General features: G+C 41.9%; 1 protein-coding gene across 1 annotated transcript; it reads left to right on the plus strand.

Moving 5' to 3' along the window:
* The first annotated feature begins 24,748 nt into the window (after window positions 1-24,748).
* On the plus strand, window positions 24,749-99,341 carry LOC124556460. Its single transcript, XM_047130410.1, has 3 exons — window positions 24,749-25,116; window positions 25,198-25,283; window positions 97,597-99,341. Exons 1-3 carry the CDS (start codon window positions 24,873-24,875, stop codon window positions 98,041-98,043), a joined length of 777 nt encoding a protein of 258 aa, XP_046986366.1. The 5' UTR covers window positions 24,749-24,872; the 3' UTR covers window positions 98,044-99,341.
* The last annotated feature ends 44,838 nt before the right edge of the window (window positions 99,342-144,179 follow it).

Below are 144,179 nucleotides of genomic sequence, written 5' to 3' on the forward strand. Positions count from 1 at the left end.
GTAAAATATCTGGGAGTATGCGCGCGGAACGATTTGAAGTGGAATGATCAGGTTGAGATTCATTGGGAGAGTCCTTAGAAAATGTAGTCCATCAACAAAGGAGGTGGCTTACAAAACACTCGTTCGACCTATACTTGAGTATTGCTCATCAGTGTGGGATCCGTACCAGGTCGGGATGACAGAGGAGATAGAGAAGATCCAAAGGAGAGCGGCGCGTTTCGTCACAGGGTTGTTTGGTAAGCGTGATAGCGTTACGGAGATGTTTAGCAAGCTCAGGTGGCAGACTCTGCAAGAGAGGCTCTCTGCATCGCGGTGTAGCTTGCTGTCCAGGTTTCGAGAGGGTGCGTTTCTGGATGAGGTATCGAATATATTGCTCCCCCTACTTATACCTCCCGAGGAGATCACGAATGTAAAATCAGAGAGATTCGAGCGAGCACGGAGGCTTTCCGGCAGTCGTTCTTCCCGCGAACCATACGCGACTGGAACAGGAAAGGGAGGTAATGACAGTGGCACGTAGAGTGCCCTCCACCACACACCGTTGGGTGGCTTGTGGAGTATAAATGTAGATGTAGATGTAGATGTGGTCGTGCATTGTCTTGCAGAGGAATAGCGTTTGGAGTGTTGTGTAGAAAGGGTATGGTTACGGGTTGCAGGACGTCATTCACGTAGGTCACACTGATCACAGTTCCCTGGACACGTACCAACTGTGATTTGCGATTGTACCTAGTAGCATCCCACACTATAAGACCTTGAGTTAGTGCTCTGTCTCTTGTGCCAATTCAGTCATTGTGAGGCGTTTCCCCTTGTTTGTGGCGAACCAAAACGCGGCCATCATTTTCAAACAAACAGAACCTGGATTCGTTCGAAAACACCATCTGATGCCACTCCTGTCCCCAGTGACGTCGTTCTATGCACCATTGCCGTCTAGCATCTTTCTGCACGTTCGTCAAAGGTTGGCGGAGAAGTGAATGACGCGCACACAACCCATGGCGTAATAAACGGCGACAGACTGTCACCCCTGATAGTGTACGATATGTTACACTGTTCCAATGTTGCGCCAGAGCCGAGGAGGACGCAGATCTGTCCTGCAATGCCGTTCGGGTGAGTTATCGATCTTCTCGGGGTTGGGGGTCGTCTGGGTAGTGCGACCTGACACATCTCGTCGTGTTCCACGGCCTTCCGTGAACCATTCTGCACACACCCGTTACACTACCGAAACACCTTGTCCCACACGAGCAGCAATTTACCGGATGGATGCATCACATTCTCTCATGCCAATAATGCGCCCTCTTTCAAACTCACTGATTTGATGGTACGGTTTGTGCATACGTCTGCGAGGCATCCTGCATGTCTGTCAAGTCACACTGATCCATTACCTTCGGTTTATAGCGGCAACGAGAGCCGCGGTAGGTGGTGTCGCACCGTGATATCGATGTTGACCTAGAACTCGCGGGCCGACATAGTTCAAATGGTAATCATTTCTGCAGATCACACAAATGTGCATGTCTTCTGAATATGAACGTCCTATGTATAATCGTTCAAGGTGTTCTGTTTTTTTCTGAACATGAGTGTAATTCATGTCGCATGCGCGTTAACACTCCAAGCAAACGACATTTTATTCTTCTACGAAAATATTTTTGTCAGATTCTTCACAACATGGAAACCACACTGCAAGAAAGCATTATCAGGAATATTGCCACTTCCCACATAACACGATTTACATTTCGATACGGCATTGTTTAGGCGCTTATGCGAGTCCCGAAATACGCTGGCTGCCTCGTGGCCATACTGGTGACAATGGCCAGCTACGGCGACAATGCCTCAATCAAATTACAAACGTAAGTGCTGCTTCTTAACTGTTCAAATATTGTTTAAGGTTGGATGACAGTACGCTCACAACAGTCAGAACGGTTTGCACTGTAGTAATTGTGAGACGTTAAACGAGAATATCTGTCAAGCTTAGGCTTTAGAGACGAAGAAAATTTTGATAGCCACAGTGAAGAAATGGACCGTGGTTGCGGTCAGCCGGAAGAGGTGGGCCGCTGACTTTTTGAATCGAAGCTAGCCGTGGTTGCGGATGACGGTCCAGTTCAAACGTTCTAAATTTTGTACTGCCTATTATTAACCAGGGGTATCCAGATCCAAGTCACGGTGATACTTTTCGACGTAACAACGTCTGCAGTGCATATAAGGCATCATAAAGTTTTGAATGATTTGTGGGTAGGTGCCGGTCCCTCATTGGTTACCATAAAATTCGTTGGGTGATCTGGTCGGGCTCCATGTTAAGAGACAGTTTTTCATGATGACAGCCGCCATGTAGCCTTACCTCTGGTTAATTCAGCGATCTGAGAGTAGGTTTTATACAATACTTATGAATTATGTATCGTGAACATTGAAAGTCCTGTTGGTCTTCTCCCCCAGTAAATAGTGCGCAGCCTAGTAGTTGGAATATAATTATGGTATTATTTAATTTACGTACATTATGTTGTATAATAATTGAAGCATGAACTGCTTTTAATGACCCAGTAAATTACGTCTTCAATAACTATTGTCGTATTTTATTGAAAGCACTTATGGCCGTTGAAATTCTCACTCCGATTTCCATGTTGCATGTGTTGTCTTCTATGATTAAGGTGCATAAATAACAAAACTTATCAAATTATTCTATCTTTTTCTCTTTTGTTGTCAACTATTCTTCTCACTCTTCATTTGCTTACTATCATAATTTTGGTTGTTCGGTTATTAATTTCAAGTTCAAAAGTTTTCATAATTGTTGCAAATATATTTCTCACCATATGCTAGTAAGGTAACATCATTCCCAAATCATATGCAGTGAATGGGAATTCAGTTCACTCTAACTCTGATGATTTTTTCTTTGCAGTTTCTTGAAGTTAGTTCAGATGTTGCTTCTCATATTTGGTGCGGTGTTGTTGTGGTTGTGTCTGTTGTGTAGCGGGGCACAGAAGTGAGGCAGCCGCTTGTGTTTGTGTGGCGTAAAATATGATTTGCTGCTTTCCACATACGGCAGAATCTGCTTGTACAAAAACAGCATATGCAACGAATTACTATTTATCGTCGTCTCGGTTTCTGTTCTGTCCTAGTCGTATTTCCAGTTGGAAATCCCTCGGATGTGGCTTTTTTCTTTCTTGATACTTGATACCCCTTTCCCCACCACGGTGGGGGGTTCTGGCTGTCAGCGATATCACAGGCACTCTTCAGGCAGAGGAAGAACTAAAAGGTTGACACATTAGTTTAAAAATATTAAAACGCGTTGAGACACAGAAGGATATGAATATTTGTGACTTTCTTGGGATTTAAGCCGATTTTTTACAATTGCATTAATACATCTGATGTCATCCACTGGCATTTTGCGTTGCTAGTAGTGATGATGGTGCTCGATTTTAAAATTGTCAGGTAGTAGGGACGAATGAGAAATGTGAGTCGTCGATGTTGAGAAAGAAATGAGCAGTAGATAATGAGAGATTTGTCGGTAGACTCTTTTGGAACGGATGTGAGATGGAAATAATGGAGATGAGGACCATGAACCAGCCTGTTGGAAAGGGAAAGTGAAGAGTAGGGAGATGACATGTCCTAACCTAGAGAAAAGTAAACGATTATTCTACTAAATTTGGAAGGGTGGATGGAATTTGTCGTCAGTTTTGGGGAGCTGGTTCCAATTTCATTCGGACGGAAAATGGAAAATGTGTAGCTATATGGTTAGTTGGATGTGCTAGTATAAGAGTATCAAAATAGGAGGGTTGGTAATCAGGTAGGGAACGACTGGTTGGTTGGTGTCACCTTTGCAAGAAGTGTAGGAAATCTAAAGGTGTCCTGTGAGGGAGAGGAGAGGAAGTAAATTATTAAGTTGATTTGGACTCAAGTGTGGGAGGAGAGATGGTTACTGAAGGCGGGGGGGGGGGGGGGGGGGGAAGTGCATGGCTTTTGAGGATTTAAAGGGGGTGGTTCACTGCTTAAGCTCTAAAATTTTAGATGCCAGAATGCACTTCTTCAACGACCATTCACTCCATCTACTCTCCCTCACCACCCTCCCCGTCATAAAATCATCTATATTTGAAAGCTGGGGATAAAACTTACAACGAGGATTAAAAAAAAATGGTTCAAATGGCCCTGGGCACTATGGGACTTAACATCTGTGGTCATCAGTCCCCTAGAACTTAGAACTACTTAAACCTAACTAACCTAAGGACATCACACACATCCATGCCCGAGGCAGGATTCGAACCTGCGACCGTAGTAGTCGCGCGGTTCCGGACTGAGCGCCTAGAACCGCGAGACCACCGCGGCCGGCAACGAGGATTCATTTTTTACAAAATATTACTCTGAACTTTAGGTTTTTATTACATAATTTTTTGCAATCAAAACAATAAAACCACAAGATAATACGAACAACAGACGCTACTGTTTGTCCCTGTAGCAATGTCACTTTGCTCCGTAGTTCTACTCCGTACATATCGGCATAAGTCGGTAGTTTTCGTGATTATGACGTCGTTGCGCTATAGTTGCTCGGTGAATAACGCAGCAGCATCTGGTATCTTGGAAGAACTTTTAAAGCAGTTAGAGAGTTAGTCAGTAGCTCTAGGCTACAGGGTTTTGAAAGATCACTTAATCGCTTTGACTTGCGATGAAGGTTCTGTTTCTGTCCACAACATTAAACATCAGGGAGGCTTTAACTCGACCTGAGACATTAGCACCAGTGAAAGATCGACTTCTCAGCACGTCTACTTGTCCCAGTGAGTTAAAAAAAATACATGTCAGGTACTGGAACACCCTAAAGTAATCTGATGCTTTCGTGGAGTATTTATAGCTTGTCGAATTCTCGGATGTCAGCCTGGTTCACGTATTAAATTCTCCACGAAATTTTGGCAAACAGACTTGTTGCCATCTTCAGGTGGTTCCTAATGATTAATGCTTTGTTCCGTTTAGCGTCCCACGTGTGTTTGGTGCTGCCCCTAGCAGCACTCCGTTCCTGTAGCTGTCATTGCAGTCGTTGTGGTGGGAGGTGGCGATGGTCGGAGTGGCGAATTTGTCCGTGGAAGATTTCGAGACGTAGACCCAAGAGAGAGCCCAACAAAAATGAACATGTTTCTGCCGTTACATGGGTGGCACGTTCGTCGTTTTGCGACATGGACGGGGCAGATTAGATGATTGTCTCCATCACCTCAACTCGCTTCACCCCAACATATAGTTTACCGTGGACATGGAACAGAATGGCCTCCTCCTGTTTCTTGACGTTCTGGTGAAACAGAAACCATTTGGCAAGCATGAACACAGTGTATACAGAAAGCATTCAGACTCTAATATGTACGAGGGCTATCCACAAAGTACATTACGTTTTCGTTTGTGTCCGTTAGGGGCGGGGCTAGCGCGGCCATCTTGGTGTCATGGCATTCCGCGCTCAGTCGGCATCTTGCCGTGCTAGTGAGAGGTTCGTGCTGTACTCCGTTGAGTTACTGTAACAGTTTGAAATGTCAGCGTTAATTGAAAATGCCGCGAAGTGTGAAGTGCGTGCTGTAATAAGGTTTCTGACTGCAAAAAACTGTACACCAATAGAAATCTATCGGCAGCTTTGTGAAGTGTATGGGGACAACGTAATCACTGAAGGTGGAGTGCGTCAATGGGTCATAAAATTTAAAAATGGCCGATCTAACGTTCACGACAAAGAGCGAAGTGGAAGACGCAGCATAGTGAGTGCCGAACTTGTCGAAAAAGTCGATGCCGCGGTCCGTGAAAACCGTAATTTCACAATAACGGAACTCTATGAGTTTTCCACAAATTTCACGAAGTTTTTTTCGCAAAATCATTACCGAAAAGCTTGGTTACCACAAGCTTCGTCCAAGACGGATACCAAAAATCTTGATAGAGATTCACAAAAATCAGCGAATGGCTGCAGCGTTAACGTTTTTGGACGCTTACGAGAAAGATGGCGACTCATTACTCGATCGCGTCGTTATTGGTGACGAAACATGGGTTAAGCATGTGAACTGCGGGACAAAATTGCAGTCAATGCAGTGGGGGCACACAAATTCCCCCCCAAAAACCCAAGACATGCATGCAGACAATGTCGGCAAGGAAGGTGATGGCGACTGTCTTTTGGGACAGAAAAGGTGTGATTTTTGTGGATTTCCTGGAAGGAGGCACTACAATAAACTCTCAAAGGTATTGCCAAACTATGCACAACCTCAGAAGAGCAATACAAAACAAGCGCAGGGGAAAGTTCGGCTCAAAGATCTTGCTGATTCACTACAATGCCCGGGTCCACACGGCAAACGCCACTCGTGAAGTTCTCGAATCTTTTAAGTGGGAGTTGTTTCCTCATCCGCCGTACAGTCCCGAACTGGCACCGAGCGACTTCCACTTATTCCCAGCAATGAAGAAGTGGTTGGCTATGCAGCGTTTTGATGACGACACACAGCTTCAAGAAGAGGTAACCACGTGGTTGAAGGCGCAGGCGGCCGAATTTTACGACGAAGGAATTTCCAAGCTCGCCCATCGCTACGATAAGTGCCTTAATTTAAATGGCAACTATGTATAAAAGTAGTATTTAAGTGTGGCTTTCATCTGTATATAATAAAAAAAATCCAATACTTTATTTATTTTTAATTCCAAAACGTAATGTATTTTGTGGATAGCCCTCGTATTTACACTCCTCGAGTGGTCACGACAACTCCTAGCATGATAACCTTTCATGCAAACCTGTTCACAGAGCGCGATCCATTGGCCACCAAATGAGCGCAAGCATGTGGAGACATCATTCAGAAGAAGAGTACAGCTAAATGCAGGTAAACGTGCGTTTAGGCACGTTGTACCTAGAAAAAAGCAAGAAGAGAAAGAAGAGCACATATTACAATTGTGCATCCTGTTTGCTGGCAATGCCTCCAGGAAAGCAGCGGAATCTTAGAGTGACACAATGTCAAATACATATTTCGTCCACCCGCTAAGATCTTGACACTGCTAGTTTCAGTAAAGGATGATCTGGACCTTCACAAACCAGGAGCCACCACACATTCTGCCAATGCCACAAGGTGTACACTGGGGAAAATACACGCACGGGAGGAGAGAAGTGTCGTGAATATGGGCGCCATACCGAATTACGCCAGAGGACCAAATCAGCCGTGGCCGATCATAGTATAAAAACGGCAGTACTACAGATTACAGCAAAACAAAGATTCTCAGGCAGTCTCCCTCCTTCTGGGATTGCGAGATTAACGAGGTAATTGAAATTAGGGCCCAACACGGTCTAATTAACAAAGATAGCGGCCTACAACTGAGTCAGGTGTGGAACCGCACACTTGAGCCGAGAAAAGATAAAGCGTTCGTGCAAGGAGACGTCAGCACCTGGCCGCTATGGCGCGGATACAGAGAGAGGGCTGCCGTTTGCGGCAAAGCCTTGCCACCCCCCCCCCCCCCCCCCCCCGCCCCTCCCCACCGCCACTGCCAACTGCCGCTACCGGTACACAACCAGCTACAGGAGCGGAATGGTGGAGGAGGTGATAGCCAACGTATATAGGATGTATATAGGATGCCGACCTGAGCGGAGCAGCAGTCATGAAGATGGCAACAAGTCTATTCGCTGAAATATCATAGAGAACTTATGATGTGACCCAGGAGGACACCTGAGAATTCTACGCAATTAGAGGGGGTGATGGAATTTTTATGATGCAGGAATGCAGGTAACATTTGCACGAGAGTGGGTTTGTTGTATTAAGGCTTCAAAGGTTAGAAATATGGTGAAATGATGTGACCCCCATGTGCAGCCAGTTAGTAATTTTAGTTTGTTGTATGCTTTACATTGTACGGTTAGCTGGTGAGACTTCCATGTTCGTTTATAATTGAGGGTTAGTCCTAGATAGTTTAGGTTGTTGGCTAATTGGATAGGATGGTGGCAAATGGAGAGGTTGAAGGTGCCTGAGTCTTCATAGAGTTGACCTTGAGCAACCATGTTTTGCACCACGAGGTAAACTGGTTGAGATGGAGGTAAAGGGATAGTTGTGATTCGTGGAGAGAGGGTTATCGGGGTAGAGAGTCAGTGTCCTCAGCATACTGCAGGAGGTAGACAAGAGGAGGAGGTTCAGGTGTGTGAACTTTGAGGAGGAGATACAAGAGTGGAGACGGGACAGAGCCTGGGAGCACTCCTGAAGTGAAATGGAAGATGTGAAAATTGATACTACTTGTGGTTACATGGAATGGGAGGGTGGATTCAAAGAATGGAGTAAGGCAGACATGGTTAATTGGAAGTGCAAACAGATCGAGCCCGAATTGTCTTGTTAAATATTTCTTCTATGATGGTTTCCAATGAGAAGCATAGGGTACTTTTACGCTGCGACCTCGTTGCCCACATATCGCCGGAGATGATGAAACAAACACACAATGAAGTACTGGAGCATTTAACCTGCAGCGCCCTGCTGCCAGGCATGGCATACTGACATTTAAACTCATATTGATACTATGGACGCCCGAAGTGTTATGCAGAAATTACGAAATCCAGAACTCCACAAGAAGACTAACAGATATTTTGGATATATCAGCGACTATTGAGAGAGGACAAGTTATTCTCTCATCTATTTTTTGCATATGGAAAATTGTTAAAGATTTCATTACAACCTGATACACCTTGAGCGAGAGTCTAGAAAGTTAACGGCCTAAGCAGATGTTGATGGAGCCTGGTAGGGCGCTAAAACCATGAGGTATTTTTATGGTTCTTAGCTCATAGAAACGGCATGTTGGGAGTTGAAAGCAATTGGTGGTGAGGCCATCCCTTGGTAAATCTTGCTGGACAGGTCCACAGCCATGCAGGGCAGACAAGGCAGCCCCTCCTCGAGACAGGTCTCTAGCAGAACAATGCCGAACTACCTGCTGCAATGCCGGCAGAGGCCTGGGCTGGGGCCAACAGTTTGAAGGAATGTGTCTACACAGTGGATTCATAAACAGAGTATTGCGTGCAGAGTCACACGTAATAAAAATTCACCAGTTTTCGTGTTCGCCAATAGTACAAATAGGCCAGTGAACCACTCCTCGCCCACCTCAGTTGTATAAGAAAATTCTGACATCTGAAAAACGCTTAGAGATAGAATTTTTATTACACCTCATAGCTAGGACTAACAAGCTCCAAGGCAGAGGCGATTTAGATCTTTAAGGTTGTATCTGTTCGCTTGTTGCCATGGGAAGAGACATGACTTTGGAGAAAATCATCTTCCCCCTCTGCAAAAACTTAAAAAAGCCAGTAATTTGCGGTATCTTTTTTTTCCAGAGATGCAAGTTTCTTAACTCTTGCCCTGGTTCGACATGAGTTTGTGATGTCATGTGGGAGGGGAGATTAGTGCCTCTAGAGCCCTGTGATTGGCTCAAGACTAGATGAAGGCGGTGTTGTTTGTCAACTTTGCAAGAAAACGGATTTTTTTTTTTCTGGAATGGTGCGAGTCACTCTGGTGTGGGACTTTGGTGTGGTAAGACTTCTAGTCGAGGCTCTGGCATATGTGATTGGTACTTGGGACCTACTCTGAGACTGTCTTCACTTGCTAGTAGTTTAGACTGGGCAGCCTGTTGTGAAGTTCTTACTGTACCAACAGTGTGACTTCAAACGTCTCGGACTGCTCGTTTGTCGAGGACACACTTATTCGTTTTTGGTTTACCGGTATTGACGTTTGGTATCCTTGTGCGCTCTGTGATATAAGTGAGCCAAATTGGTACTTGGTACGACCAGCGAACGGGTGTGTCACACACTGAAAACTACCATGATTTTAGGGTTATGGTAGAGAGTAATTTGCGATCCGTCTGCCTGATCGCTAGACCGTGAGATTTTTGTATTTCTTTCGTGGCCACGATCGATTCACAGGTGCCGCCTCCAAGTCTCACCTCCGCCGCATGCATCTCGTCAGCTGCAAGTTACATCACTGCACGAAGCAAACAGGGTAACGTACTGCCCCTATGGTATTGTCAGGGCGTACACATCTCAATCGCCACTTGCTCTCAGCTGCACCTATGTAGAGAAACTACAGTAAATTTGATCAATCAAAGTCTACTCAGCGTCAGATCAATTCAGATTGCGTTATCTACATTTTTAGGGTCACTTCTGCTTCCTAGCATCCTTGTCCTGTGTAGTCTTAAGCCACCCGTTAGTTGTTTACGGTATTGAATCAATAACTTGTTTAGCATAATTTTTGTCTGTTTTTTTGAAAAGTAAATGTTTTTATAACACTAAAATTATGCTAACGCAGTGAATCATTTAAAAAGTGCCCACTAGCGTTAAGTTACACCATCGCAGAAGCAAAGAAAAATGACATAGACGTCCACTTGGTATGTGTAAAAGGACATCATTAACTTTTCATAATGCCGCCTTGTGGCCGTGCAACTGTACACATATCCTCTACCATGGTTCACTATGTGAAGCTAAGTACATATGTGACGTCCATCATTCGTATTATGAGGCTCGGACACAGATGTTAGCCCATACATTTACATCGAATAAAAGTTCTAGTTTTTGGACGTTGTGATGAGGATCTAACTGCCGTGGAAGATCTGAATCATGTAATATTGGCATGAACCAAGTACAGGGAAGGACAAGAAGCACTGAGCAGAAAGCTTGTTCTAGGAGTTTTCCTCTACCTACAAGTTTTCCCTCCTTACTCTACCGATTCGATGTAAATAAGTACAGTGTGATAATGGAATACTTAAAAGAAGTTGATATACAGGTTTAAAGTTGGTAGTATAGGGTACACGGGGCACAAGTACTCTTACGGAGACAGCCCCAAAAGAATAAGACCTTGAAACTTTATGTTCTTAAAATTAAGAACTTATATCTATATATGAAGACTAAAATTACTGTTCCTTTGGATAATTTTTTAATTACAAACAAGTTTGTGTAAACGCAGACTCACACTGTCTTGACTGAGATACTCCATGTAAAAACATTGTAAGCACAGACTTACACACATCACGAGAAAACAAGGTATATATGTGGCATATAAAACAAACAACACTCTGGACAGAAGATTAAAACACACAACAGCACCATAGATAAATTCAACAAAGCAGGTATATACAAGCTAACCTACAAAGACTGTGGTTCGGTATACATCTGACATGTAGAAATTTCAGAATAAAATAGTCTGAACATTTAAGAGCACTGAAAAGTGACAGCACATATTCTACATTTGCGGACCACTTTATTAAAAACAACCACCAACTCAGTGGCAATGAAACAGACCTCCAAATCCTAAAATGCAGTAGCCATCTGTACAAACTTTTAACAATAGAAGAAAATTACCACATCCAAAAAGCTATCAAACAGCTCAAAAAAGCCATCAATGACAAAATAGTATTCAGTATTGTAAACGAATTATCAGACAACAAAACAGAAAACACACACACACAAACACAGAATGGAAGCAAACGGAACGGATTCAGAGTTCGCGGACGTCAAACCAAAACAAAATAGTAAACAAACGACAGTTTGGAGTGCATCGGAGCCGGCCGCGGTGGCCGAGCTGTTCTAGGCGCTTCAGTCCGGAACCGCGCGACTGCTACGGTCGCAGGTTCGAATCCAGCCTCGGGCATGGATGTGTGTCATGTCCTTAGGTTAGTTAGGTTTAAGTAGTTCTAAGTTCTAGGGGACTGATGACCTCAGATGTTAAGTCCTATAGTGCTCAGAGCCACTTGAGTGCATCGGAAACGTAAATTTGAGCAGTGAAACGTGTGTTTAAACCACAACAACACATCAAGGCGCAGATTTCACAAACGAACAGGAGAAAACATGACTAAACACTGTCAAAACATGAAACACAATCCATGAATAACAAACTACACGAAATAGTTCGCCACATCTAAACTTCACAAAACTTTTACGATGTCCACAAGTACAGCCCAACTACACATAAACGCGTTTGGTTCACAAAAGCAGACTTGTCACAGCTCAGGACTAGCCAAATACTACATTGGTAAGGCCAAAAACGGGCATATGCTACGAGTTTTACCTGAACATATATTTTAGGGATTGAATTATAAACAAAAGTTCCATGCATACGCTTTTATAACATCCCTGGCGTTTGCAGATGACATGGTGTACTAACTTAGAAGTATGGCTGATTTCGCTTGGCAGCCTCAGGACACGCGCAATATAAAATAAAAGGTAAAGGGCATATATAACTGAAATAACACCAAAATATGATATATTTCCTAACTTCATAATATGTATGTATGTATTCCAGAAAAATAAAAGAAAAAAACCACTGCGGATGCCACAACTGTTGAGGAACACGTTTGAGTGTTAAAGAAAAACTTCAGTTCGTGTACTGCAAAAAGGCAGACACATCCTTAATTTCATTATTACTTATACATATGTTGAACATCCCAAGATGTACTTACCCTGTTATTATACTTAAATTCAAAGTTTTTATGTTAACTCAGTACAGTTACAGCTATTGCTGTCCATATGTTCAATGTTGCCTAAAGCCAAAACACGTAAATAAAAAGATACTTAGCTTGTTTTTTATTTTGTGCAGCGACCACAGCTGATCGCCCTGAGACTTAAACTGTGACTGGCGAATTCAAAGTGATTCCAGCCATGCCATTGTTAAGAGAACTGCTCCTCGTCCATGTTGTTTCTCGGGCACCGTACATCTACATATATAGCTACATCTATTCTCTGCAGCCCACTGTGAAGTGCATGGTAGAGGATACTTTCGACGGTATCCTATACACTGGTCAACCAGAACATTATGACCACCTACCTAACAACCGATATTTCACCTTTGGCAAGGATAACAGCAGCGACGCATCATAACATGGAAGCAATGAGCCCTTGGTAGTTCGCTGGAAGGAGTTGGCACCACATCTGCACACACACACACGTCACCTAATTCTCGTAAATTCCGGGGAGGGGGCGATGAGCTCTGATGCTACGTTCAGTCACATCGCAGATGCGTTCGATCGGTTTCAGATCTCTCGATTTGGGGGGGCAGCACATCAACTGGAACTCACAACTGTGTTCCTCGAACCACTCCATCATACTTGTGGCCTTGTGACATGGCGCATTATCTTGTTGAAAAATGCCTCTGCCGTCGGGAAAAATGATCGCCATGAAGAGGTGTACGTGGTCTGTAACCAGTGTACTATACTTCTTGGTCGTCATGGTGCCTTGCACGAGCTCCACTGGACCCATGGATGCCCACTTGAATGGTCACCAGAGCATACTGGAGCCGCCGCCAGCTTGTCTCCATCCTGCAGTACAGGTGTCAAGGTGTTGTTACCCTAGAAGATGATGGATTCGCGCCCTCCCATTGGCATGATGAGGAAGGTATCGGGATTCATCAGACCATGCAACGCTCTGCCACTGCGCCAACGTCCAGAGCCGATAGCCACATGCCCATTTCAGTCGCAGTTGCCAATATCATGGTGCTAAAAATTGGCACATGGATGGGTTGTTAGCTGCAGGGGCCCAGCATTCGAGTTTGATGTTAGTTCCGTCACAGTTCGGCGCCTGTCATGTTTTACCAGCCTGCCCAGCCTACGACGTCCGACATCTGTAATGAGGGGTGGCCGCCCATCCCCACGATGTCTGGACGTGGTTACACCATAGTTCCGCCACGTGATGAAGACAGTCGCCACAGCACTCCTCGAACTCCCGATAAGTCGTGCACTTTCCGAAATGCTCGTGGCGAGCCTCCGGACCATCAAAATCTGTTCTCAGTGCAACTCAGATATATCGCCGCCTGCCCTATTCTGTACAGGGACAGCACGCTCACTGATACTACTTGCACCATGCATGTGTCTGATTAGCAGTCATTCCTCATCAGGTGACGATGCCATTGCCTGGACGGGTTTATACTGGCGGCAGGTCGGTGATCATAACGTCCTGACTGATCTGTGTATTATGGTTTCTTCGCGTCCAGTTCGCGTACGGAACGTGGGAAGAACCTCTGTTTGGGCTATTATTCATCTAATCATATCTTCGCGATCCCTACAGCAGCGATTATCAGAGTGACGTAGTATATTCCTGGATTCCTCATTTAATTAACACTGGTTTTTAAAACTCTGTGAGTAGACTCCCGTGGTATAGTTGGCGTCTGTTCTCAAGACTTAACCACTTCAGATTTTTCAGCATTTCCACGACGATCCCCAGCGCTGCCAATCTTCGTATACCTTCAGATTCCTCCAATAGTCCTGTTTGGTATGGATTCTACACTGTCGAGTAATATTCTAGGAGGAATCAAACGAGTGTTTTGTAAGCAATCTCCTTTTTAGATTGACTGCATTTCCCCACTATCCTACCAGTTCAAAAATGGCTCTGAGCACTATGCGACTTAACTTCTGAGGTCATCAGTCGCCTAGAACTTAGAACTAATTAAACCTAACTAACCTAAGGACATCACACACATCCATGCCCGAGGCGGGATTCGAACCTGCGACCGTAGCGGTCGCTCGGTCCCAGACTGTAGCGCCTAGAACCGCACGGCCACTCCGGCCGGCTATCCTACCAGTAAACGGAAGTCTACCACCATACGGGTAATGTTTTATATGATATCAGGAGATAGTTTTGAGAGTGACTGCGACTGATAGTCTAAAACAGGCATTTATGTCACCAGCTTTTAAATTCTATTGATCTTATTGCGTAATACAGGTGGAATAATTTTTGGAAACTAATCCATTGCTTTACATAATGTATCACTTCTCATTATAAAATATAAGTTTGAAATTGTACAGGTTGCAGACGTAATACAGGATATGTGGTTAAAAACTGATGAACTATTACCTCACATTGTGTACCAGACGATCTTATACGGAAACTGCATTAACTATTTTGGGCCGAATCTTCATCTGTCCAATTATTTCTGGTTCAACAGTTTTTGAAACATACTGGAAATTTCGTCGCTACATTCGCAGCCGTCTGAAACATACGTTCTGAACAATGTTTGAGCTGGTGAAAGAACTCGTGAAAGTATTCATAATGTGGACGTTTCGTATTCAAAAAAATGGTTCTCCAATTTCCCCAAGATTAAATGCCACCTGGTAGCGTTGCGGACTTGGTATGCAGTAAGGTAGGTACAAGGGGCGATCAAAAAGTTTCCGTTTGAAGGACATACAGTCCAGAATCGATATGCCAATCAGGCAAAATCGCTGTGATGACTGAGGTAATCATCCCACCGACGCACCCAGTTGAAGATATGCGGGCCGGCCGCGGTGGTCTAGCGGTTCTAGGCACTCAGTCCGGAATCGCGGGACTGCTACGGTCGCAGGTTCGAATCCTGCCTCGGGCATGGATGTGTGTGATGTCCTTAGGTTAGTTAGGTTTAAGTAGTTCTGAGTTCTCGGGGACTGATGACCACAGATGTTAAGTCCCATAGTGCTCAGAGCCATTTGAACCATTTTTTGAAGATATGCGTTTGTTGAAACACCGTTTACTGCTGCGGAAGAAGTCCGTAGCTGCCTACTGCACATCCTCTTCCGGCGCTTCAAGGCCGTTTTAAGGGACTGAAGGCGTGATAATAGCATGGGGAGAGATCAGGACTATAGGGCGAGTGCTCGATTGTCTCCCACTCGAGTTGGCACAAATTCCGCGTTACGACATTGGCGATACGGCGACGTGCGTTATCATGAAGAAGCCGCACCGCTTGTCGCACTTTGTCGACAACAGTGGTTTTCGACAAATATGCTGCACCATACACGTTCTTCATTCTTCGATGGATGATGGATGTCTACTAGTGATTGTCCTTCGGCAGCAGAAAAAACACCTAAAAAACCAACTTGGTCCGGTTTGGACGCATCTAATGATAACGTCGCACATCGGAAAGATACGAACGCCACACTAATCCCTTGGCTGCATTTCTGTACTTATACAAGGTGATTTTTTCCACCGTGTACAAACTCTAGGGACTGATCGGTGACAGGATACGAAGCAAAAAAGGTCTAATGAACTTACGTCCTGAAATGCATGGTTTCCGTGCTATAGACCATTTATTCAATCGTTCATTGTTACAGAGATTGCGGTCTAACACGCGCTGTACCATGCAGCCACAGCCGGGGATGCACCATTTTGCGAAAAGCGTCAAATGAACGGCCGCTGTAAGCTATGTGATGTGTCATTATAATAATGTTATAAGTTCTCGCACATACTGGTGACAGATTGAGGCTGTATGCAGCGTCTTCCTGGAGCTGTTTGAAATCGCAATCACATTTCTGCTGCCACTAACATGAAGTATGTCAGTTGTGAATTGTGATATATACTCTGATTGCCTACGTTGCTAGTGTGAGCCGAGGTCTGTTACCTTGGAAAGAAATGCCGTTAGCGGGGCATGGTCAGTGAACAGTGTAAAATGATTCTCTTCTACAGAACCTCTGAAAAAATGAATGGCAGCGTAAACAGCATAAAGTTCCCTATCAATGACACTCCATTTCTGCTGGGCCGGTGTCAGTAACTGCGGAAAAAAAAATGCCAAGGGCTCCACATTTCCATTGACTAACTGTTGTAGCCCACGCCAGAAGCTAATTGGCAAGCGTCGATCATTAACACCATCCGCGCGTCACGCCTAGGATGGGTGAGCAAAACCGCATGAGGCACATATTCCTTTATCTTTTTGAAAGTCTCTAATCCAATCTAATCTAATCTAGTTGTGGTGTCCATCTTACTCGTCTTCAGCCCTGTGTATACTTTACTTTCAATAGGTCCACCAGCGGAGATTGAAGTTCTGTCACCTTTGGCAGATGTCTGCGGTAGTAACTGATCATTCCCAAGAATCTTCTCTATTCTTTGAACGTCTGTCACTCTGGGAAGGAGATTATGTTGGCCATTCGTTCCGAAGCTGGTGCAACATCTGAAGCAGACACGCTGAAATCCAAGAAATTTACGCTGTCACTGCCTAAGACGCAATTCTCTCTGCGTTTATGATAATGACAAAACGCCTAAGACGTTGAAACAGTAGTCGGATGTTCGTTTTGTTTTGGTCTTGCACCTCCGAGGACATACAAATGTCTTTCATATAGCAGACGAGGACATCTAAAGCGCGGAGAACTTGGTGCATAAACCTTTGCCATGTCTGCGCCGCGTTTATTAAACCGAGCGACATGTAGTTGTATTCAAACAGACCGAATGAACTAATATTTGTGGTTTGATTTTAGATCCTCCAGAACCGTTGTTATTTGTGAATATGCCTTTTTGGAATCAGTGACACAGTAGACATATGCTCGGGCGAGAGCATTATTAAAACATGCCACGTGAGGAATTGGATGTTTATCCACCACTGCACGAGCATTAAATATTCTGTAGTCGCCGCATGGGCTCCATGTGAATTCTTCCTTAATACCATGTGAATCAGTGAAACCCATTGGTTATCGGAGGGTACAACTACACTTTCTTTTACTTGTCTCTCAATGTCTGCCTCTGCCGCCAAAAAATTTCGGTTGTTTGTCTTCTTGGTTTAGCAGAGACCGACTGGCCCGGTGACATCCGAATATGGTTCATCGTGTCATGTTTGTATTGCTGACGGTGTCACCGATGCTATCTCCGGAAACTCTTGGATGATGCATTCGAAATGAAAATTAATATGCCGTGAGTCAACTTCCGATAGAGGAGAAGCTTTCTCTTGTAGAGGTCTGCAGCCAACTGAAAATGGTGTAGGCAATCAGCTCCTATTAGAGATTCGCTGACATCCGCCACGATGAAATTCCAGTAATACAACTCGTTCAGACCAAGGTCCAATCGAAGACTCTTTTGCCATACGTCTGAATGTGGGAGTTGTTGACGGCTGTCAGCACCTATGTGCTAGGAGAGCTATCTTCTACGAAACAATGTCGTGGGAGTACAGTACAGTCGGACTCTGTGTCTACCAGAAACAAGTTTGCCAGTCACAAACGCACATCTCGAAATTGTCCCTTTCGTGTGCGCTAAACCAATCTTCAGTGCTCTGTCTGCCTGCGAAGAATGACTCGCTGACTGCTCCGTGTCAGCTAATCTTAATTTTTCAAAATTGTGATCCTCGAAATCCGCCATAAATGAGATGCAGCGGGGTTCAGTGTTTCTTGTTACAGGTAATCAATCCGTTATCATAACCACGGAACACTGAACTGGTGAGAATTTGACGTGGTAAGTTCCCGAATGGCGATGGGGATCTCCGAATTGAGCCTACTGCCCGTGTCGGCTTCCTTTCGGCCTGCAGAATATCAGCGTGATGAGAATTGTTAAGGATTACTCCGCTTGATGAATGGCTCATGCCTGTGATGCAGTACCAAAAAATGGCTATTTGCTTCCATAGCCTGTTAAGTTACAGCTGGTACAGGGAGACAATTATTGAACTATATGAAATAAAATCGTCATAACTTCTGAACGGTTTGCGTTAGGATGTTCAAACTGCACGATTGCCCGCGTGACATGATGAGAATTAGTATGCGCAGTATGGTTTGGTTTAGCGACGAAGCCCACTTTCATTCGTATGGGTTCGTCACTAAGTAAATTTGGCGGTTTTGGGGGACTGAGAATCCGCATTTCGCGGTCAAGAAGTCTTTTCACCCTCAATGGGTGAGTGTGTGGTGTGCAATGTCCAGTCACGGAATAATAGGTACGATATTCCTCGATAGCACCGTGACTACCGAACGATACGTGAAATTTTTGGAAGATGATTTCATATCCATTATCCAAAGTGACCCTGATTTCGACAATATGTGACTCATGCAACCCCTTCGAAGTAGGAGAGTGTTTGATGTCCGGGAGGAGCATTTTTGGGGACCGCATTCTGGCTCTGGAGTACCCAGAGGCCACTAGCATGGGCCTCGATTGGCCGCCATATTCTCCGGATTTGAACACATGCGACTCCTTTTTGTGTTGCTACATTAACGATAAGGTGTATAGCAATAACCCCAAAACCAGTGCTGAACTGAAAACAGCCATTCAGGAGGTCATCGACAGCATCAATGTTCCGACACTTCTGCGGGTCGTGCAGAATTTCGATATTCGTCTGCGCCACATCATCGCCAATGATGGCAGACATATCGAACGTGTCATAACCGAAATCTGAATTTCTGTAGTGACGTTTACCTGTTGAATAAAGTGTGTGCACGCCGTGGTTTGAATGTAATTTACGTTTTTTTTCATATAGTTCTGTAATTGTCACCCTGTACGTTCGTGAACGTTTTCTCTGTTGTGCTGTCTGGGGACATACGCGATGGTAATCCCGCGGAAATTTTCTCTCGTAGTGCATCAGGATGCATTCCGCGGGTCAGAACAGAAGCGTACATCTATTCTATTACCAGTGCGGAGAGGGAAAAGGAGGGGCGGTGTGTGGCAAGTAAATCTTGGATGGCCACTTGCGCCTTTTAGGGGACATCGTATGCATCTGGGTGACTGCACGGTGTGACACATTTACTGGCCTCGCTGCCAAACCATTGCTGATACCAACACTATCAGCGACAATCTCGTCTCTTCTCGCCTCCTTGCGCAGTGAAAGATGATGGTCTGTTTCCGAAATGTTGCGAAGTTGCCTCGGTGCGTTGTAAAGCCGCTGTCGTTGCGTATAGTGCCTGCACGCTGGCTACCAGCTGATTGGCAGTTACATCCTGTGTGTCGGATGAAGTGCTCGGATCGGTGTCGCTGGGTGTTGCCATCCCGTGCGTGCTAGGTCCGAGGCCAGACGCCTTACTGCCACGCTCTACAGTGCTGCAGACGTTTAGGCTGCGTTCACACTGCCGGCCGGGCCGAGCCGGGCTGACGCGTACTGGCTCGGCTCGTGCCTAGCCAGCTTAGGCCGACGAGTAGTGCATTCACATTGCGCGCCGCGCCGAGCCGGGACGGCGAAATGGGGGAAAGTCCACTTCCCCGATTTTCATGTTTTAAAAATTCTTAGCGGTATATAAGACTTCGCCACATCGTTTTATGAACTTATTTTTTCCTTAAAAGCGTTACTTACGTCGTGAAAAAAGAAAAAGTCTACTTTTCGTTTCGCGTGATTTCTTAGTTTCGTAACGCTTCCCAACCGATTTTGAAGAAAGTATGCGGCTAAAAAATCTTATTTTTGTACACGTGCTAGTGTAACATCTTAGCTTTGTATTGAATCATTTATCTTTTCATATTTCTTAACAGTCATTGTGAAATGATGGTATTTGTCAACGTTGTGCACTTGATTTACAAATCTTGTAGTGAAAAAGTTATGTAGCGGGTAGCTTACTGTTAGATCCGTTTTAGACCATACATTGTTGGGAATGAAATGTAGCTAAAAGTACCAAAAAGTTTTTGAAATGATAATGACACTGATATCTGTCTCTGGTCACAAGTAATGCGAGATATTCAGTGGCGTCAGTGCCGCGTCCGCAAGCCACGGAGTTCGAGCGGTTACAGCTTGGTTTAATGTAGTCATATTATGCAGGACAGAAAAAAATTAAATTACTAGTGATCAGTGGTGTAAAACTAATCACAAAAACAAACTGGAGATTTGTGATACGTTTACTGCAGAAACTGAAGCGCAATTCTGTATTCTCGTTGTCTACTTTAACAGAAAAAACAATGGAGAGTTAATGAAACTACTGTACTACTGTACTACTGTACTACTGTACACAGATGTGCGTTTCATTGTTCTTCATTGTTTTTTTTTTTCTTCCTTGGCGGGCTGCGCTGCACTGTCAAGGTAATCCCCACTCTTTGGCTAAATGGATGTCAGCTGCCGGAGGCCAAATAAATAAATTTTAAAAAATCCCCACCCTTCGACAGCTGACAAGCAAGTCAGTAGAAAACGCAGCTGCAGCCAACAGCTGCTCGCCTTTAGCTGGTCTGTGCTGTCGTGTAGAACAATGTCTTCACTCTTTTATTCGTATTGTTTTGAATCTGCTGTAACTCGTCGAGTTTTGAAGTACAGAAGAACTAGGAGGTTATGGATTCATCCCATAAATAGCGACAGACATTTAGGAGAGTTTTTTTCTTTATATGAAGAACTTAAAAAATATCCTGAAAAATTTTATTCTAATTACAGAATGAATCATAATACAATTCAGTATGTGCTGCAGAACATTCAAGACAAAATTTCTAAACAGAACACAAATTTTCGCAGAAGTATAACAGCAGAAGAAAAATTGTGTATAACGATAAGGTAAGATTCGTTAGTACAAAATTTTTGGTTTGCAGTAGAACTTTGTACAGCATTCGCTACCTCCAGTTAATTGTAGTCATGCTTTTGTATTTTAAATTTCACAAACGCTAACCTCTGAGGGGAAGAGAGTTTATGGGACTCCTGAGAATCATTAGGAACTAATTAGCTTCGTCATTTTGGGTAATGTCTTGCTGTGCCTTCAACGAAGAATCGCAGAAATACTCCTTCAGAATTTTCCAACTTGTTTCTTCTTTTTTCTTCACGATGCAGCGCTTGGCAGTGGTGATGGTTCATCATGTGGAGCCACTGATGACCTCACAGAATTCTTTTCATTACCTTGTAAGATAGACAGATTGATAGGCGAAGAGCTTTGAGATAATGCCCTTTGACTCAGTGGTTCTATTTCCACTGATAAGGAACTGCCACAGCATGACTTTACAATGCATTATCATCTGGTAGGGACACATTTCCGTCCCTCAGTGACACTCATATCTGTCTCCGTTTACAAGTAACTGCGAACTATTCAGTGGCGGCAATGCCGCGATCGCTGGCAAGCTATTGTTGTAAATGCATGTAAATACGGTAGATTAAATAAATGAAATAAAAGTAATTTCGCATGTATCATCATAATAAACGTAATTTTTCCTCACTGATTGTGAAATGTGAGGTAACATCTTAAAATAAAAGACGTGTGCAGTCACACTTGTGAAGAAAGCAGAAGGGAGACGTGTGATGCATGTACTGCAGAAGCTGCAGTGCTGCTCCACAGGCTCGCGCCTGCGGTCCGCTCGCGCCGGCAATATTAAACACTCGGAATGTCGTCGGCTCGGCTCCGGGAGGCTCACGCCGTGTCGGCGCGGCCCGGCCGCCAGTGTGAACACCGCAATTCAAAACCATGTGTTTGATATCGAAGCGGGCGGCGGCCCGGCCAGGCTCGGCTCGGCCCGGCCGGCAGTGTGAACACAGCCTTATTGTAAGCTATTTGCAATGGCTTCCGCCTTACCAGGCAAAATATCGAACGATAAATCCGCGTGAGCCACTAAAACCGTACTAATATTGAGCGGAAAGTGCTCTAGCCACAACAAGCGTAAGGAATTTTCCGGGGCCGGCCGGTGTGGCTGAGCGGTTCTAGGCGCTTCAGTCTGGAACCGCGCGACCGCTACGGTCGCAGGTTCGAATCCTGCCTCGGGCATGGATGTGTGTGATGTCCTTAGGTTAGTTAGGTTTAAGTAGTTCTAAGTTCTAGGGGACTGATGTCCTCCGATGTTAAGTCCCATAGCGCTCAGACCCATTTGAACCGTTTTTTTTTTAATTTTCCGGTAATTACTCACTTCCCTCAGGGGGCTTGAGTTCTTGTAAAAGTCGTTTCGACGATATGTCCTCCAACTGCTCGTCACAGATTAATTTCTAAAGCCGTAGCTCCGGTGTGAGAGAAAAATGTTTGATTAGACAACTTTTAATTCGTAATAACATTGCATGTGAAGCACGGCCTCTGCCTGAACTATCTGCCCTTCGTTGTGATGTGCCACATCACAATGAAACGTGGTGTAGATTCGCGGACGTCATGCAACACAAAAAACGCTCTCGGCTGCCTTAAACCACAAATCTGGCCACATCGCCGCGCGGGGTAGCCTCGCGGTCTTGGGCGTCTTGTCACGGTTCGCGCGGCTGTCCACGTCGGAGGTTCAAGCCCGCTCTCGGGCATGGGTGTGTGTCATGTCCGTAGCGTAAGTTATTTTAAGTTAGATTAAGTAGTGTGTAAGCTTAGGGACTGATGACCTCAGCAGTTTGGTCCCATAAGATTGACTAAACTGCCCATAACATTCAAGGAAACCTCCTGGCAAGTAAAGAAACCTGAAAAGCCAGCTACAGACAAACCACACATTCATATTAGCAGACAAAAGTGCGGACAGGAAAGATATGACATGATAATGGATTACACAGATAAATACAGAATGTATTTAAGAATTAGAAATTGAAAATGACATTCTCCTTTGACGTTGAAATGCCGCTGTAATATCAAGCACTTTCTCGTCCACTTTTCTCTGCAGGCATAGTCATACCGAACATCTGAGTCGTTAAGAATTGCAGCAAAACTGAAGGCTGTTTTCCAAGATCAATGGAAGGGCTCATATGATGACGTTTTAACTATATGAAAATCTTTATGAAGTTGACACGTGTCTTCTGCGGATCGTACTTTACGCTATCACTACATCTCATTAAGCGTTTGTTAGCCAAACAGGAGACTTCACTTTAGTTGCAATCTCTCTGACCTGCAACTCGTTCAAGCAACTGTTGGCGGATTTAGCTCATTTACTTATCAGTTTTTCTCCTGATATCCCTGCAGGAGATAGCGTCGATCATCGTCATAATTCTGAAGAAAATGGCCGAGTATTACGTTTTGATATGCAAAGACTATGAAATAATTAAAAGTCAGGCTGACAACAAACCGAAATTACTGATTTTCAAAATAAGCAACAACCTGAACATTAACGGTTGTCATTAACGTTATTGTCTAACTAATATCAGTACCGCTGTTGACAGTGTTACTGAACTGATCAGCGGCTAAAAGTCTCCTTAAACATCGGCGCCCTGAAGACGTAACTATCACCCGCCAAAGCCAAATGGTGGTAGCACCGTCCTGTTCAATCCGGAGAAGGATGTAGGAGAGGCAGTAACAGCGAACACTCCAGTATTCTTACAAATGAAGCCTTGTCACAATCTACCATCTATACTCCATGTATAGCACAAACAATTAAACGTTTTCTGGAGCTTTCTTAACTATACTCCTTATACATTAACATTGCAACAATATTTATTCACATTGTAATATGAATAAATTCATATTTCGTTTAAATAAACCAGTGGACAATTCAAATCTGATGCTTCCTGTTTTTCATAGAAACTTAATAAACGTTTTTCGAAACTATGTTGCCTTATTCGTACAGGACTCCATTACACGTTCATTCTGGCACCTTTTCAGAACCAAATCCCACGTGGAGAACAATTGTTTTGAGTTCCGTTCACAGCGTTCAGGTTCAATTCCATGTGACAAAAGATGTCAAGTTTTCTCTAAGTTGATATTTGTATTGTTTATAATACTGTAGACATTGCTGTCTAATAAGATATTTATTTATATCGTCAATGGGATATGACTGCTTCTTATTCCTCTACTTCCCCTCTCCCCCCCCTCTCACGCTCCCCCCCCCCCCCCCTCTCCCTCTCTCCCTCACCCTGTGTGTGTGTGGTTTAGCGCTCAACAGCGAAGTTGTCTGCAGCCTTACGAAACTTCGTATATGGTTAACATGTATTAAATATTAGAAAACAAGGAAGAGTAATTCTTACGCATGTACACTTACTCTCTTCCACCACAACTCACGGCTACCCACACAATCTTCTTTGGTATAGTTACCTGAAAAAGACGTTTCCCTCGTTCAGTACTTGCCTACACCCGACACGGCGAAAGGCTCAGAAGAGACAGCGCGGCGCAGCGCGGCGCGGCGCAGCGCGGCGCAGGCGGTGTTGCCCAGTCAAATGCGCCGCACGGCGCGGCGCGGCGCGGAGCGGCGCAGGCGGTGTTGCACGGTTAAACGCGCCGCACTGCGCTGCGCTGCGCCGCGCACCCGTGAACACAAGCTAGTAACAGTCGGTACATCAAAGGGAGCGGTTCGTTCGTGCCTCTGTATTCGGAGTGCGTTTGAAGCATCTTTATCGCGCACCAGTCTACGTGCGTACATTTTCATTCTACCTGGACAGGGTTGTTATTGAGTTAACAAACATTCTGGAAACATGAGTATTGAGTGGAACCGTAGACAAATTCAGCAAGTCGTAGAACTGTACAGAGAAAAGCGGGAACTGTGGGATCATGCAGATGATAATTATCATACAAAAAGCAAGAAAAATGACGCTTGGCTGTGGATCGCAAATGGTATGGGCTGCAAAGTCGATGAAGTGAAGAAGAAGATGGCCTCCTTATTGTCTTCGTACAGAAGAGAAAGAATGAAAATGAAAAAGTCTATGTACTCTGGAAGAGGTAATTATTTTCAATTATTGTTTTCAAAACCACGTTAATTATTAGATTTACAGTTACTATTAATTTGCATTATACTTTCAGGACGGGCTAGTACTTGGTTTGCTTTCAAGTACTTCACATTCCTGAAAGAAAAATACGCACCTACACGTATCATGAAGACAGAAATCGTAAGTGCTTTTATGTGTCGTAATGTAACATTAGTGTCTAATATAGTGTTATATGTAACTATCTAGTATTAGCCATAAAATGAACTGAAGACCTGCCCAGACTGGTAACACCATCGTGTTTACGCTCGAGAAGTAGGGAAGAAACGGAGAAGTGAGGTACTGCGGGCACTCCGATGTCAGAGGGGGCGGGGACGGTAAGCGATCTGTGAGCATGGCCAGCGCGAGCAGCAAAATCACTTCGACAAGTTTCAGCCGTCTCATTGTCACTAGTAGTGGTGTTGTAAGTGGGAAAGTGTTGGTAGTCCAGATTGTAGTGTTCGCACCGGCTGACATGCCTACAACGAACTTCGGCTTATCTGGCGCGGGTATAGTACACTCAGTAGTCTTACAAGTGGAGTTTTGTAGCAAGCTACTCATCTATACACCTATGCCCTGCACAGCACAATAATTAAACATTGACGAGTGCTTTTATTTGAAAAAAATTCCTCACAGTTTTTGCCGACGTTGTTACAGTGTAATGTGTACGAATCCGCGCTTCTTCTGAATATACCGCTGGCCGCTCGTATTCCAATGCTTAATTTTTCAGTAAAAAACTTGTGTGGTATGGTTATTTTGAAATTGAGTCGTCTTGTTTGAACACATGAAGACTCGTTTATAATGCCACCTTTGACAATCAAATACCACAGACAGAATAATCTTCTTTAGTGTTTCTGTGCTATGTTTGAAGTTCAGTTCTATACAACGGAAGCAGTGAAGCTTTCGATGAGTTTCTATCTCCTTCTATAGTTCACAATATCGCAGAAATTGCTGCTTGGTAACACCTTTATTCAAATCGTCAATGGGATGTTTATTTTGCGCACTTTGTTTCTAGATAGTTGAATACCACTCTGCTAAGCAATTTTCCCTTCTGATCTACTTCCTCAACTTTAACAATTTGAACTTAAAAAAATTGTTACGTGTGTTGTCCATTTTTTACTGATCTTTAATAAGCATGACGCGTTTCAACAGCATTGTGCTGTCATCAAGTGTATTCAAGTTACATGTACATTACTGTAATCTGATGTGTGATTAGGTTCATTTGCTGTGTGTGCCAGTGAGGTTATGTATCGAAGTACAGTGCTGTACAGATAGTGTGTACATTAAGTGATTTGCATGTAGCATGTATGGATCATTTTATTGGTGCATTCTCTTACATTTTTGTTGGAAATTTCGTTTTATGGCACACAGAGCCCAGTGATAAACGCATCCCAGCTTAACATTTTCACAAACAGCTGTGATGTGTTGGTCATTGTGCTCTGTGTGCCAGACAAGTAAATTTCCAACAGAAATGTAAGAAAATACACTAATAAAATAATCCAAATATGCTACACGCAAATCACTTAAAATACACACTAACATACATATTCCGATACTCACTGGCTTACATAACAAATGAACCTAATTACGCTTCAGATTAATGTAATGTACATGTAGCTGGAATGTACCTGATGATGGCAGCGTCCAGTAGAAACATGTTGTGCTAATTAAGTATTAATAAAAAGTGATTTAAACAGTAGCAATTATTTAATAAATTTAACATTTTGTTTGCACGTTCTGTTACCTTTTCCATCAGCACAATAACTCCTTTTCTGCATTTCATCGTCGTAAACATTGTTGATGTTAACAGCAAGGATTTTCTGCTATCACCACACATACTTGCACTGTGAGATAACAACGCACACTACCTTGCATTGGAATGTGCCACGTGACCAAGTTAGTTACCGGTATGACAAGGCCTACGGTTCGCTTTGTAGAGTAATACCTGAACAGACTGCTTTTTGGCTAATGAGTCCTGTTGACAAAATATACCAATATGAGATGCACATGTGTATTTTGCTGCATCATGTTACAGTTCTTTATGTCCATTTATAGCAAAATAGTCAGCCGGTTCATGACGAACAGACGTGCGTTTAATCGACTTCTCCTTGACACTGGAGACAGTGCCACCTAGAGCAGAACAATTATTAGATTTCCTACTCTCTCTCAAATAATTCTGCAAGAAAATCGTTGTTAAAACAATATTACTGGATTTTTCCGAGTCCAGAAGAGTACGCTTTCACAACGACCTGAACACAGGTGCTAAGATTTGCAAAATATTTTAAACAACTCGACGAGTTCTTCATTGTAGATAGTGAAATGTTTTCTCTTTTGAACTCAGGGTAAGACGTCATCACATTATCATACAAAGCTAATACTGCATCAGCCAAAATAACCAGTTCACATATAGCAAATTTCTCAGATCCAGATATGATTAGTTACTGGTCTTGTATTTTTTCTCACAATATATTGTTTTTGATTATGGTACCATCGGATGTGGCATGCTGCGAAATCACATCGGCAAACACGAATTAATACTGTCTGTCCAATAGCCTGAATCACACAGTACTACCGAGCGAGGTTAGCACACTGGACTCGCATTTGGGAGGACGACGGTTCAATCCCGCGTCCGGCCATCCTGATTTAGGTTTTCCGTGATTTCCCTAAATCGCTCCAGGCAAATGCCGGGTAGGTTCCTTTGAAAGGGCACGGTCGACTTCCTTCCCCGACCTTCGATAATCCGATGAGACCGATGACCTCGCTGTTTGGTCTCCTCCCCCAAAACAACCCAACCCAACCCACGCAGTACTAAGAAAAAGGTTTTTTAAATGTATTATTCGCTGCTGGTGTTTACTGGTGTCTGGTATCTTTCCCGGTGGTTCCAGCGCTTGCTTTGCTCCTATGACTCGGGTTCATAATGAAACAACCAGCACTCATTCAAGGTGAATATCGGGTGAAGAAATAATCTGGACTGACCTGACAGAGCAGCAACTTTTCCACTGAAGGTTCACTTCGGCTATCTTTCTGATTGGGTGAGTAGTCGCAGAAACCATCGGCTGAGCCCTTAGTCATCTTCCAACAGTCATGCAAGATGGTGCAAACTGATCCACTGCTCCTTTCCATCTACACTTACATACATACTCTGCAAGCCACTCCATGGTGCATGATGGAGTTTACCTTGTACCACTGCTGGTCATTCCCTTTCCCGCTCCACTCGTAAACGGAAAGAGGAACAAACGACTGCCTGTATGCCTCCGGACGAGCACCGATTTCTCTTATCTTGTCCTCGTGATCCTCACGCGAGATGTTTGTTGGTGGCAGTACCATCGTTGTGCAGAATGTCGCGAATGCCTGTTCTCCAAACTTTCCCAATAGTTTTTGCGAAAAGAAAATCTTCTTCCACCTACGGATTCCCATTTCAGTTCATAGAGGATTTTCGTAATACTCGTGTGTTGATCGAGCCTACTGGTAGCTAATCTAACAAATCACCTCTGAATTGCTTTGACGTCTTGCTTAAAATCTATTTGATGGGTATCCCAAACACTTGTGCAGTGCACAAGTATTCTACATGCGGTCTCCTTTATAGATGAGCTACACATTCCTAGAATCCTCCCAGTAAACCGAAGTCGACTGTTCGTCTTCCCTACTACCGCCCTTACGTGCTCGTTCCAGTTAATATCGCCTTGCAATGTTACAACTACATATTTAATAGACGTGACTGTCAAGCAACGCGCCACTAAGACTGTATTCTATTATTACAGAATTGTTTTTCCTACTCATCTACATTAATTAACATTTTTCCACATGTAGAACAATCTGCCATTCATCACACCAAATAGAAATTGTATCCGCGTCATCCAGCATTCCCGTACAGTCACTCAAAGACGACACTTTCACTTAGACTGCTGCGTCATCCGAAAACAAACTGGGACTGCTGCTCTCCATATCCGCCAGATCGTTTGCGTATATAGAGAACACTTAGCTGGGTCACATCTGGCGATACCGTTCTCTTCGATGAACACTAACTGTCCAGGACGATGTACCGGGTAAAAACCGGTAAAAAATGTTCGAGCCACTCACGTGTTTGAGAACCTGTTCTGTGTTATCAGACCTTCGTTATTAGTATGAAGTGTGGTACTGTATGAAGCGCTTTTTTTCCCGAAATGTAGGAATATGGAATCTGCCTGTTGCCCTTCATCCACGGTTTGCAGAATATCGTGCGAGAAAAGTGCAAGATGGGTTTCGCAAGAGCGATGATTTGTAAATCTATGCTGGTTTGTGAACAGAAACTTTTCTCTCACAAGGAAATTTATTGTATTCGAACTCAGAATATGCTTAAGAATTCTGCAGCAAACCGACGTTAAGGATATTGGTCTACAATTTTGAAGGTACGTTCTTTTACCCTTCTTGTACACAGGAGTCACCTGTCCATTTTCGCAGACGCTTGGGGCTTTCCATAGGGTGAGAGATTCGCGGTAAATGCAAGCTTGCCTTAATACTGAATTGGTATTCTATCCGGACCTGGCGACTTATTTGTTTTCAAGTTTCTCAGTTGCTTCTCTACGTCAGGGATGCCTGCTTGTATGTCCTTACGGGAACCTCTGCGACGGTTAAACGACAGTAGTTCTGTATGATCCTACTGCTTGAATGATTTCTTAACGCGAAATTTCAGCTTTCCTTTTGCTGTCTTCTATCGCCAAACCAGACTGGTCGACGAGTGACTGGAAGAAGCGTTTGACCTGCTTAGTGATTTTACGTAGGACCAGAAATTTTTTGGATTCTCGACGAGGTATTTCGTTAACGTATGACGGCAGAAGTTATTGCGTGCTTCGCGTATAGATCTTCTTACAGATGCACGAATTTTCACTGACTTACGCCTGTCGAATTTTCTGCGTTCTTTTTTTGGACTGAGAGCGCAACAAGCTTTCTTTGGTCAACAATTTCTGAATTTTGCATTAAACTACGGTGCGTCTTTTCCGTTCGTCATACACTTACTCTGCACATACTTTTCAAGAGCGCAACTCATAAGCAGTTTAAACTTCGCCAACAACTCATGTAACTCCATCATATTGTAACTACATGATTATCCATTTCATAATGATTGACCCCTGACATAGAGCTCATTTTCTGGTTACATGACGAACGTCGATGTGTTGTACCTGGCGGAATTGTGGAAATATGTACTTTTATTTAGTGTATGGGTATTACATTTTAGTTTAAATGGGAGCCAAATACGCAACAATATTTAACAGAAAAAATTCTTTTTCGAGAATTTTTTGGCACATGTCAACTTCCAGGACTCACAGAAGTTAGACCTTAATTAAGAGGAAAATTTCATTTGCGTAGTTTAAAGATGCAACTTTTTCCATTTGCAGGTGGATTGTCGTTGCTTTACGATTAGCCGTTTAGTCCTAATAATGGTGGATGTAAATTTCTGCAGTTCGCCTAGTGGTGATGCGTATTAACAACACGAAAGGCGAAAATTCAAACCCTGGCCTTTAACAGCTGTTACGTTTTTTAGCACATAAATGTAAATAAAGCGCTAATAGCACGTATTTAATTTATTTGTTTTTGCGTCCTCATGCGGCTCGCGTATGCTATGTTGCCGGATCTCAGAACAGTATTTCCGCTTCGTTGTTCGTTGTTACAGTGTTTACATCGGAGCTTACCGTCAAATAGGAAACAGTCGTGATCCCATTCGTTGTTGTGTACTCGTGTGACAATTGCCTTGGTATGTGTGTTAATCCATGCGTCATTTACAGAGTTGTGAAAAGTCTATGGTGATCAATGCGCGTACTTACTTTTACAGTGGAGCGAATTTCGAGAGAATATAGAGAAATTTCATGTCTTGTACCATCAAAAAATGAAGTCTGGCAGGCGTCAAAGGTTTGCATTGCACGAGTCTACACAGGAAGTCATAAGAAGAAAAACCATTGACTTCTATGCAGGCCCGGATGTAGGGGCGGGGGGGGGGGGGGGGGATCAAACCGGGGTGTCTGCCCCAGGCGGAAATGTCAGGGGGCGCCAAATTCGTATTCATGAAGAAAAAAACCTTGTTTCACAAAGCGTCTTTCATCCTGTGCGGGTTGCTCTATCGATTATTCATACCATTTTGAAATGTATCCCATTTGGTTTCTGAACACATTCTAAGCTGATTTCTGAACGAATGATCAGTAGATTTTTGAATGCGTGCCCCAACGTGATGTTTCTGCCAGGGGAATCCCCATCGTATCCAGAAATAAAAACTTTCCAGCAGACAAAAGCGGACAGGGCTATACGAGCAGAACCGAATAAACCCGAATGGGTGAATGCCAATCGCTGTTTGTTTATGTGGTTGAATGGTTGCGCGAATCATCAGCGGTGCTATAATTATTAGCGAAGTCCATAGATTCACATTACCAGAGTGGAAATAAATGACTAACAGGAAAACAGGTAAGAAAGATTATATATTATCTTCTTGGCGTATCAAAGAAAATGAAATTTTGACAGAAAATTCATGACAGGTCGCTATACTACCAGTGTCACAGTGCCCTGTTAGCAGCCGCTTTAAGTTCTATTCTCGGAATAGCACGGAAAACTCGTTGAACGAACACGTAATAACTCCCAACTGGAGAATAAACGCGGGATATCTGAGTATGTGAGTGTGACAGAGTTAGTGAAGTTAACCGGAATATAAGTTGTGACATTGGCAGGAATAGTTACGGATTTAGTGTTGATAGCCGGCTGGTGTGGCCGAGCGGTTCTAGGCGCTTCAGTCTGGAACCGTGCGACCACTACGGTCGCAGTTTCGAATGCTGCCTCGGGCAAGGATGTGTGTGATGTCCTTAGGTTAGTTAGGTTTAAGTAGTTCTAAGTTCTAGGGGACTGATGACCTCAGATGTTGAGTCCCATAGTGCTCAGAGCCATTTGAACCATTTGAACAAATTAGTGATGACAAGATTGTTTGTTAGAACGAGGAAGGAGATGAAACAAAACATCACACAAATTACATGGAAGAATATGACGATTCGAAATTGATATAAAAATTTCGTACTACTACCTTTCGATCTCTTGCTTGAGAAACTGGAGCGTATGAATGAAATGTGAAACTATTTCCTAACATAAAACTTTTTGCTTGTAGTAGGCCTAATAGGCATTTGATATTGATACTTGACGAATTATTTTCTGTCGTGTTATTTATGTAAATGAGGTACATAAAAATGACAATTTGCACCAAAACAGTCTCGCTTATTTGGCGTGTGTTGCAACTGCTGTAATACCAGAAAACCCTATTTCGTTTTATCTAGCAGATCTAGCTGTCCTTGGCAGATTTCTACTTATGGCATGTATCGGTTAGAAAAATGCACCGATGATGACTGATATCAGTCGAAATCGATTTGCAACAAGATAAATAAAATATATTTCCACGACTGGTTGCTACATTCTTTATAATTTTATGTTCGTTAATGTTAACACGAATCATGTACACTTCTCCAGTAAACTGACTCGTTTCATATCATTTCGATAAAAGAATCGTTCAAATTAAGTATGGATTATGGAGCTAAGTAACTAGCTAACTACTAACCATCGTCGCTATGACATTTTGACTGCCAATCCCTTTCTGCACACTAAACATAGGAAAGACCGAGCAGTTAAAACCGATGCCGGTATGTTTAGTTCTGCATAACCAGTACATTTCGGTATTTGTTTGGTCTCGGTTATAAGTGTTTTTTTTTTTCATTTTTACTAATAACTGGATAAAAATACCGCCATATCAATTTGTGATGGCAGAAGCTTTAAAATTTGTTGTTTTTAAATAAAACTTTTTTTTACAAAACGAGTAATGTCTGTTCCTAAAATTTACATTGCTTTGAAATATTGCATTATTATAGATACTCGGAAAAAGCGATCAGCACTATTTTAATAACAATGCCTACAGTTAAAAACCAGCAGTCGGCCACTGTAGCGGTTCCTAGGAGCTTCAGTCTGGAAACGCGCTGCTGCTACGGTCTCAGGTTCGAATCCTGCCTCGGGCATTGATGTGTGTGATGTCCTTAGGTTAGTTGGGTTTACGTAGTTCTAAGTCTAGGGACGGATGACCTCAGATGTTAAGTCCCATAATGCTTAGAGCCATTTGAACCATTTTAGAAGTTAGCAACGAGCACATGATGTAAGAATCGATACAGCATAGCGAAGACGATATTGTATCTGTTGCGGCATGGCGTGGCCTATTAGGAAGTATGCGTGTACATGCAGCGTGCAAGTCTTGCCCTTGTCTGGTTTATATGGTAGTTCCTCACTGTCATCATCTGGCTTCGGTTATGTTGCAGAATGGTACTGTCCCTAATTTGAAAATATTCCATAAAGTGTGGTAACAGTGAAGTACAATTCCGCATTTGCTTTAAAAGATTAAAAATGTCAGGAGGCACGACAGACGTGTAACATCATATAAGGAGAAAATATCGACAATGTTCCTTGGAGGAGCAGGTAAATTTGATTGATATACCTATAACTTTATTGAAGTGCTATAAACTTAATTTTGTTATTGCTTCAGGATGAAAAATGTATACCATCCAAAAGCCACGATGCAGGGAGTCATCAACATGTGACCTTACTCTCTCGCTGTCGCCGCTTCCGTCTCCTTCACCTTCGCAGTCTTTGCTGGATAAAATAAGATCGATTTCTACAGAGGAAAAGAGCCGGTGTAACCGAAAACCGGTTCTTTCAGAAATAACTCTCACCCATATTGTACTCTGACACTGCCGCTAAGGTTAGGTCTGTTTCTAGCTACAAGATATAAAATATTCCTACTGCGTGTGGGTTGTCGAACTAGTTGCTCAAGAAAGTTTCCGGAGAAAACGATTATATCTACTTCACAAGACTGTAACACCTGCAACGAATCCAGAGACGTCCCACTCTACAGTCGGTACAACTGTCGTCTCGATTGTGATACGCTGGGCTTCGAGCACCGCGGCCTCGATTTCTATTGCGATTCCCGGTTCATCACAGAGACATGGTTTGGCACTTCCATCTTCGTCATTCAGACGTGTTTGGCAACAGTGGAGGCGTCTGTGCCACCTAACCTCTGTATTATACAATAGTGGAAATCAGTGTAACGGCAGGGGTCCTAAGAGAGTAACAGTACAATGTCTGAAGTTTTCATGTATCGAATTTATTATGAAAGTAGTAGATAAATATAAGACCTACAAAACCACGACGAAATTACATAATTTCTTTCATAACACGAGTAACAAAATAAGGCATTAGCATTTCCTGGGTGGAAATTGCTATAAAGACTCTCGCTATGCAGAATGAGTTATTGCATTGTAAGTGCTTTCTCCAATCCCTGTTCTTCCTAACTATCTCAAAGATTCTCTTCGGCATTTTGTTACGGTTTTTAGTTCTTGGAGTGGAACTGCCACCCATTCTTCTCGTATAGCTCTTTTCAGCTCACTTACGGCCTCAAGCTGCCTTCCATTGCGATAAACACGCCTTCCAAGTATTCCCCAAAGGTTTCCCACAGGGTTCAAATTCGGCTACGTACACCGGCAGGGCAAGACATCGGTATCTTTATATTCAAACTACTTTTTGGTTGTAGCAGAAACATGCACAGATGCATTATCTTGTTGAAACATTATACTTTCGTCCTCATACATTCGAATCAATTCTGCCTCTAACATCTCAGTCTACATGTTGGAGTTCGTTCTAGTGTTCATCCAAGCAATGCGTGATTTACCTTTAGCGCGGAAGGTTGCCCAAATCACAACACTCCCACCACCAAAATTTCTGCTCATTCTTCCCCGCTGTTCTGTTCTCAGATCATGCAAATAATATTGAAATCCACCCGACCCATTTAAATTAAACTTCTTCACATCATTGAAGATGACTTAATTCCATTCTGAAGCCCATGACATATGTTTTTTAGCAAATTCTAATCCATCTTGTTTAGGTCTCAGTGTTACAGCAGATTTATACAGTCTTCTCTTGTATGCAAGATTGGTCGAACACGTTTGGCAGTTACTAGAAACTGTAAATCAACTACATGCTGAGAAGAATAACGGACTGTGGCCCTTGCTTTTCGGAAAAGTAACGGTTTCGATTCCTCAGATAATTTTCTACTTTGCCCATACTTTCCGTTCTGTCCATATCGTGGGCCCGATCTAACGAAATTATCAATCATGTACTTGAACGGTTCAACTTCTTGGCGGTTTGACGATTAGAGAGCCCCATTTCTTTGTACGCAGCAATTTTTACTTTTTAATCACGTGATAACTATTTTCCGTGTGGCATTATCGCAGTCGTGGTGTATGTACACAACATGCAGTGTCACTAATGGTGTCTGTTACCTATCTGCAGAAAAGACACGCACACACACAATATCACACCACAGAGCCGACTGCGTTTATATTGAGCTCCACCCGCTACCACCAGAATCATACCACCAGCATCGTTGGTGTCTTGTTGTATACTGTAATACTGATGTCAAATGATATACTGTAATACTGATATCAAATGCGATACCATTTGACTGAATTTGTTGGTATTCTAGACCTCAAAGTATTTCTTATACGCTGTGCACAACTATTGCAAAGGACATTGTTGATTTTAGTACAAATATCCAAGCATTTATAATGATTTCCACTACTGTATGATGATGTGTTGTTACCATACACCAACTGAGCACTGATTGTTACAGTGTTGTTCACCTTCAAAACCAGAGTATGAATTATCGCTTGTACTCTACTTTATCAACGGAGTGCGCCATTTTGTTTTGGTTTCTCTAGCGGAATGCTACGGTACTACGGCATAGCTATCAAAATGTGTATCAGGATTACATACATGCACCTGCAAAAACAAAAAACAGAAGCCAATTCTCACGAAATTCGCTCCACTGTAAAAGTAAGTACGCGCATTGATCACCATAGACTTTTCACAACTCTGTAAATGACGCATGGATTAACACACATACCATTTTTTCGAGGTGATGATTAAATATTGATGATCACCCATCCCTCGCTGCTTATCGGCCTTAAACACGACGGTACTGCCACTGGTCAGGTGTTCAGTTCGCCTTCCTAGGAAATTCTTTCTTCATTCTGGAATTCAAATATGAGTTGCATAAATACTCTCTGAGATGTTGCGGTGATTTACAGCCATTCCCAGGCGACCTCAACAACAACGAGATTTCTCCCAACAGCTTCCGCCAAACACCTTGGAACTGTTCACGGAGAAAAACCGCATATTTCGTGAATGGCAACTAGCACGACAACCTGCGACGAAACGGCGATTGAATCGCCTTCGCCGTGAAATAAAAGTTGTTTTCGACCAGCGCCTAAATCAGGACTGGTAGGGCAAAATAGCCACGCTCCGAATTTATGATAACAGCGAATGGCGCATCACCAAACAGTTTCTGTGGATTAAACATCGCATGTCACCTCTACAAGTCAGGAGTGAGATTGTTTGCGAGCCGGAAGCCAAGGCAAATGCATTGGCGGCGTATGAGGAATGAGTGTCTCGTTTGAAGTCTGTCAGCTGGTGGCTAGTAATGACATAAGAACAACGTAGTAGGAATACTCATATCAATAAAATTTTCTTACATATCACACTCTCTGTGTGATACTGTACCTTAAATGGCAGTGTAGAAGACACAAGTAGTGCAATAACCACGAATGTACAAGGGAAATATCATTTGTACAGTGAATGAATAATGACATTATGTACTCGTGCTATTCACCTTTTGTTGCGAGCTTTAGTACAGCTGTTAACTCTAATTCTGTGCTTCGCTTGTCAAGTGGCATCAAACAAATTATTTTTATAAATTAATTAAAAAGAAATAATTAACATATTTTTTTCTAATTTGGCTCCTGTCCATTGCTGTACCCCCAACGACTGCGAGCTTACCATATCACTGCCTGACCTGAAGTAAGCTTTCTGTACGGCACACCTTTGCACTTTATAGACAACGGATTACATAAGAGGATAAATAGTATATTTGGCACATACGTTCCATACATATATATAGCGCAAATGCTTATCGTTAGTGCTCAAGTTGTCCATTTTTAAACATGATTTCCACCCTGAACAGTTTAATAACGCAGTCTTCTACTATCGTTATGTAAACAAGAATGATTATGCAAGCTCCTTGTACATTCGTGAATACTTTACTACTGTTGTCTTTAACTTTGTGTTTTTTGAAATTGTGTGGAGGTTATGATATGTAATCAGGTTTCAGTAGATTAAAACTGTGTGCCGGACCGAGACTCGAACTGGGGACCTTTGCCTTTCGCAGGCAAGTGCTCCACCATCTGCCAGGAAGTTTCATATCAGCGCACACTCCGCTGTAGAGTGAAAATGTCATTCTAGGTTTCAGTAGCTTGTGTGTCCCTATTGTACTATTCTTATATCCTCAGTACTAGCAACTACTAAATCTTTATGTCCGGACGGGTGGTTGAACCGCCGTTCTCACGAATAGAACTCCAGTTTCTTTCCACTGCATGTCCGCACTCGGAAATATTCAGGAGAATTTTCATCGAATTTTGTATATTAGGTTGGTACATAAGTTCGTAATGTTTTTGTTTTGCATGTTGGTATTCCGGTTCCTATGGGTGTATTTATCGATTGACATTTTTTATTTTTTACTACAGTGTTGCTATCTGAGTTACATATTGTCATTTTGGCTTTTGGAGTAGTGAGTGGAGCTGTGGACGTTAGAAAATGGAGTGCCAATTGGAGAAATCCGAGTATTTCCGACGTATTCTTCTCCTTGAGTTTAATTGAGGGGTGACAGCAGCGGAGACAATCAGAAATATTTGCACCATGTATGGTGATGAAGCCATTGGACAGAGCACGGCAAGAAAATGGTTTTCTCGTTTTAAGGAGAATCGTGTTGACATAAGCGACTCTCCACGTTCAGGAAGACTTTCGGAGTGTGACGAAAATCGTGTAAACGCATTAATCCATAACGATAGGTCATTGTGTATGACGTCAGTGTACTCTAGAACTAGGAAATGTGACGAACTGTGGTCATTCCACCATCGTGACACATTTTCAGGCAATGAGGAAGGTTAGTCAGGGTATGAAGGGTATTACATGCCCTAAGCTAAAATCAGAAAAATCGGCGTGCGACCATAGGCCTATGTGCATGTCTACTTGGTCATTTTCAATTAGCTCTTGACAAAACCGACCATTCGTGTCCCGTATCCTTATTGTTGACGAGAAATGGTGTCTTTATGTTAACATAAGGAAAAGAAGGGAATGGTTAAGCCCAAACAAAGCAGCAACTTCCCGTTTAAAGACTTGCACGCATCCACGCAAGATAATGTGGAACAGCGACGGTGTGGAATACTACGAATTGCTTCCCCGAGGTGTAACCAACATTGCTGACATTTCTTGCCAACAAATGAGACATCTTGCAGACACAATCAAAGAACAACGACCAGGAAGACAGCGTGAAGTTATTCTAGTCCACGCTGACGCTCGCCCGCGTTCTGCTAGACTGACAGGAAACACTAAAACAGGAGTTGTGTTGGGAAATCATTACGCATCCACCTTATTCACCTGATATTGCGCCTTCAGATTTTCACCTTTTCCGTTGTCTATCGAACAACCTTCAAGGAACTTCCTTTCCGATTGAAAATGCGCTCCTAACATGACTCGACGATTTCTTCGCCTCAAAACCACGTGATTTCTAGTCGCGGTATCGAAAAGTTACCCAAGCGTTCGCAGCCTGTTGTAAATAGTGAAGGACAAAGTCTCTATTAGGCGTATCTGTTGTGTTCATTAAACCTACGGAAAAACGCTACGGACTTATGCACGAACCTAATGCGTTAACCACACAGTACACACGTGTGATATCTGTTGTCTGCAGTTGTACGAATTGTATACGAGGCAGGCCATTTAAACTACAAACACAAAGACGTGTAGTTTACGCACATTTATTTACAATGTTACAAGACGTTAAACTAGTAAAAGTAATAAAGGGAGGTACGCTGAAGTGCCAAAGAAACTGGTATAGGCATGCGTATTCAAGTACAGAGATATGTAAACAAGCAGAATACGGCGCTGCGGTCGGCAATGCCTATATACGATAACAAGTGTCTGCCGCAGTTTTTAGATCGAGTACTGCTGCTACAGTGGTAGGTTATCAAGATATAAGTGGGTTTGAACGTGGTGTTATAGTCGGCGCACGAACGATGGGACACAGCTTCTCCGAGGTAGCGATGAAGGGGGGATTTTCCCATACGGCCATTTCACGAGTGTACCGTGGATATCAGGAATCTGGTAAAACATCAAATCTCTGACATCGCTGCTGCCGGAAAAAGATCCTGCAAAGAACAGGACCAACGACGACTGATGACATTAGTTCAATGTGATAGAAGTGCAACCTTCCGAAAATTGCTCCTGATTTCAGTGCTGGGCCACCAAGTGTCATCGTGTGAACCATTCAACGAAACATCATCGATATGGACTTTCGGAGCCGAAGGCCCACCCGTGTTCTCTTTATCACGATACAAAGCTTTAGGGTAAAGGCACCAAATTTCGTCTCCGTTCCTGATTTCGTCCCCATAAGGTTGTCTGTTCCGCCGGTAGGGGCGCCATCGGTCGCCATGTATCGTTCACGTTTCCTTTTAAAACATTTTATGCACAGGCAATAGAAAATTGGCTGTCTGACCATCCTGGCAGGATTGTTGGTAACCTGCAGATTGCACAGCTCTTCAATGAAGCCTATGAAAAGGCAGCGGTTGCATAAACTGCTGTGAATAGGTTTAAGAAATTTGGAATTCTGCCTTACAACCCGAATGTGTGTGGCCTAGAAGACTTTTCGGCAATTGGTGACGCCTCCTCAGCTCCTGACCCACATGCAAAAAATCCACCCTCAACAAGCACAGTTATATAGCCGGCCTCTCCAGCCGCTCAACCTTCAAACAGCACACAGATGCCACAGTTAACAGCAGTTAGCCGAAAAGATATCGTAGGGATGCCTGTTATCCATTCATCTTCATCTAAGCGACGACGCAGTGCTTCTCTTATTACAGACTCACCTTACAACATGAAACTACGAAAATCTCAAGAGAAAATCAATTGTAATGTGAGAAAACGGTTAGATCTAATTCCGAAGACATTGACAGGAGAGGTAAAGAAACCGTTAAAAAAACGAAACTGGAAATATCCAGGGACTCTGACGACTGTGATGTCCCATACCAAGATTCAAGTGCAAGCGAGGATAATGAAGATGATGCGGACTGCCCCATTTGCCTGAAACGTTTTTCTCAAGACAATCATGGGGGAAAATGAGTGTTGCGCTCAGTGTTCCATGTGCCAACAGGAAATGTGCTCAGAAACAAAGAACAAAAAAAAGAAAATTATTTGCGACTCTTGTTTGGAAGGGTAAAAAATAATCATACATTTGCTAATCAATATTTTTTGTACCAAAAATGAACGTTTGTAACCTGTATCAAATATAAATAAACACTGTAACATGTCTTTAATATTATTACCTTGTTTTTAAAGTGTTAAAACCTCTTTTACAAGACATATTAGTCGGGGGGCGAAAATAGGACCACTTTTTCAAGTTTAATAAAAGATCGTTGTTTTTGAATTTTTTTTTTTTTTGTAAAGATAACAAATCGTTTCTGATATATTTTGAGCTAAATACCATATGTAGGCTTAGTTGGTGGTGGTATATAAATGTTTTGGGAATAACTGATTTAAAGATGTGATATTCACAGCCAAAAACAGACTGAGGAACGAAATTTCGCGCCTTTACCTTACACCTCGACTGGGACCGTCAACACTGATAGTGAACTTTTGATGACTGGAAACACGTTGCCTGGTCGGACGAGTCTTGTTTCAAATTGTATCGAGCGGATGGACGTGTACAGATTTGGAGACAATCGCATGAATCCATGGACACTGCATGTCAGCAGGTGACTGTTCGAGCTGGTAGAGGCTCTGTAATGGTGTGGGACATGTGCAGTTTGAGTGATATGGGACTCCTGATACGTCTAGATACGACTCTGACAGTTGACACGTACATAAGCATCCTGTCTGTTCACCTGCATTCAGTGATGTCCATTGTGCATTCCGACGGACGCCCACACGTCCAGAACTGCTACACAGTGGCTCCAGGAACACTCTTCTGAGTTGAAACACTTCCGCTGGCCACCAAACTCCTCAGTCCTGACCATTATTGAGCATATCTGGGATGCCTTGCAACGTGCTGTTCAGAAGAGATCTCCACCTCTTGTACTCTTACGGATTTATTGACAGCCCTGCAGGACTCATGGTGTCAGTTCCGTCCACACAACTTCAGACATTAGTCGAGTCCATACCACGTCGTGTTGCGGCACTTCTGCGTGCTCGCGGGGGCCCTACACTATATTAGGCAGGTGTACCAGTTTCTTTGGATTTTCACTGTACTTACGTTTCTCTATCGAATTAACAATTGTTCCTATACTGGCTAATGTTCTTGTTTCACTGATCACAGCCTCTTAGATACTGATGATTGTGACACAGGTACTGAAACTCAATCCCGATGAGGCTTCGATGGCAGTTTTCCAGTGTTCGTCGTGTCTTCTCCCCCAACTTCTCCGCACCGACCTCTAAGAGAACACAAATGAATATGGGTAGTTTCTCTGAGATCGTGACTATCTGCGGCGACCTCTATTTGCGTATATTGCGCCCCCTGTCGATTTGATAAAATCCCAGAGCGAGCGAAGCGCACGCTGGCGCCCAGTCTGAAGTTATACTTGATTGACTTTGGAGCGGCGCGATCGCAGTGTCACGTGCGGTCGGCGTAAACACTGATGGATCCGCAATATCAACCAATCGATCGTAGATTTAAACGTCTTCAGCGTAAGGAGACTCTTAACTGTTGTAAATGAAAAACGGACAGAAAAATCAGTAACTAAGACAAAAATTCCTATTAATTATTCATGCAGGCACAAATCACTACGTAAGCCACAACAAACGATATAAATGTGGTGAACAATACACACATGTTAGTGGACGCATAAACCATAACTGAAAAACGAAGTTTGTGGATAAAAATTTGGTTGCATTTGTTTCATAGACATGAGACCTTATAATCGAAAAGTGCTGTAATTAAAGTATGGAAGAAATTGGAAAATCCCTAACAAATTTACCATGCTCAGCAGAGTTAACTACAATTCACACTAACGAAAATTTCTGCCTTCACAAATATAGCATATATTTAGTTTGTTTTCAGTAGGTTTTCATGATCCAGTTGTGATACTTGTATGGACTCGATTTAGCCGTGCTGGGATAGAGAATATATCTGCGCCAACTGTGATCCGGTTTGCACTTAAATGCGGTATTAAACCTTCGGGTACCACTGACATCAAATGCAAGTATTAGTGTAAATTACCTGCACTCTTGGGAAATGACGCCACAATCTAAGATGGCTCTAACCGATGCCCCTCCGTATCAGTGATATCCTCATCACGTGACATGACATGCTACCTTTCAATGACATCATCATGTTCCTTCTACGCCCCTTTCCCTTTCCACCCCTCTAGTCAATCTCAGAGTAGTATTTTAGGGGTATTAAAATGAAGTAGCCGATGACACCGTAGCATTTTACTGACAATTAAATAAGGCAGACAATTACTTGTATTATGTAATACTGAATGTAAGCCGCGCGGGATTAGCCGAGCGGCCTGAGGCGCTGCAGTCATGAACTGTGCGGCTGATCCTGGCGGAGGTTCGAGTCCTCCCTCGGGCGTGAGTGTGTGGGTTTGTCGTTAGGATAATTTAGGTTAAGTAGTGTGTAAGCTTAGGGACTGATGACCTTAGCAGAGGAAAGTCCACTGGACCTGACGGGATACCAATTCGATTCTACACAGAGTACGCGAAAGAGCTTGCCCCCCCTTCTAACAGCCGTGTACCGCAAGTCTCTAGAGGAACGGAAAGTTCCAAATGATTGGAAAAGAGCACAGGTACTCCCAGTCATCAAGAAGGGTTGTCGAGCAGATGCGCAAAACTATAGACCTGTATCTCTGACGTCGATCTGTTGTAGAATTTTAGAACATGTTTTTTCTCGCCTATCATGTCGTTTCTGGTAACCCAGAATCTACTCTGTAGGAATCAACATGGATTCCAGAAACAGCGGTCGTGAGAGACCCAACTCGCTTTATTTGTTCATGAGACCCAGAAAATATTAGATACAGGCTCCCAGGTAGATGCCATTTTCCTTGACTTCCGGAAGCCGTTCGATACAGTTCCGCACTGTCGCCTGATAAACAAGGTAAGAGCCTACGGAATATCAGACTGTGTGGCTGGATTGAAGAGTTTTTAGCAAACAGAACACAGCATATTGTTCTTAATGGAGAGACTTCTACAGACATTGAAGTAACCTCTAGCGTGCCACAGGGGAGTGTTGTGGGACCATTGCTTTTCACAATATTTATAAATGACCTAGTAGATAGTGTCGGAAGTTCCATGCGGCTTTTCGCGGATGATGCTGTAGTATACAGACAAGTTGCAGCATTAGAAAACTGCAGCGAAATGCAGGAAGATCTCCAGCGGATAGGCACTTGGTGCAGGGAGTGGCAACTGACCCTTAACATAGACAAATGTAATGTATTGCGAATACATAGAAAGAAGGATCCTTTATTGTATGATTATGATAGCGGAACAAACACCGATAGCAGTTACTTCTGTAAAATATCTGGGAGTATGCGTACGGAACGATTTGAAGTGGAATGATCATATAAAATTAATTGTTGGTATGGCGGGTACCAGGTTGAGATTCATTGGGAGAGTCCTTAGAAAATGTAGTCCATCAACAAAGGAGTTGGCTTACAAAACACTCGTTCGACCTATACTTGAGTATTGCTCATCTGTGTGGGATCCGTACCAGATCGGATTGACGGAGGAGATAGAGAAGATCCAAAGAAGAGCGGCGCGTTTCGTCACAGGGTTATTTGGTAAGCGTGATAGCGTTACAGAGATGTTTAGCAAACTCAAGTGGCAGACTCTGCAAGAAAGGCGCTCTGCATCGCGGTGTAGCTTGCTGTCCAGGTTCCGAGAGGCTGCGTTTCTGAATGAGGTATCAAATATATTGCTTCCCCCTACTTATACCTCCCGAGGAGATCACGAATGTAAAATTAGAGAGATTCGAGCGCGCACGGAGGCTTTCCGGCAGTCGTTCTTCCCGCGAACCATACGCGACTGGAACAGGAAACGGAGGTAATGGCAGTGGCACGTAAAGTGCCCTCCGCCCCACACCGTTGGCTGGATTGCGGAGTATAAATGTACATGTAGTAGATGTAAGGCCCATAAGATTTCACACACATTTGAACATTTGAACATTTGAACACTGAATGTAAAATGTGTGTGAATTCCTGAAGGACCAAACTGCTGAGGTCATCCATCCCTAGGCTTTACACACTACTTAAACTAACTTATGCTAAGAACAACGCGGGAGGGGCTGTGCAGTCGATGTCAGGGCGCCTCTAACAGCGCGGCCACTCCGTGTGGCACGTTGAAGATACATCTTGTCATGTTGAAAGATACATCATGTTGAAAACTATACATAAGCTTCACTTGACTTTGCTCCATGTTCAAAGATATTTGCATGTAAATTGCGTAAATCCACACACCCTTCCTTCCATCCCCACTCTGCATAATGTAAATACTGTACTACTTCATCATTAAATAAAATCTCAGATTTGTGCACATGACATCAAAAAATTATGTACGGAACTTCCACATCTGGCTCATCATGAGCCTTCTAATTTATTCAGCACAGTGAATTCCCCCTCCCCCCCTCCCCCCTCTCTCGCTCTCTCTCGCTCCAAATATTTTACTATCGCGTCATTAAATTTCATGTCACATGTGTGCACACATCAGAAAAGAACTGTATGCAATATTTCCACATTTACCTTATCATCATCATCATCATCATCATCATAATCAATAAATTTTACCTGTGTAATGTTTACTTTATGAGTCAATTACGTTATACGAGGGGCATTCAATAAGTAATGCAACACATTTTTTTCTCGCTCAATTTAGATTGAAAAAATGCGGAATTTTGTTGTAGAACATCGTGGAATATTCCCGCTTCAGCCTTGATGTTCCAGTAGGTGGCGGTGCTATTGAAACGTCCCCTTTTGAACAATTACAAATGACTGTGCTTAAACTGACACACAATATTTTGTTAGCGCAACGCAATCTGACTTTCAATAATCCCTACAAAAGAATGGGCCCTGACTAACAGTAAACTATACCTTTCACAAATCACTTACCTCACAAAAATCTTCGCTACTCAAGCTACTGCAATACAGCGAGCGCCACTACTGCCAGCTAAATAAAAGATTCAAACTACTGAAGGCACTAACTACTGATAGGGATAGTTAGCAAATGAAAGATATTAATAGAGAACAAACAATGTATTTACCTTGATATCATCATATATAAATATAGCAGTTCATGACAAATTTCAAAACTCCGCCATCTCTCTCCCCACATCCACCACTGCTGGCGGCTCACCTCCAACTGCGCAACGCTACGCACTGTTCACATCCAGCTGCCGCTGCCCAACACCACAATGGCAGACAACAATGCAAACTAGACAGAGACTGCACACAGCACAGCCAGTGATTTTCACACGGAGGTGGCGTTACCAATAAAAAAACCTAAACAGCCTACTTACATAGCCCCCATGCTCCCCACAAAAAATTTTACAAATTGTTTTGGGCAGTGCCCAATAATGATTTGATAAAGTTTTTCATAATTACAATAACAAAGATATCAAATGCACACACTTATTGATACAATGTTGGTCAAAAGCTAAAATTTTGTCACAGTCCATAAAGACAGTCCTGATCATTCATCATAATAGTAATTACAGTTTTTTTCGCAAAGTCTCATTAGTAAAAGAAATTGCACACAGAAGTAGTGGATTTCCATGCAGTCTTGAAGAAGTAGTGTTGTCCTTCCAACGGAAAGACAGCGCTGACTCTCGACATGCTGACAGATAATGGGCCACAATGGAGCAATCCCACAGCAGAGTCATTCGAAGTTTTGAAGAATATTGGTAGGTAGGTCATCACAGAGCAGACCCACTGGAGTCCTGGTAGAGATTGTGGTATTGGTGGGCCACCAGAGGTGCAGACCCACTGTAGTCCTTGTAGAAATAATGGTATTGGTGGGTCATCAAAGATGCAGCCCCAATGTAGTCCTTGTAGAGATGGCCAGCAGCCATCTGCTGCGACTGTGCAGGTGCACAATCACCATCGAAGAGTCTTGCGGATAATATAGCAAGTTCATAACCACCACTTGTCCACTCACAAAAAATTTGTTTGACATGTCCTTAGAACCAGCAATGCTGTTATCCAGTCCCTTGCTGAATTAATAACACAAGTGCAAACACTAACAGTCCCAACTTCTTACATATTGTCCATATACTATGACCAACAGAAACGTGTGCAGTGAAATGAATGCTTACAAGTTACTTAGTTTGATAAACTGGTGTCAATTACAAGATTATAACATGAGAATACAATAACAAAGGTACAGAAAACATCATTAAAGAACATAACAATACAGATAACATTTGTAGTAAAACAGGCTTTACAAAAGAATAGAAATAGACATATACATCAATGTTACAGGAATTATGAGATAAGTAGATACATAAAATATCAGAATAACTTTTGGAACATCAACTTTACACATGAACATTAAAACAAAACAGAATAAATAATGTCTAAGCATATTTACAAGGTAAATAACATATTATTAATGCAAATTATATTTGAGGATAACAGTATTCCTCATCATAGTGAATGTAGCTTAGTATTAGAAAAATTCTACAATATAAATCTTATCAGATAAACATATAAATACAGGAAAAACATAAATACCCAAGGGTACACAAACATATAGTGGAATAATACAAGGAAAGGACAGGCTTTGTTTTACTGCAGTATTTTGCAAACAAAACTTTTTTTACTTCTCGGAGATCTCCCTTCGTTCTTCATTATTTCCAAAAGTCCTATCTATACCTGCTTTCTGTACTTTTCTCGTATAGCCTCTCAGTGCATTTCTTCAAATTCATCGCAACTCATTCTCTTATAGGCTACCCCCTCTTAAGCTAACTTAAATCTACTGAGCTCAGATGCTAAACTAAGGGACGAGGCAATGCAGCAGCACAAAACAATTAACACAAACATCAATGACAAAAAATTTAAATAGGCAAAGCAATTGCAGCAAACAAGAAAAATAAATGCGTAGTAAACTGGCTTAACAGCGTAATACAAAGTCAAATTCAGTAACATTATGCCTGGCAAACAGCAGCAGCAAATAAAAAAAACATATATCTAAACATGACATAGCTCAAGCAGAAAAAATAGTACACTAAAGACAACAATGCAGACAAGGGAAATGTATATTCACATCTTAATGTCTATGTAATTAAAGTGGTGCACCACAAGAAGTTATTCTACCAAAAAGTTACCAAGTACTTGAAAAGAAAATTATGAATGCAGTTCCTGTGAAGGTAAATGTCATTTTGTGCTCCCTCATTTTTTTTTGAAAAAAATTATTATTTACTCGATCTGTACACAGAAAATATTTATATTAGTACATCTATAAAATTTTATTTTAACCAATGCTGCTGTGCAGCTAGAAACTAGATATTAAACACAATGAGCAATTATGTACAAAGTAAAGCATAAGAGCATCATTCAGTAGTCATGAGGCATTTCATAAGTTAGTAGAAAAATCTCTCAACTAGAGAGACAGTAGTCATAATCAGGTGAATAGACATAAAAATATTTCTCGTCATTTCATTAGGCATTTCAGTAAATATCATAAATTAAGAGTTCCACAGTGTAATCATATGTTATCAAGTTCGATCGTGTCGTTTTTGCGATGCTTTCTACAAAGGAATGTCGATAGCGAGGATAATGGCCTCCCCTTTTTTTTCTACCACCTAATGGCTTTTTCTCAAGGCGGCTGGCACACCTGGCCGCTCACGATGCATTAGACGCATTACGTGCAGGTGGTCACTTAACTTTCTTACCAAAATATTTACGACACCAGTTTCCGCTACTGTGACAGTCTCATATAAAAAAATTCACAGGTTAAGAATTTGCGTTACAAATCTGTAGAAACAAAATCCTGTAAATAAAACAGAGTCCAAAAACTTTTCGCCAGCATTGTGATACATTCACGCATTTACACACATTTCATAACTCTTAAAGTACGATTCTTGGTTTCCAACAACCTTTTCCACAAAGCAGAGTCCCTAAACACTACTCATTATTCCTTACCTCATTATACATATACATATTCATCGACACTTCTTCAATATTTCATCATGAGAAATACGTAGCATAATAAACATTCCTCAACAACATAATACACATCGTCGTCGTAATAATAACATCATAACAGATCAATCACATCTCAAAATCGTCGTAGCTTTCTGAATATTTTAAACCTACAAAAAAATTCTCTGCTCATTTCAAAAGTGTCATCTACCTCAAATGTACTTTAAAAATCATGATCTCATACCAAATACATCATTCAAAGCTCTCGTAGTATCACAATGGTTCCGAAAATAAATGAACAATTCACAAAGTGCAGACAAAATACAATTTCGTAAGTGTGAAGTTACCCAACTGTGTAATTACGTAAACATCTGTCACTGATGTAGTAAAAAAAATGTTTATCTCTCAGTTAAATGATCAGATAGCTGTGTAATTCTGTGTTAGAGAAATATGGTACCGATGTGTAAAGTTGTATAAGCAAATACCAAATTAGCTAGGGCTCCTTGTGTGTGCCAAACACATGATACACAAAGTAAGCGTGTACCCCCCTGAGGATTAATGTAATTATACCCTCAGGTGTTACAGATTACAGCAATGGAATGAAATGTATCACAGAAAACCTTTGTATCATTGTACTCCAAATATCTTTAAAAATAAATGTTTTAAGTACAAAATTAATCACTCAAATGCGTGTCCTGTAGCGCTAAATGTGCGTCTTGCTGTAAGATAATTCTGTGGAAGTGTCGTAATTATCGTCCTCCGCAAGCTAAGTTCTGCAGAAGTCAATGTACTTACCCCATCATAAACGAAAGTGAAATTCTTTGCTAATAGATATCGTAGTTATTATGTTTATTGGCGTGATGAAGCAATTACTGTACAGTAACGTATTGTTGTGCCACGAAAAAGGCGGTCTCATTGTTGCTGTACCACAAAAGTTACTACTAAAACATGTTTTACTTTCCAGAAGAATTCAGAAAAACTGTGCAGATATAAAACAGATACACCTCAAAAGCAACATTGTAAATTGTCACTCATTAGTAGCGTCGTGATAAAATCGTGTAGCTGTCACATAAACTAACCACTGTGTCACCTGGTATCTCTCAGAAAGCACCTTGAATCCATAATGTATTTGCAAGTAAACCAAAATGTTGCATTAAAATCTCATTAGCAGTACTGGTAAATGTTCTAAGTATGTGAGCCTTATAGTCGTTACGTAAACGTGCAACTAACAAGCAAGAATGTACACACACAATAACACTGTGTCGTCTGTTCACAAGAACAATGCATTCGTAATTTCTGTTTAAATAAGTTCTCTTGGTTCTTGACTGGATATTTAACTTCAAACATTGTTGCATATTAACAGATATAGTCTGACAAAGCATACTAGTAATGTAAAGTGAAAAGTTATATGGCAAAGACAAAGTTAAAAAGCAGATTATCTTTCAATAAACGGTTTTACATGTGAAATGTGGTGTAAACCTTTACTCTTCCTAGTACGCAGAGTTTCAACTTCAACGCAATTATCATGTGGTATACGTCGGTAAAGAATACTGGAATTTTTTCTCAAGGTTAGCGTCTATGTTATTTTTCGCTGAGCCAGCCGGCGCACTCGGCTGCCTGCGGTGCGAGTCATTGTCTGTCTCTTTGTTGGCGCGCGCCGTTATTGGGATTTGGAGACCTAACTTCTACAAATTCACCATGACGAGAGGGCCCTGCCCTGTTTAAATCCCGCCAGTTCTGATGCAATTCCGGCCTGTCGTTACGATCATATCGTCTGTCATCATGTCGGTAGATTCCATAGTTTCTTTCTTGTCGGTCACGTGGTGGAGAATTTCTCCCTGAGTCGTAACTGCGCGCTGGACCGTTGCGTCTAAAGTTATTCTGTCTCCCTTGATAATAATTGTTCTGGTTCCCCTAACGTCTGTTTCTAAGGTAATCTCTGTCATATTCATTACTACGGAAATGTGATCTTTCTCTGTAACTATTATTACTCTGCCAGTGGTTGTCATATGGGTGGTGTCTGTTTTGGCCACGATTTGCGTTGTAAGAATAGCCTTGTCGTGTCCAGTTATTGTTTCTGTCGTCGCGGAATTGTGATGTATGTGACCTGTAGTGATTGTTTTCCTGTTTTCGCTTCCGGCGACTGTCTGTGTCAATTTCTAATTCTTGTAGGAGTCCCTGAAAAGCTTCAATGTCGTCTTTGCAACGTCCTACTAAAATAATATGTCGTAAATGTTCAGGTAATTTGATTAAGCAAATGCGGATGAGTTCTGAGGGGCTGTATGGGTTTGACAGGTACTGATTCTTGTGCAACATGTCTTCAAAATATTTCACAAGACTGGAGAATTCAGATTGTTCGAAATGTTTCATCATTATGATGCCATGTTTTACTCGGTCTTGTGTAGCTTGAGACCAATATGATGAGAGGAAGGCATGGTAAAACTCTCCTTCACTGTGACAATCGTGAATGACCGATCGGATTCTTACAGATGGTTCATTCTCTAAATAGCCACACATAAATTCTAACCTGTGCTCCAATGACCAGTTGGGAGGAAAACAATGAGAGAATTGATGGAGCCACGCTTGTGGATGAATGTCGTTGCCGGAATTCTTAAATGTTTTGAATTTACGTGTAGTAATGAACAGCTTATAGTCAAAATCATCATGTCGGCGAGTCGCATGTCGGTCATTGTTGCGTCGTGTCGGCTGTTCAATCTCAAAATTCGGTGCACATTGCCAATTTCTTTCATAATTTCCGAAATGCGCTGTGTTATTATTTTGTGGCTGTTCCGTATTTCTGTGTCCCTCTTCCCGTATTGGGGCGCGAGTGTCCTCTGAAATACGTAATTCTTGTACTACTTGTGCCAACTGACCTTGCACTTCCCGGATTTCTCTTTTGTACTGTGTATTGATTTGATTTTGATTTTGCTTGAATTTTCTAATTTCTACATACTCTTCAGTGTCAGTGAAGGCTACAGGTGTTGTGTCATTCAGATAATCCTCTACCTTTGTAGATAAGTTAGTGCACTGATCTGAAAGTTCGGCTACTTTATCCGATAGTGAAATTATTTCCTCTGTATGTTTTTCTGAACCAAGTTTCAGAGTATCTACTGTGTCCTTTAAGTTTTCCTGAGTTTTTGCAAATTGCGTAACCGAATCGGTAGATGCAACTGAGTCAATTTTAGCTTGCAAGGTGTCGTGATTTTCATGAACGATGGTTTGCAGTTCTTTTATGGCTGCTTCATGATTCTGTAATACATTTTCATGCCGCGAAAAAATGGGTTGAAAATGCTCACAAATGTGTGTTTTTACGTCATTACAGACTTTTTGACATTTCGATTCAATGTTATGTAACTCACTAGTTAAATCTTCACGTGTTTGTTCAAGTGTGGTGTCTAACTTTTGAAGATTTTGTCCCATTGCGTCTAACTGTTGCTGTGTTTGTCTCTGATTTTGTTCCATTGTGTCTAACTTTTCAAGCTTTTGTCCCATTTGTTGCATTAATTGTAATAACAATGCACTGGTGTCTGAAAGATGTTCCTCAGTGCTTTTCGGCAGTGAATTTGCACCGGCAACATTCACATTTTGACAAGCGGAAAATGTGTCTAGACTCATTTGAGAAAACGGTAAGGACGCAAAACCTGAATCTACAGTATTTGCAAAATTGTGTCCTGTCATTTCGGATTCCTGAGGCGAGCTGTTGCCGACCGATCGATCGATAATGCTTCCCTCTTCACTAATTGTTTCACTGTCCACGCCATTGTTTGCCGCCCGCTCCATTTCCCTATGCACAATTACCAAATTACTACTTTGAACATCAGTTAATTCATTACTCGGTGGCGCTAACACACTGCTTTCATTTTCACTGTCATTTCTCAGTTTACTGTGGAGCCTAGTATTACGTTTTTCACACGCCATTATTGTCACAGTATTTCACACGACAACACAGAAAAACACAATTTGAAGATCAAAAATAAGAGAACACATTAACATAGCACTGAAAATAATATCTAGTTAATTGCAGCTGCGAAATACTTGGTGCAAATCTACATGCATGCCACAACTGTTTTACTGTACAACAATGAAAGTCTGCAACTACAAAGGAGATTTTCTCTACAATTACGCGCTAGCAATAAACAAAATCTACACTACTTACACAAACTACAACAAAAAATCACAAGATTCCAGTGAGGTATCCTCGGCTAAGGGTCGACATATGAAACGTCCCGTTTTGAACAATTACAAATGACTGTGCTTAAACTGACACACAATATTTTGTTAGCGCAACGCAATCTGACTTTCAATAATCCCTACAAAAGAATGGGCCCTGACTAACAGTAAACTATACCTTTCACAAATCACTTACCTCACAAAAATCTTCGCTACTCAAGCTACTGCAATACAGCGAGCGCCACTACTGCCAGCTAAATAAAAGATTCAAACTACTGAAGGCACTAACTACTGATAGGGATAGTTAGCAAATGAAAGATATTAATAGAGAACAAACAATGTATTTACCTTGATATCATCATATATAAATATAGCAGTTCATGACAAATTTCAAAACTCCGCCATCTCTCTCCCCACATCCACCACTGCTGGCGGCTCACCTCCAACTGCGCAACGCTACGCGCTGTTCACATCCAGCTGCCGCTGCCCAACACTACAATGGCAGACAACAATGCAAACTAGACAGAGACTGCACACAGCACAGCCAGTGATTTTCACACAGAGGTGGCGTTACCAATAAAAAAACCTAAACAGCCTACTTACACTATACATGGCCTTCAAAATGGCATTTGTAACGTAGGTTAGTTCCAGTCAGAGAGCTGTCATTGAGCACCTGCTACAGAGGGAGTGAAAGGAGAAAAACACCAAACAAAAAATTCCACCGAGATAAATGTACTATAAATTTTATTTTAGATTTTCGTACAATAAATCACAGATAACTTTGACTTGCAGCACAAATTTTTGGCATCTTAAGCTGTCACACAGGGGAACATGCGAATTTAGTCATCATCTTCAACATTTTTTAGAATATCGGCTATTGCAAGCTATAAGTTATTACAATTTTACTAATTTTTTGAGATATCTTCATCACCCAGCTATGTTTTGGCTGCTGTATCTGCCTTGAGAAAATTGAAGTGGCAGTGAATTGCATTTTTTGGTCAAACTGTAAGCAGTATGAATAATGTATTCTTAATGTAGCGATCAACCTGTTTGTCACACTGAAATGGAATCTGTTCAGTGTAATAAATACAGTGATTAGCCAGAACTTTACGACCACCTAGCTAATAGCCGGAATGTTCACGTTTGGCATAGATAAAAGCGGGGACTCGTAGTGACATGGAAGCAGTGAGACCTTGATAGGTTGCTGGAGTTAAGTGGCACTACATGTGCACACATAAGTCACTTAATTCCCGTAAATTCCGGGGAGGGGGCGATGAGCTCTGACGTCACGTTCAATCACATCCCTAATGTGTTCAAAGGGGTTCAGATCTAGCGCGTTGGTGGGCTAGCGCATCAACTGGACTCACCACTGTGTTCGTCGAACCACACAATCACACTCCTGGCATTGTGACATGGCGCATTTTCTTGCTGAAAAATGCCACTGCCGTCGGGGAACATGATCGTCATGAAGAGGTGTACGTGGTCTGGAATCGGTGTACGATACGCCTTGGCCATAATGGTGCCTTGCACGAGCTTCAGTGGACCCATGGATGTCCATTTAAATGTTCCCCAGAGCATAATGGACAAGCTCCGTCCTGCAGTAGGCCTACAGGTCTCGAGGAGGTGTTCCACTGGAAGACGACGGATATGCACATTCTCATCGGCACGATGATGAAGGCATCCGGATTCATCAAACTATGCAACGCTCTGCCACTGCGCCAATATGCAGTGTCGACGGTCACGTGCCCATTTCAGTCGTAGCTGCCGGTGTCGTGGTGTTAACATTGGCACATGCGTGGTTCGTCGGCTGCGAAGGACCATCCGTGGAAGTGTTCGATGCACTGTGTGTTCAGACACACTCGTGCATTGCCCAGTATTAAAGTCTGATGTTAGTTCCGTCACTGTTCAAAGCCTATCCTTTTTTACCAGTCTGCCCAGCCTACGACGTCCGACATCTGTAATGAGGGGTAACTGTCCAACCCCACGATGTCTGGACGTGGTTTCATCTTGGTTTCGCCATGTGCTGAAGGCACTTACTACGGCACTCCTCGAACACCCAACAAGTCGTGCAGTTACCGGAATACTCGTGCCGAGCCTCTGGACCATCAAAATCTGCTCCCGGTCCAACTCAGATAGATCGCGCTCCTTCTCCATTCTACACACGAACAGCACGCCCACTGATACTTCATGCACCGTACGTGTGTCTGACTAACAGTCATTCCTCGCCAGGTGACGCTGCTATAGTCTGGACTGGTTTATATCGATAGTAAGTCGGTGGCCATAACGTTCTGGCTGATCAGTGTACATTCATATTTATCTTACACTTCAAATGCAACAAAGTGTTCAGAACATGTGAAGCAGTGCCTCTTAAGCAACTGTATTATTTTCACATTAACTTCGGAAAAAATCAATTAGATCACAACCAAAACCAATGACTTCGTATCTGGCAACTAAACACTCGTGAGTCTTCAGATTTTATAACACACCACCATACACCACCACGCTGAGTCAACAAATTCCTACAGGCAAAAAATGCGATTAGTCTGCATTAGCCAACAAGTCCTATCTTGAGTCAACACAAGCGTCATACATTGCTAGAAAAAGAAAATTGTACACCTGGAAATATGACATCGATTTTGATCCGATGTCAGAAAATACCACGTGGGGGATATTAGATGTACTGATAATAGTTTCAGCGTCGTCCGCCAACAGATAACGTAGTAGCATAGCTAGCAGAGCGCACTTGTGTACTCTTTAATAGACGATGCTCACAGCCAGAAGGCTCATTGTGGTGCAAACGTGAGAAGCAAGCAGTCAGCCGTTGCACGAAGATGCACTCGTGCTTCCTACAGCCAACTGAGCGAGTTCTAAAGGGTCAAATTGTAGCCTTCCGTGTGACTGGATGGTGCTTTTGGAGAATTGCCACAGAAGTTGAACGTGCTGTGTCAGTTGCGCAACGATGGTGGTATCAATAGTCACTTGCACATACTCACACCCGTAGACGATGTTCTGGACGTTCACGCAGAACTGACGCCCGCCAGGACCGTCGTATTTTAAGGGCAGCAGTGACAGTCGTACAACCACTGCAGCTTGAAAACCCAGACGAGTCAACGCGAACTATTGTGATCCGGTTATTTGCAGTGGGACTGTGGGCACGCGCACCTCAAGCCTTTCTTCCACTCACACCACGGCATCGACGTGCACTGCTCGACTGGTGCCGTCAGGGGATCGCTTAGACTTAGAGGTTGGAATTTCGCGCTGTTGTCTTCAGCAATGAGAGCAGATTCTGCCTGTACGCAGCTGATGGTCATATATGCATACGATGTAGACCTGTGAGCACTGCCTCATAGATTGCATTCGTCCAAGACACACTGGCCCCATCCCAGCTACAACTGTCTTTTACCTTTGGTGTTTCTGGAGGGGACGCTAACCAGGGGTCAGTACGTGCAGAATGTTAGCAGACCCGTTGCTTTGCTGTTCCTGTAATAGGAAGCTGATGTATTGTTCCAACAATATAGTGCTCGCCCACACACTGCCCATAAAATTTAGCGTGCTCTGCAAGACGTGCAGCAAATTCCCTGGCCAGCTCATCTCCATACTTGCCTCCAATCAAGCATATGCGAGACATGATGGGACGAGAAGTGACTGATGCTACTCGTCAACCAACAATTATTACAAAACTACGTGAACAGGTCGAGCAGGCGTGGCATAACATATCCCAAGACAGTATTCGCCATCCGTATGCTCAACTGGATGCAAGAGTCAGCACCTGAATTACCGCCCTTGGAGGCTACACCACTTACTGATATGGGTGTTTCATCATGGGTCGATAGCTGGTACCTCAGAACCGCTTGTGCTATTGATCTGTAAAAGTTATCATTTCGTGTACGCCATATGTACTGTTGCAACAATGAATCTCAGTAAACTGGAAACCTCTAAAAGGGAGTACTAACTTTTTCCAGCAGTGTATTTCAGGTTCACAGGAAACTTGATCTCAAAGGTATTCATGTTTCAAGATATGCACATTCAAGGAAATTCAGTCTCAAATTTGTGCGATGCAGCTCTACATTTCAAACAATAAAAAATGTATGTGCATTCAAGGATGTCAAATGAGGGCGCTGATGCCCCTATGCATCTATGTGCTGCATGTATTACACTGGCCGACCGCAATTTTGCACTAAAAATAAACTGCTTCTGTTTTAACTCGCTCATGACCATCCAAGCCACCACATCTCACATACCAAAACAGCCGTCAGCAGTCGCTGGAAGAGCGAGGCAAGATAAATGAGTTGCTGAGCGCTGCCTTACATACTGCACTCTGTTAAACGTCTAGTTGGGCACGTAGTATTGGCGGTATAATGCGGCCTATATTTTCGGTTTTACTATGTAATCGAATGCAATCCCTCGTCATTTGTTTCCAAGATCTAAAGTATGCTGCTAAATCCCATTAAATACACTCCTGGAAATTGAAATAAGAACACCGTGAATTCATTGTCCCAGGAAGGGGAAACTTTATTGACACATTCCTGGGGTCAGATACATCACATGATCACACTGACAGAACCACAGGCACATAGACACAGGCAACAGAGCATGCACAATGTCGGCACTAGTACAGTGTATATCCACCTTTCGCAGCAATGCAGGCTGCTATTCTCCCATGGAGACGATCGTAGAGATGCTGGATGTAGTCCTGTGGAACGGCTTGCCATGCCATTTCCACCTGGCGCCTCAGTTGGCCCAGCGTTCGTGCTGGACGTGCAGACCGCGTGAGACGACGCTTCATCCAGTCCCAAACATGCTCAATGGGGGACAGATCCGGAGATCTTGCTGGCCAGGGTAGTTGACTTACACCTTCTAGAGCACGTTGGGTGGCACGGGATACATGCGGACGTGCATTGTCCTGTTGGAACAGCAAGTTCCCTTGCCGGTCTAGGAATGGTAGAACGATGGGTTCGATGACGGTTTGGATGTACCGTGCACTATTCAGTGTCCCCTCGACGATCACCAGTGGTGTACGGCCAGTGTAGGAGATCGCTCCCCACACCATGATGCCGGGTGTTGGCCCTGTGTGCCTCGGTCGTATGCAGTCCTGATTGTGGCGCTCACCTGCACGGCGCCAAACACGCATACGACCATCATTGGCACCAAGGCAGAAGCGACTCTCATCGCTGAAGACGACACGTCTCCATTCGTCCCTCCATTCACGCCTGTCGCGACACCACTGGAGGCGGGCTGCACGATGTTGGGGCGTGAGCGGAAGACGGCCTAACGGTGTGCGGGACCGTAGCCCAGCTTCATGGAGACGGTTGCGAATGGTCCTCGCCGATACCCCAGGAGCAAGTGTCCCTAATTTGCTGGGAAGTGGCGGTGCGGTCCCCTACGGCACTGCGTAGGATCCTACGGTCTTGGCGTGCATCCGTGCGTCGCTGCGGTCCGGTCCCAGGTCGACGGGCACGTGCACCTTCCGCCGACCACTGGCGACAACATCGATGTACTGTGGAGACCTCACGCCCCACGTGTTGAGCAATTCGGCGGTACGTCCACCCGGCCTCCCGCATGCCCACTATACGCCCTCGCTCAAAGTCCGTCAACTGCACATACGGTTCACGTCCACGCTGTCGCGACATGCTACCAGTGTTAAAGACTGCGATGGAGCTCCGTATGCCACGGCAAACTGGCTGACACTGACGGCGGCTGTGCACAAATGCTGCGCAGCTAGCGCCATTCGACGGCCAACACCGCGGTTCCTGGTGTGTCCGCTGTGCCGTGCGTGTGATCATTGCTTGTACAGCCCTCTCGCAGTGTCCGGAGCAAGTATGGTGGGTCTGACACACCGGTGTCAATGTGTTCTTTTTTCCATTTCCAGGAGTGTACATACATGAGCTGTTTCCAAATTTGCGAAATACACTTTTTGCTAGCGTCGTTCAACTGATGGAATGTTCTCAAGCGCAACTTCCCATTCTGCACTTGAGTCTTTCACTTCATTAGCATGTGAATTGCCGCCTGCCTCTTTCGACTGGCTCATGTTGCAGCAAAACTGTAACAATGGGCATTAATGCGGGTTGTGTCAACCCCTCTGCTTTTATGACAGCTTGATTTCTGTTGCGGAGACTTTCTGTGAGGTGTCTGAATGTGCCTGAAGGAATGATATTCCATTATTCCTCAAGAACTGAAACCAGAGAAGGTTTTTAGATTTTATTTATTTATTCTTCACAGTTACAGCTTGTTACATGAGGAGATAAAATAGGCCACATAGTTCAAATTTTTGTGGATGATAATAAATGTATAAATTAATTATTTATTCCTGGAACTTAATAAAAAATTCTAATAGTACAAAAATGCTAATAGAACTACTTTCCACCACCATGAAATTGAAATAAAACGCTTAACCAATGATCCAGCTACTAATATTCTACTGTTGGTGCTGCAGAATCTGTTATATTTTTGTTCATTTGTTGCGGTGCATTTAAACTTTAGATGGGTGTTTGCACTACTGGATCTGCCCTCATACTGCACCAGTCAACAGTCATTGTCTCCTGGATTCCTTGGGTTCAGGGCAGCAAGTCAGCAGTGCTTCCACTATAAGAAGTGATTCCACGATTCACTGTTATGTATTAGAATTCAAACTCCCCTAATCACTTGCACAAGTCCAACGTAAATTCCTGAGAAACCATTTCATTCAGTAGTCGCTGACATCAGTTGTCTTCTCTCCATCTGTAGAATATGCTGTCTATCCGGGATGTCAGCATGCTGACGTGCGGTTGCATGCCACAAGAGGTCTTCCTTGGCGTTCTTGTATACTGTGGCTGCGATTCACTTGTTCTCAGTGCTTCTTTGGGATCCAAATGCCGGAAAACCATTACCCACTGCAAATTCATAGAGCGCATACCTCCACAATGAGTTGTGTGGCGTGCTCCCACTGCCACAGGAAGAACTATCATAAATAAGTCCTTTGATTTTGTGTAGCATGCGAGCCATGACTAGTCAGATAATGTACCAGTCCACATTATGGGGTTAAGGAATCTCATTTTTAGTCTCTCTCCGATGTTAGAGAGAAATTCGTATGTTCTCCTGCCCATGCCTGTGAAGAGTCTGATTCATTTTGTCACAGTTGTTATATGTGATCTTGTATTAACTTTTCGGTATTGGCATAATTTCCAAGTAACCTTCATACTTCCATTTGATTGCCTTCCTTTAACCAAGGGCTGCACTTTTCTTGATTACCCTGTCTAATGGGCATATTCTTGGAATAAGTTACAATGCATCATTCGGGGTAGTGGTTGTGATGTTGGATGCTGAGGTCAGAGGTGAAGTCGATGTTTGCCTCATCCCGAAGGTGATCCATTGCGTTCAAGTCGGGTTTATGGGTAGACCAATCGATTTCAGGAATGTTATTATACATAAACCATCACTTTACAGGTGTTGCTTTATAACAAGAGGCATTGTCATGCCACTACAAACAGTCATCGTCTACAGACTGTTTCTCTGTTGTATGCAGTACACAGTGCTGTCAGATGTGTCCGTGTTCTTGTGCATATAAAATTTTCATAAATACAAGAAGGGGACTATGCCCTAAACATGAATAATACTCCCATACCATAATACCACCTGTTTCTCTTCTGCACTTCACTGAGAGCAGGTAATGTTCACCACTCCAATACACTCGTTTCCAGTCATCCACTGACCAATGGCGGTGTTCTTTACACCACCTGATGCGTTGCTTAACACTGACTACAGAAATGTGTGTCATATGATGACCTACTTGACCACTACTCCTCATTACTTACAACTCCCTGCACATGGTCATTGTACTACCTGGACTGCAGCTAGCTCTTTGAAGCTCACGAATGATTCAGTATGCTGGTTATATACGTTTCTTGGCAGTCACCCTGGGCAATGCTCGATGGTCTTTGGCCACCAGTCGGTACTCTCCACCTCCTTTTTATACCGGCAGGTGCGCCAAAGAATTTCAATCACACAAACCATTTAAAGAAATTGGAATGTCAAAAAATGGTTCAAATGGCTCTGAGCACTATGGGACTTAACTTCTGAGGTCATCAGTCCCCTAGAACTTAGAGCTACTTAAACCTAACTAACCTAAGGACATCACACACATCCATGCCCGAGGCAGGATTCGAACCTGCGACCGTAGCAGTCGCGCGGTTCCGGACTGCGCGCCTAGAACCGCGAGACCACCGCGGCCGGCGCTCTAGCGTTACTGATGACCTTGAACCTTATTATCTCTTTCCTGTTGCCTAAAATGTGAAATCAGAATATGATGTGCAGGTCCAGAGATTATACATATCTCGAAGCATGAATACACCCAAGACCATGTTCATTGAAATTTGGAAGAAAAATACACTGAAGCGCCAAAGAAACTGGTATAGACATGTGTATTCAAATACAGAGATATGTAAACAGGCAGAATACGGCGCTGCGGCACAGTTGTCTGGCACAGTTCGCCACTCCAATACACTCGTTTCGAGTCATCCACTGACCAATAGCATTGTTCTTTACGCCACCTGAAGCGTTGCTTAACACTGTGTACAGTGTCTGGCACAGTTGTTAGATCGGTTACTGCTGCTACAATGGCAGGTTATCAAGATTTAAGTGAGTTTGAACGTGGTGTTATAGTCGGCGCACGAGCGATGGGACACAGCGTCTCCGAGGTAGCGATTAAGTGGGGATTTTCCCGTACCACCATTTCACGAGTGTGCCGTGAATATCAGGAATCCGGTAAAACGTGTAATGTGTGACATCGCTGCGGCTGGAAATATATCCTACAAGAACAGTACCAACGACAACTGAAAAGAATTGTTCAACGTGACAGAAGTGCAACCATTCCGCAAATTGCTGCAAATTTCAAAGCTGGGCCATCAACAAGTGTCAGCGTGCGAACCATTCAGCGAAACATCATCGCTATGGGCTTTCGGAGCAGAGTGCCCACTCGTGTACCCTTGATGACTCGACGACACAAAGTTTTACACCTCGCCCAAGCCCGTCAACACCGACATTGGACTGTTGATTACTGGAAATGTGTTGCCTGGTCGGACGAGTCTAGTTTCAAATTGTATCGAGCGGCTGGACGAGTTCGGGTATGGAGACAACCTCATGAATCCATGGGCCCTGCATGTGAGCAGGAGACTGTTCAAGCTGGTGGAGGCTCTGTGATGGGGCGGGGCGTGTGCAGTTGGAGTGATATGGGACCCCTGATACGTCTACATACGACTCTGACAGCTGACACGAACATTAGCATCCTGCATTCATTGATGTCCATTGTGCATTCCGACGGACGCCCACACGTCCAGAACTGCTACACAGTGGCTCCAGGAACACTCTCCTGAGTTAAAACACTTCCGCTGGCCACGAAACGCCTCAGTCCTGACCATTATTGAGCATATCTAGGATGCCTTGCAACGTGCTTTTCAGAAGAGATCTCCACTCCTTCGTACTCTTACGGATTTATTGACAGCCCTGCAGGATTAATGGTGTCAGTTCCGTCTAGCACTACTTCAGACATTAGTCGAGTCCATGCCATGTCGTGTTGCGGCACTTCTGCGTGCTTGCGGGGGCCCTACACGATATTAGGCAGGTGTACCAGTTTCTTTGGCTCTTCAGTGTATAATGCATATGGTGACAAGATAGGACTTACGATATTTTTGTCCGTTAGAATAGATTGGAAAATGCCTGGAAGTTGTGGGAACTCGTTGGCTAGGCATTTCACGCGAGATCAGAAATTTCTGTGCGTGAGCTTGTGCAGACTATTGCCCTCCCCACCACTTACTGATTCAGCAGGAAGGGTCAGAACTACTCAGAAGTATTTGGAACAATTCGGCTTACTCAGCAGGGGAATGGATTGTAAAATCAGGATTTCCACTCGAGGCAGGATATCGATGATGTGCCATTCGTAGCTGTCGTTGTCGTCCCACACTTTTCATTTGAGACACGTGTGCAGCACAGGAAATGTAAGTAGGATACAAAAATATTACTATTAAAAATCTTATATCTTTTACCTGCTGCTTACTTGCTGTAACTCATGCATTCTTTTTTCTCATTTATTGTTATTGTTTCAGTTATCGAAAGCAGCTGCAGAGAGAGAGAGAGAGAGAGAGAGAGAGAGAGAGAGAGAGAGAGAGAGAGACAGAGACAGAGAGACAGAGAGATAGGTAGAGCAGTGATTGTCGTTTCCTCGGAAAAATGCAGCTGATCATGACAAAATTCGACATATGCAGCAACTCACTACAAAAAATGTAATGTTACATCTTTTGTTGAGTCCGCCGGTGTAAAGTGGTGGATGAACACTCTACAACACATGAAATTAAATGTCGTGTGGCTAGGGCCTCCAGTGTGGTAAACCTGTCGCCTGGTGCAAGTCTTTGGAGTTGACGCCACTTCGGCGACTTGCGCGTCGATGAGGATGAGATGGTGATGATAAAACAACGCCCAGTCCCTGAGCGGAGAAAATTTCCGACCCTGCTAGGAATCGAACCCGGGCCTCTTAGCAAGGCATTCCGTCGCGCTGACCATTTTTTTTTTTTTTTTTTAATTTTGTTCGTTGTTGATCGTTGAGGTTGGTCGTTGCGGACGTCACATGACATCCATTAAAGTTCGTTGTTGATCCATTCACTCAGCTTTTTATTACAGAGGCCAACCCGCTCTCTGACCGAACACGCTGAGCTACCGTGCCGGCATCATTCAGCTATCGAGGCGGACTCTACAACAGATAAAACCCTAGAATGGTTGAAACACTCTCTCTCTCCCCTTTTGCGTGTGCGTGCGTGTGTGTGTCACTATTGGTCCGATTAAACTTTCTTGATGGTTGACGTCTGTCACTTGCCGCTAAAGCGTTGCCACATCCGCTGCCGGCTACCATTTGGTTACAGACGACATGCAAACTTGGCAAATCACTTCACTAATGCTGTTGATCAGTAACGCGGGGCAATGTTGGAAGCGGCCTCCGCGAGGTATGACGGAAATGAGAGGTACTCTTATCGACAGCTGATCTTAAGTGACCAGTGAATGAATTGCGGTAGACGACGGTTTCTGTGGCCCTGAATTTAAACGCGTGTCGCAATCTAACTGCAACCACGTGATTTGTATTCTATCCGAGAACACGGCGATCAACAATCTGGAGCAAAACTAAAATCACGATTGCTTCGTTCACGGCGTTTAAGGCTAACTTTACGAGCAAACTCAAGACAGATAAATTTCATGTTTGCTTGCATAGCCATCTTCCTCAAAAAGCTGTCAGTGGTTACCGCCACACACCGTCAGGTGGCTTGCGGAGTATGGATATAGATGTAGATCCCTGAAACTATTCCACACTGTCTACACGGGGTGCCGCGTTACCAAGCGATGAGCAGTCCTGGTTAGCACTTGGTTGTAGATTATAGGCGACATAACTAGGTTCCAAACGAAAAAGAATGATAGGAAGAAAAATAAGAGCAAATAAAAAAGTCAGTGCGATGATGGAAATGATGAAGCAAGATATTAGAAATAAAAAAAATACATTTAAGCCAATTAATTGAATAAAAATTATAATCAAAGTCTTTAGATTTAGAAAAATAAAACAATTTGCTGCATTTCACGAGATTCGAACCTTTTTTTTTTTCTTCGTTGTGTTCTAAATCGTTTAGTCTGGGCGAACGTCACATGGCACCCCTTCAGGCTCATCGTCGAATACTAAAGTGAACTACTTGTTGTTGCAGTTTGGCAACGGGAAAGATTCGGGAGTAACGGTAAGCGCTCTGGGTGGAGGAACACTGAGTTACCGCGCCAGCTGAACCTTCCACCTTTTACACGCCACATTTATACACTAATCACTTCGCTGTGCCATTGCATTGTAAAAGGCTCTTGTATTCGTGGCTCTGGTGTTCCAGTCGCGACAATTAATTGACAACGTTCAAAAATTCGGCTTTACGCAATTTCGCGCGAAGCTAATCTAATGTAAGCTGATCTATGTTATTATAATAACAGTATAAACGACGCAGGATCATGTATTGTGCGGAATGATCCAGTAGTAGTTTGGTGAGTGTTGTATATGAAACATGTGTATTTCTTTAGCATCGATGTGTGTGTGTGTATGTGTGTGTATGTGCGTGTGTGTGCGTGTGTGCGTCTGCGTGTGTGCGTATTGTTTTTGGTGTGGCTATCTTGTGTGATGAAATACGAAATAAAAAAGTTAGATTAGATTAGATTAGATTAGTTTTTCGTTCCATAGATCCGTGCCGAGGAGATCCTCGTGGATGTGGAACGTGTCAATTTTTTTTAAAGCTGAAATAACAATACTAATAGTATGAATGTATACAATACATCATTTGTTTCTATTAAAAAATTCGTCAATGGCGTAGAAGGAGTTGGCCACTAGTAATTCTTTCAGGCTCCTTTTAAACTGATCTTTATTTGTAACTAAATTTTTTATGTTTGCTGGCAAATTATTGAAGATGAGTGTTCCTGAGTAGCGGACCCCTTTTTGAACTAAAGTAAGTGTTTTTAAGTCCTTGTGCAGATCATTTTTGTTGCTGGTATTGTACGTATGAACTGGACTGTTTGTTGGAAAAAGAGATATATTATTTAGGACAAATTTCATTAAGGAGTAAATATACTGAGAGGCAGTAGTTAGTATACCCAGTTCTTTGAAGAGGTTTCTACATGCCGTCCGTGAATTTACTCCACAAATAATGCGTATTACACGCTTTTGGACTCTGAAAACTTTTGTTTGACTTGAAGAGTTACCCCAAAATATTATACCATATGACATTATGGAATGAAAGCAGGCAAAGTATGCAAGCTTTTTCATTTTTATGTCGCCTGTGTCAGCTAACACTCGAATTGCAAATACAGATTTGTTAAGGCGTTTCTGCAGTTCTGTGGTGTACTCCTCCCAACTGAATTTATTATCAAGTTGTAATTCCAGGAATTTAAGACTGTCAACCTCTTCTATCTGCTCTTCTTCATACTTTCAGACCCAGACCCAGTATTCTCGAACCAAACACATCAAGAAAGGAAGCCGGACAAGGAACTGGAAGTGAACTATTTGTTGTTTCAGTTTGGCAACGGGAACGATTTGGGAGTGACGGTAAGCTCTGATTGAAGGAAACCAGCTACAACGCGTGAAGTGTCAGCTATCAAGAAATTTTAATCGGACTATAGTACTGGGCTGCAATATTTACTAGCAGTCAGAGTAGCAACAGCGCCGCACTAGATTCATAAGGTCTTCCGTAGGTTTCGCGTGATCCGAAAGTAATCTGAGGCTGATGTGGAAGTCTGTGTGCGGTGGCTCAAAAAGAAACGCGGTCCAGTAACAATTGCAGGCAGTGAGGTGATGTGAATTCGGCGTCCTCTGATGTCAGATGTAGCGCCATCCGGCTGCGTATCATTTCAAAAGTTAAAAAATGCATTGCTTAGTTACCCATGCCTTATTAATTTCGATCCGCAAAAATGTGTTCTTGCGGCAGCTGGTTTCAAAGTTTCTTCTGTGGAGATGTGAGGAGCGCAGACACGCTGTGTGTGGTCGGCACGACACCCCCAATACCAATTTCTTTCCACCCAAAATTGTGCACTAGTGTCGCATAATATGGGTTCGGATGGCGACGTGGTGTAGGTCTGGGCCATGGTGCTGCTGATGGAGTCGGCTATGGTACGATAGCAGATGGCGCCAGCCAACCAGTGTCCCAACATTCGCGTTGCGAACCACCGGGAACAACTGACACAAAACCGGAGGTAGGACGCCCATCCAGTAGCACAGGTGGATCTAGCTGCAAGGCTGATGCAGGATCGATGTTCGCGAGGCCCACTCGTGGCTGACGTCACTGTGAACAGCGACCGATACTGCAGTGTTGGCAGGGGCTGCGGGGTAGGAGGATAGGGGTCTACTTCATAGCAAAGTCATCTGGCAATCCGCGTGCCCGAACGTCAGACACCAGCAAGGGCTGCTCAGGGGTGTAGTCTGCGATGCAGGCAGCGTTTCTAAAATATGAAAATCGATGGCACGCTTACAACAATCACGAAAACGTAGTTGATTTTGGTGCGCCGTTGGGTGCCTGTTTTGCCGCGAACACTGTAATGAACTCGACCAGTCGTTTGAATAATGATGCCAGATTCTCAGTTGTGATGCTCCTTAAAGACGTTGTCCTTCGTGTGAAACTCCATTGCGAAGTTGGCGTCTGTAGCAGGCTGTTGATGGTGAAACAGGTGCAGCAGAGTGCGATGACAACAGTCGTGAAATAATTCTACCAGGAAAGCGTAATATAAGGGGAGAAAGCTGAGAAATACGAAAAAAGCATTTTCCCTTGTGTGCGAAGCACGAAGTTTGGACATCAGAGTCCTGAAAGTGCAAATGAAACGTTTGGCTTCACTCGAGTAAAGAGAATGGTACCACGCGAATATGATGAATCCCATTTTGTTGGAAGAAGTATTGAAATTGCGACGAAAAAACTGCGGAACATTGTCCGAAATAATTTTACTGTTTGTGGCAAATTTCCTAAACAAAAGACGGAAGTGACTTTTTTTATTGTGCTAGCGCTAACTGTCGAATTCATTGAAATAATAAGTGGATATCTACTATCTGCGTCGACGATAATCAACCTCCGTGTATTCCAGACGGGACCAGCAAAATCAATGTGGATGCGTTGCCAAGGACCGTCAGGGAGAGGCCAATTGAATAATTCCTGGCGCGGCACTGCCTAGTTATTCGCGCCTGCGTGGCAGCGGGCAGTCCTCTGTTCTATCTGCTTGTCAAACCCACGACACGTGCAATGATGGTGCGCTAGCTGCTTAGCTCTAACGATTCACAATGTTATCTGTGTAATGGTTTCAAATCATGTTGCTGTAGTGACGTGGGAATGATGACCTCTGTTCGTTCATTAGAAGTATGCAAGAAAATTACACCACTCTGAAGAGAAAGGCTGTTGCATTGCGCATAGTAAATTGATTTCGGATCACAAAGTCAACGAATTCGAAAGTAATACATGAGCAGTCGTAGTGACTGATCCTGTTCAATAGAGTGCGTGACCTACCGCAATTAGTCGGAACAACTTGCAGTGCTCGCGAATAAAATTCATCAATTTGAGGACAGGAAGAGAGCAATAGAGAATTATCATATCGGTAATGTGAAAGAAGCAGTGACAGTCACTGCAGCTTCAGTGCTGTGTAATCAGGCACATCTTTCGTTGGGTGAAAAACAGCAGTCAATGGATTATGATCCTTCACGACAAAAAGTTTTCTACCATGCAGATGCTAACGAAATTTCGTGACTCCGTAGATGATGGCTAAGGCTTCCTTTTCCAGCTACTATAGTAGACTTGGGTCGTTGTGAACGCCAGTGCTATGGGGCGTCCAGTGTTTTTAATCTTGTGAGATAATACTGCCCCTATTCCATGTGATGATGCATCAACTGCAAGCAGTACACATTTTTGCGGATCGAAATTAATAAGGCATGGGTAACTAAGCAAGGCATTTTTTGACTTTTGAAATGATTATTCGTGTTTTACATTTCACTGGAAAGGAACATTTATATGCAGCAGGCGATGCAAAGGAGCAGCAATTTGCACTGTATTCGGAATAAATTTAATATAGGAGGTCAGTCGGCTTAGAACTGTCTGTAATTCTTGTTCATTATTAGAAGGCACTCTCTGGATGCCCTCTAAATGCTTGTCGAAGGACGAGCGCCATGAGCGCCAGTGAGATGCCCCAAATACACCATTTCGGTGTTGAAAAATGAACTCTTCTGCAAATTACACTTAAGGCCTGAATCGGTTCAAGCTTGAAGAAGAGATTCTAGATTTTTGGGTTACTGTTCCGGTGTTTGTCCAGACACAATGATGTCATCCAAATAATTTTATCATGACGGAACTTTCGACTTCACTTGTTCAAAGAAACGTTGAAACAACGCAGGAGCAGATGTGCTTCCGAAGGAAAGGCGCTGGTATTGATACAAACCGTCGTGTGTATTGACCACCACACATTTTCTTTTCGTTTCCTCATCCAGGGGAGGTTGAGGATAACCATTGGCTAAATAAACTGGCGATCCGTTAGCTCCTCAAAGCATGGAAGCTGGAAAGAATCAATAACCGTTTGAGCGTTAACTGTCGCTTTAAAGTCGGTACAAAGTCTAATTTTTCTGTTCAATTTTCTTGTGATAACCATGGCGATGCTTGTTGACTAGTAGGAATAGGTTTGAAGACAGCAGTTTGATCTAATCTATTGAGTTCAGAAGCATCTCCACTGCGAATGCCGTGATGTACTGGACGTGCGCAGTAGAACTTTGGTTGAGCATTGTCTTTGAGGATAACATGGACTTAAAAATAATTTGCGTGTCTGAGTGTACTATCGAACAAATGTTCATTTTTTTACTCAGTTGATCAATGCTGGTGTGGGAATCTTGCATACCAACAGCATGCACATCGTCTTGAATATCTAATCCGAAGAAATCAAATGCACCCATGCCAAAAGTATTGAGATTGAAGCATGCGTGAACTGCTGTGAATGGCACTGATGCAGTCGTATTTCCATATTTAGGAAAAGTACACGTCCCAAAACCAGAGATACTTTCGCCATCGTAGTGTGTGAGGTGGGGGCGTGACTTTTGAAGCTAAAGGTGTTGTTTCATTAATCAGTTCCACCGTAGCACCAATACCTAACAGAAATGGTACAGATTGATTCTAAATCTGTAAAGATGTGAATAGAACGCGGTTTTTTCTCTGAATGTAACTATCGGTTCTGACATTTCGAAGAGTGCTTTTATTTGTTTGCAGGAGCAGAGCTTTTTGCTGTTTGTCCATATGAAGAGAGCTGCTTTGATTTAGCCAAGTTTTGCTATGTGCACATCGCTTTGCGATTCATGTGCTTGCGTCTACTGTTGCTGTGATTATTGCCAGGAGGAGCGAGGAAAAATTCAGAATGTGAGATCATAGTAATCTCCATTTGCTCAAATTTAGATTGAAGAGGAGTTTGCTTTGCCATTTTTTTTTTCAAGCACATTTGTTTGTGTCCGGACCTGACGGGTGCATTTGCGTATGTGACTGGGCACCTCATGCTCAGCTTACGTCGTGGCTTTCGGCTGTTGTGTAGATGATCAATGCATGCGGGGCAGAGCCTGCTTAGAACTAGTTGCGGTGAGTGTTGCCACAATAGGAACATTAAAGTCAAATTCTGCGAAGTCTTGTACTTCCTGAGCTTCGATTACTTTACGTACATCACATTGAGGTAAGGATTGTGATGTTTGAGAATCGTAACACATATTATGTTGTCAGGTTCTGAATAATGCCATTGCGAAGAACTTCGTCTTGAAAAGAAGCTCCACAAATACAGGTAAATTTACAGTTCCTAGTCAGGCCCTTGAGTTCAGTGATGCATTCCTTGCAAAACTGATTACTACGACAAGACATACGAAAACATGTGAAACGAGCAGCAATTTCATGGATTTGAGCTTCAAAAAATTAATCTAACTTCCAAACCACTGCCTCGTGGGTATGGTTTGGGGATCAACTTGAGGGAGCAGTTTCTTATACAAACGAAAAATATGCATTCCTACCCAGGAAAAAAATAAAGAACATCGTGTGTCACCTGTGATTTTGTAAGCTGCAATATGATTGTCGAGCTGCATGTGGTACTCCGTCCATTCCTCTTGTTTTCATCGAAAGAGCAGAGGGGAGGAGACGGGGCCAGGCCATCGAAATTCTGTGCTTCGGTCGCTGCTTGTTTGTGGGCTTGTCGTGTTTTCGCCACTCTGGTTATGCTTGTCAGCATAGTTTGGATTTATTGGCTGTGAAACTAAATATGTGCAGTGAGTGTTTGCTCTCCAGAAATTTCTATTGCATACAAAATTTAAATCTCTTAAAGAAAAGATGTAACATCTTTAGAAACATTATTAAAAATGCAAAAATAAAGAACTCTGGACATTTTCCGTTCCTGGCTGTTTCTAGAAAAGAAAAACTTCAAGTAGTTTCTCTCATACTGAAAGAAATACTGATTAGTTCAGTATGCACAGACGTGAATCTTCTTCCATGGATCCAGGAAGTCGCTAATCCCATCCTTGTCACCAGAAATGTCTGTTGTCTCTATCGGTGTAACATGATGGATGAACACTCTAGAAACAATCAAACACTATAGAATGATTAAAACATAAATTTATTTACAGGGTGTTTCAAAAATGACCGGTATATTTGAAACGGCAATAAAAACTAAACGAGCAGCGATAGAAATACACCGTTTGTTGCAATATGCTTGGGACAACAGTACATTTTCAGGCAGACAAACTTTCAAAATTACAGTAGTTACAATTTTCAACAACAGATGGCGCTGCAAGTGATGTGAAAGATATAGAAGACAACGGAGTCTGTGGGTGCGCCATTCTGTACGTCGTCTTTCTGCTGTAAGCGTGTGCTGTTCACGACGTGCAAGTGTGCTGTAGACAACATGGTTTATTCCTTAGAACAGAGGATTTTTCTGGTGTTGGAATTCCACCGCCTAGAACACAGTGTTGTTGCAACAAGACGAAGTTTTCAACGGAGGTTTAATGTAACCAAAGGACCGAAAAGCGATACAATAAAGGATCTGTTTGAAAAATTTCAACGGAGTGGGAACGTGATGGATGAACGTGCTGGAAAGGTAGGGCGACCGCGTACGGCAACCACAGAGGGCAACGCGCAGCTAGTGCAGCAGGTGATCCAACAGCGGCCTCGGGCTTCCGTTCGCTGTGTTGCAGCTGCGGTCCAAATGACGCCAACGTCCACGTATCGTCTCATGCGCCAGAGTTTACACCTCTATCCATACAAAATTCAAACGCGGCAACCCCTCAGCGCCGCTACCATTGCTGCACGAGAGACATTCGCTAACGATATAGTGCACAGAATTGATGACGGCGATATGCATGTGGGCAGCATTTGGTTTACTGATGAAGCTTATTTTTACCTGGACGGCTTCGTCAATAAACAGAACTGGCGCATATGGGTAACCGAAAAGCCCCATGTTGCAGTCCCATCGTCCCTGCATCCTCAAAAAGTACTGGTCTGGGCCGCCATTTCTTCCAAAGGAATCATTGGCCCATTTTTCAGATCCGAAACGATTACTGCATCACGCTATCTGGACATTCTTCGTGAATTTGTGGCGGTACAAACTGCCTTAGACGACACTGCGAACACCTCGTGGTTTATGCAAGATGGTGCCCGGCCACATCGCACGGCCGACGTCTTTAATTTCCTGAATGAATATTTCGATGATCGTGTGATTGCTTTGGGCTATCCGAAACATACAGGAGGCGGCGTGGATTGGCCTCCCTATTCGCCAGACATGAACCCCTGTGACTTCTTTCTGTGGGGACAAGTGTACCGCCAGAATCCAGAAAGAATTGAACAGCTGAAGCAGTACATCTCATCTGCATGTGAAGCCATTCCGCCAGACACGTTGTCAAAGGTTTCGGGTAATTTCATTCAGAGACTACGCCATATTATTTCTACGCATGGTGGATATGTGGAAAATATCGTACTATAGAGTTTCCCAGACCGCAGCGCCATCTGTTGTTGAAAATTGTAACTACTGTAATTTCGAAAGTTTGTCTGCCTGAAAATGTACTGTTGTCCCAAGCATATTGCAACAAACGGTGTATTTCTATCGCTGCTCGTTTAGTTTTTATTGCCGTTTCAAATATACCGCTCATTTTTGAAACACCCTGTATCTGCAATATATACAGTATTAAACATACATAACTTTTATGATCTGAGGCTTTGCCAGCGTAAATGCTGCACCCAAGGTTCTAGGGTGTATTGCCGGATACAGTTGTCGAAAGTCCACAATATTTCGGCGAATAAACATTCCACTATGATGATATGGTGCTGATCTAATTATGTGTCTGCTGTGTGCAGACGGTATTAATGCCTGCCGGTCCAGAGTTCGGGTAACGCCGGCCCCAGGACCTGCTCGGTGATTTGGGAGCGAGGGGACGGGGGGGGGGGGGGGGGGTGAGGTTGCGGCTGCTGTGGTGGTGGTGGTGGAGGGGGGGGGAGAATCTCATTTGCCTTCTCGTCCCTGTCGCATCTCGCGTCCGGATGCCGCGTTTTGCTTGATGAACATTAGTACTGGTCTACCGTATCTTCCTTCGTCGTCGGCGTTGTCGTTGTTACCGTGACACACCGTTATACCAAGAGGAAAGGCGCGTCGATCTTAGAGCATGAGATATGATGACCTTAAGCCATTGACAACACACAACAGTCACGGTAGTACCTGATTCCAGAATAGCTGCAGTAGTTAGGATCTACGAACTATCCCCTCTTGACCAGGTCCCCAAAACTTAACTCGTAACGAGATCCCTTCAAAGCAAATCGTCTATAAAGGCTTCGTACAACGAGAAGAAATGTTACAGTTTATCGAATAATAACAGATACGACCAAACTGTCTTGTCTCTTCTACTTTATTTAACATAACTTCGTTCACAGTTTCATTTCGCATTCACCACTCATTCACCGAAACCCTTTGATGAACAGTTTTGGTTGCTTGACACCAACAGTCAATGATAATGATATAGCTTTTCTCCTTTTTATAAATTGAAGCCCGCTCTCCGCGATATAATTAAAAAAAAAAAAAAAAAAACGGTCTCAATACCGCGTCCCTCGTGAGATGCGAATAGACTTATCCCGGAACTGACCGCCCTGTAGGTGTATTCAATTTAATGACCACACTTCGCTATCCGCGATATCGTGTAACTAAATGTCCATTTTTTAGTCTGATAATACACCGTAGCTATTTAAAATTCGCCCCTATATTTTTCACAACGCACAATTAGCACTTCTTTACTTGTTTTTTTTTTTAAGAGTAAACGGAAAAAAAGACGCCGTATCATCGGCTTAGTCGATATAAAGCAAAACACCTTAATATGCCCAATTTTACCTCTTCTTATAGGATCGGCTACCTTACTCATTAATTTACTACACATTATTTCCAATAACACTAAACAGGTATCGCCGTTATATTTTAATTGTATTCAAAAGCATGTTACTACTATTATGACCGACCAAATCGAAACAAATCGCGCGGCCTGCGTTTTTAACGATAACTTTACGCTATTCAAGTTCCGTTACAGCTATCTTGACTCGTAATGTTACACGGCCCCCCCAGACTGTGATGTCTTGAAGAGGGTTCCAGACAGAACAGGCTTTTTTTTTTTGTGTGTACTGTGACAGGAGAGGGTATTTGTTTCGGCGAATACACTCACTCTCAGATTCACTCAACAAGTCAGTACATACATTCTACAATATTTAAATTGAGTTAATGGGCCTAGACAAAATGCCCTTAACTAAATTCCACATTTGTTTATAGGTTGTCTTAGAAACACTTCGCACTAATCACTTCATATTCACACAACATTTTTTTTCTTGGATGAAGCCCTCAGTTCTTCAACCGACTGTGCAACGCAGGGATCACAGCCGGGTTCGACGATTGGCATCCTAGGCCAAAACCCTTATCAGGCCACTTGTTTAACCAGAGAGGATTTGGTCCTTTTCGTTTCCTCTTAATTCCACTTTTAAATCAACCATCCTCGCTGTTCGGTGAGAGGATAAATCGTATTTCAGTTTCGTCATTGTTGCTGATACCAAGAAGGTATCTCATGGAAATCTTTGGTACATTCTTTAATTTTCTTTGTAAGTCAGTATAAGTACGTATTTATCCACTGGTGCTTTTATTTAGTCCACTCTGAGTCTAGTCTTGGTATCATTCAGTGTTTCTTGAATCTACACTCCTGGAAATTGAAATAAGAACACCGTGAATTCATTGTCCCAGGAAGGGGAAACTTTATTGACACATTCCTGGGGTCAGATACATCACATGATCACACTGACAGAACCACAGGCACATAGACACAGGCAACAGAGCATGCACAATGTCGGCACTAGTACAGTGTATATCCACCTTTCGCAGCAATGCAGGCTGCTATTCTCCCATGGAGACGATCGTAGAGATGCTGGATGTAGTCCTGTGGAACGGCTTGCCATGCCATTTCCACCTGGCGCCTCAGTTGGACCAGCGTTCGTGCTGGACGTGCAGACCGCGTGAGACGACGCTTCATCCAGTCCCAAACATGCTCAATGGGGGACAGATCCGGAGATCTTGCTGGCCAGGGTAGTTGACTTACACCTTCTAGAGCACGTTGGGTGGCACGGGATACATGCGGACGTGCATTGTCCTGTTGGAACAGCAAGTTCCCTTGCCGGTCTAGGAATGGTAGAACGATGGGTTCGATGACGGTTTGGATGTACCGTGCACTATTCAGTGTCCCCTCGACGATCACCAGTGGTGTACGGCCAGTGTAGGAGATCGCTCCCCACACCATGATGCCGGGTGTTGGGCCTGTGTGCCTCGGTCGTATGCAGTCCTGATTGTGGCGCTCACCTGCACGGCGCCAAACACGCATACGACCATCATTGGCACCAAGGCAGAAGCGACTCTCATCGCTGAAGACGACACGTCTCCATTCGTCCCTCCATTCACGCCTGTCGCGACACCACTGGAGGCGGGCTGCACGATGTTGGAGCGTGAGCGGAAGACGGCCTAACGGTGTGCGGGACCGTAGCCCAGCTTCATGGAGACGGTTGCGAATGGTCCTCGCCGATACCCCAGGAGCAACAGTGTCCCTAATTTGCTGGGAAGTGGCGGTGCGGTCCCCTACGGCACTGCTTAGGATCCTACGGTCTTGGCGTGCATCCGTGCGTCGCTGCGGTCCGGTCCCAGGTCGACGGGCACGTGCACCTTCCTCCGACCACTGGCGACAACATCGATGTACTGTGGAGACCTCACGCCCCACGTGTTGAGCAATTCGGCGGTACGTCCACCCGGCCTCCCGCATGCCCACTATACGCCCTCGCTCAAAGTCCGTCAACTGCACATACGGTTCACGTCCACGCTGTCGCGGCATGCTACCAGTGTTAAAGACTGCGATGGAGCTCCGTATGCCACGGCAAACTGGCTGACACTGACGGCGGCGGTGCACAAATGCTGCGCAGCTAGCGCCATTCGACGGCCAACACCGCGGTTCCTGGTGTGTCCGCTGTGCCGTGCGTGTGATCATTGCTTGTACAGCCCTCTCGCAGTGTCCGGAGCAAGTATGGTGGGTCTGACACACCGGTGTCAATGTGTTCTTTTTTCCATTTCCAGGAGTGTATATTTTGCTCATTATTGATAATACTTCTTCAGGTCTATGTGAGGGAACAAGCCCTTAATTACATCAGTATCACAAACTGCCAGGAGGCAGCTCCCTTCATGAGGTATTTATTTTGTATGGACCTGTATATAAATATTGCCATTTCTTATTCAGTCTTTTCCTGGTTGATGCTTTTGGGTGATTTCTCAATAAAATTTCTTCCCCTACATCATATGTGACTACTTCCTTCACATTTTTATCAAAACGGGTTTTTCTCAATTGTGCTTGATGCTTCAGGTTTTCGCAGACCTTCTTCACCATATTTTCTTTCTTGGTAATCTTTTGTTCTATCGCAGGTAATTTCTTCATCCATTCTGGCAAAATACTTTCACCAAATACTATTTGGTTAGGTGAATAACCTGTCGATAAGTGTGGTCATTATACACTTTCTCAAATTCATAAATCCAATCGATCCATTTATAATGTTGTTTGGGTATGTACGTCCGTAAAAATCGGTTCAACTCTCGGAAGATTCTCTCAACTGGATTTCCACAAGGGTAAAATCTTGAGATGTAAATGTACTGGATTCCTTGTTCTTTCATAGTGTCTCTCCATACTTTGCTTGTATAATAAGCAGCGTTGTCTGTCAAGATCATTATAGGTTTGCCGAGCTCAGTTATATAGTTGTTGATAAATTTGTGTAACATGGGTCAAACGTGGAGATTTTTCAAAGGATATAATTTCACATATTTTGAAAAGAGATCATAGAAAGCCAAAACATATTTGAACCATCCACGTGTCATGGGACATGGCCCACAGACATCACATGACACCAACATTAAAGGTTGTTGTGGGGTGATCGGATGTAATTCTATCTTCCGATAATAGTTTATGGGTTTCGCCTTCTGACATATTTTGCACTTCTTAAGACTATTTGTAGCTAGATGTCCCAAATTTGGATGATAGCAGTATTGTGCTATTTTGGCTGTACATTTAGCGGCACCAAAATGACCCCAATTCAAGTGAGTGTACCATACTAGTGATTCTAAATATGTATGTGGAACACAAACTTTCCAAACATCTTCTTCATCCTTCCTCCGATACAATATTCCGGATTTTAATTGATACTGTTCTTGAGAGTGACTTAGCGTTTTGCTTTCAACAGCATGTCTAATGGCTTTCCACAACTTATCATCTTCTTGCAGTTGAGGAAGACTTTGACATAGCTGTGAAATCTGCCTTGATAAATTCATGACTTTAAAGTCAATAGTCCGTTCTTCACACTCATCGTCATTCTTTCTTTTCGGTAGTCTTGAAAGAGCATCGGCTATGATGTTGTCTTTCCTTCTTATGTATTTGAGCGTAATATCATATTCTTGCAGTAGCAAGGCCCACCGGGTTAAACGTGAATGGAACATCCTTCCTGTTAAAAAAAAGATAAAGCTTTGTGGTCACAGAATACAATGATCTTCTTTCCATATACAAAATAGCGAAACTTTCTAAGGGACCAGACCACGACCAGTACTTCCAATTCAGTAGTGCAATACGCACGTTCACAGCTAGAGAGTGTTCTGCTGGCAAACCCAATTATTTTGATGGTACTGATATCTTCTGGCTTGTCCATCTGGAAAAGAGTGGCACCCAGTCCTGTTTCAGAAGCATCCGCAGCAATATAAAAATCTTGATCAAGTCTCGGATGATGTAACAGTGGAGCATTAGTCAAAGCATTGCGGATGTTATCAAAAGCTTGTGTGCATTCGGAATTCCACTCCCACATGACACTTTTTCTTAATAGCCGTAACAAACAGTCTTGGTTTCCTAACTGATTGGGTAAAAATCGTCGAAAAAATGAAACTAAGCCGATAAATGACTTTAATTCCGTTCTATTCTTTGGATAAGCACATCTGTTAATTGCATCCATCTTTTTAGGATTTGGTTTTATCCCTTCAGGAGTAATTATATGTCCAAGAAATTTCAATTGGTTATGAGCAAACTTGGATTTGCTCAAATTTACAGTAACTCCGTATTCCAAAAATTTCGCAAAAACTCTTCTTAATAAGTCCAAATGTTCCTCCCAAGTTTCAGAAGCAATTAGCAAATCATCCACATATAAAGTAACTTCATTCAAAAGGTCTCTGCCCAGTACGGTATCTAATGCCGATATGAAAACACTACCGCTTATTTTCAACCCAAATGGCATGACGGTAAACTGGTAACTTCGGCCCAGAAAAACGAATGCAGTATATTTTCGAGATTCTTTCGATATTCTAGTTTGCCAATATGAACTACGCATATCCAAAGAAGTTAAGAAGCGGGCACCATAAAACTTTTGTACTAATTCTTCTAGGTTCTCCGGTCGCGTTTGTACAGGTATAATGATCTTATTGATCTCTCTGGGCCGGCCGGAGTGGCCGTGCGGTTCTAGGCGCTACAATCTGGAACCGCGTGACCGCTACGGTCGCAGGTTCGAATCCTGCCTCGGGCATGGATGTGTGTGATGTCCTTAGGTTAGGTAGGTTTAAGTAGTTCTAAGTTCTAGGGGACTGATGACCACAGCAGTTAAGTCCCATAGTGCTCAGAACCATTTGAACCATTTTTTTGAATTTGATCTCTCTGGCATCCAACACCAATCTGATGTCACCATTGGGTTTAATTACCGCCACAAGAGGGTTACAATATTCGGAATCTGAGGGCTCAAAAATACCCCATTCTAACATTTTATTGATTTGCTTTCTGACTACTTCTTTCTTTGTCCATGGGATAGAATAGGAAGTACGACAAAAGGGTTTATGTGCATACGTCTTTATATGGTATTCAAAGTCTTTTATTATACCCGGACGTTTACTAAAAATCGACTGATATGCTTCCAACAAGTAGTACAATTCGTCCCTTTGGATAACAGATAAATATTCTGATTCTAACACCTTTTCCTGCAATGACATTTTATTCATCATTTCTTCAGAACATTCAATAAGGCAGATATCATACACATTTTCATCATCAATACTGACATATTTTACCATTAGATTCATACACAATTGATTTGGAATTACTCGGCCCTTTCTCAGGGTGGCTGTCAAAACATTACCATTGGAATTAAATATACATTCACCTTTCTCTAAATTAATGATTGCACCGGTCTCACATAAAAAATCCAAACCCCAGATACATGGTACTGTCATTTTAGGAACAACCAGGAATGTACTTTATATTTGAGCCCCCTGTATTGTAATGTCGACACGTACCTGTTTCACAACTTTTTGCATTTTTGCACTGAACGCGCCAGACACGGTACATCCTGTGATAGGAAAAGTGGGCATTTTTACCCCTCGGCTTATCTGTTTTAAACAGTCCAGCGTCATGACACTAATAGTCGCTCCAGTATCAATTAATATTTCAACATCAACATTATTTATACTTGTTGGAATTATTGCCTGTAAAATTTGTCCGCATTTATTAGAAACTTCAGGTTTTTCTTCAATTAATTCATTCCTTATATCCTGATCATTATTGTACCTTAATACTCTCAGTTCAAATTGATGCCTGCCTTCCTTCTCCTTTCCAGTCATCCTAGGAAGGCATTTGGTGACTGGTATTAGTTTAATCTATCTCGTTGAGTCATCGATGGGGGTTCATGAACTTCCACAATCCGTACAGTATGATCCGAGTTATGATATTCACCCCGTCGCACATTGGAGGCTCCTTCGCCCTTTGGTATAACTCCTTGTGCTGGATGAGGACTCGAGGCATTTGTTCCATCCTGTCGATGAACATTATGCTTAGAATTATCTTCCCAAGGTCGAATACAATTTGGTTCATCACTTGGGTACCTGTTACTCTTATTAATATCACTACTATGCACATTCGCGTCACCATATCGAGGTTTACCTCTAACACAGTAAGTATCTCTTCTATATTTATTATAATCATTGTTTTTATTGCAGCCATAGGACGAAGATTGTCCACGCTCCTGTGATGCGGGTTTGACCTGGTTTTCGGTATTATTGTTATCATACGTTAAATTATTATTATTATAATTATTCGTATTACTATGAGTGTGAGTCGACATTTGATTACTACTCATTTGTCTTGCGTCTTCCATAATCATATCTATAGAGTCAATCACCGACAAGAATTGTTCTACATCGTGGTCAGGAACATTTATTAACTTTTCACGTATATTTATGGCCAACCTTCCCTTCAAAATTCTGATCACTTCCTTGTGAGAAATTGGATCACTCCAATAACGTGTCTTATTTATCTACTTTTCAAAATATTGCCTTAAAGTACTCCTTTTACTGTTAAAATACTCAAGTTGATAAACCTCTTTTCTTAATTTCTCTTGTTTACTCGACGACCAGTATTTAGCCAAAAAAAGTTGTTCAAACTCAGCGCAAGTATGGCAACTTTCACTTACTTCGGCGGCCCATAATGCGGCTTCTCCGGTAATTTTGGATACTATAAATTGAAGTCGGTCGTGTTCTGACCAGCTACATGGAAATATTCTTTTGAAATTATTGATAAAGATTTTCGGATGCAGGTTGTTCTTTGCAGTGGAGAATGTTGGGAATTGTCTACTTTTAAAAATGCTGTTCTCCACCTTTAAAGAAGATAAATATCCTCGCTGACCAAAAGAATCATCATCTTTACCAACCGAATCATCAACTTCCCAATGCAAATTTTCACCACAATTGTACTTCGTAGTATCATATTTTCGGTTGTTTTTCGACCTATTCTCCGAACGTTCGTCCTCTGTCAACAAATTTTGTGATGACTTTCATTCTAACTCCGCCAATTTATGATTGGTTTCCTTTTGCCATTTAGGTAACTCATCAACTATTTTGTCTTTTATTTTCTGAATTTCGCTAGTGAAGAGCTTAATTAATTCATCATTTCTACTTAGGTGCGCATTGATATTTTCATTTGGCCGGGATCCAATAGTAGTGTTAACCTTGTCTACAATTTCATTTCCTTTTATTTCTATCCATTCAGATAGATCTTCGTCAAGTCTTTCAGTTTGATCTACTAAATACTTGTCAGTCCCCTTACGAGCATCGGACTCAAACTCGACTATTTGTTTCGAAAGCTCTTCTACCTGTGCGCTAGCATTGAAGCAGCTGCTTTCACACTTAACCATCCCATTGGACAGGCCATCATAACTCTTTGAAACTACCTCATATTTCTTTTCTACGTCATGAAGTTTTCCCATTAAATTATTATATTGCCTTTCTAAGGTGTTAGAAAACTGTACATCTAGTTCTCCAAATTTCGCATTTAATTGAGTCTCCCAGTCCGCCTTTAATTCTTTCTTAGTATTTTCCAGTTTATAATCAAAGGTCTTCAGTTTGCTTTCCAAAGAATCCATTTTAACCTCTAATGAACCAAATTTGGCCTCAAATTTTTCATTTAACTTTTGATTGTCCTCTTTTAATTGCTTATTATCTTTTTCTAGTGAACCAAGTCTTCCATTCATTACACCCATTTGAGTGTTTATTGCTACCAGCATATCAAACATTTTTTGATTAATATTTCCATTTTGAGGATCAACTTGCTGATCTACTTCCGAAACCTCATGATCTTTATGTTCTCCCACGCTGCTTACCTTACTTATCATTGTATTTGAATCTCCTAACGGCTCTAAATCAATAACTGTATTATTATCTGTACTTGTCTCCTGTCCCACATTGAGCTCATGGGATGCATCATCCATATCCTCTTCACTTTCCTCTCTCTCTCTCTACTCATTACTCTACTCAACTGCACATTATCATGTATTCTTTTCGTTCGTTTTGACATGTTTATTCACTACCACGACATACACTTATTTTCACTATGTATTTATATATATTTATCTACCAAAATCACAAGTCACAACTTCCTTTTTTTTATAATTATACAGTTATTTTAATCATACCTGGTAGTATCGCTCACTTTTAGCGATTATTGAAGAATACCTCTTTCATTGGACAGACTCACTGGCTGCTACAATATTTTCCAACTCTAGGGTTCGTGAATCCGGATGACACTCGACTCGATGCAGCAATCCTCCTCGATCGAGCCGCACGTTGTGGCGCCACTTCTACCGTATCTTCCTTCGCCGTCGGCGTTGTCGTTGTTACCGTGAGGCACCGTTATACCAAGAGGAAAGGCGCGTCGATCTTAGAGCATGAGATATGATGACCTTAAGCCACTGACAACACACAACGGTCACGGTAGCACCTGATTCCAGAGTAGTTGCAGTAGTTAGGATCTACGAACTATCCCCTCTTGACCAGGTCCCCAAAACTTAACTCGTAATGAGATCCCTTCAAAGCAAATTGTCATAACGATCGTCTATAAAGGCTTCGTACAACGAGAAGAAATGTTACAGTTTATGGAATAATAACAGATACGACCAAACTGTCTTGTCTCTTCTGCTTTATTTAACATAACTTCGTTCACAGTTTCATTTCGCATTCACCACTCATTCACCGAAACCCTTTGATGAACAGTTTTGGTTGCTTGACACCAACAGTCAGTGATAATGATATAGCTTTTCTCCTTTTTATAAATTGAAGCCCGCTCTCCGCGATATAATTAAAAAAAAAAAAACGGTCTCAATACCGCGTCCCTCGTGAGATGCGAATAGACTTGACCGCCCTGTAGGTGTATTCAATTTAATGACCACACTTCGCTATCCGCGATTTCGTGTAACTAAATGTCCATTTTTTAGTCTGATAATACACCGTAGCTATTTAAAACTCGCCCCTATATTTTTCACAACGCACAATTAGCACTTCTTTACTTGTTTTTTTTAAGAGTAAACGGAAAAAAAGACGCCGTATCATCGGCTTAGTCGATATAAAGCAAAACACCTTAATATGCCCAATTTTACCTCTTCTTATAGGATCGGCTACCTTACACATTAATTTACTACATATTATTTCCAATAACACTAAACAGGTATCGCCGTTATATTTTAATTGTATTCAAAAGCATGTTACTACTATTATGACCGACCAAATCGTAACAAATCGCGCGGTCTGCGTTTTTAACGATAACTTTACGCTATTCAAGTTCCGTTACAGCTATCTTGACTCGTAATGTTACACTGGCTCTCATGCCTTGCTCAGTTGGAAGCCCATATCCCTGTTGATTAAATTATTGGCCACACGGATTTCATTTGCTTCTTTGAAAATGGAGTCTCCAAATTTATCAGTGGTAGCCAGGATTTTAGTTTGCTGGTAATTCATTTTATGTCCACTTTCATTGCAGTGTTCTGCTAGTGCAGACCTGTTGGGCTGCAGTAAGCGGGTTTGGCGCTGTTGTTCCGTGCACTGATCTTCGATTGTGCAGATAATTTGGCCAATACAAGTTTTTCAGTATTCACACGGTATTTGGTACACCCCCGCTCTTTTTAGATCCAGGTCGTCTTTCAGAGACCCTTATAAAGCTCGTGTGTTGAATGTCGGGCGGCAAACTGGCGTTATGTTGTGTTTCCGCAGTATTCCGCCAATTTTTGAAGATACATTGCTAGCAAACAGCATGAAAGCCGTCATCTTATCGTCTTATGCCCTGATTTCGGCCTCCGTGTCGTTCTTGGAGCTCTTACGTCGCAGAGCCGTCCGAATCTTCGGTTGCTGTGCCCATTCTTGTGGAAGGCAGATTCCAGGTAACGCAGCTCTACCGTCAGACTTTGTTCGTCTGAAATGGAGTGTGCCTTGTGTACTAGAGTGCTGAGCAAGCTGTTCTCCTCTGAGGGATGCTGGCAGCTGGAGGCATGGAGATATAAATCTGTACTCGTTGTCTTTCGATATACACTGTGGGCAAGCGAGCCATCGGGCCTACGCCGAACTATTACGCCGAGGAAAGGAAATTTGCCATCTTTCTCTATTTCCATGGTAAACTGGATGTTTGTATGGATGGAATTCAGATGTTCTAAGAGTTACTGTAGTTTTTCTCGTCCACGTGGCAGAAGAAAAAAGTGTCGCCAACATACCACAAAAATTTGTTACAGCTAGCGAGAGGCGACTGCCCATGACTACGCCATAGTTCGCTCATAGTATTGTCGACTGGAAATAAATAGGATGATGTCAGAATGTGTCTATAAAACAGTGTCAGCTTAAGACTGAGCTGCGTTACCTGGAATCTGCCTTCCACGAGAATGGGCACAGCAACCGAAGATTCGGACGGCTCTGCGACGCAAGAGCTCCAAGAACGACACGGAGGCCGAAATCAGGGCATAAGACGATAAGTTTTATGGAGTCTTCCAAGCGGACTCGAGTGAAAAGTGTGACGACATCAAAGCCGACCATAATGTCAGAGTCCTGCAGCCTTAGCTCCTTGTGCTGACCGATGAAATCACTCGAGTTTCGTATGTGATGTGTACACTTGCCAACGTGACGGCCCACAGGTAAGGCAGATGCTTCAGCGGGGAAAGTGTTGGTGCTCCAGAGTTGCTCACTATTGGTCGAATGCCTTCTTTGTGAGTCTTTGGCAGGCCAATCCAGATGGTACAGCAATGCACTGGCGAAATCATTTGGCGACGTCGTCATGGAGTGCCCCGTTTTTTAATATAGGGGAAGAGCTTTGCTGCACTTACTTGGATCTGCTGCTATTTTCCGGTACGCTGGATCGTCCAGAAGCTTTCGCATCTTCCGCTTATAGTCCTTGTGTTGGAGAAGATCCGTGGCATTGACCTTATCGGCGTTCAGAATAAAGACACTACGACTATCAAAATTGTATCACTAAACCGTCGAAGTATTCGTAATAAAGTTTCCGAATTTTCTGCCCTTCAGGATAGTTCTCATTCTCAAATTATTCTTTGGGCAAAGAGGTGGCTGAAGCCCGAAGTTGAAAGCTCTGAGACATTTAGCGAGTCGTGGAACGGATATGGGAAAGACAAATTAGAGGCCATAGGAGGGAGAGTGTTCATTGCAGTTGACAAAAATATTGGCTCTATTGAGATCACGTATAACAGGTGTAGATGAAGCCAAGTTAATTGTTGGACGTTTTTACCGGACACCCGATTCTGCTGTGACAGTTCTAGAGTCATTCGAATAAAGTCTACGGTCAATAGCGCGTAAATACCCAGGTCATGCAGTGCTAGTTGGAGGCGACTTTAACCTGCCGAGTATAGACTGGAATGTTTATAGATTCATTGCTGGAGGTACAGACAGACAGTCATGTGAGATACTTTTGAACACGTTTTCTGAAAATTGTCTTGAGCGTATAGCTCGGCAGCCCACACGCAATGGATATATCTCAGACCTTGTAGGTACGAAATGGGCCGGACCTTATGGACAATGTCAGTATAGAAACGGGGAATAGCGATCGTGACGTTGTTATAGCAACTGTGATTATGAAAGTTAATAAATCAGTTAAGAAAGCAAGGAGAGTGTTTCCGCTAGATAGAGCAGATAAGTAGTTATTAGCATCTTACTTAGACAGTGAATTGGCATCACTTAGTTCAGTAAGATGGATCTGGGGAAATTATGGGCAAAATTTAAGGAGATTGTAAATCGTGGAGTGGAGAGTTATGTGACTAGTAAGTGGATAAGGGATGGAAAAGACCCACCATGGTTTAATAGCGCAATTCGGCAGATGCTGGTGAAGCAGAGGCTGTTGCTTTCTCGGTTCAGAAGGGAACGCACAAATGACGACAGGTGAAGTTTAGTAGAGGTTCGTATGTTTGTGCAAAGATCTATGCGCGAAGCATGTAGTAACTACCACCTTCACACCTTAGCAAAAAATCTGGCAGAGAACCCGAGAAAATCCTGGTCGTACGTAAAATCGCTAAGCTGGTCTACGGCTTCCATTCAGTCCCTTGTTGACCAAGTCTGGTGTGGCAGTTGAAGACAGCAGAACGGAAGCCGAAGTTTTAAATTTCACGTTCAAGAAATCGTTCACACAGAAGAATCGTACAAACATATCGTCATTTGATTATCGGACAGACTCCCGCATGGACGACATAGTAGTAAGCATACCTAGCGTAGAGAAGCAACTGAAAGCTTTGAAAACAACTAATTCTTCAGGTCCGGATGAAATCCCAGTTCGGTTTTGTAAAGAGTACTCTACGGTATTAGCCCCTTACCTGGCTTCAATTTATTGTGAATTCCTCGCCCAGCACAAAGTCGCAAGCGACCGAAAAAGAGTGAAGGTGACTCCAGTATACAGGGTGTTACAAAAAGGTACGGCAAAACTTTCAGGAAACATTCCTCACACACAAATAAAGAAAAGATGTTATGTGAACATGTGTCCGGAAAAGCTTAATTTTCATGTTAGAGCTCATTTTAGTTTCGTCAGTATGTACTGTACTTCCTCGATTCACCGCCAGTTGGCCCAATTGAAGGAAGGTAATGTTGACTTCGGTGCTTGTGTTGACATGCGACTCATTGCTCTACAGTACTAGCATTAAGCACATCAGTACGTAGCATCAACAGGTTAGTGTTCATCACGAACGTGGTTTTGCAGTCAGTGCAACGTTTACAAACGCGGAGTTGGCAGATGCCCATTTGATGCACGGATTAGCATGGGGCAATAGCCGTGGCGTGGTACGTTTGTATCGAGACAGATTTCCAGAACGAAGGTGTCCCGACAGGAAGACGTTCGAAGCAATTGATCGGCGTCTTAGGGAGCACGGAACATTCCAGCCTATGACTCGCGACTAGGGAAGACCTAGAACGACGAGGACACCTACAATGAACGAGGCAATTCTTCGTGCAGTTGACGATAACCCTAATGTCAGCGCCAGAGAAGTTGCTGCTGTACAAAGTAACGTTGACCACGTCACTGTATGGCAGGGCTTAACAACTGGCCGGTTTTGAGCGCGAGTACTCGCGTCTACTCAGGCATGTGCTCGCGAGCAGGTGCAAGGTCGCAGAGTAGGGAGGGAGGGGAGGGAGGGGAAATGCGCGCGCACGTTTAAATAGGGCCGCAGCGTGCCTATTGAATTCGCGCCGACTGTGTAACGTTTAAAGCACTACGATCAGCTCTAACAGCCATTGCGCTGGTTAAGAATCATGTCAAGTCGCCGTTGTGTAACCCCAACCATGCTTTCGCAGTTCAACCCCCATTGGGAGGAATTGTATCTGTTTACAGAAAAAGATGGTGTTGCAAAATGGAAATTTAATTTGCAGCGACATTATATGTCGTACCACGCGAAAGACTACGGAAGTGGAAAATGTGATGGACCAGATCGTGCACAGGAAGTTATTAAACTTAAAAGGAAGCTACCCGAAGAAGATCTGGACGACGAAGAAAAATCAACTGAGGCAGCTCTCAGAGTGAGTTACAAAATTGCTTTGCTTTTAGCAAAATCCCTGCGCCCCTTCACTGATGGCGATTTAATAAAAGAATGTTTGGTAGTTTCAGCGGAACATATGTGTCCATCTGAAGTTGAACAGTTTCGGATTGTGCCATTATCTAACATGACCATTATGTGTCGCATACAGGACATGGCAGACGACGTCCAGAGCCAGCTTGCAAATATCTGTAAATTTTTTATGGCGTATTCTCTAGCTCTGGACGAAAGTGTTGTTATCACTGGAACAGCGCATCTTGCCATATTTATTAGAGGTGTTAATAGAGATCTTCAGGTGAGGGAAGAGCTCCTCGATGTAGTAGCCATGAAGAACACTACAACCGGACGTGATATATTAAGTAGTGTTGAAGAAAGTGTTGAAAATATAGGATTGTCGTGGAATTCGTTAGTTTCAGTGTCTACAAACGGTGCACCAGCGATGACAGAGAAAATATCAGGTTTCGTTGCGCTGTTGAAGGAGAAAATGCAAAAACTGACCATGCCAAATGCAGGGAAAAAATCAGGTTTAGTTGCGCTGTCGAAGGAGAAAATGCAAAAACTGACCGTGCTGAATGAAATAAGGGGCGTTCACTGTGTGATCCACCAGGAAAACTTATGTGCAAAGAGTATCACTCTAAAAAATGTGATGGTTGTTGTTGTTCGTACAACCAATTATATAAGGAAGCATGGGCTACAACACAGGCAATTTAAAAGCTTTCTTGAGGGTGTAGAAAGCCAATATGGTAGCCTACCTTATTACAGCGAGGTCCGCTGGCTTAGTCGTGGCGAATTATTAAATCGATTTTTTTGCCTATTAGATGAGATAAATGTGTTCATGGAAATAAATAACATGTGTGTTCCTGAATTGAAAGAGCCTTCATGGAAATGTGATCTCGAGTTCTTAGCAGATTTAACTAGCCATCTGAATGCTTTGAACATTTCACTGCAAGGTAAGGATCTGCTAATTATTCATTTCATAGATTGAATACGAGCTTTTAAAATGAAATTGACACTTTGTGTAAGTCAGCTGGAAACGGGAAATCTAGCTCATTTTCCTAAATTATCATCCATGAAAGATGTTCACAAAGACTGTGAACGTCATTCACATAGTTTAGTTGCCTTTAAGGAAGAATTTGATCAACACTTTCAAGATCTGACCGCACTAGACAGAGATTTTGATCTGTTCGCCTCTCCATATTCAGCGAATATTGAAAACATTCGTCCTGAGCTGCAACTAGAAATTATTGACCTGCAGTGTGACAGAGAATAGAGACAAATTTCAGAACAAGAAACACATTTTGTAATTCTACAGTCACTTCCCTCAGGATAGATTTCCTCGTTGGCACAAACTGGCGGCAACAATAATATCATTGTTCGGTTCCACGTATGTTTGTGAACAACTGTTCTCTGCAATGAAATGTAACAAGACGCATCTGAGAAACGCATTGTCTGATCGAAATTTAAACTGCACGCTGCGCCTACAATGCACAAGAACAATTACTCCAAACATAAACGCAATTGTAAAGGACAAAAGGTACAAGATAACCGAGAATACCACACTTCAGTGACACCTTTTATTGTGTAACAGTTCACAAATTAATACGAATGTAGAGGCATACACTAAGCTAATAAAATTATGTGGCACGTGTACATTCTCCTTTATTCGTTTCATTTGTCGCAGTAATAATTCGTGAGTGATATCCCTGCAGGTGGCCGCGGATTTACATTGACTGGTGGCAGCTGTTGTGTGCCCCACGTGACTCTCCCCACTTTCCGCTCTGGTCCGGTAGTGGGGGTAGCGTGCTTGCGCTGCTCCGTGCTCGTGCCTTGCTGCTCACAGCTTGCTCCGCGAGCACGTATGTTGTGAAGCCCTGCTGTATGGAGAGTGCTACGGGAGAACCGGTTGTTTCCGTACCATGTACAGCGTGTGCAGCCACTATCAGCAGCTGATTGGCCTCCACTGGCACACTTCTGCGAATGGTTCATCCAACAATGTGTCAATCCTCATTTCAGTGCAAATGATCTCTTTACAGATGAGGCTTCATTCCAACGTGATCAAATTGTAAATTTTAACAATCAACATGTGTGGGCTGACGAGAATCCGCACGCAATTGTGCAATCACGTCATCAACACAGATTTTCTGTGAACGTTTGGGCAGCCATTGTTGGTGATGTCTTGATTCGGCCCCATGTTCTTCCACCTACGCTCAATGGAGCATGTTATCATGATTTCATACGGGATACTCTACCTGTGCTGCTAGAACACGTGCCTTTACAAGTACGACACAACATGTGGTTCATGCACGATGGAGCTCCTGCACATTTCAGTTGAAGTGTTCGTACGCTTCTCAACAACAGATTCAGTGACCGAAGGATTGGTAGAGGCGGACCAATTCCATGGCCTCCACGCTCTCCTGACCTCAACCCTCTTGACTTTCGTTTATGGGGGCATTTGAAAACTCTTGTCTACACAACCCCGGTACCAAATGTAGAGACTCTTCATGCTCGTATTGTGGACGGCTGTGATACAATACGCCATTCTCCAGGGCTGCATCAGCGCATCAAGGATTCCATGTGACAGAGGGTGGATGCATGTCTCCTCGCTAACGGAGGACATTTTGAACATTTCCTGTAACAAAGTGTTTGAAGTCACGCTGGTACGTTCTGTTGCTGTGTGTTTCCATTCCATGATTAATATGATTTGAAGAGAAGTAATAAAATGAGCTCTAACATGGAAAGTAAGCATTTCCGGACACATGTCAACATAACATATTTTCTTTCTTTGTGTGTGAGGAATGTTTCCCGAAAGTTTGGCCGTACCTTTTTTTAACATCCTGTATAAGAACGGCAAAAGAACGGACCAGCAAAATTACAGACCGATATTCCTAACTTATGTTTGCTGCAAAATCCTTGAATGTATGTTCAGTTCGAATATAATAAACTTTCTTGAAAGTGAGAAGCTTATGTCCGTGAATCAACATGGTTTTAGAAAGCGTCGCTCTTGCGAAACTCAGCTTGTCCTTTTCTCACATAATGTACTGAGAGCTATGGATGAAGGGGAACAGGCAGATCCCATATTTCTATATTTCTGGAAAGCATTTGACACGGTACCCCACTGCAGGTTGTTAACGAAGGTACTAGCATACGGAATAAGTGTTCACAGACATGTGAATGGCTCGAAGACTTCGACGGCGAGTGTTCACCAGAGACAAGGGTTTCGTCAGGAGTGCCCCAGGGAAGATTGAAAGGACCGCTGTTGTTCTCTATACACATAAATGATTTGACGGGCAGGGTGGGGAGCAATCCGCGGTTGTTTGGTTGTGATGCCGAGGTGTACAATAAAGTGTAAAAGTTGAGTGACTGTGATAAGATAGAAGACGACTTAGACAAAATTTTCAGTTGGTGTGATGAATGGTAGGTAGCCCTATATGTGGAAAAATGTAAGTTAATACAGATAGGCAGGAAGATAAACCTGCTTGACACAGTCATTTAAATATCAGGGCGTAACGTTGCAAAGCGATATGAGGTGGAACGAGCATGTGAGAACTGTGATAGGGAAGGCAAATGATTGACTTCTGTTTACTGGTAGAATTTTAGGAAACAGTGGTTCACCTGTAAAGAAGATCGCATATAGGACGCCGGTGCGGCCTATTCGTGTGTACTGCTCGAGAGTTGGTGATCCGTACCAGGTCTGATTGATGGAAGACGTCGAAGCAATCCAGAGGTGGGGTCCTTGATCCGTTACCGGTAGGTTTGAAGAACACGTATGTGTTACGGAGATGTTTCCGGAACTCCGATGGGAATCCCTGGAGAGAAGGCAACGTTCTTTTCAAGAAAGGTACTACCCGCGATGCACCGTAAGGTGGCTTGCGGAGTATCTTTGTAGATTCAGATGTAGATGTACGTGGGCTGGAAGGGCAACGAAACTTTGTCTTCGCCGAGAATGCGAAATGCTGTCCTTTCTGCTTTCGAGATGTTGCTTCGTGATGGAATCGAGTTGAAGGGAATTCAGCAGGTTTCCCGACGAAATTCCTCTGTGACATTGCTGGGTACTCCTCAGATAGCCTGCTCCACAGGCTTACAATCGCAGTCGTTGGAAGACATGAGGGTGCCGGCGCAAAGATCAGCGCCGTGCAGTTGTTTTCCCGTGAGACTGACCACGGCGCGTCTGCTGGCTGCAGCTTACTGCGAGTACTTAATTGGAAATCGAGAAGACTTGGCGATTTGTCTCTCGTTTGATTTCTTGTACGTCCAATCCGACTAGTTCCAGGTGGTTCCGTCGGTCCATTCCCACGAATCTGCAGAGAGTAGAGGATAATCAACGAAAATTTCACCCCTGAGCTGACACAGCTTTATAGACACGTTCCGACGTCAATGAGCAGACTGATGGCGTAGCCATAGACAGCCCCCTCTCACGAGTTTTAGCCAAACTAGTCATGGAGTACTTTGAGGACAGAATATTGGAAACCGCCGGACTAAAACCTGTTTGTTTCTTTCATTATGTCGACGACACTTTTGTCTTCTGGCTACATGGCCCAGAATGACTACAGAAATTCTTAAAGCATCTGAGTTTCAGCCATACAAACATCCACTTTACTATGGAAATAAAAAATGATGTCAAACTTCCTTTTCTCGATGTCTTAATTCAGCACAGGTCTCACGGCTTACTTGCCCGCAGTGTATACTGTGAGTCAACACATACGGATTTATATCTTCGTGCCTCCAGCAGCCACCATCCGTCGGAGAGGAACAGCATGCTCACCACTCTTGTACACAGGACGTACCGCACTTCAGACGAACGAAATCTGACGCTAGAGCTGCGGTATCTGGAATTCGTCTTCCACGAGAATGGATACAGCAACCAACAAATTTGGACGGCCCTGCGACGTAATAGCCCCGAAGGCCGAAATGATGGTGTAAGACGACAAGATGGCCGCTTTCATACCGTTTGCTGGCAATTCATCGTTAGACTAGAGCGAAAACACAACGTAACGCCAGTTTGCCACCCGACAGTCAAAATATGAGCTTTATTGGGAACTGTAAAAGTCGACCTAGGTCTCAAAAAGGGGGGGGGGGGGGTTCTACCAAGTTCCACGTGAAAGCAGGAAAACTTATACTGAACGAACTACACGGAAATCAAAGATCGATGTTCAGAATATGAGTGCCATACCCGCTTATTTCACCACAAGAAGTCAGCAATAGCAGAACACTGCACTGTAAATGGACATAAAATGAATTACCAGCAGACGAAAGTCCTGGATTCTACTGATAAATTTTGAAGTGAGTGAAATCTGTGTGACTGATAATTAAATCAACAGGGGCATGGGCTTCCAGCTGGGCAAGATATGAGAGCCAATACTGATGTCCATCAAAGCAGAACGTGACTTCCGGACGCGAGATGCAACAGGGACGGTGGGTGGAAGGCAAATGAGAATCTACCCCCACTACTGCAGCCGCAATCCGTCCCTCCCCCCTCGGCAACCAATTCCAAGTGAGGTGGTGTGGTGGTGGTGGTTAGCACACTGGACTCGCATTCAGGGGGACGATGGTTCAAACCTGTGCCAGGCCATCCTGATTTACTGCAAGCAGCCACCATCTAGTGCCCCAATTGAGCAGCAGTTGAAGGAGTGCAGCTGCTAGTACCCAGTCTGACAAATCTCAGAGCAGGCTGAACATCTTGGACCTTATTGCTGCTGACTTTGATACTAACCTAGTGATATTATTGCATTAGTATGCACATCATTAAAGTGGGTGAACTGGCATCTAAACACATTAAATTAAATGTAATCAATGAACTTGAATGGTTTCAAGTTTTTCTGCAGTTAGGTGTCGAATACGAATAGATCTGGTAACTAAACGATTTGGGTTTAAGGAGCGTATTTTCGTATAGATTACGGAGTTCGTATAATTAACCAACCTCTTATAATCAATTTTGGGTAGTCTGTAAGTTTCTATTGCGAAAAATAGGCGAAGAAAAACAAATGAATCTCAGTACAAGGAGTGCAAGTTTAATGCCATCCAAAACGAGTGATGATTGGTCTCGACTAATGTCACTGATAAACTGTTTAAGAAAGTTTGAGATTCCAGCTGAGTACTGAAAGAAACAGTTAAACTGTGTGTTAATGTCAATGAAAATGAAGTATTTTATGCAGGACTACACACAAAACTACCAAAAGTAAGAGTAGATAAACAGGCAGTGACAAACGACACGGCCTGCCTCAAGTGGTCAATTCTAACAGGTTTATATCCTCTGAACAACCATACACACATGTGTATAAATAGATTCCATATGTAACCAAATTAAACTTTGCCAACATACTGTCTCCAACAGAGCTCAGCCATATGCCGATATACGATAAACAGAATGAAAACACCCCTCTGAAGATCTGTGGTATCCAATACTCAGATTATGAATGGATGACTGTATAAGACAAGCGAGATGAGAAAGAATTTCGCTACATATTACCAATTACTGTCCAAGAAACCTGTAAATGTATTAATGTTGCCGATCAATAATACAGATACATACAAATTCTATTGCATACAAAACCTTTTCAGGCTAGCAAGTAGTAGCATTACTGGTCATTAGCATTCAGTTGTAATGTGTAAACGCTGTCTGTGGTAGTTTCATTCCAGTGATGAGTTAGATGCACATTTAGTTTACTGCATACAGTGTAAACGAGCCAATAGTGTCATGCCTTGTGGCAAGAACGAATTTATAAAATTTACCAAGTTTATCAACAAACTGAAGCTGCCATTTGCAGTTTATGCTAATATGGAATGCATGTTAGAACCACTTGTTACTTGCAGTTCTATCAGTGACTCAGGCTTGTATTCTGAACAGATACATCAGTACACATTGTTCAGCCTGGCTGAACCTATGACGAAGGATATTCCGAGTTTAAATCGTACAGAGGCAGCGACTGCACGAAGTGGTTCATTGGACAGCTGTATGAGATACATCTGCACACATTGTTCAGCCTGGCTGAACATATGACTAAGGATTTTCCGAGTTTAGATTGTACAAAGGCAGCGACTGCACGGAATGGTTCATTGGACAGCTGTATCCAGTTGTGAGAGTGTAAATGACCTTTAATTTCAAAATAAAAGAAATGATAATAAGGAGAGAAAAGAATCAGCATTTCGCCTTGATAGAAGTTTGCCATATGTGGAGGGAATTGTTTGAGGAAAGTGATGTCAAATATAGAGACCACTGTCATCTCACCAGTGCATACCAAAGTGCAGTACACCCAGTTATGATGTGCACTGCAGATCTCAATATACAGTGCCCCTCAAATTCCGTAATCTGAGTAATTACAACAGGCATCATACATGATACATCGCCAGATACCTAGAGGGTACAAATAACAGAAGATGAAAACGAAGTTAAACTAAATCCAGATTGTGTTTCTCTTCTGCTATCTAATATGAAAAAGTTAATAATTTATGAACTGTATTTCAGTAGTGCACCAAGAGAAGGTATGCAATATAATTTTCAGATTTATTGATTTGCTAAATTTCTTAAAGTACCGCCATGAAAAGTGTGCATCTTATCTGGAATCCTGTGAACTCATGATAATGAGGAGATATTTTCCCAATGATCACGAGTTTACTTCTGTTAAATAGAAAGGTATTTTTTTGTAAGAATATACAAGCAAAGAATCGTTTCTGCTAGAAGATCGTCTGCCATCAATAGAAAAGTTTAAAAGTTTATTGAAAGAGAAAACAATAACAGAAGGCGACTGCCAAAGAGTTTACAAACATGTGTAATGTATTTCAGTGTAAAACACTTGGAAACTGTTCTGATTTATATTTGAAAATTTCAGATCTACTTGTTGCTGATGATATCGAAAAATTTCACAATCTATATCTTAAAATGTATGAATTGTGTTATGTGCATTACATTACTTCATATGGCTTGGCATGGGATGTTGAAAATTACTAAAGCACAATTGCAGCTTATTACCAATACTGAACAATTCCAGTTTGTTGAAAGAGGCATTAGGGGCAATACTGTCTATTGTTCCTGCACACATCCATAGCCAACAACAGATTCATGGCCATTTGTGATAGCAAAAGTGACATATCTTACATTGTATATCAGGATGTGAATAGCCTTTACATATGATCGATGTTACAATATCTTACCCTTGATTCGTATTTGCTCTTATGGCCAGAAAATAATGTCATCACCATTTGATAGTAAGTAACCTAAGAAATTATTTTGAACCTTGTATAAAAAGAAAAATTTTGTTTTTCACTATAGGAATCTGAAATAATGTTAACATCATACATTAGTTTTAAAAGAGATTCATCAAATTTTATGATTTAGACAAGCTTCTTGAATGGAGCCATACACTGAGATTAGTGCACAAAAACATATGAGAGCAAGCAATGATTTTGAGAGAATTTTTTTAAACTGATGAGTGACAGTTTATTTGGAAAACCCATGCAATACGTGCAAAAGCTATGGAACATAAGACTAGCGACATCCTGGGAAGTTTGATAAGGAGGACCTGCATTAATTACCAAACCTAATTTTCTAAGGGGGATTATTTTTTGAAGAAAATTTGTTGGACATTTAACTGAATAGTCTTCTTGCAGTATTTGATAAACCGATTGCAGTAGGAATGGCTATTTTGTATATTTTGACTATTCTTCTTATTCACTGTCATTATGGTTATACATTAAACAAAAAAGTGGTTTAATTAATGGAAAACGATTTGACTGGTGGACCTATTACAGAATTTGTTTATTTATGAGCAGAAATGTATGTATTTGAGACTGAGTCTGGATGCCTAATTTGAAAGTTGAAACAACTGTGAAGTATGTAATTTAAGCAAAGCACCATGTTGTGTCTGCAAGTAAATTATCTGCACAAGGATGATAGATGTTTTATTCTTCTTGATAAGGTGAATATATTGGCTTGGGGTCCCTACTCCACTGATAAATGATGAAGAAAAAGGTGATGAACGGTTTTATGATAAACAATGTAAATACGTAGAAAATATAAAAAATTATATAAGTGTGTGTTTGAAAAATTTAAACTGTAGGTTGTAATTGTCAACGTTAACTGTAATAGTAATTGTAAATTGTATCTGTAATTGTAAATTGTAGCTTGAACACACTACCAGCCTTGTAATGTATTTGAATCCACGTACTCATACGAAAACATTAATTTCTGATTGGGTACATTAAATTTGTAATCGCCAAAAAAGTATGTTCTCATTGCCCTGAGTTACTTGAATTCAAGTATGATGTATACTTTTCTGTGAACCAGAAATTTAGATAATTTAGTTTGTCCACTTATGTTTGTGATCAAGAAATGTCAATCATACTTCCTCTGACAGTGAGTATGTGAAAAAATATAAAAACATGTAATGTAAAAACATTAAACAACTTCATCTAAGAATATTATTTGTTGTAATAGGCTATGCTGAATGGTGTATGTAAATGTGCACTGTTAAGCAAGTGTGTATCTAGCTTTTCTTTGTGAATGCAATCTTTTTTAAAATGAATTTGATATCAAAGTATTTTTCTTTGGAGTTTTTCCCACCCATACCGTCTGTAACATATAATATTGTTTGTGCTTTATGCAGGAGAGATAGATTTAATTCAACAATAGTGCAGTTGACATGTGTCGTCTCTTAGTGGATGGCTGGGCTTGTAATGAGACATGTCCACCACAGACATGAGGAACTTTCTCTGCACCACACTGACGCTCAAGGTCTCTCTCTCTTCCCTCATTCTCACTCCCTCCCTCCCTCCCTCCCTCCCTCTCTCTCTCTCTCTCTCTCTCTCTCTCTACCATCCAGCAAGTGCCTGCACTGAAGTGCATAACATGTTTCTGAGCTGTATGTGGGTGTGAATGGGTGTGTGTTACCAATGACAAAGCTAGCGTATTTATACATTTTCCCAGAATATTGAAGAAATATTGAGGCATGTGTGTGTGTGTGTGTGTGTGTGTGTGTGTGTGTGTGTGTGTGTGTGTGTGTCTGTGTGTGTTATGTGTGCATACATATGTGTGAGCAATTCAAAGGCAAAACTTCTTTGAACAAGGTGCCACTTTCAGTGAAGCTTACATATTTTTTTCGACATGGAAATATTGTATATCTTTGAACATGATGCCATTTTATTCAATTCAGAGTAAAATATGTTTCAACATGTCACTACTTTTAAGCAATTCAATGGCTGACTGTCTCTTATTAATGCTCACTAAAATACTAATTTGTCATTTACTGCTTCATTTTAATCCCTGTAAAATGCTATGCTAAGATTGGCTGGATGGAGGGAGTGGAAAAGGAGGAGGAGGAGAGTGGCAGCATGATGATGTTATAGGAAAGGGGCATGACATGTCATGTCATGATGATGTCATTGATAAGTGTGATGCTGTGTTGAATAAGAGTGATTCTGTCACTGATAACGAGGGCGATGGGGCACATGACAGGCACATGTATATCCATTAAGATCTTCACCAAATGGTAAAAGGCCAAAGTGAGCAAAATACAGCATAACACAGTAGACATCATGGTGAAGTGAGATACTTGTGTGTATGAATTTCCATAATTAAAATAGCCTAATTTTCCGTTTCAGATTTCTGATGATGAAGAAAACCTCCAAGATTCTTCACAAAATGTTTTTGGAGAAGCATCAAGTATAGATCACACTTCTCGTGAGGAATTTGCCACATGTGCTGCCACTAATGAAGAAGGAAGGTCGCGCAAACGAAAAGTTTCCCAGTCTGCTAAACAACAGAATATGAAAAGCAAGAAAAAAGAAGAACCAAGGCCCATGCAAGCGTACAGTACTGTGGATAGTGTGGGAAATATTCATTACGATGAATGCTCTACTTTTGGCGAACATATTACAACAAAGCTTCGAAAATTTGATGAGAGACGAAGAACAATATTAATGCATAAGATAAATAATTTGATCTTCGAGGAAGAGATGTGCCTGTACTCACAGCAACATACATCAGATCCTGCATCTTTTTCTCTCACTGTCTCTCCTCATTGTAGTCCTGATCCACCACAGTTCTAACAGATTTCATGCCATTCATAGTTAATTATTCAACCTCTTCACACTATTCATCCTCAAGCTCATTCGTCTACTGTTTTTCATAGTCAGCAATGTCATGCAAAATTACATCATATTTAACTCGCCAAACAATCACAACCAAATCTATTCATTCACTTCAACAATTGCAACCACTAGATACAACTGAATCCATAATTGTAACGTGCTGTTTAAATAGTTTTGTACCTTAAGTGTGTTTTGTCTGCACTAATGTGTTAAAACTGTCCATTGATTGTTGAATATTTCAGTAACTACCCAGTATTTTTAGTAAAGGTGACGAATGTAAGTTTTTTGTGTTAGTATGAGTGTAATCTGAGGTATTCTTATTATGAAAATTTGTGTAACATGTAACAGAATCAAACCTACGAAATACGTTTGTAAATATTCGAGAGGAAGTGAATCGAATTGGTAAGGCAAACAAATTCATGGCCTATCTTCCAGCTGTCTTCTATTTTCTGTTTTCTATTATCTTCTGTCGATACATACATAAACTGTCCTGTGCCACACTGTTGCCTGTATGTCAAAGCTAAGCTCAGAAACTTCTTAGGGATTTTGATCCAGTTTTGATTAATAGACTGTTACAGGTTTGTGTATATAATTTATAAATAACTGTTCCACACCGCTGTTAAAACGATGCCATTGCCTGCTAATGGTACAGGTACTGCAATTCCAGAGAGCAGGGAAGCCTGACCAAAATCTCTGTTGGGCCTGGTGATGTCATGGTAAAGTAAAAGGTCGTGGCAGCAAATTGCAGGCTGACCACTGATGTTTATCTCAGCTCTTTAACATTGAATTCACCTCTCAATGATGTGGAGATTCGTCAGAAACAAAACGTTTGCATTCCACATTAAAATGGGTGGATAACTGGGTAGGGACATACAGGACACCAAAGTGACATCCACTTGAAAGACTTGCACCAGGCTATTCAACAAGATAAAATGATTACTAGCACAAGCTGTACATTTATTATACATAGTGTATATTCACCTTCAATACATCTTATGAATTAACATCCCCTGCTGCCTCTTTCTGCCTGTATGTGAAGGCTACTCTCAGCAACTACTGCAGTGTGTTGACACTTGCACTGGACTGGATCTTTCAGCAAGTTCTCATAAGGCATGAATACTACCTGTTCGATATTTAAATGTGGTTCAAATGGCTCTGAGCACTATGCGACTTAACTTCTGAGGTCATCAGTCGCCTAGAACTTAGAACTAATTAAACCTAACTAACCTAAGGACATCACACACATCCATGCCCGAGGCAGGATTCGAACCTGCGACCGCAGCGGTCACGCGGTTCCAGACTGAAGCGCCTTTAACCGCACGGCCACACCGGCCGGCTATTTAAATGTCATTTGGACTGACATCTCATAGCAAAGATGGGAGATAAGCTACTGCCTCTCTGCAGCATATGTAAGCCTTCAATGTCCAGCTCATGTTGCTGGCACATTTAAGTAACTTGTATGAAAGTGATGATATTCAGTTACTTAACGTTGACTTATTCAGTTTTAATCATAACTCTATGTGCAGCTCTCACAAATGTATTGAAACAGAGTGTAAAGATAAACTGTTAGTCCTCATTGTCTTCATATGAAAAAATTCCTAAATAAGGAGCTGTAGTTACTTGTTTCAAGTAATTACTAGTAGTGAAATCACATGTGTCCAAAGTATAAGGTGTATAACAAATAGCTTTGCCTTCAGATAGACTGACAATAAGTAGGCATAAAAGACCATTTTTAGTGCTATTTAGTGCAAAGTAAAAATTTTTTAAAAATCAAAGAGAAACCACAAAAAAATCGTGAAATATCAAGCAAAAAACACTATTTTGTCAAAAAGTTGATTTTAGTAATAAGAAAGCCAAATAGAAACGTACAAAGAATAATCTTAATTTTTGCAAACATTTTAACGGTTTTCTCAAACATTTTCATGATTACTTGAAGCATTTTTACTATATTTTAAAATATTTACCAATAATTTAGAATTATCTTTGAAGATACTTCAGACGTTCGCATCATTTGTCCAAATATGTTCCAAAGATTTTTCAAATATATTCTAAAAATTTCAAATAAATATATAGATACAAAAGTTTCAAATCATTTTCTCATTTTCATGTCTTTTTCCTAGAATATGTTGATTATATTCCCAAAATGTTAATAAAATTTAAAACATTGTTTTAATACCTTAACAAGAGATGAAGTATAAAACACTAAAAATACTTCAAACTAAAAACTCTATAGCATTAAATTCATGATAATGTCCTTGTTATTTCCTTCTTTATATCTCAGTTCAATATTTTTATCTTCAAACAATTGTAAACCCCAGTCACCTATTAGTCTCAGGTATTTATTTGGTAAAACAATTTCATACTAATTATTTAGTTCTATATAAATTTTTTCTCCATATCTTATGTACACATTACTGCATCCAGAAATATGACATAAAACATTATCTATCTCATTAACATTCTTAAATAATTTATTACTGTCTACATTATTGAGTTTTTAGACACAGACTCCATTTATATCGCAAAAAACTTAATTTAAAAATTGAAATATATTTATTATAGAAATATAGAAAAATGTTTAATATAAAAATGCAAGTTTTTTCATAGTGGAAAAATAAAAAATATTTTATCTTATTAAAGTTTCTTCAAAAAAATCAAGACAGGAAATTGAGAAACTTTCTAAGACATTGAATATGACTAATATTTGGGAGGAATTTAAATTTGCCAAAATTATTTTTGTTCAGATAAGGAAGAAACAAAAAGAGAAGCAAATTCACAGTAATAATTGCAAATATTATTTTAAACCTTTTTAAATTACAGAACATTTGACAAGTATAAAAGATATGAATGCCACTGGCTACATTAAAGATACTTATGGAGATGATGTATATGATTTTGAAATTCTTTTACATGTAATGAAAGCTTCGTATATATTTAGGGAAGAAATCAGAAAGTGAAATTCTCTCTTTTATGACAGTAACAAATATCAGACGATTATCATAATTTACCAACAAAATAAGTTACCAAAAATGCTAAACATTTATTTCTTTATATATTATTCTTAAAAGTTTCTTACTCAATAAGCAATAAATGTTTAATGTAAAAATGTATATAAAAATATTTTTCCTTATTAAAATTTATTTAATAACTGGACTAAAAAATCAAGATGCCATCTGAAGACTGTTTTAGCTGTTGGAACAACGAAAAACCAAAACTAAAAATTTGGACAGTTGAAGAGATCATAGATCTGTTTAATAATTTGGCTATCGATAAAAAACTGAATGTAAAAAAATCCATCTTTGGTGATGAGGTTGAAGAATGCAATAGAAAAAGATAACTTTAAAAAAAGTAAAGTATTAAGAAAAATTAAACTTCTCAGATAATATTATATGTTGAGTATTATATGTTAAATTCTTGTTTCTATAGATAATTATGTAAAAAATGTATCAGCTGGTATTTTATCATTAAAAGTTGGATATGCATTTACTGTCGTTTTTTGTGTCCCTAGAATACCTTTTTCTAGATAAATGTTTATGATATGAATAGGATAATTTGTAATAAAATTATACAGATTTATATCACTATCTGCTTTTAACTGTGTAGCTCATTCTAAAAAAATCACCAATCGCATAATAAGCTTTCAAAAAACTATCTGGTGGTTCTAAATTGAACATTCCTTGTGGAAATATTTCATTTCTTCCATTTCTCAAATGTAATATACATAATTTAACATGATCATATAGTAATGAATCAGTCAACAGATTATTTTTACTATTAGTTTGAAATACAACAGAAATAAAAGAAGTCATATCAAACTACATTGAACAATAGTAACATGTGACATCTACCTCTAAATTGTTGATACTGCTTAATTCTGCAATTTATGTAATCATTAATTTGCAAAAAGGTCGATATCTTTGGATTCTTCAACATAGGTTTTCGTTGTTCAAGCTCATAATTATTTTCATCTTCAACTATAATTCTTCCTTCTTTTGGACAAGTATTTTTAATTTCCACTCCAGAATTCAGGTCATCTGAAAATAACATCATTCGAACTCGAGCTATAAGTAAAAATTACAGTGAAATCTCCTTCCCACAGTACTTCTTTATAATCTTTAAAAATCCACCAAAAACCTGAAGTGAAAATAGTACACCAGTTTTCTTAGTCACTATTTCACCATTATTAATTATATGTCATTCTATAAAAAATTTATAACTAAGAGACTAAGTTAAGTGGAATAAAACTTATGCTGAAATAAAACAATGTTCTGTTCTCGACAAAACTTGATTTCCTTTCTTTATGTTTGCATAATCAAATAGTTTTCGACATAGTTATCAAGATTTTATTAGGATTTACATCACATGTTAGATTCCATCAGCTGCAACAGTTCTAAAATTTATGTAAAATTGAGCATGATTTTGATGTAGCCAACCAGATCCTATATTTATGTTAATTTCTACATCTATACTAGGAATACTTCAATTATTTTTACTTTTCTCCTTCACCAAAATGAAATGAAACTGATAGCTCTCAATCTTGTTCATTTATAAAGATTAAAATTTATAAATTCGTTTTTAAAATACCTGTTACAGTAGCACTATTGACATTGGTCATATTATCCTTTACATCAGTAACATTTATATATAAATCCCGAATTTTGTCATGAAGTGGAACAAATAATCGACAATTCGATTCATAAATTAGTGTTACATAAATTCAACATTGGGTTTAAAAGAAGCAACAACATTAGTTTCAGAATGCAGTTAATCATTTTTTGCAAACATTCCATTAACTAAGCCAAAATTAACATTAATTAACTTAAATGGCACAATTTTTGCAATGTCATTAGCTATATGTTTTTGCTTTAATAATTTGATTATTAAATCCTAACAAGCTTCCAATACTATCTTCTTTTATATCTATAAATAATTTAACATCGATCTCACTTATAACTGAATTTAAATTTCCATTTGCTTAATGTGTATGTTTGGCTTTATATATGGAAAAATATTTGTAAACCTCTGAAATTATGTTGACAACCACGAATTTCAGTTTTTTCTCGATCGCAATATAGCTTAAAATTCTTAATTGTGACATTTGGAGTTAAAATATTCTATAAAAACCAAGTACTACTACATTTGTGTAACTATCTCTAATAGGAACTGTTAATCTTATTTTGAGAAGTGATGAATTACCACTTTATTGAAATAATCATTTTGTCATTACTATTAAATAATTATTAATTAAGAGACAAATTGGGATCCAAAAACAGAAATTTAAGCAAATAAATCGAAACTAAATAGTGAAACTTTTACATAATTCAATTTTATTGGCAACTGGTCCAAGTGTATGTGGAGAAGCATCAATAATGACTGATAGACATATTTTAGCTGCAGGATGGTTAAACTGAAATAAAATTAATCATTTATATGTTTATTCTAGAAGTTCAGGTCAATGAAAATATCAAAAATTTATGGAAATAGATACAAAGTGATGGTGAATATAGTTACTTGTAATAGTAATGAAATCATACCAGTAGATGAGTGTGAAAGTAATTCAGTTGCTTTATTTGATGAATTTATATTTGAAATTGAAGATGTAATTAGAGATTACTTTACTCCAGGTAGACATACAGGAATAGATTGTCATCAATTAACTGAAACATATTCCAAAACACCTAAGCAGTTACTCAGAGATAATATGGTTCAAATGGTTCAAATGGCTCTGAGCACTATGGGACTCAACTGCTGAGGACATTAGTCCCCTAGAACTTAGAACTAGTTAAACCTAACTAACCTAAGGACATCACAAACATCCATGCCCTAGGCAGGATTCGAACCTGCGATCGTAGCGTCAGAGATAATACAAAATTTTCTTAAATACATTTAGATGAGGCAATACAAATTTATATCATATTTGCCATAGATTTATTTGTAAAGAATTAAGATTTGCTGATATTAAGGAAAAATGTAGTAATTGTTGCAGTGATAATCAGTTTTCATTTTTGGCAATAGATAGGACAAAAAAGTTATGAAGGAATTATATCAAAATAAGGTTAAGAATTTTGAAACAAGAGCAAGCTTAAGTATATAAACACAATTATTGAACGTAAATATTGAACATAATCATTGAACATAACAGTTTAACATATTGAACAAAAATGTAGATGGAATCTAGTGACTCTTTAAACACAAATGTTGAAAAGTAAATTATTAATGTTTTTTATCCTCATTACTTATATGCAGAATTAGCTGAATAAATATTATCTGTAACAGTAGATAGGTGAATAATGTATGGAAAAAGAAAATTGGGAATGGGATGAGGAACTGTTGGAAATGGATAGAGACTATAAATTTTTTATAAAATTTTTATCTATATAAATGATTAATTTCGGTATTGATTCTACTTTTTTACTGAATGGAGAAACTAAAGCTACATCATGTAAAATTAAACTCAATAATGCACATTTACATTGTACTGATAGTTTTAAAATGATGCTCAAAAAAGAAAGAGACAAAAAGGAATTTATGAAAGAGACAAAAAGGAATTTATGGTAATTCGCTAATAACATTAAGTATACCTGTTATGAAAAGAAATGATCGAATATGAAACAAAAAAGAAAGAAGGATAAAGTTTAAATAATCAATTTTATTAGCAGTTTTAGGAGTGACTCATTCCTTAGCTGACAGATCTACTATCGCTACCTGAGTTCACGAGAAATAAAAAAATGATTACAAAGTAGAAGAAGAAAAATCACATAATTTAGCATTAGCAAAAAAGATTCATGTTGAAATAAGGTTTGAAAACTAATTAATATGTATCCTAATCCAATATGCAATTTTGGTATAGTAAAACGTGTTAAGAAAATGAGGATTAAGCAGTTTCGTGGTGTTTTTATGATCGACAAATTAACTAATATGCCAATATGATTTGAATCTGTAATATACCAAAAGAAATTAGTAAATAGTTGGGAAAAATGAGCTGTACTATTTCGTTGAGAGAATGCAAGATTATGATGAATTAATATGTGGTCATTTGTGCATTTTAGTGTTAAAACTATTATAATTAATTTTAAACTTAATGATATTTGAAATTTAATAAATTGATGACTTTGGAAATAAAATAAAACACGAAATAAATGGAAAAGTAAAATCTGGAGAATTAGAAAAAATCAAAATTAGATTAAAACGGTATCGATCTCAAAATAATAAATTTATTTAACCAATTTATACTGAAGAAAGTAACATTTTTCAAATAATTAATCGTTATATTGATTTTAACGACTGAAGATTCGTGTATATGAATGATCCAATCATAAAAAAGACATAGTTAACAAAAGATGTTTATAGAAAGAATCAAAAAGTCTAGTTACAAATGCTGAATACACAAGTATTTTCACGATTAAACAACTATGTCACTAATGCAAATCTCAGAATTATAAAACTGTGCAAAATATTTTATTTAGTGTTAGAAAGAAACCTATATCGTAAACAAATAACAGAATTTTCATTTTTATTTGATGAAATTTAATCTAAGAAATTAATCATAAACACATCTGGTGTCTTAAATATAAAAAATTTAATGAAACTCATTTTCCTCAAAGAATATTAAGAAAAACAGATGACAAAGGTTTGATGGAAATTTACTAAGAAAGTAATATTTTTAAAAATGTATATATCTGTGAAAAAATTATCAACAAATTACATAAACCAATGAGAAAAATTGTTTAAAGCCATGAATGCTATATTACTTGATATAGAAAAGTTATGGCAAGTTGATTTTGTAGAAATGGCGTCTGATAAATTAAACGAAATTTCAAAAATAATAGATATAAATATTTACTATCTGTAATTGATGTTTGTTTCAGAATTTGCTTGGTTTAATCCAGTTAAAGATATAACAAGTAAAAAGTGTTAGAAAAATTTTAGCCACAAGAATTCCAAGAAATATTTAAACAGACAGAGGAAAAGGATTTTACCAATAAGTTTTAAAGAACTTATGAAAAAATGTAACATTAACCATTATTAAACTTGTGCAGAATTAAAAGTAAAAGTTGTTAATTAATAGAACACTGAAGGGAAAAAAATACAGAGAAAATTGCGTTTTGAGGAAATTATAAATGGATTGATGTAGTTTCAAAATTAGTTGATGAACATAATAATATAATACATCAACAATAGAAATGAAGCCAACAGAAGTTAATGAAAAGAATTAAAAATCAACTAAAAGTGTATATAATAATAAATGAAGATATAAAATAGAAAATAAAGAGAGAACGAGTAAATGAAAAGGAATATTTGCAAAAGGTTGTGTAACTAATTGGTCAACACAAATTTTTGAAATTAAAGATGTTATATTTTCAGGTCCAATCACACACAGAAATTTTTATGAGCATGAACAATACAAAGGAAAATTCTGGATATGTATCTAGTTGAGAAAGTTTGAGGAAAAAGTTATAGGTTTTTATGTTAAATGGCCAGGATATGATAATGCACATAATAATTGGGTAAATAAAGATAAAATTATTTTTGAAAAGTTTTCATATAAATGAAAAAATTTCAACTCTCATTTTTTCCATTTATTCTTTTTTTCTGATGATGATGATGTATCTAAATTCATAAATCAATTTTTGATGATGTGTTAACCACTTATTTAAGCTGAAAAGAGATGGCATACGTATTGTTTATGATTATTACAAATAACAAACTAATATATATATACTTCAATGCGGCTTTTCGCGGATGATGCTGTAGTATACAGAGAAGTTGCTGCATTAGAAAATTGTAGCGAAATACAGGAAGATCTGCAGCGGATAGGCACTTGGTGCAGGGAGTAGCAACTGACCCTTAACATAGACAAATGTAATGTATTGCGAATACATAGAAAGAAGGATCCTTTATTGTATGATTATTGATAGCGGAACAAACACTGGTAGCAGTTACTTCTGTAAAATATCTGGGAGTATGCGTACGGAACGCTTTGAAGTGGAATGATCATATAAAATTAATTGTTGGTAAGGCGGGTACCAGGTTGAGATTCATTGGGAGAGTGCTTAGAAAATGTAGTCCATCAACAAAGGAGGTGGCTTACAAAACACTCGTTCGACCTATACTTGAGTATTGCTCATCAGTGTGGGATCCGTACCAGGTCGGGTTGACGGAGGAGATAGAAAAGATCCAAAGAAGAGCGATGCGTTTCGTCACCGGGTTATTTGGTAACCGTGATAGCGTTACGGAGATGTTTAATAAACTCAAGTGGCAGACTCTGCAAGAGAGGCGCTCTGCATCGCGGTGTAGCTTGCTCGCCAGGTTTCGAGAGGGTGCGTTTCTGGATGAGGTATCGAATATATTGCTTCCCCCTACTTATACCTCCCGAGGAGATCACGAATGTAAAATTAGAGAGATTAGAGCGCGCATGGACGCTTTCAGACAGTCGTTCTTCCCGCGAACCATACGCGACTGGAACAGGAAAGGGAGGTAATGACAGTGGCATGTAAAGTGCCCTCCGCCACACACCGTTGGGTGGCTTGCGGATTATCAATGTAGATGTAGATGTAGATGTACTTAATTTTATCTCCAGATGTTTCTTAAGTTAAATTAAATATACCTTTTCTTTGTTTATTTTTTATGTGTTAACAAACAAATGTTCAAAATTTTATCTTTGTTAGGTACTACTGAGTAACATTGTTTTATTATTCTTTCTTTACTGAGATTATCTATGGAAATTTATCAATTTTCTTGTTGTTCACTTTAGTTGTAATTTATTGATATTGGTTAATGTTACTATTTTTTTGAGGAGACATTAATACATTGTTAAGTATTTTATCTCTGGCTTGATCTTCATTTAATTTTAATTTGTTTGACAACAAGTCACTCTCTCTGCCAATAAAACAATCTATACAATATTTGATATCATCAAACTTCATATCGTATAATTCTTTATCTTCTTATCATCTATGTGATTTAAAAGCTGATCTAAGTATTCTTCAGTAGCTCAATAATTAATAGAAATTCTCATGTAATAATTGTTTCATAAAAATTATAAACAGGATCTTTTTGTAAAAATTTTGTATTCAGAACATTTATTCTATCATTTTGATCTGTTTTAGACATTTTTATATATTTTAGTTAATTTTATATTTTCCATTTTTCTTTTTGCAGTTCTACAGCAAGCTGTTATTTTAGTTCTTCTTGTATTCTTGGTTTATTTTCAAATTCGATTGTAAGTCGGTCTTTTTCTTTTTGTAATGTATATTCACCATCTTTTACAATTGAGGATAAATGAACCCATTTTTTGAATGTTTTAGCTTCATCTTTTTTAGATGTTGAAATTAACGAATATAAGTCTGATTCGTTAATATATACAGCCTTTACATCAATATTTCAGTCCTCACAAATATTAAGATGAAACGTAGGTTCAGCTGTTTTACTGTAAGTGTTTTTATTCCTTTGTGTGCAGCACCGCAGTTTCTTTGCAAAGTGTGAGGGTGTATCTGCTGTATGTACAGCAAGTTGGCTAAAAAAAATCCACCACCAAATATCCATATGGAATATATATGGCAGTGTGGATGTAAAAAAGTTATAGCAGATATTATGGCGAATTTTGTGACAGAAGCAAACAATTTGCAACGTTTATAGCTACTAAATTATGACGTCATGACACATGGAACTACTTGCTTTTCTATGGCGTGGGAAGTAGCCTTTGAAGAGGACTTCACTGACGTAACATGAGTGGAATGCGATGGTATGCCGCTATCCTGCCACCAATAGAAGAGCACCAACAAACATCTGCCTTGCTGTACCTAATGTAAGCAGACATGTAACTTACTCTTGGTTCCTTTGTTTATTATGAGATGAAAAGAAGATAGTTGAAAAAAGTGAGTAAACTGTTTATTATTTTGAAAAAAGTAAGTAAACGGTTTATTATTTTAAAAGTAATCGCCATAATTCTTATTATGTTTATCTGACTGTGAGGCTAGATGATCAGTACCTTCATGGAAAGATGTTTATGACCTATCCACACACTGCCAAGATTGTTTTGACGATGCTGTAGAAGTTTCGCTAGGAAGGCCTTATAAATCCTCCTTACAGTCCCGATCTCTTCCTAAAGGCACTTGTGGCTGTCGATTTTTCTTTGGGCAAAGAGGTACATGCCTGGGTACCATTTTGATTCCATAGGCGCCTGCAAACGTTTTTCTGTGAGGTATTGACCATCTTGTCTCACAGTGCGATAAATGTATTAAGAGTTATGGCCATTTCCTTTGAAATGATAAACAGTTTACTTACTTTTTCCATGTGTCTCGTCTTCATTTGTCTGCCTCTTATACTGTTACTGTCACACCAAGTGGTCAAAATGTCGACATTCAGCATTGGTACATTGTATAAAGTGATTATGGGCAGGCATTACTGCACGTGTTTTCCGGAGTCGTTTATCATTGGTTGTAGACCTCTTTTTTAATTTATTCCACAATAAAAAGAATCCACAGGTGTTAAGTATGGTGAGATCGCAGGCCATTTTTATTTCCCGAACGACCGATGCAGTTAACAGCAAATTTTGCGTTAAGAAGTTATGCAGTTATCTGTGTGGAATGGGTGGACATCTGTCATGTAGGTACCACTTCGATAGCCTTGTATCCAGTGGAATGTCTTCCAATAACTGTAGCATCAAATTTGTTACGAAATGTAGGTACTTGTGCGTTCTAAAGCTCTGCGCAACTAGTTGACAGACCAAGATTGTTGTTTGTACACTTTCCCTGGCCCGTGTTGTTTTTCAGCTGATCAGTATTACATGTTGCAAAGCTTGATCTGCCAATAGTTCGTAAACGGTACTTCATCTGTAAACAAAATTTTACATGGGAACGCCGAATCACTTTGCAGTTTCTGTAGACACCATTTGGAGAATTGTACCCTATTTCGAAAGTCATTGCCATGGAGTTACTGATGGAGGGAAATGTGGGAAGCAGGAAACGCTTTGGAATATGCTATTTACGGAACACGTCATTGGCTAATCCCATTTGCACAATCCTGTTGCCTCATAGTGAGATATAAATTATGTGTTACCGCTGCTAAAATGTTAGCTGTGTTTCTTTCAATAGTTTGTGTTCTTTTTCTGTGGCATATCTCATTCTTCATTCTACAAGTTTCATAAAATGTTTTTATAATGTTTGCAAAGAGAGACTGGGAGGCAGACGACGGCAGAGGCTGATTCCGCTACAACACCCTCCACAGCGCCCAAGGAACTGGCAATGTGTGCCAGTGAACGACGTACTATAGTGCCTTGCGGAATGTGGCAGACAAAAATTCGACTAAAGACTGTTTATAGTACAAGGGGCGATCAAAAAGTTTCCGTTTGAGGGCGTTGTTGTAGCGTGTGTGCAACGCAGCGCGACTCCGATCGGGTATGTAAGCACCGACATGTAGGCAAGGGATTAGTGCCGTATTCTTGTCTTTCTGACATGCATGCAGCAAATGCAATAATGTAAACTATAGCGACGCTATTACCAAATGCGTCCAAATGGGACCAACGTCCTGTTATTCTTTTCTTTAATGCCAAAGGACAAACACCGATAGACATCCGTTGTGGAACGGTGTACCAAGCGGTACTGCTGCTTGATGATAACGTAAGTCCCCATATCGCAAGTGATGTAACGCGTAAGTTAAGCCAACGTAAATGGAAGACACTGGAGCACTCACCCTGTAGTCCTGCTCTTTCTCCATGCGATTATCACAGCTTCGGTCCCTTAAAAAGGGCTTGAAGGGTGGACGACTCCTGTTGGACGAGAACATACAGCAGCTAGTTACAGGCTTCTTCACATACAAGGACACGGAGTTTTATCGAACGGGTATCTTCATCCCGGTACGTTGATGTGATGATTGCCCCAATGCTCACTGCGATTCTGATTGGCTAGCATACCGATTCTGGACTGTACGGCCTGCGAACGGAAACTTTTTTATCGCCTCTTATTATAAATTTCAAAGCTTTATTGTGTATAGCAGTGACAAACAGAAGGCAAACAAGTTGTAGGGCAAAAGTAGTGGTATATACAGTTTTGTGCGGTGAAGGATATAAACTTCATTAACATCAGAAAAGTTATGCTGATGGGAGTAGTATTGAGTTAGCTGTAGTAGTCCATTTCGTATCATTAGCTAACGATGTATAGGGGACAAAATGAATTAACTGCTGATACTAGTAAATTGAGTGAGAATGAATACAAACAGTGTTTAAATAACAGTAACAGGCTACAATGTAATAAACGAATTCATACGAAAATTAAAAAGAAATGATTTCAACAGCAATCACACCGCTGCTCTAATAGCTTGTTGACATACGTCGCGAACGAAAACAAAGTGCACTTTTTTAGTATCTCTTAAGCTATGGAAGTGGTAATAGCTTTACGAGACAGATGTTTGATCGCTACATTTGCACAGATACATTCCGAGACAGTATGTCAAAGCGAAGCGGACAGATGACTGAGGTAGCGATGCGGACATAGCTTCGGCTCCGCAACCGCGGCCGTCGGCCGGTCGGAGGGTGGCGAGCTCTCTCTCGTCGGCTATCGCAGCCGGCCGATTCACGATGACGGACGTGTCCTACACAACGGACGACGAGATGGTCTGCCATAACACGGAAAACCAGCTTAACTTAGGAGACGTCTCGTCATCAACCAGAACTGGACAGGATCCAGCGACTGCGACAGTAGCTACCACGTATCCGGCTAAACCCACCACTTAAGCAGCTACGGCAACACCTGCCATAGAACAAGCAGCAGTTTCAGCTCCAGGGGCCGTGGAAACTAAGGCCATCAACCGTAAGAGATGCAAGGTGTGGGCTCCTACCCAAACTGAAAAACGAAGCCGTAACGAGGAGAAACCACCACTCCTTCGACACCATCTCTGACACCGACTCTGCAAATGAAGATGAGTGCCAAGATAAAGACGCCGCCCCTGGACCATCGGCAAAAAACAATCAAAGCATGCTACATCCACAGCGCCATCAAAACGAAGAAGAACGGCATCATTCAGAAACAGTGATTCAACTACCTTTAATAAAGGATGGGGCCCCTTCACTCCCACACCAACGTGGTGACCAAACCAAAAGTTCTACTGTCACCTCCGTATAACATGTTAGTTTTCAAATCGTGAGTCACAGGATAGGATTCAACTACAGTGAGAGCCTAAACCTATAGTGATCGCTGTACAATATGAAGGGAAAATACACCGACGTATTAGAACACCCGGTGCCATCATCGGTGAGGGAACACACCTGGAAGTTCCCCTTACCGGAAGCTACGTGATGGCGTGCACTCTCAAAGACTACAACATAACATTAAACTTAGTTAAAAAACTGCAGCTTGGATATTACACCTACTCTCACCGTGACGAGAGCTCCAAGAAGCTGACGATGAGGAAGCTCCCGATAAACATTGATTTTAATTATCTGAAACGGACTCTCGACCGACACGGTCTTAGTATCCATACCGTTGTGCAAATGATATAGCCAAAGACGAAGAAGATCATACCCCTGTACTTCGCCGTTGTCTTGGACACCGTTGAGAACAGAAGACTCTCCGACGTCAAGAGGGTATTCGTAACAGATTTCACCATTGAGAAACATAAATCTACAAGAGGACTAGCACAGCGTTATAAATTCCCGAAAAATGTGTGGAATGGGCCGCAACCACAACAGCGATAAATGCACACAAGACGTTTCCAAGGGAAAATCGGAATGTTCAACTGTGAGGGATATCATTTTGCCAGTTGAAAGGATTGCGAGCACTCGTCAGGCAGCAATCTCAGAAAAAGAAATCAGCGGTGGAAGAAACAGGAGTCAGCTAGGCAGCTGCTATCTCAAATGATACAAAATGCCGACAAACTACCGAACTGAAGGGCAACGGACAACAGAGAAAGCAAATATCGCGATCCTCATTTCAGTCACCAAAGTCCCCGGGGTTTGTACAACGAAAGCAACACTCCTAAAGAGAACAGATCTTCGAAGCAAAACTCCGGACTTCAGCAGACCTTAACCACTCTAACCGACATGTTAAAGTTTTTAGAGGATGTGGTGTGCGACATTCCACGTCACATAGCAACCACTGTTCATACTGTTGTGGGAGAGGGTTCAACCTCCGTGGGATATGTTAACACCAACAAATTAACACCAACAAAGGACGTTAACTATCGTCTTCTGCAGTACAAATGACATTTTCAATCAGGCAGGAGAATTCCGAGGATTTCTTGTAAAAGAAGCAGTCGACATGTGTTTCGTCACAGAGACGCATTTAGAGGTCGGTACCAACGTTACAGTAGCAAATTGTGCTGTTACAGAAACGAGTTTCCGATTAAAGCTGGCGGAACGACTACCTACATAAATAAATCGCTTGGTCACCATCTCCTGCAACTACTAACATTGACAAAAACAGAAGGAAATGATATAGGAGTCATCGCAGTGGAAGGGAGAGTTACCCTTATAGCTGCCTACAGGCCCACAAGAGTACTTTATCCCACTGACATCACGACCTTTGTAGCAGTGCGCGGCAGAACATTTCTCGGTGGAGATTCTAATCCAAAAAACAACACTTGGAATTCTACAATGACTAACACAAGCGGCCGCCGGCATCTGCGTGTCGTAAGAGCAAACAACGCTACTGCTATTGGCCCACTCGATCCCACGTGCTATCCCATAACCAGAGGAAGGCCAGATGTCTTATATATAGCCATTGTAACGCTTCTACCATATGACATCACAGCGAGTGAAATACATATTATCTTCGGACGATGCGTAAGCCATATTCGACCTACAGATGGACGCCATGTCAGCAAGACGTACAGGACCTGGTATCCACGACATATCGTGGGAAACTATTCGATAATGAATGAAGGACAGTCTGCAACACGCTTCTGATCCTTAAGAAGTAGGAGCGTATACAGCTCTTCAACACGTAACCCGAGAAACGCTCCAAGCAGTTAAAGACACCACTTCAGGACCAGCAGACCGAAAAAAGAGACGGCGTCTCCAACGTCCCATCACCTGCTGAACGCTGTCAAGGAATAGGGTACTGTTTTCAGAGAATGGCATCTCATCTGGAATCAGAACAACAAACGACTGTGCAGTAGGATGAGGAGGGAAATTAAAGCTGCTGTGGAAAAAACATAGAATTCACTCATGGACAGACAAACTTGCCAACCTGTAGCCTGAAGATGGGGCACCATGGAAAACGGTGCGACTGTTCACTAAAAAGTCACGCAAAATCCCACCATTTCTAGTAGACTACAACACCAGCTGCGAATATGATGTGAAAGCGAACGCCGTGACTGTTGCCTTCACCAGTAATTTTACACCGATCGCTGACCCAATGGATCTGCAATACTTCGACCTTACCGCTGAGCTATCATCAGTATTTTTAGCGGAACGAGCAGAAGACGGCATCATAGAACCAATAACATCCCAAGAAATAAAGACACAGTTAAACTTCTTTGACCTCAAGAAGTTGGAGGCCAGATTTACTAATGTCCTGCTAAGACACATACCACTCGCAGCAGCGGACCATCTGGAAGTAAACCTTTAATCATAAAAGTCCCGACAGCCTGGAAGCACCCCGAGATCGTCGCAATTCCTAAGCCTGGCAAGGATGTTCGAATTATCAACCAATAATCCTCCTCCCGCGCTGTCGAAACTGTTTTATAGTTTACATCTGACAGGTTTTCAGAGGCACATTGACAAGGAAGGTGTCTTCCCAGATGACCAGCTCGGTTTCTGTCGTGGCTACACCACTACCACCTGCTTTTACTGCTAGTAGAATACGCTATACATGTCACGGAGCTTCGGGTGTACTTCGGTACTGTCTTCCTGGATAGGTTTGTTTATAGATAAATCTTCTGCTACCAGTCACGATTTTTCTTTATTTACTTTTCGCACGACGCGTTTCGGGAACTGATTCCAATTTTCCAAGGCGTTTTTTATGTTTATTAAGCCATTTCTACTGATGTTGTCAATGTGTGAGAGTCTGCTTCATTTCGTTGACTTTTACTGCAATAGATAAGAAACACGCGACTTTTTTTGTTGGTTATCGACTCTTTTGGTAAAGTTAGTGGTGAAATTTAGAAGAATTTGTACTTACAGTTTTCTAATGGCCCATTTGTGCAGAGTCTCACACACACTAAACATCACACACAACTTTTGAGAACTTTAAACATCGAAAATATTTTATATAAACAAAACAGTCACAAAGATCTTCTTACAAGTAGTCCACAGCGATAACATCATAGATCTTCTACAGATTATGATATGCTTTTGTACAGAGGTTATCTATCTTAACAATTTAGCTAATAAATTACTTATATCGATTTTACAATTGTGCTTACTTCTATGTTTTACTATTCTTATTTAAGTATACTATCGAAACATCTGAAGAAATTCACTGATTGACTTTCAAGTTTTTCGTTTAATCCTTTATCTTCATTTTTTCTGTAATGTGAATATATCTCCAGTTCTTCTAGCAAATCGATTTTATGTCCTTCATTTAGTCGGCGGAGTGCATTGACAGTTTGCTCTATTTCTCGAAATGGGTGTCCTGTATTGTGTATGTGTTGTTATTGCTGACTTAGTGTGTTTGTTGTGTGTGTAGGTTTTAATGTGCTCTGTATACCTGGTGTTACAAATTCGGCCTGTTTGACCTAGGTAGAGCATGGAGCATTTCTAGCATGTTACTCTGTATATTCCAGAATCTGAATATGGATCATGATTACACTTTATATTATATATTAGTTTTTGTTGCAGTTTATTAGATGTAGAAAACCCAATTTTTAATTTTGTGATTTTTGAAAATATTTGCAATCTTCTGTAATATATTACCTATGTATGGGATACTAGATATATATTTGTTTTTGTCTTCTTCTGTGGTGCAGTTTGCACGTGGGTCTTTCTTCACTTTGCCTAGGATTGTGTCAACCACAGAAACATTGTAACCATTGGCAACTGCGTTCTTTTCCACTGAGTTTATTTCTTGTTGCATGTTTTCTTGGTTCAATGGTATTTTTGTTGCCCTATGTAGTACTGACCTGTATGCTGCCTGTTTATGGATATTTGGGTGACATGAGGTTGCAAGGATTGTGGTGTCAGTCATTGTATATTTCCTATAAGTTTTGAATGAGCATGTGTTGTTGTGTGTTGTAATATTTAGGTTCAGAAAGTTGGTGCTTTTATTTTGCCCATGTTCCACAGTAAATCTGATTTTCTCATGTAGATTTTTGAAATAACTTAGAATGCCTGTGATGTATTTGGTATTCCCTTTCATTAACAGTAGCGTGTCATCTACATATCTTCTATAAAATTCTATTTTCTTTAGGCAAGATTCTTGGCTGTTAAATAATTTTTGTTCTAAGTGCTTTATGTATATGTCAGCTATGGTACCAGATATACACGATCCCATTGCTAGGCCATCTGGTTGTGTATAAATGTTGCCATTAAAGGTAAAGTAGTTGTAACTTAGGGTTAGCTGAAGGAGTTCCATAAATTCGACAATCTCTGTGTATGAAAGTTTCTTGTGTTGCACAAGGTTCTTTTGTATTACTGTTAGAGCTTCTTGTATGGGTATGTTTGAGTGAAAGTTGGTGATGTCAAGTGATATAAACTACACATCTTGGGGGAGCTTTCTGGTTCTTAGTTCTTTAGCTAGTATCATGCAGTTTTTTATGGGATATCTTGTTTCATATGTATAGTTTTTCATCAGTATGTTATTCAGTTTTTGTGACAGTTTGTATGCTGGGCTATTTAGAGAGCTGACCATGGGACATATCGTATTTCCATCTTTGTGTATTTTTGGAACTGTGGGTTACATTTTGTTTCCTACTTCTATCTGCATGTTGAGTAGCTTTCCATTTAGTAAGTCCTTCTTCTTGTGTAACTGCCTTATTTCGGTTTTCATCCAGAGTTTTTCTGCTTTGTGCTTTATAAGTTTTGCTTTGCTGCTGCTAGAACCAGAGACCTGGTCCGTTCCATGAAAACGCAACCCACACCATCGTGGAGTCACCACCATCTTGCACAATGTTGACAACTTGGGTCCATGGCTTCTTGGCATCTGCGCTACAATCGAACCCTACCATCAATTCTTACCAACTGAAATCGGGACTCGTCTGACAAAACCGCGGCTTGTCCAGTCGACTGGGGTCCAATCGATATGGTCACGAACCCAGGACAGGCGCTGCAGGCGATGTCGTGCTGTTAGCAAAGGCATCCCGTCGGTCGTCTGCTGATGTAGCCCATTAACGCCAGATTTCGCCGCACTGTCCTAACGGATACGTTCGTCGTACGTCCCACAGTGATTTCTGCGGTTATTCCACGCAGTGTTACTTATACACTACTGGCCATTAAAATTGCTACACCACGAAGATGACGTGCTACAGACGCGAAATTTAACCGACATTAAGAAGATACTGTCATATGCAAATGATTAACTTTGCAGAACATTCACACAAGGTTGGCGCCGGTGGCGACACCTACAACGTGCTGACATGAGGAAAGTTTCCAACCGATTTCTCATACACAAACAGCAGTTGACCGCCGTTACCTGGTGAAACGTTGTTGTGATGCCTCGTGTAAGGATGAGAAATGCGTACCATCACGTTTACGACTTTGATAAAGGTCAGATTGTAGCCTATCGCGATTGCGGTTTATCGTATCGCGACATTGCTGCTCGCGTTGGTCGAGATCCAATGACTGTTAGCAGAATATGGAATCGGTGGATTCAGTAGGGTAATGCGGAACGCCGTGCTGGATCCCAACGGCCTCGTATCACTAGCAGTCGAGATGACACGCATCTTATCCGCATGGCTGTAACGGATCGTGCAGCCACGTTTCGATTCCTGAGTCAACAGATGGTGACGTTTGCAAGACAACAACCATCTACACGGACAATTCGACGACGCTTGCAGCAGCATTGACTATCAACTCGGAGACCATGGCTGCGGTTACCCTTGACGCTGCATCACAGACAGGAGTGCCTATGATGGTGTACTCAACGACGAACCTGGGTGCAGGAATGGCAAAACGTCATTTTTTCGGATGAATCCAGGTTCTTTTTACAGCAACATGATGGTCGCACCGGTGTTTGGCGACATCGTGGTGTATTCGTCATAGCCATACTGGCGTATCACCCGGCGTGATGGTATGGAGTGCCATTGGTTTCACGTCTCGGTCACCTCTCGTTCGCATTGACGGCACTTTGAACAGTAGACGCTACCCTTCATTCGACCCCTGCGAAACCCTACATTTCAGCAGGATAATGCACGACCGCATGTTGCAGGGCCTGTACGGGCCTTTCTGGATACAGAAAATGTTCGACTGCTGCCCTGGCCAGCAAATTCTCCAGATCTCTCACCAATTGAAAACGTCTGGTCAATGGTGGCCGAGCAACTGGCTCGTCACAATACGCCAGTCACTACTCTTGATGAACTGTGGTATCGTGTTGAAGCTGCATGGGCAGCTGTACCTGTACACGCCATCCAAGCTCTGTTTGCCTCAATGCCCAGGCGTATCAAGGCCGTATTACCGCCAGAGGTGGTTGTTCTGGGTACTGATTTTTAAGGATCTATGCACCCAAATTGCGTGAAAATGTAATCACATGTCAGTTCTAGTACAATATATTTGTCCAATGAATACCCGTTTATATGTTAACACTGATAACTCTAGCCACTGCATGGTGAGTAGTAATATCTGCAATTTGGTATTCTCGGCACACTGTTGACACTGGGTAACTCGGAAAAATGAATTCCCTAGCGGTTTCCGAAGTAGAGTGTCCCACGCGTCTAGCTCCAGTTATCATTCTGCGTTAAAAGTCTGTTAATTCCCGTCTAGTGGCCATAATCACGTCGGAAACTTTTTCATACGAGTCACCTGAGTATAAACGATAGCTCCGCGAATGTACTGCCCTTTTATACCTTGTGTACGCGATACTGCCGCCATCTGCGTGTGTGCATAGCGCTATTCCATCTCAGTGTAAATGTCGCTCGTTAATTTCTTGTAATACACGTGAAATTCTTATTTTAGGAAAAAACTTAAACCTTAGCAGTTGTTGCAATTCAGCTGCTTAATTTCTACATTTTGTGTCTAAAAACAGTTTAAATAACTCATAACATAGCGTAAAGAAAACGGTCTGCAAGAAGAACTAAAATATTGTATATTCATATTTGTTAGGTGCAGGGTATCGTTTTACAACAGTTTCTTTCTTATAGCATTCTTACTGTTTGGCATAAGCTTACAGCTGGTGTTATATTTGTGTGGAACTATTGCATAATTTGGCGGTGTCGGACACAATCGCGCAGCGTGTCGTGGGCACAGTTTGGTAGACGTCCAAGCGTCGAGCGACTAAGTTGGACATGGAACTTGCTAGGGAAGCTGTCTATATACTGTGGAAGGAAAATGACAACATTAACGTGGATGTACATCTAGGAACTTGCAGACCATAAAGTTCGCCGAGAAAACCTGTACGTCGTTACTAGTGCTGCTGAGTGCACTCTGCACTCAATGTCGACTGCTAACAGCAATTTCTGCGCGTATTGTCCCTCGCCGTGTCATCATATTCCAAAGTTATTAAAGGAAAACGAAATGTAAGTAGTCGTCGGATCATTTGCAGCATAACAGCCGATGCCGATCAGCGCCTTCAGAAGACTTTCGAGATATCTAAATTTATATCGCAGTTCGTCAACAAATTATTTTAGTCAGAATTCCTGGCACGACGCCAGTGTGTTTGTTCCAGCGGCCTGTTTCACAACTGCAGTATATCTCCGCTTCTAGTAAACAGGCCGCTCCCGGGCATAGGGACGTTCCTAGTATATTTATTTATAATCCGCTTTCTTGATGATAACAATGGACCTTTACATATAAAATTACATTTATGTGATTTTTTTATGACAAATTATTTTCTTTTTCTATTCTGTACACTGAACTAAGTTTACAATGTTTATCACACAATATTACTTAGCTTTGTTTGTTTCTTCTACTATCGCTCTGACATTTAGATGGCTATCTATCCGCTAATTCACATGTAGTTTTCCTATGGCATCTTTATTCACTCTCAGCCAGGTTCTCCTTCAGTATGGCAGAAAAAGATCCATAGGTTTTTGTTATTTCCGCTTATTTTTACTAGTTTTACAGTTATCTTTATCACCTACTGCTCTTACTACGGCTACAATAGCATAGACTATTGCTACAATAAAAAAGTACATTTATTACAGGTGTAAAAATGCCTATTACCACTACTAACACCACCACCGAGATTTTCGCAATTTGTCTATTTTGATTAACTTTACAATTATCTTTATCACCTGCTGTTAGTATTGTTACAGCGGGATGTACTGTTACGACAATAAGAAACGATATAAATATTAGGAGTATAAGAGGTTCTATTACTACTGCTACCGCCTTGTTTTCTCCAGGATTTACTGCTACTTTAACATATGTTACTAACGATAGCACTAATACTAAAACTTTTGCTACGATTATTTATTATAATGTTAGGAATACTGACCCTCAGAGGACTGTTAAGTAGCATACTGTCCTGTGTAGCATCACTGTTTCTCGTCCCTGTAGTCAGTGATGCACACAATTCACTACTATCGGAATGTATCTAGTTTCTCTCTACGGTTCGGTTCCAGATTCGATACGATTCTTGATATTGACACTTGTACCTAAAATTCCGTCTCTACTGCTACAACATCTGAACAAAAGTATCGATACCGACAGCATCACAAGGTAATGAATACTTTTTAAATGTATTTTTAAGCATTTGTTTTACGCTAAAGGACTTATTTGGAATATAAGCCAAGTATAGGAATTATGCTACGTTTCCCTGAACCAGCTTGTCTATTAAAGAAAAAACAAACCTAATCTGTAAAAGACAAATATTCCCAAATATTCCAGACAGAAACAAAAATATATATTGTAACGTGAATTACATACAACACACGCGTGTCATTATTACAAGCAAAACTGTTTTCGTAGAGAATCATATCTAATTCAGCAATTCCTTTTCTATTACGCTGTGTGAAAGAATACTGCTCGTCTTGAAACCTGGAACTCCAGGAACGATTTAGGAAATACTGGAATATCACTTATCGTGCGTAGAGATTATAGCAGGGGTGTGCTGGAGGTGAAATATAGTACCCAGAGTTGTCAGTTCTGGAAACAACAATGACTCTCACGCGGCTGGGCATCGAACTGAACGAAGCTTCGATGAGAGATACAAGTGCGTCATTCGTTGCTTCTTGATCTATACAGAGTGTCCTTAACAAGAAGAATAAAAGGCTGTGTCAACATGGGCATGGAAATGCATAATTACATATTTATTCGACCTTCAGTTCGTACCAGCTGCACTGTACGTCTGTAACGCCAACATTTACACTTTGGTTACGTATCGGATGAAATTTTCGAGGTGACCAACTCTTGCCTTAATACAAGCCTCCGTTTGTCACCTCACTTCGCACACAATCAAAAATACCTGGCCTTGTTTGTACTGTGTGAAAGGCTGCCACAATGCGTGTATGGAGAGTAGGTTCATCCACAACAGCAGCTGAATAGACGAGAGACTTTACGTGTACCCACAGGTGAAACTCCAGGAGGTTTATGTCAGGCAAATGGGCTGACCAAGCAACCGGCCCACCTCTACTTATCCAGCGTTCAGGTGCCTCCTGGCAGACACACTGAAATGTGCGGGAGCACCATCGTGCATGAAATTCAGTTGTCCACGGGATGTGAGTGACATGTCTCTTGTGTACTAAGACAATGCAATATGCAAGAAATCTGTGTATTTCTGTCCAGCGAGTCTCCTAGAAGGACCTAAATTGCATTACTCATACCTCCTTTTTGCTGTTGCGTTGAAATTCGATGCTTTGCCTGCCCAAGCAAGTACTGCTCGTCATGCCACTTTGATGTATGTTGGATTCGATCTTCACGCTGTTGAAGTTGTAATGGCCGACAGCGTATTAATGTTTTTAGGAGGGTGGGCTGAAAAGTAGTGCCTCCGAATTTCTTATTCTGTTCTCAATATAGGCTGAGTTATGACGGGCCATGCGTATCACTCTGTTGACTTTCCCGCTTCACTCACACAAGTTGCAACCCCCTGCCGCTAGAGAGCTCCGAATTGTAGAGTGTAGTATGGCGGTGCGAAATGTAACTACGTCGGTGCGCGACAAACTGCGTGCTGTACTCGAGATTCTAATCGCAGAAGAGTTTTTCCACACATGTAGCACCCTCTGCTTCAGCATGACTATGCCAGATCACGCACGAGTGCTGCGACATCTGCAACAATCCGACGCCTTGAGTTCACTGTTATCGATCATCCTCCATACAGTCCCGACTTGGCCCCATCTGATTTTCATCTGTTTTCAAAACCTTAAGAACACCGTCGAGGACGTCATTTTGATAGTGATAAAGTGGTGCAAGCAGAGGTGAGGTTGTGACTCCATCAACAAAGTCAAACATTCTACAGTGACGGTATCAACAAATTGGTCTCTTGTTGGGAGAACCGTATTCGTCACCAAGGTGATTATTTTGAGAAGCAAAAATGTAGACATGCAGAAAAAAGATGTAGAATATTAATAACGTTTGTTTTATTGAAACAGCTTTAAGAGAATTCCCATAAAAAATTCGATGGGATTACTTTTCAGCACGCCGTCGTAGTTGTGTGTCAGTAAGCTGATTTCTCTCTTAGCTGACTATGGCTCCAGGTTTCGAGAAAGGTCACTGTGCAATCGAAGGATAATAACTTTCATATCTTCCCGCATTTGCTGCAAAGGGCTCACTGATTTGGATAAGTTAAAATATACCTCTGATGAATCATCATGTCTACCAGTTTTATGACTATAGGCAGGTTCTTCCTGAGTCTCTGGAGAAACAATTTTTTTTAATCATCAGAAGAGCTCTCTGCAAACGAAAAACTGCTCAATGTGATAACTGCTCTGGCACAAGCTACTGGGTATTTTCTTGATTCGCGGACTGAGAATTCTGAAAGCTTTTATACAAAACAGACGGATTAGACAATTCAGCAACCAAACAGATCTTATACAATTTTCTATATTTACTATTCTTTCTTACTATGCTTTATCTAATTCTAACAAACAATAAAACAAAGAAGTTCGATGTTTAGATGTGCCATCAAGCAATACACCTTACGTATCTCTATTCCGAATTTCCGTAGTAAAATACTCACATAGTTTAAGTAATGCAGCAAGTTGTCGACGCCATACAATCTCAGCAGCAGTTGACAGTTTCGAGCTACAAGTGCCATCAAGTAAAATCAAGCTCACCATTTTCAACGTGTTGAATAATCTTCGAATCATATAACCGGCTGAATTCCACCTTGTCTGCAAATCCACAAGTAATTTCTTCACGTTATTTTCTGGAATACATTTCCCCATTTTCCACTTTCTTTAGTTTGTCTGACGTGTCGACGCTGTCCTCTACATTCAAGACGATTTCTCTGTCTTTTAATATAATTCTAATAACAGTAGTATGAGTCACTACAGATGTTGTAACCAAGTTTAAAGTGTAAGCGAAGCAATACTGTACATACGATGGTTATCAAAAGAAGAGCGCAGATACAAAAGGTTCTAAGTGCCTAATCTGAAATTCATCAGGATAATCAAAAAACAATGTATTTCTTTTTGTACATAACGTATTCGTATCAAAAAACTCAGAAGGTTTTCTGATACCACCGAATTCTGCTGCCCACCTGATCACTGCTAAATAATGGCACGAATCACAAAATAAAAAATACACTCCTGGAAATTGAAATAAGAACACCGTGAATTCATTGTCCCAGGAAGGGGAAACTTTATTGACACATTCCTGGGGTCAGATACATCACATGATCACACTGACAGAACCACAGGCACATAGACACAGGCAACAGAGCATGCACAATGTCGGCACTAGTACAGTGTATATCCACCTTTCGCAGCAATGCAGGCTGCTATTCTCCCATGGAGACGATCGTAGAGATGCTGGTTGTAGTCCTGTGGAACGGCTTGCCATGCCATTTCCACCTGGCGCCACAGTTGGACCAGCGTTCGTGATGGACGCGCAGACCGCGTGAGACGACGCTTCATCCAGTCCCAAACATGCTCAATGGGGGACAGATCCGGAGATCTTGCTGGCCAGGGTAGTTGACTTACACCTTCTAGAGCACGTTGGGTGGCACGGGATACATGCGGACGTGCATTGTCCTGTTGGAACAGCAAGTTCCCTTGCCGGTCTAGGAATGGTAGAACGATGGGTTCGATGACGGTTTGGATGTACCGTGCACTATTCAGTGTCCCCTCGACGATCACCAGTGGTGTACGGCCAGTGTAGGAGATCGCTCCCCACACCATGATGCCGGGTATTGGCCCTGTGTGCCTCGGTCGTATGCAGTCCTGATTGTGGCGCTCACCTGCACGGCGCCAAAAACACATACGACCATCATTGGCACCAAGGCAGAAGCGACTCTCATCGCTGAAGACGACACGTCTCCATTCGTCCCTCCATTCACGCCTGTCGCGACACCACTGGAGGCGGGCTGCACGATGTTGGAGCGTGAGCGGAAGACGGCCTAACGATGTGCGGGACCGTAGCCCAGCTTCATGGAGACGGTTGCGAATGGTCCTCGCCGATACCCCAGGAGCAACAGTGTCCCTAATTTGCTAGGAAGTGGCGGTGCGGTCCCCTACGGCACTGCGTAGGATCCTACGGTCTTGGCGTGCATCCGTGCGTCGCTGCGGTCCGGTCCCAGGTCGACGGTCACGTGCACCTTCCGCCGACCACTGGCGACAACATCGATGTACTGTGGAGACCTCACGCCCCACGTGTTGAGCAATTCGGCGGTACGTCCACCCGGCCTCCCGCATGCCCACTATACGCCCTCGCTCAAAGTCCGTCAACTGCACATACGGTTCACGTCCACGCTGTCGCGGCATGCTACCAGTGTTAAAGACTGCGATGGAGCTCCGTATGCCACGGCAAACTGGCTGACACTGACGGTGGCGGTGCACAAATGCTGCGCAGCTAGCGCCATTCGACGGCCAACACCGCGGTTCCTGGTGTGTCCGCTGTGCCGTGCGTGTGATCATTGCTTGTACAGCCCTCTCGCAGTGTGCGGAGCAAGTATGGTGGGTCTGACACACCGGTGTCAATGTGTTCTTTTTTCCATTTCCAGGAGTGTATACCAAGAACGTTCTAAGATCTATACAAGGAAACTGACTGATTCTAAATACCAATAACAAAGTTTTTGTTTTACGTGCCATTAATACAGATGCAGTACGTTATGTTTGTAACACAAGTGTAGAAACAAAGCAGTAATACACTAACTAGAAGAATTATAAGCAACATTTTAAGAGAATAACAAAATTAAAGTCAAGAAAAAAGCCGTGATTAGACAGCTGTGTTAGAAGGCAATGAGAGCTTCACTGCATATTCAAACGTAGCGAAGCCTCACAGACAAACAAAAATTAAACGAAGCCGAAATTAGAGCAAGGAGAGCCATGCTTGCAGCGTTCATAAAATTCGGAAGTAAAATTCTGTCTACCGACTTGGAAGAATATCCTAATAAGGATAAGTCCAATGTTAAATCAGTAAACGCATCGAAACCATCTGTCCAGACACTCTATGACCAAAATGACATCGAAACGGAGGACGACACAGAAAAAGTCGAAATACCAAACGGCATTTTCTGAAACTGTTTCACGGAGGAAAATAGCACAGCAGTGCTTCCTTTAAATATTCGCACGAATGACTAAATAAGCGATCATGGGATAGAAAAGCACCAGAAATCGCTCAACAGAAGGAAGGCCACTGGGCCTGACGGGGCAGTAGAATGATTCTACATAGAGAGTGCGAAAGAACTTCCCCTGCTCTAGCAGCAGTATACCGTGGGTCTTTGAAGGAGCGAAGTGTTCCTGATGATTGAAACAAAGCACAGATATTCCCGTTTTCAAGAAGGGACGTCGAATAGACGCACAAAACTATAGGCCTATATTTCTGACGACGGTCAGTGTATTATGCTCGCAGAGACCGGTAATCTGCTGTGCGGCAATCAACATGGATTCCGCAAACAACGATCGTGCGAAACCCTGCTCGCTCTGTTCGCCCACGAGATCCAAAGACGATCCTTTGACTACCGTAAGGCATTCGATACAGTTCCTCACTGCTGTCTAGTGAACAAAATACGAGAGTACGGAATATCAAACGAACTGTGTGACTGAACTGAAGAGTTTCTAGCAGGCAGAACACAGCATGTCATTCTCAATGGAAAGAAGACTTCTGACATAAAAGTGAGTTCCGGTGTATAAACGCTTGGTGCAGGGAGTGGCGATTGACCGTCAACATAAATAAATGTAACGCGTTGCGTATAAATAGACACGATTGCAGAACAATCGTTGGAAGCTGTTACTTCCATAAAACATCTAGAAGTATGCGTACGGAGCGTTCAATATGGAAAGAACACGTAAAACTAACTGCAGGAAAGACTGATCCGAGATTGAGATTCACTGGAAAAGTACTCAGGAAATTTAATATATCAACAAAGGAAGTAGCTTACAAAATCCTCGTTCGATCAATACTTGAATATTAGCCGTCAGTATGGTAACCTTACCTGATAGGATCCGTAGAGGAAATAGAGAAGATCCAAAGAAGAGCAGCGCGTTTCGTTACAGTTCCATTTAGTAAGCACGAGAGAGTCGCAGAGATGATAAACCAACCACAGTAGCAGAATCTGCAAGGTAGGTGTTCTGCATCAAGGTGTGGTTTACTGTTAAAGTTCCGAGAGCGTACTTTCCTAGAAAAGACAACAAATGTAACGCTTCCTCGTACTTATGTCTCGCGGAAAGTCCGTCACGATAAATGTAGGTAGATTCGATCCCACATGGAGACTAACTAGCAATCGTTCTTCCCGCTAACTATTTGTGACGGGAATAGGAATGGGGGAGGAGCAGTGATATTCGTACACAAAGTAAGACACCGCTCGGTGTAGATGTAAAACCTCTCAGTATTTAGTTCTGTTTCTTACACACAACTCCTATCCTGGGATCACATGTTACAACTGTGCTGTCGAGGAAGAAATGGCAGCATCGTCTACATCTACATCTACATGGATACTCTGCAAATTACATTTAAGTGCCTGGCAGAGGGTTCATCGAACCCCCTTCACAGTTCTCTATTATTCCAATCTCGTATAGCCCGCGGAAAGAATGAACACATATATCTTTCCGTACGAGCTCTGATGTCCCTTATTTTATCGTGGTGATCGTTCCGCCCTATGTAGGTCGGTGTCAACAAAATATTTTCGCATTCGGAGGAGAAAGTTGGTGATTGGAATTTCGTGAGAAGATTCCGTCGCAATGAAAAACGCCTTTCTTTTAATGACTTCCACCCCAAATCCTGTATCATTTCTGTGACACTCTCTCCCATATTTCGCGATAATACAAAACGTGCTGCCTTTCTTTGAACTTTTTCGATGTACTCCGTCAGTCCTACCTGGTAGGGATCCCACACCGCGCAGCAGTATTCTAAAAGAGGACGAAAAAGAGTAGTGAAGGCAGTCCCCTTAGTAGGTCTGTTACATTTTCTAAGTGTCCTGGCAATTAAACGCAGCCTCTGGTTAGCCTTCCCCACAACATTTTCTATGTGTTCCTTCCAATTTAAGTTGTTCGTAATTGTAATACCTAGGTATTCATTTGAATTTACGGCTTTTAGATTAGACTGATTTATCGTCTAACCGAAGTTCAATGAGTTCCTTTTAGTATTCATGTGGATGACCTCACACTTTTCGTTATTTAGGGTCAACTGCCACTTTTCGCACCATTCAGATATTTTTTCTAAATCGTTTTGCAGTTTGTTTTGATCTTCTGATGACTTTATTAGTCGATAAACGACAGCGTCATCTGCAAACAACCGAAGACGACTGCCCAGATTGTCTCTAAAATCGTTTATATAGATAAGGAACAGCAAAGGGCCTATAACCTTACCTTGGGGAACGCCTGAAATCACTTCTGTTTTACTCGATGACATTCCGTCAATTACTACGAACTGTGACCTCTCTGACAGGAAATCGCAAATCCAGTCACATAACTGTGACGATATTCCATAAGTACGCAATTTTTCTACGAGCAGTGTCAATAGCCTTCCGGGAATCCAGGAATACGGAATCGATCTGAAATCCCTTCTCAATAGCGCTCAGAACTTCATGTGAATAAAGGGGTAGTTGTGCTTCACAGGAACGATGATTTCTAAACCCATGTTGACTGTCTGTCAATAGACCGTTTCCTTCGAGTTAATTCATTATGTTCGAACACAATATATGTTCGAAAATCCTGCTGCATATCGACGTTAACGATATGGGCCTGTAATTTAGTGGATTACTCCTAATACCTTTCTTGAATATTGGAGTGACCTGTGCAACTTTCCAGTCTTTGGGTACGGATCTTTCTTCGAGTGAACGGTTGTATATGTTTGTTAAGTTTGGAGATAATGTATCAGCATACTCTGAAAGGAACCTAACTGGTATACAGTCTGAACCAGAAGACATGCTTTTATTAAGTGATTTGAGTTGCTTCGCTACTCCGAGGACATTTACTTCTACGTTACTCATGTTGGCAGCTGTTCTCGATTCGAATTCTGGAATATTTACTTCGTCTTCTTTTGTGAAGGCATTTCGGAAGGCTGTGTTTATTAACTCTGCTTTGGCAGCATTGTCTTCGATAGTATTTCCATTGTTATCGCGAAGAGAAGGCACTGGTTGTTTCTTGCCGCTAACATACTTCACACACGACCAGAATCTCTTTGGATTTTCTGCCAGGTTTCGAGAGAAAGTTTCGTTGTGGAAACTGTTATAGGCGTCTCGCATTGAACTCCGCGCTAAGTTTCGAGCTTCTGTAAAGGATCGCCAATCTTGGGGATTTTGCGTCTGTTTGAATTTGGTATGTTTGTTTCTTTGTTTCTGCAACAGTGTCTAACGCGTTTTGTGTACCAAGGAGGATCAGCTCCGTCGTTTTTTAGTTTATTTGGTAAAAAACTCTCAATTGTTGCCGATACTATTTCTTTGAATTTAAGCCACATCTGGTCTACACTTATATTATTAATTTGGAATGAGTGGAGATTGTCTCTCAGGAAGGCGTCAGGTGAATTTTTATCTGCTTTTTTGAATAGGTATATTTTTCGCTTGTTTTTCGAGTATTTGGGGATTAAAATATTCAATCTCGCTACGACAACCCCGTGTTCACTAATCCCTGAATCGGTTTTGATGCTCGTTATTAACTCAGGATTATTTGTTGCTAAGAGGTCAAGTGTGTTTTCACAACCGTTTACTATTCGCGTGGGCTCATGAACTAACTGCTCGAAATAATTTTCAGAGAATGCGTTTAGCACAATTTCGGATAATATTTTATGCGTACCTCCGGAATTAAACATGTATTTTCGCCAACATATCGAGGGTAAATTAAAGTCGCCACCAACTATTATCGTATGAGTCGGGTACGTGTTTGAAATCAAACTCAAGTTTTCTTTGAACCTTTCAACAACTGCATCATCTGAACTGGGAGGTCGGTAAAAGGATCCAATTATTATTTTATTCCAGTTGCCAACAATGACCTCTGCCAATACTAACTCACAGGAAGTATCTACTTCAATTTCACGACAAGTTAAACTACTTCTAACAGCAACAAATACGCCACCGCCAACCGTGTTTAGCCTGTCTTTTAGGAACACCGTTAGGTTCTTCGCAAAAATTTCGGCTGAGCTTATATCCGGCTTTAGCCAGCTTTCGGTGCTATAACGATTTGAGCATCAGTGCTTTCTATTACCGTTTGGAGCTCTTGTACTTTCCCAACACAGCTACGACAATTTACAACTGTTATACCAATGGTCCCTGTATCTATGTTCTTCCTGTGTTCAGCCTGCACCCTTTGTGACTGAAGCCCATCTTGCGTTTTCCCGAGACCCTCTAAGCTAAAAAACAACAAGTCCCTCTGTTTTGCAATTGACAAACAAAGCTGGTCCTTCAAATGAAGTACGGCCTGGCGTATATCTGCCATGGTCTTTCCTCTTTGGAATATGTTGTCGTTCTTCCACTTTTATGTTTCAGAGTGATAGTTTTTACTAGTTACACGGCTGCATCGACAAGAATGTACGAGCAGCATCTTTAAAATCGAAGCAGTCACTTGTATGCATTGGCATTACATGTAATGGGTTCGCCGGCCGGGGTGGCCGAGCGGTTCTAGGCGCTACAGCCAGGAACCGCGCGACCACTACGGTCGCAGGTTCGAATCCTGCTTCGGGCATGGATGTGTGTGATGTCCTTAGGTTAGTTAGGTTTAAGTAGTTCTAAGTTCTAGGGGACTGATAACCTCAGAAGTTAAGTCCCATAGTGCTCAGAGCCATTTGAACCATTTGTAATGGGTTCATAGCTTGGATGTGTGTGATGTCCTTAGGTTAGTTAGGTTTGAGTAGTTCTAAGTTCTAGGGGACTGATAACCTCAGAAGTTAAGTCCCATAGTGCTCAGAGCCATTTGAACCATTTGTAATGGGTTCATAGCTTTAGATGACTCAACAATCTCGTGTAAATGCTGTGGACGAAGGCCTTGCTTGCCGTTCTTCTTTTCTCTATAGCTGCAAAATCACTGTCGCAGTTCAAGAAGCTGTGTGTTATCTATTTAAATCACCCCAGGCTAAATGACGGAGACCTTGACGTGCGGCTTTTGGAACTCAGAAAGAAGCGCTGCTTGGCACAAAGACCATGCGCACTATAGCAATGACAGTCTGAAATTTTTTCTCCATAATTTAACATCTGGAACATGTTTAAAGACATGCAACAGAGTACCGAGAACACAACAGCACTGAAAACGCGTTTTGTGAAAAAAATGGCACTTAGAATATAATCCACTTCGACTTTTGAAATGCCGACCGCTGTGGCCGAGCGGTTCTAGGCGTTTTAGTCCGGAACCGCGCTGCTGCTACGGTCGCAGGTTCGAGTCCTGCCTCGGGCATGGATGTTTGTGATGTCCTTAGGTTAGTTAGGTTTAAGTAGTTCTAAGTCTAGGGGGCTGATGACCTCAGATGTTAAGTCTCATAGGGCTCAGAGCCATTTGAATTTGAACTTTGACTTTTGAAATGGTTATTTCACTTCTGCAACAAAATAAGCGTTATTGTCTGTTATGTTATTAACTATTCAGATTTCTTCAGTGCCCTAATAATGATAAACACTCATCACTACTACTTTCCAACAAGTGTGCAGTTTCATTTGACGTCAACAGTTTTATAGCTATGTCAATGAATGTAATGACTATACCCGGAGTCATTTAGAGAACATTTTTCCATACAAACGATTTATGATTTGGCTCCCCTCTCCCCTACTTTTTCCCCTCGTACACTTTCACCCTTGTCTGTTTTCGCTACTAATTATTATACGCACGGTATAAAAATCTTGCACTTGCCGCCCGTGGCGCCCCAAGCGGGTGGTACTAATAGGGATACGTCCTACGTAGAAATCTTACAATTGTGGCACCTCTGGCGTCCCTCTCACATGGATGTTCCAACAGGCGGATTCTGTCGCTTGGTGCCAGCCCTGATTGTATCTCCAAGAAAATCTGTAGTAGCACTCAAAACTGCCTAATTTCCCAGTACTCCATTTCAGGCCTTCGCTGGTTAATTAATATCAGGCGCTTCATTTGTGCTCTGTTTCCTATCATCAAATACTGACAGCTTCACATTTTCTGGGAGCTGTTGTCTGATACACTATACTGAAGGAATTTTGAAAGAAACTGCCGGTTCGAGAGGAAATTTTCTGAAACCCTGTCCTTCAAATAGGTGTAGCAAAAGTCAGGTGTCCTTACAAATGAAACACAACAAGCAGTTCACGATTGCATCACTCTCTAATTATGCAAAGGCGTTGCGAAAAACTTCACTAATAGGGGTTACCACCTCTTATAATGCTTCTGAGGGAGATTATTATATTTATCCATTTCGTAGTCCACTTCGTACATTAAGCAGTTGATGAAAACACCAGTAGTATATGATAGTGGTTCAGAATAAGGCACTAAAGCAGCATGAGAATTGTCATTATTAATGTTTGACTATTTATTTGTTTGCAATGTTTTCACTGTATCTTATAGATCTTAAAATTGTTTTGCAGTTTGATCTATTGTCATCTTATTTCCTAAAGTGTTTCCACCCAGGTTGTTAAACACTATTGACGTAGTAGACAGCTTAAAACTTATAATTGTATATTTCACAAAGACAACTCAGAAATCTCCCTAACAGGTCCACATTTGTATAATTTTGAATACTATCACAGACGGAGTAACATTTGCTGCTGGGTGCCGTTTAATCCTCAAACGCTAGTGCTGACATCCCTTTGAAGGGTCAACGGGAAAGGTGTTGCATCCTGGTGATATACCTTACAAAAATCTTGATGTACAGAGCGAAATCAGAGGATCACTAGGATAAAAATTAGTGCACAGTATTACAGCTATAATGGATTATGTACAAGTAAACATTTTCTCGTGCAAATATCATACGCTCATGCCCAGTTACAATATGCTGAAACGTATTGTAACTAATAATGTGACCTTACGTTCAAGCTTGTGCATCTAGAGAAACAACCAATAACTTGAAAGTTCCTGGAAGATTAAAACTGTGTACCGGTGCGAGACTCGAACTCAGGACCTTTGTCTTTCACGGGCAAATGCTCTACCTACTAAGCTACCGAAGCGCGACTGAGGAAACTTCCTCACAGCTTTACTTCCGCTTGTGCCTCGTCTCCTACCTCCCAAGCCCGCGAAAGGCAATGTTCCTGAGTTCGAGTCTCCGTCCATCACACAGTTTTAATCTAACAAAGTTTCATATCAGCTCACGTTCAGCTGCAGAGTGAAAATTTCATTCTGGAGCCAGTATCCTATGGCACACACTATGACACAAACGCTTAAAAGATGGTCTGAACAAAAGCAGTTTCACTTGTTCCCTGTTCAGTCTGTATCCTGTATCCTCAGTTTATCAGAATAGATAAATTCTTGACTTGCTTTGTACTGAGCTGCCGTGTGACAGCTAGTGAAGAATTTATTTCCCTACGTCTGCTGCACATAGAAAGGGGTTCCTAGACTGACAGAAACTCATAACAGGAAAAATTTCTTGAAAAATACAGTTTTATTCACTTACATTTAGTTCGTATACATCTGAATATTCGAAATATTTTTCCGAGATAGATGGGGTAGCACACCGGCCGGCACTAGGAAACATTATATAGCAGGCGATGAACTAGGCGCGCCTATGACAAGAGAAGACAGAGACACGCCCCCAGGCTACATGCCGATAAAGCCCCCTGGGCAGTGTGCATGTACACTGCAGCCGCCGACCGAACTGGCTCAATATCTCAGTTTCAGTACCTCAGTAAGTCACATCGGGACTCAGTTCGCGTTGCATCTCAATACGCCACACTGTGCTCTAGTCTTCCACAGTGATAGTCGTCGCCTCGCATCTTAGCTATCTGTGAGGGAACGTTAGCCATTGTATATAGTTGTGATATAGACACGAACAAGATTCAAGAATTAGCACATGTTATTTGATTGCAGCAAGATTTCCCGGTGTGCAACGTGACATGTTACTGATGTGGAAAGGAACGCCATGTCCAGGCAGTTTGCTTACAACAGCAGAAGAACGCAAATTCGGTCCGCTCTCACCACAACAGGTCTCATGCACATTCTGTAAATGCAGTGTTTTCGAAACCGTCTGCAGGTTCTAGCAGTAATTCAAGTAATCTTGTGCCCTTATCTCACCCCAGTGCAGTGCGACGCCATTCCAACAAACAATTTGTAACACTACAAATTGCTGGTCGTGGTGTTTTCTTTCAATTGGACACAGACGCTTCTATAACGTTGCTTAATCGTGCCACGTACGAACAGTTAGGCTCGCCACGCCTGTCAAAATCTAGCACGCAGCTCACTTCATACAACGGACAGGAAATCCCAGTACTTGGACAGTGTAGTAAGCCTGCCACTTACAAATCTCATATTAGGACAATGAAATTTACTGTGTTGCAATCAAAAGACAGTGAAAATATTTTTGGCTTAGATTCGTTTGACTTGTTTGGCATTAGCATCCAAGACAATGGACTTCCAGTGACTGCTTTCAATCCAAAAGACAGTGTAGCTAGTTTGCTTAAGGAATTTCCTGAACTCTTTTCTGATGAACTTGGAAAAGTCAATAATTTTGTAGCGCACATTACCCTACAAGACAACGCACAGCGCCGGCCAGGGTGGCCGAGCGGTTCTAGGCGCTACAGTCTGGAGTCGCGCGACCGTTACGGTCGCAGGTTCGAATCCTGCCTCGGGCATGGATGTGTGTGACGTTCTTAGGTTAGTTAGGTTTAAGTAGTTCTAAGTTCTAGGGGACTGATGACCTCAGAAGTTAAGTCACATAGTGCTCACAGCCATTTGAACCATTTTTGAACAACGCACAGCCGAAGTTTTCCAGAGCTCGGTCCGTTCCCATTCCTTTACCAGACAAAGTAGCCAGAGAATTAAAAGAATTGCAAGACAATGGTGTGATTGCTCCAATACAAACTAGTCAGTGGGCAAGTCCATTGCTTTTGATGCCTAAGCCCTCTGGTCGCATTCGCTTTTGTGTTGACTTAAAACAGTCAATCCACAGACAACTGAGGAACTTATGGACAGGCTTGTCGCAGGCCGCTACGTTTCTAAAACAGGTTTGCGTGATGCTGATTTGCAAATACAACTAGATGAAGAACCACAGAAGTTTGTTGTTAATACACTTAGGCCTGTTCAAGTATTTGCGTTCACCCTTCGGCAGTGCTTCCGCACCCACCATTTCTGAACGTTACTTGGAACAACTGACTGCTCAAGTGCCGTTCTGTTCCAACTACATTGATGATATTGTCGTTGTCGTTTCAGGTCGTACACCAGAGGAACACATTGCCAATTTGCGTACTCTTTTCCGAGTGTTGTCAGATGTAGGACTCAAGTGTCGGCTTGAAAAGTGACTTTTTTTGAGACAGATCTGTAGTACTTAGGTCACGCCATAAAGCCAGCGTGTACACCCCCTCCAATCTCTTTTGTTTTCAATCCGTGGCCTGCCTGTTCCTCGCAATGTATCTCAACTGCAGTCTGTGCTTGGCAAGTTGACATACTACATTCATTTCATTCCGAACGCTTCACAGATCGCGGTTCCATTGTCTCGTTTGCGTCGGAAAAATTTGCCTTTCGTGTGGACCAAAGAGTCACGACGCATTTCAGGAACTCAGAAATGCCTTGTTGAATGATAGATGTTTAGTTCATTTTGATCCTGCCAAACCAGTGATTTTGCAAGTAGTCGCTTTCTCTTACACAATTGGTTCACAAGACAGACCTATTGCTTTTGCCTCAAAGTCGTTAACTCAAACTCAGTGCAATTACTCACAAACTGAAAAGGAAGCTCTCGCTATTGTGTATAGTGTGACAAAATTCCATAAATGTTTGGGCGCAACTTCTATTTAGTGACAGATCACAAGCCTTTGCAATCTTTGTTTCATTCGTCAAAACCGCTTCCTACGCGTACTGCTCAAAAATTGCAGAGTTGGTCTTTGCTTCTACCCCAGTATCAGTACGAAATTGTGTACAAACCTACGGCAAGGCATGGCAATGCTGACGCCCTTTCTTGCCTTCCGATAGGCCTCTACTCTGATTTTGATTCCTCTGACGCAACTTGTTGCCAGATCGATGCGCAAGACTCTGAACTGCTGCAATATTGCCGGCCGTTGTGGCCGAGCGGTTCTAGGCGCTTCAGTCTGGAACCGCGCGACTGCTACGGTCGCAGGTTCGAATCCTGCCTCGGGCATGGATGTGTGTGATGTCCTTAGGTTAGTTAGGTTTAAGTAGTTCTAAGTTCTAGGGGACTGATGACCACAGATGTTAAGTCCCATAGTGCTCAGAGCCATTTGAACCATTTTTTTGCCGCAATATTTTCCATTGAATTACAGGAAAATTGCACAAGCCTCGGAAGCGCACCCTAATCTAAAGATTTTGTTGCATTACATTCACACGTCTTGGCTTCGCTCATTGAACAGTATTCAGAACTCGGTAGTGCGCCGATACGTTGCTCGTCGACATAACCTTGCAGTACAACAAGGTGTGGTCTTAGTGCAAACTGACAGTGGACAATTGCGTGTGCTCATTCCCACAGTGTTGCAAAAGGATGTGTTACAACTGCTTCACAAGGACGTTGGGGAATTGTCCGCACTAAACAGTTAGCGCGCTGGCATTGTTCTTGGGAGGGCATGGACGCCCACATCGAACAGATGAAGTCAGTGTCGCGCAAGCACGGAAAACCAATCCGCTCCGCCACAGACATTCTCAGCTTGTCCTAAGACCCAATTGCCGTGGCAACGAGTGCACATACTTCGCAGGGCCATTTTGAAATACTCGTTGGCTCATAGTGGTAGCCTCTTTTTAGCAAGTTCCCATTTGCGGTGACTATGAACTTTACCACTCCACGTTGCCCTTTTAAACTGTTGTCCGCAATTTTTTGCATTGAAGGATTGCCTGAAGTCATTGGCCATCTGTTTAAAAGTGCGTACGAAGCATTCTGCTTCTCCGTTAGACTGGGGATGAAACGAAACAATTGTTAGAGGACAAATGCCGTTTCGTTCACAAAGCTGTTCAGTCATGTGACGTGAATAAGGACAATGGACCTTAGTTCAAGTCACATGGCTTTGAACAGTTTTGTGAACGAAACGGCATTTGTCCTCTAACAAGTGCTCCGTTTCATCCCCAATCTAACGGAGAAGCAGAATGCTTCGTACGCCCTTTTAAACAAATGGCCAAGATTTACACCTACCACACACGGGAACAGGCACTGCAACTCCTCGCCTCGTATCGCTCCCACCTACGTGACAGACCATCACCACCAGAACTTCTGCAGGCCGGGGCCATCGGACGCTGCTTCACTTCCTCCACCCACCACACCCTCCCGTGGCGCCATTGGTCCACAAGTATCGCTTTGCACCGCGTGATATTGTTCTTTACAGGCTGTTTGGCCGACGTCAGTGCTGGAATGGAAGCGAGATCCACAAACGCGTTGGTACATATATGTATGTAATTGCAGGTCCCGATGGGCTGCAGTGCCGTCACCAGAATCAGATTCGCATTTATAGTTTGCCCCGTGATCCTGCTGCTTTTCTTCCCCCCAGATTCACGGCCTCACGGTACGACGCGGCCGTCGCAGCCGCTGGTGCCGCCACGGCACCCCAGGATGGGCCAATGGACGTCGCGCCCTCGCCTACACCGTCGCCGCTCTCCGACCCGATGGATCCGGACCGGCCATCGCCGTCACCGTGGTGGTCATCGCTCCAGGAGGTGCCCACAGGAATGGACGTGTATCCTGAGCAGTGTTGTCGGGAAGACGTTCCTTTGCTCTCGCAAGCCAGATGGCGGGGTACGGCCTCCACAGCTACGGCTCCCGGCTCATCTCTACGTCCAGCTTCCGGTTTCCGGTTTCACCCCCGCCCCCTACCCCTGGTTGTCGTTCGCATCTCCAGTACATGACAACGGCGCGGTGCGGCGCGGCGTTTCGGGGGAATTAATGTGCTGGCGTACGCCTTCGTCAGCACACCGGTCAGCGGAAGCATTGTACAGCAGGTGCTGAACTATGCGCTCCTATGACAAGAGAAGACAAAGACACGCTCCCAGGCTAAGTGCCGATAGCGCCCTCTGGGCAGCGTGCATATAGGCCGCCGCCGCTGACCGAACTGGCTCAGTATCTCAATCTCAATACCTCAGTACCTCGCATCGGGACTCAGTTCCCATTGCTCCTCAAAACTTCGCCCTGCGCTCTAGTCTTCCACAGTTATAGTCGTCTCCCCGCACCTTATCTTGCTGTGAGGGAACGTTAGTAGTTGTATATGGTTGTGATATGGACACGTACAAGATTCAAGAATTTGCACGTGTTACTTGATTGCTGTTAACCACAGAACTTCAGACTAAACAACACTGAAGCACTCAATTCGTTCTTGTAATAAAGTGTGTTTTAACCACGTGTGCATTTTGCGTTGTAGTGAGAGAAAACTGGCCACCCATCTATCATACCATCCCCTCATCCAGCCAGGAACCACAAAACATAAGAAGGCACAGCCACAACAATTGGTACGTACGTAACACTACTCGAGTGTTTTGTTGGAATCTCGTATGTTTTGTTGGAATCTCGCAAGTTTTGTTGTAATCTCGTAGGTTTACTATCGACTGTTCCTGGAATGAAGTTCCTATAGCTGGAGTTGTGTTTCCCGTACACTATATAAATACGTCATACATTTTAACTGTCATTAAGATAGTACTGAAAAATGTTTACTTCCCTCCAAACTATTTGATCCTTCTGATAATAATATTCTGATATTTGTTATTATAGAGTCAAATTATCAAATCTGCAGACACACGTTCTGTGCACAATGTATTGTGCCACATCACGTTAATACTTCTGTTTAAAAAAAACAATGGATGGGGTTTCATACATTTTATTTCACAGTAACGTCTTCGTTGACTAATATAGGCTTGACCCAAGGATATTCTAATTTTTGCGCCACATCATAGGCGTGGCGCTCAGTTTCTCGTTTGTCCATCATTTCTTGACATGAATCCAGGTGTTCAGGATGGGGCACAGGAATAAATCACTTGGCTGTAAGGAGGATGGACATCAGTACAATGTCCAGGTGATAAATTTTCTAAAATGTGACTGCTGCTGTGTGAATTACATTCCATATTTACATCTACACTCTGCGAAATATTGTGAAATGCGTGGCGGGAGGTAGTTATTGCACCACGTTTAAGGTTTCTTCTCGTTCCATTAACTGATGGAACGTGGAAAGAATAACTGCTCTTACGCCTGCGGGCTGGCATGTGCCTAACTTTATGTGCACAACCTCATAACTCTTTTTCAGATGTTCAGGTTTCACCTTTGTGAGGAACTGAACAATTATTACTTCCATCTACTGCTGAGTGCCTATATACTCTAGCGTGTGTTCTGAAATGGCTAGGTCGCTGTCTCTTAGTTTAGTTAGATACACTGAAGAGCCAAAGAAACTGGTATAGGCATGCGTACTCAAATAGAGAGATATGCTAACAGGCAGAATACGGCGCAGCGGTTGACAACGCCTATATAATACAAGTATCTGGCGCAGTTTTTAGATCGGTTACTACTGCTACAATGACATGTCATCAAAATTTAAGTGAGTTTGAACGTGGTGTTATAGTCGACGCACGAGAGATGGGACATAGTGTGGTGTCATCGCCAGACACCACACTTGCTAGGTGGTAGCCTTTAAATCGGCCGTGGTCCGTTAGTATACGTCGGACCCGCGTGTCGCCACTATCAGTGATTGCAGACCGAGAGCCGCCACACGGCAAGTCTAGAGAGACTTCCTAGCACTCGCCCAGTTGTACAACCGACTTTGCTAGCGATGGTTCACTGACAAAATACGCTCTCATTTGCCGAGACGATAGTTAGCGTAGCCTTCAGCTACGTCATTTGCTACGACCTAGCAAGGCGCCATTACCAGTTACTATTGATACTGTGAATCATGTAACGTCCAGAGCGACGTTCACCATTAATGGATTAAAGTTAAGTATTCCACCAGCTACGTCCGTTTTTTCTAAATTCTAATTTCCTTGTCCTGTTCCAGACCTCACGCCAGCCTGCGTGAGCTAAAACGCGTTCCTTTCGGGTTCCTCTAGTAACACGGTGTTGGCTCTCCTGCCAACCACAACACATAGCATCTCCGAGGTTGCGATGGAGCGGGGATTTTGCCGTACGACCATATCAGGAGTGTACCGTGAATATCAGGAATTCGGTATAACATCAGATCTCCGACACCGCGTCGGCCGGAAGAAGGTCCTGCAAGAAACGGACCAACGACGACTGAAGAGAATCGTTCAACGTGACAGAAGTGCAACCCTTCCACAGATTGCTGCAGATTTCAACACTGGGCCATCTACAGGTGTCAGCGTGCGAACCATTCAACGAAAAATATGAGCTTTCGGAGCTGGACGCCCGTTCATGTACCCTTGATGATTGCACGACACAAAGCTTTACGCCTCGCCTGAGCCCGTAACACCGACATTGGACTGTTGATGATTGGAAACACTTTGCCTGGTATCGAGTGGATGGACGTGTACGGACATGGAGGAAACCTCATGAATCCATGGAACCTGTATGTCAGCAGGGGACTATTCAAGCTGGTGGAGGCTCTGTAATGGTGTGGGGCGTGTGCAGCTGGATGATATGGGATCTCTGATACGTCTAGATACGACTCTGACAGTTGACACGTACGTAAGCATCCTGTCTAATCACCTGCATCCAATCATGTCCATTGTGCATTCCGACAGACTAGGGTAATTGCAGCAGGACAACGCGACGCGCCACACGTCCAGAATCACTACAGAGTGCCTCCAGGAACACTCTTCTGAGTTTAAACACTTCCACTGGCCATCAAACTCGGCATACATGAACATTATTTAGCAGATCTGGGATGCCTTGCAACGTGCTGTTCAGAAAAGATACCTACCCCCTCATACTCTTACAAATTTATGGACAGCCCTGCAGTATTCATGGTGTCAGTTCTCTCCAGCACTACTTCAGACATTAGTCGAGTCCATGCCACGTCGTATTGCAGCACTTCTGCGTGCTCGCGGGGGCCCTGCACGATATAATGCAGGTGTGCCAGTTTCTTCGGTTCTTCAGTGTAGATCGTAATCAGTGGTCGTACTGATGATGTTCCACATAAAATCTCTGATCAACAATAGTGTCTCATTTTCACCGATGGAAGAATTAAGTTTTAACAAAGAACTCGGATAGCAAGCCAGTACTAAACAAAGAAGTTGATAGTTGGAACGAAAATGTGGAGAAGCTATACATTGGAGACGACGTTGAAGGCAACTTTGTGCAAAGGGAAAAGAAAGATGAATAGGAGTTGGGAGATAAGATACTGCGAGAAGAATTCGACTGAGAACTGAAACACATAAATTGAACCAAGGTCCTGGGAGTAATCGACACGCCATTTAGAATTGAGATATTTGTGAGGGAATACACTTGGCCTGCAAGTTTCACCAGACAAGTGAAACACTTTCAAGTTGCAAGAAGAATGTGATGATTAAAATTCCACAGAAGGCAAGTGCTGGCAGATGGAGATATTACCGAATTCTCGGTTCAATAAGTCATAGTGCAAAACACTGACACGAAGGATAGCAAAACTGGTGGAAGGCGATCTTGGAAAATTATGAGTTTGGGTTCCGCAGAAAGGTAGGGACACATGCAGCAATACCTATCCTACCTATCTTGCAAGATAGGTCAAAGAAAGGAAAATATACGCTTATAGCATTTTTAGATTAAGAGAAAGCTTTTGACAATGTTGGCTGGAATACACTCCCTGATGCTATGAAGGTATCAGGGATAAAATGCAGGGAGCGAAAGGTTATTTACAGCTTGTACAGAAACCAGACTGCAGTTATAAGAGTCGGAGTGTCGCGAATAGCAGAAAAATAAGCTAAATTCAGTAGTATAGTAGAAACATAAATTATTATCCAGAGCAGCAGAGGCGCGTACGTGACCGGACTCAGCCACTATTTACTGTTTGTTCTGCCAACAAGGGCTGACTCTGTGGCATCACGAGGCTCGGAGTAAACGAGGAAAAGTGACCTTAGAACACACTGGAAATATCATGCGTGTACACCATGCGGGTGTCACGCGCTCCCGTGTGATCAGTAGAAACTTCCAGAACGATCGGGCCGTGCGCAAAGACGCCTATAAAAGGGCTACCCACCATACTGAAAAGTTCTCTTGTTGCATAGTCGTCGGGAAGAGGATTGTGCGGCAGGGGCTGGACTTAGAAGAATCTGATGAAGTCTACACTTACGCCGGCACCCTCGCCTCTGCACCATGAGACTTAGGCTCAGGGAAGAATAGGAAGTCTTATAACCAAATGAAGACACTTTGTAGATAGACTTGCACATAGGGAATGTACCAGGGGGTGCTTCCAGTAATAGTAATCCTATCTCCCGCTTTATGATATCCTGCTCGGATCCCCGAGATTCCTGCCGAGTTCCGTACTCTAACCCACTCAACAGCTTACTTTTCAGCCAAGCAAGTGAAGAGCAGGTGGCCCACTAGCAGAAGTTGTCCTCGGCGTACCTTGTCGGTGACTTCCATGACGCGCATTCTTGCAGTCCTTCCTTCTCCCCCTCAGGACTTGTCAGTGGGAGCGACAGGTGGACATAAAAGGAAAACAGTGGTTGAGGGTGTGAGACAGGTTTGTAGGTTATCGCCGGTGTTGTCCAATCTGTACATTGAGCAAGCAGTATAGGAAACTAACGAGATATTTTGAGAAATAAAGTTCAGGGAGAAGAAATAAAAACTTTGTTCGCCAGTGACATTTTATTTCACTTGGAGACAGCGAAGAACTTGTAAGAACAGTAGAGCGGCCGGGATAGTGCCTTGAAATGAGATCATCAGATGAACACCAACAAAAGTATCAACACTCCACCCCCACAGCAATTCATGTATGTGTGTATGTGTTTCAGCGTTGGCTTTGGCACTTACTGTTAACATTTGAAGGAAGTAGTATTGTTTGTAGATACTCTGGCAGGTTGGGACTGTGGTTCAAATGACTCTGAGCACTATGGGACTTAACGTCTGTGGTCATCAGTCCCCTAGAACTTAGAACTACTTAAACCTAACTAACCTAAGGACATCACACACATCCATGCCCGAGGCAGGATTCGAACCTGCGACCGTAGCAGTCGCGCGGTTCCGGACTGCGCGCCTAGAACCGCTAGACCACCGCGGCCGGCGGTTGGGACTGTGCATCGCAGTAGGATGATAAAAAAAAGCAAGTCACACATGGTGATGCAAGCAATAAAGGCTATGTACACACATACACATTTACGTATGGCATGTGGTAAAATATGAAAACATGGAAAAATATCGAAAAAAACGGAAAAATGTGAAATATGTCAAAAATTCGTAAATTCTGGATACCTGGTCATAAAAATCTGTATTTATACTTAGGAAATAGCCGAAATATTTTGTGACGTAAGCACTAGATAGTGTCTGAAGATCCCTTGGGTATTTTCCTAGAAAGGTACAAGGAAGAGAAAAGCATTAGAATCACACGACAATCTGCTCCCAACTCGACTGGCCGCGCGGGGTAGCCGCGCGGTCTAGGGGGTCTTGTCACGGTCCTCGCGGTTACCCCCGTCGGAGGTTCGAGTCCTCCCTGGGGCATGGGTGTGTGTGTCGTCCTTAGTGTAAGTTAGTTTAAGTTAGATTAAGTAGTGTGTAAGCTTAGGGACCGATGACCTCAGCAGTTTTGTTCCATAAGGCCTTACCACAAGTTTCCAAGTTGACTGATAGTTCAGCGATAAGCTAGGTAGAGAGCCGGGAGACCTCTTAGAAAATGAGTATATGCAGTGTGTTCTTTATATAGAGCGAGGAAGACAGACATGACGTCAGATATGCACTTAGAAATAAAAAAGCGTTATACAGATGAGATAATCGGTATTGAGGGGCTGTAGCGATTATATGTAAGAGAACGAGTGACACCTCATATACTTGATTAGTGCCAAGACGGTGCACTCAGAGACAGAGAGAGAGAGAGAGAGAGAGAGAGAAAGAGAGAGAGAGAGAGAGAGAGAGAGAGAGACGGGAGCATAAGACGACACTGTCATACTCCCATTAGTTTTGTGTGTATGAGCGATCTGTAATCGTATATTATTCTGAATACTGTGGTATTATCCACCCAGTACCTGTTACTTCCAAGGTATATGTATCTGGAATCTTAAAAATGTATACAGATGCAGTGTAAAGCGATACACATAGATCACATTTATTAACGGTCTTACACATGAAATCGTGAAAAGTTTGCTGATAGATTATAGAAGGGGCTCTGTGAACAACACCTACAGGCTAATTATAATTAAAGTTCAACTTTCAAACCGCTGTAGAAATAACGCTACTGGTCAGAATGACGTCAGCTTGCAACGGAATATTATCGGAGAAGGGGTGAAAACGTATGGCAGAAGAAAAGTAATTACCAAATGTAGCA

Source organism: Schistocerca americana, chromosome X (assembly GCF_021461395.2).
Source record: "Schistocerca americana isolate TAMUIC-IGC-003095 chromosome X, iqSchAmer2.1, whole genome shotgun sequence".
In the NCBI taxonomy this organism is placed as follows: Eukaryota; Metazoa; Arthropoda; class Insecta; order Orthoptera; family Acrididae; genus Schistocerca; species Schistocerca americana.

Coding starts and splice junctions, on each gene's coding strand:
- LOC124556460 (XM_047130410.1), top strand. CDS start 24,873: ATGAGTATTGAGTGGAACCGTAGACAAATTCAGCAAGTCGTAGAACTG. Junction 25,117..25,197: donor GTCTATGTACTCTGGAAGAG/GTAATTATTTTC, acceptor TTATACTTTCAG/GACGGGCTAGTACTTGGTTT. Junction 25,284..97,596: donor GTATCATGAAGACAGAAATC/GTAAGTGCTTTT, acceptor TTTCCGTTTCAG/ATTTCTGATGATGAAGAAAA.